At 43.0% G+C, this 144179-nt stretch overlaps 2 protein-coding genes across 16 annotated transcripts in view; one reads left to right on the top strand and one right to left on the bottom strand.

The window, feature by feature from the left end:
- Ablim3 (actin binding LIM protein family member 3) overlaps positions 1–65184 on the bottom strand; it is a 144487-nt gene extending 79303 nt beyond the window's left edge. For 2 of the 9 annotated variants that reach the window (XM_048811769.1, XM_048811771.1), the window contains exon 1: positions 64856–65024. In XM_048811769.1, the coding sequence (XP_048667726.1) occupies positions 64856–64979 (124 nt within the window). In that variant the 5' untranslated portion in view covers positions 64980–65024. Of the gene's footprint in view, positions 1–28569; positions 28717–64855 lie in introns of those variants that run through there. The other 7 variants (XM_048811774.1, XM_048811775.1, XM_015485988.2 and 4 more) reach the window with 5 other exon arrangements.
- A 12552-nt stretch (positions 65185–77736) lies between these two features.
- Sh3tc2 (SH3 domain and tetratricopeptide repeats 2) lies at positions 77737–140910 on the top strand. Of its 7 annotated transcripts, none has more exons than XM_048811764.1 (17): positions 77737–77915; positions 91448–91546; positions 94963–95090; positions 102632–102737; positions 104322–104465; positions 105546–105747; positions 106508–106581; positions 108660–108855; positions 114460–114593; positions 117212–117253; positions 117364–119064; positions 119171–119351; positions 131675–131825; positions 132480–132602; positions 133784–133934; positions 135630–135841; positions 137414–140910. In XM_048811764.1, exons 1-17 carry the CDS (start codon positions 77867–77869, stop codon positions 137603–137605), a joined length of 3885 nt encoding a protein of 1294 aa, XP_048667721.1. In that variant the 5' UTR covers positions 77737–77866; the 3' UTR covers positions 137606–140910. The 7 variants fall into 7 exon arrangements, with proteins under 7 accessions (XP_048667721.1, XP_048667720.1, XP_048667724.1 ...); XM_048811763.1 differs by lacking the exon at positions 77737–77915 and adding an exon at positions 81507–81719; XM_015485960.2 differs by lacking the exon at positions 77737–77915 and adding an exon at positions 81508–81719 and having other exon boundaries at positions 135645–135841.
- The last annotated feature ends 3269 nt before the right edge of the window (positions 140911–144179 follow it).

Here is a 144179-nt window from a genome sequence, read left to right as displayed (position 1 = left end):
TGGACTGGGACTGGGCTGTCACCAAACCCAGGGCCAGGCAGGGAAAGGTGGGCAGAGAATTCAGAAAGGCCAAATTATCCTACATTTGGAGGTCAATACTCCAATCCTAGTATTGGAGTGAGTGCACTGGAGGTTGGTGTTCCAAGATGCAGAAGCACAGGAGAGGGCCTAGAGTTGAAGTTGTGCAGGAAGAAGTGGGGGATGGATGGATAGCTGCAGCTCTGGAAGGTTGATAGGTCATAGTTAGAGGGGTTCCTCTGTGTCGGCAAGAACACTCAGCAACCTACACATGTCACCTCCCTGAGTTCTTGTAATGAGAGCAGAGACACTGCTCTCCTTATTTGATGGATGAGCAACCAGGGCCCGGACAGCTAATGCCACTTGTCCAAGGTCATGCAGTTAGTGATTGGCAGAGACAGAACCTGAACCTGGGCAGTCTGACTCTAAAACCTGAGCTCTAATCACTGAGTTTGACTGCCTGAAGCACAGAAGTGTCAGCACTGGTTGCCTCTAGGAGTTGGAGTTGGGGAAGGAGACCTAAAGGGGTTTTTAACTTTACCCTAACAGTAATCACCCATTACTCAGCTGGTTCAAAATTACTTTAAAAAAATTAAAAAAAATATTGGAGGTTAGGAGAGTACAGAGCAGGAAGCAGGGAAGAACAATCAGTATCCTTGGTGGGAGGAGAAGATGCTGTGATTGCTGCTCCCAGGCAGCCTTAAGCAGACTGTGTGGCATAGACAGGCCGGGCCCTACAGGTGTGCCTGCTGCTCTTTGAGAGGTAAGCTCTTCAGGTGTCAGCAGCTGCAGTAGGGCAGAGTCCTCAGGGAAGCCCAGGATCCCTTCACAGGTCACCCTGGCCTGGGCATAGATTCCCATGCCAACAGGTCAGGAATACAGTCTGACACGCAAAAGGATATTGTAAAACCTCTGCAGGAATAGCGAGTCCTCCTCTGCAGCCTTCCTGCTGGGCTCATCAGCTTGTTCCAAGGTCATGGCCTGTAGCCAACGAGCTGCCTTCTTCCAGGGGTGTTGCCAGTACATGTGTCAGAATGGTAAGCTCTTGGCTGGACAGACACTTGTGTTTGACAGCCCCCACCCTGGGACAGCTACAGCCAGAGGATCTGGGTGACACCAAGCAGCCCCATAGCAGGGGCCTCACCAGCAAGGAGGTAGATGTGCCGTCCAGAACACGAGGAGCTCTCTATTTCTTAAAGTTCAGCTTGGGTGAATTATATCTATATCTATTTCAAGATAAGTGGAAACTATGTTTGAGTCAGCCCGCCCATCCCTTCCTCTCTGTTGACTATGTTGCTATCCATGGGCTCAACCCAAAGGGCCAGCACAGCGCCTCGTTCTCAGGACTCAAATGCATCTGTGTTCTCCTTTATTTTCCTGAGATCCTCCTCCCTACCCCTGGGCCAGGGAAAGGATCTTGGTAGCCGGGGATATGGGAGCCCTTTCTGTCTTCCCTGCTCAGCTTTGTCCAGGACATCTGGCCCTGTAGAGAAGGCTTCCTATTCTTCTGAGGGCACAGGCTTTTTGAAATTCAAAAGCCAGGAAGCTATTCTTGGTCCCTGCTTTCTGCTGCCCATCCTAGCCTGAGGCCTTGCAGGCCTTGCTCATTGAATAAAGGGAAGGAGCAAGAGGAGTGGGCAAAGGAAAGGCCAGTTCATATTTCAGAAATATCGTCTGACTACTTTCGGTCATGAGTTTTAAGAATATGAGCTGGGATTTTGGCTCAGTGGTAGAGCACTTGCCAAGCACATGTGAGGCACTGAGTTCCATCCTCAGTACCACATAAAAATAAATAAACAAAATAAAGGTATGGTGTCCAACTACAACTGAAAAGAAAATCATACACAGAGCTGTATAAGAATGGCTGAGGACTGGACAAGAAGGCTTGACAGAGAAAGGGAAAAATCCCTAGGTGTCTGCCAACCTTGATCTTTCTCTACTTTGAAGTGGGTTCCTATCGATCAACTCCAATCCTCTTGTCACTCTGACTATCCATCACTACCTCTACAAACCCCCAGTCAGTGACACTGAGGAGTCTGGAGAAGTAGTTAAAAAATGGCTAACAGTAGAGGAGTAATTGCTGTGTGGTGGGCACTGTGCTAAGTGCTCCATAGGGGTCAGCTTATTTAATTCTCACGACTCTATCATCGTAGACGCCATGAAACCTCCATTTTATATGAGGAATCTGAGGCACAGAGAGAGAGTAATTAATTTGAAGTTACCCAACAAATAAAGGTCAGAACTGGGGTTTAGATGGGTATGAGCAGGTCTGGGAGATACTCAGCTTTCTCTCCTCTCTTTCCTCTTCTAGGGGGTGTTCCCAGCAGGATCTCTAGCCCAGTGTATCCTGTGGGAGAGGAGAGAGATCTGCTCCCTGATGAGCTGCCTGGGCTTTGGAGCTGCCTGTGCATTCCTACAAGGGAGAATGGGGTTGCTCTGCACCCCAGCTGGGCAGTACATTTCCAGTGTCTCTATAACTTATCTCAAAAATGCTATTTGGGTTTCGTCTGGGGCCCTGGAAACCATGTTGGAAATAGAGGAACTTCAGGAAGTCAGCAATTGTCTTTGTGCTGTGAGTGACTAAGTCCTTGGCCTCAGAGCCAGAGTTTTTAATACTTATACAATGTTTGCTTCCTGAGACACTGGCAGGCCATCAAGCTCTGCTATACTGCAGGGAAATCCAAGGAGTATCTACTGTCAGCCTGGCTCCCCTTGACTCACAAAGTTCTCAGCATCAGAGTGAAGGGAATACAGAAATCTCTAGTCTTGAAATTTCTGAACTTTTTTTTTTTTAAAGCTATGAACACTTTATCTTAAAAATGAAATGATGAAATGGCCTCTAGGTTATATTGATTCTGTTGCAAACCATGCATGGAATGCAAACATACACTGACCTGGTGGTCACTCAGGGAAATTCTCTAGACCAGGGGTTGCTTGCATTGGATATGGTTCCCAGACATGCTTTATTTGGGTGGCCTGGTGTTTGTTTTCAAGTTCCTGCTGATCACCATGGTTCCTACCTTCATCCTTTAGTCTTATCCCTGGCTGACTTTTCTCCTGCACTGCAGGTGCTTGAAGGCATTGGAGTTGTGATCCCAGCCTAGAACCCAGGCACACAGTCCTATAGCCTCTGTGATGGAAATGGGGTAGGGCCACCGACTTTTCACCCCAACCCACCCAAGGCAGTCCCTGGGGAACTTTCTGTCCCATCTCACCCACATGCCCACCCATCAGCAACTCTGAGGCTCAGTGAGGGGAAGAACTCTCTCAGGGTCCCCAACATAGAGGCCCCCGAGGACCAGCAGGAAACATTGGAAAATGTCATCATTTCAAATTAGGGACACTTGCTTGGGGGAAGGGCATGAAGAGGTCCAAGTCATGGAATTACCTCTTCAAGCACACTCAATTCTCAGATCCTCTTTGGGATCTGAATTGCTTGACCCATGCTTAAAGTTCAGCATGACTCCAGATGGCTTCTGCTGTCATCCATGCACTGGAGGATCAGTGGACATAACTATGCAATTATGAGAGGCCCTCCCCACCAAAATCCCACCTGTCTGTCAGGCCTTCCCTTCCCCAGGCTGGGAGGAGGACTTTAGGATCTTTCCAACTCCTTCCTCCCCTTCTTCCTCATCTTTCCTGTTCATTTATTTCTGCATCCCTCTTTCCTTCTCTCCCTCCCTTCCTTTTTTTCCTGTCTTATTGTAACCTCTCCTTATGAGAAGACCAGCTTCTTCTCAGCTGTTAACTTTGTATGAGCCTCAGCAAGGCCACTCCCCATCCCTGGCCCTTGTTTTCTTATCTATAAAGTAAAATGGCTACAGTTGGTAATTGCACAGTTTCCTTTCAGATAAGAATATTCCATGTGTATTAAACACAAGGCCCAATATACAATGCCTTCAGGGGCCAGAAAGGTAATGCAAATGGCAAAATCCAACCAACCAAGGGGACCAAGCTCAAGAGATTGACCTACCTACAGTGGAAGAAGCTACTGGGCCCCTGGGGATTATAGTCATGCACAAACAGGGCCCAAAGAAACCTATTTGTATGAGCTGGATTCTGCCTAGGGGTCACTAGTTTGGGTCTCTACATCTAGACAGACAGATGATCACAAAGTCTCTTTAAATTACTATCTGAGGGAAGTCATATGCTCACCACACGCTGGTAGAATCTGGAAGAACAGAATACTCCTTAAATGAGGTCTTGTAGAGCCCCGGGCTAGATAAGGAAGTGTCACACTAGCATGTCACTCTCAAGGTCTCAGTGACATTACTCAGTGATAGGCAGTGGTTTTTAAACTTTTTTTGACCATGACATGCTGGAAAAAAAATTTATTTTATAATGCACAAATATGTGAAACAAAAATTTCACAATTAAAATATTTTTTAGCATGCATAATGTATACTGATGTTTTATTTTTCTGTTCTATTTCATTACTTTGTTCCATTTTATTAACAAATTTTTTGCAATCAAATAATTGATTTCTGTATTGGCTTAGGGGTTGCAAAATGCAGTTTAAAAATGCTGCTCTTTGAGTTATGTCCCAATACTCATAGTTTTCCATCTAGGCTCTATATAGTGGTCATAGAATGACAAAGACAATTCTAGCTTTATGCTATTCAATATGGTATCCACTAGTCACATATGGCTATTTAAAATTAATTACTATAAAAAATTCAGTTCCTAGTCACACTAGCCAATTTCAAGTGCTCAACAGTCACATGGGCTAGTGGCTATTGTACTGACTTCAGAAATAGCATATTTTTCTACACTCAGCTTTAGGATTTTGCCAATGAAGAAACTAAGGCCCAGGTTTCTTGGGAGAGATGTGTTTGAGATTGGGCATGCATGGGATGGGGCCAAATTAATGAAACCTCAAGGATATCTGTCTATTCGCAGAGGAGTTAGGGTAAGGAGTAGCCCTTGTAGCTTTCTCCTCACCAAAGGAATCACAACTCAAAGTCCACACTTTGCATTTCACAGGCAGAGAGGTGGACCCAAACCTTCACCTTCACCAAAGAACAGCAGCTAATTTCCATGTTTTACCCAGCACTTCTGGAGCAGCTCTGGGAGCTGAAGAGAGAATAGGCTATAGAACCTATCAGAAATGGGTTCAAGTCCAGGCTGTATGAGTTTGAGCAAGATGTTTCATGTCACTGAGCCTTAGTTTCTCCATCTTTGAAGTGAGATTAATAGTATTTATTCTTCAGGATTTTTGAAAGGATCAGCAAGCAATATGCATAAAGCACCAAGTACAATGTCATACTAGACAATGTAACCCAAAGCTTGCTAGAGTAATGATGAGATATGATAATAGTAATTCTATTGCCACTGCTGCTACAATGAAGTTAAACATTGTAGAGATGTTTCTACCCCAAAGAAAATTTCAAGCTGAGGTAGAGGAGATTATTATTATTATTATTATTTTACTATATCTTTAAGGTTCAATCCAGTACCTGGTACTAGTAGACACACAATTCATATTTGTAGCTGCAATCTAAGGTAGAAACTAGTAAAAAAAAATCACAAGGAGTGATTAGATTATAAATGATGGGGTGATAGATTATACACAATTTCTTATTGGAAAGGGGAGGATATAGAAAGAAAAATTGGAGGAAGTAGCATGGAGAGATGGCATTTTTATATTTTTTAGTAGGTTGATGGTTCATGATATATAAGAGTAAGAAGTCAAGGCAAGACAAGTAATCAAGAAGAGAAGAAGAAAAAAAATCAAAAGATAATAGAAGGAAGATGCAGAACACTTTAAGACATCTTTTATAAGAAAAGAATGTCAAGATCCTCCTCCCAAATTAACAGACAAAATTTTCTTATTTATCTTTAGAAAAAAAGTATCATACAAATTTTCAAATTTAATCTGTACATTCTGGGGGATGTGAGGAAATGTTAATCTCTGTGGGTATCAATGAGCAGTTCTCAGTTATGGTTTCACCCATGTATAATGCCCTGCAAACATTTTTTTTTTGATCCATAAGTATAGTGGACATCTGTTGTTTTGCCTGCTCAGCATCTGCTCTCTGCTTCTTCTGGCAATAGAAACTCTCTTTCCTGTAGGAAAGCCATTCTGGGGAGTTTGGGTGGGGCTGACCCTGTCCATGTACATGGTGGGCAAGTAGCCCAGACCCGGCCAATGTAGAGAGCTACAAAACTCTTCTTGTTAGGCACATGACCTAATCTTTTCTGGGGTTCCTCCTAGAAGAGCTCTTGGGGAAACCATCTGGGTTGTTAAGCCAGGAGGAGATAGGCTGGGATTCCTGGTGCCATCTTGCTCCTCACATTGAGCCAGGTGGAGAAGTGAGAATGAACGGGTTCCCAAGAGCCTCAGTCACATATGTGGATCCTTATGGGCCTGAAGCCATTGTGCTTTTGAATTTCCCAATTACACAAACTCCAATATGGCATATTCCTTTTTTTTTTTTCTTAAAGAGATGGAGTTCATTTGAGTTGGGACTTTTTTCACTTGCAACTAATTGAGTTATGTCCCAATACTCATAGTTTTCCATCTAAATTACAATCGTCCATCAATTTAAAAGAAACAAATACTTCAAGGCCCCTTCATTTTGGGCTTCATGTATCTAACATGATCAATAAGTTATCTTGAACACATAATGATAAATGAGGTGGACCTGGCCCCTGTCCACCGTGTCTTGGACTCCAGTGGAGGAAAGACTGGAAAAAATGCACAAGAGAGAAAGAAGATCCAGCTGCTGCCTTCCCAGCAGCCTTTCTCTCTGCTGCTTACAGAGCCTTTCTTTCTTAAGGGACCCTCCCTGGAGCAGACATGTCTTTCGGGAAAGGCTGTAACCTTTCCCAGACTTGAGGAGGAAAACTTGATTGGTGAAAACAGATCGTTGTAATCTCCTCCCTTTGCCAGAGAGTTGATTTAGGCAGACATACATTCCTGGTTAAGGAGACTCAAGTGGAGGTCTCCTGGAGCAAGAACTGGGCCCTGGGAAAGTTTTCCTTGATGGATGTTGTCATCCATATGTGACGTGTGAACTGCAGCTGATGAACTCTGCAGGAAACCACTGCAGGTGGGAGGAATCTGGGGGCTGGATGGTGTTGAATCTGAATTAATCTACCTTAGCCTTCTCTGGGCTTCCTGCTATGTAAAATAAATGTCTCTGGACTGTCTAAGCCAGTTTCAGTTGGGGCCAGTCACTGATTGCTGCAAGCCCCCTACTGAACCAGTGCAGTCTGAGGAAGCTTGTGGGAACAGCTCTGGATATCAGCATATGGGCCACACAGACCTGGGATGAAATGAAGGGGTCACAGGGCAGAAGTCAGTGGTGGAAAGAAATTGCAATTAATTCCTTCAAGGTGCTTTTCACTGCACAAGCATTTCTCAAAGTGGACAGTTAAACTAGCTGCTTCAGAATCACCTGGGATTATCATCTGTATTTTGCTAAAATACAGATTCCCAGGCCCCACCCAGGATGTTACATTTTTAACAAGCTCCTCTGAAGTTTTTTTTCTCAGTCAAGGTTGAGAATTCTTAGGTTAGTGAGTAGAAGGAAGATTCACACATTATTCAGCCCCGAGATGAGAATTTCAGAAATCTTGATATTTAATACTAATTTGTATCAAAAACATTGTCATAAGATAACGTACGTGCCAATCTCCTTCTGAGTATTACAAAGTATGTTTTCTCCAATGTGACTGCCAATGTTTAAACAAGTCAACTGGCATTGAAATAATGTCCTAATACAGCTAGATTAAACACATATTTAATTCACTCAGCCTTGGCAGATGGCTTTTCTTTTCTGAAATTGTCATTTCTTTTAGGAAGAGCTGTTTTGGGTCTGTTATTAGAGCCATCTCCCATCAGACAGAGATGAACAACATAGGTGACTGTGCTGGCAGAGAGGTGGCTGAAGGTGTCTCCCCACACTTTATCATAGATTCTGAACCCTGGACCTTGAGGTTCAAATCCAGTGTGTGATAGTGTCATTTATGCAAACCAAAGTCAACCCAACATAATGAACCATGAAATTCACCTTGACCCCTTCCTATGTCCTCTCATAGTCTACTTATTACTAAGTCATGTATAGATAGATGAACCCTTTCCATAGCTCTCCAGGTCAGCCTCCTCTCTCCAGCACCCCCAGCCCTGTCCCAGTCATAAGCTTGTGTCACCTAGACTGCCAGAGTAACCTTTCTATGTCACTTCTTTTCTAGATAACGAGTTCTCAACTAGGGACAACTGCCCAACTGGGGCCATTTGATAATCCCCAAAGACATTTTTGGTTGTCACAACTGGGGCATGTACATATATGTTATTGGCATCTAGTATGTAGAGGACAAAGATGTTGCTGAATATCCTACAACATGTGAAACAGTTGCTTCTTCTCTCCTCAATGTGAAATTATCTGGTCTAAGATATCAATAATGCTAAGATTGAGATCCAGCTTGAGAAGGATCCCCTCCACTTACAGATTCTTCATTGACTTCCCTCAACAGTACAAACCCTACTGCCATTTGTTCTTAGAGTCCTGGGGACATTTTTCAGTATGTACTGATACAGTTGGTTGTGATTATTTGCTCAATCTCTGCTTTCTCCATCAGACTCTAAGCTTGATGAGGGCAGAGATGGTGTCTGTTGACCTCATCTCTCATTGTCCCAATGCCAGGCATTATATATGGTACACAATGATTTACAATAAACATTTGTAAAATAAATAGACTTGCATTGTGTGAATTCATGGGCAACCATGAAATACAATGATTAGCATAGAACTTATTATAAAAGAATGACATTCTTTTTGGGAGTATCTGAAAAATCCATACAATAAGGTGAGAAGTGTTTTGTGGTAAGGGAAATAGCCAGAGTCCTACAGTTCCAACAGTTCTGAACATGTTTGGTCTCAGGACTCTTCCATACTTTCAAGTTTTACTGTGAACTCCAAAGAGCTTTTATTATGTGGGTTACATCTATAAATATTTATCATATTAGAAATCGTATTTGAGAAATTTTTAAAAACCAAAAATATACAAACACAGATACCAATGTCATCAGAGTAATGACCTCATTATCTATTGCCTCTGGAAAACTGTATACTCATGAGAGAATGGGAGTGAAAAAGGCAAAATAATTTCTTAGGAATATTATTCAAATGGTGTTGATCTTCTCGTCCCCTCACAGGGTCTCGAGGTCTCTCAGAGATACCCAGAATATTTTTGAAAACTGTTGTACTATAGGAATCTTGATGCTATAGAGATAAAATCCCACAAAGTAATCAGGGTGAATTCCTTGAAAACATTTCATCTGGGCTAATCCTGAAATATAGATGACATTGGGACACACAACACAGACCTACATCTCTCTTTTCCTGGCCCATTTCATGAGTCTATGGCATGAATGGGCCAACCATGGCTCAGGATCAGTTCTGGCCGACTGCCTGCCTTTGTAAATCAATTCATGGGAACACAACCACACCCATTCATGAATGCATTTTCTATGGCTGCTTCTGTGGTTTGAGTTTCATAGTCACAACAGAAACTATATGGTCTGCAAAGCCTAAGATATTCACCATCTGGTTCTCTACAGAAACAGTGTGCCAACTCTTGTTCAATGTTTGTAAAAGTAGAGATTCAGCAAAAAATAAACTTGATGCCAAATGACTTTTTAAGAGCATCGCCATCCCTAAAGTGGACACTAGGTTAGTGGCTGGGGAAGGACTGTGGGATAGAACACCTCCATCAGATGGGGTAAAAGACCACAATCATGTTGAGTCTCTGACTTTTCACCTTGTGACCCACTGGGAGACTTGGAGGTGAGTCACTTACCCATTTGGGGATGCTGAGTAGGATGAACCATCCAGAAAACTTCCTAGAAGTTAGAGTTGCCCCATGATGAAATGAGCTGCCCTTCTAGGGAAGAGTGGCTAAGGTTGCATGATTATGAGGTGCAGAGAGAAGTGAAATCATCTCTTTTGGAATCAGATGCATAGTTGTATTTAGTCAGGGAGCATCAGTTCAGGTTTGATGGGTACAAGCAAGTGATATGGGTTGGAAAAAGACAAAGGGAATTTCTGCTATATGGGGACAGGTCTCTGTGAAACCAGAAATCTGGATTTTAAAGCAAAACTCTGAGTTTTTATATGTTGGCTCAAGTATTAAGCAAACAAAAAAATACTATGTGAGCCAACTAAAACATATTTATGAATCATTTTTTTCACTAAGGCCTCAAGGATAACATGAATATTAGTCCTGTGCCAGCTTAAATATGCTTCGATTCTAAAAGAATGGAAGCCACCCCTCTATTTGTTGAGAATTTTTTGATTTTCAAAGTGTCCTGTCATCTTGGCTCATATTTTTGCTATTTAGTAAGGCAGTCAGGACTAGCATCCAGGACTTCTGACTCTAAGTCTAGTGCTCATATGATGACTGCAGATGCCACCACCACCCCAGAAGAAGTATCAGCATTTAGCAGAGTGGTCTGTGTGGAATGAAATGCGGGGTGGGAAGGAAGTCATGGCAGTTAAATAGACCAAGTGGCCAGGGAGAAAGCTCAAGGCAGGAGGTGTAGACATCTCTAGAAGGTTCTGCACATAAGACTATCCATTTGGAACCAGCATGGGTATCTTAAGAGAATAGCTACTATGGGCAGCTCCTCCCTGGACCTCAAAGGTACAGGAGTCAATTAATTCTTTAACTCTGGTTTGAATTAAACTTTGGTCACCTGTAATCTGAGTTCTTACTAATTTAAAGCCTTCATTAGGGGGTTAAAAGCCCGAATATTATAGTTTTAAAGCAGCCATAGCCATATAAATGAATGGACATGTCCTTCATTTACAAAGATAGGTTGTAGGTCAGACCCTCAGGTCATAATTTTCCCACTCTTGACACAGGATCATTCAGTGGGTTGGGGAAGAGGTGTGTGTCTATGCAGAGTGTCCTAATGCTGCCTATCTTTCAAGATCAGCTCAGAGGTTATTTGGCTAGGTTAAATGACTAAGAGAGTTTCTTCCCACTGTGAGCTTTAAGAATGCTTTGAACTGATTTTGTCTTGGATATAGAGGTAGAATCCCCACCTCCGGTTCAAGCTATGTTTGGAACGAGTCCTCCAACAAAATGCCTCCAACCATAATTACCAGCTCTGTAACTGAGCATATGTTGGTGGAAGCCTCCATTCACAGCAAGCCAGTTAAAATGCAATAAGGGACAGCTAGCAGATCTTCCGACTTAGAGTCCAGGCTGTTAATTACTTTTGTAGAAAGAAATACATAAACATGCAGATGGCAATTGTAGTAAATATGATCATCTACATATAAATATAAAAAGCCTGCCCACTCCTCAAGCCCCATCTCGTATGCACCACACTTCTAGAAATATTCTCTGATTCTCCCTTCTTCCCCCTCCACATATGAGCTTTCTTTCTTTAAAGCCCAGTGACAGGCTTCTTAGGACTCAGTAGAGTTCTCAAACATGAGCATGCATCATAATCTGTGGATGTCTTGTCAAGCACAGACTGCTGGGCCCCAACCTTAGGGTTTCTGGCTCAGCAGATCTAAGGCTAGGGCTAAGAATTTGCATTTCTAACAAGTTCCTAGATGATGCTAATGCTGTGGGTCTGGGGACCACATCTGGAAAACCACTGACCTACAGCACAGTTAACCCGCAATATAGTTGCTTTTACACTTGTTTTGTTTCACCATTAGATTGTAAATTACTTGAGGAGGAGGGATGTTATTCTTATCTATATACCCTGGAGGGCACTCCATAAATTCAAGGGACATTTGGACACACCCATGGATGAAAGAAGGAATTAAGTTTTCAGTCAGGATGAACTTGACAGGGGTTTCTTACAACAGGTATTTCTTGAACCCACAAGGAAGCTAAAATGAAACAAACTTGTTTGCAAGAAGCAACCAGTACAGGAAATTCCTGTGGCTAAACCATGCTGTAATAGAAATCACAACATGGTCAAGTTTACCATTCTGGTGGAAGACCAAAACCCAAATGAAATCCATCAAATGGTCATGCAACTTCCACTATCTGTAACGTGATTACTGGGTATGTGTGTATGTGTGGCGGTGGGGAGTAGGGATGCACAAGATTAGGACATAGGCATGTACCAAAGGAAGACTGGGTGAATACACAGGGAACAGAGAGTCAACTTTCTGTAAGGTGAAAGACCTCAGAAGAAACCAACCCTGTCTATACCTTGATCTTGGACTTCCATTGCCAGAATTGTAAGAAAATAAATTTCTATTGTTTAAGTCACCTGTTATATGGTATTTTATTATGGCAGCTCTAACAAACTAATATAGATTCCAGGGATGGGGAGGTAGCTCAGTGGTACAGCACTCATCTAGAATTCATGAGGCCCTGGGTTCGATCTCCAACATAACAAAATACAATCTAATATAGGCTCAAAATCACTTATTTTAAGTAGTATACAAAGGATATAAAAGATTCCAAGGACTCAGAACCAGGACCATGGAATGGCCGGAGAGTAGAAGCCACCTTGCCCTACCTACTCCTTCTCCCATCCCCATAATCCTCTGCCTGGAGGATCCAACAGATCCTTACAGGTTTCCTTTCCCCACTCATTCTCCAAACAGTAGCCAGAGTGATGCTTTCAAAATGTAAATCCAGTGATGCTTAACCCTGACTCCCACCACCTCCAGGGGCATTTAACACCATTCAAAGGCTTCACCTCACTCTTGGGATGAAGTGAGACTCCCTGCCAATATCTACAAGGTCTTGTGCAATCCAGCCTCTGTTAGCCTTCTCAGCCTCATCTCAGAACCTGTCTCCACCCAGCAGTCACACTTGCCTTCTTTCTTTTCCCTCCAATGCTTCCTGCTCCCTTTGTTTACCAGGAGATTCCCATTGCAAAGGAGACATTGCTTCTAGTTCCACATCCTGGAAAATGCACCCCACGGCAGAGGCTGTCAGTGGGGAGAGGTCCTGACTGCTCAGGCCCTGCTGCCTGTGTCAGGTTAGCCATCGGTAGAACCTGTCTCAGGAGGAGCTGCCATGTGTCCAGAGCATGCATGAGAGGAGTGGTAAAAAAGAGGCCTCTGAGAGGTACACAGGATTTTCTTCCCAACCTAGACACCTCTAAGCCCTTGCGCCAGATTGCTCATCTGGGAGCTGTAAAAGGAGCTGAAGGGTGACATTCTGGGCCTGTTGGCCCAAACCAGTTACCTGCTCTGCTGGGTGTGATGAAAGACTTCTTTCTTTTTGGTCTGGATTGCTCATTGCCCTTCCAGACACAAAGAGAAGCAGCAAAGCCTCTCTCCTATGGTTACTGTCCTGTGTCTCTTTTTATCATCACTTAGTTATATAGACCATGCTTTCTGAATAAGGCACTGAAATATATGATCAGATGCATGGCCCAATAAGGGGATAAAATATTTGAAATTAGAACAGACGCATATGAACATATTAGACCCATAGTGAACTAACTCTTGACATTGCCCCATTTACCTGTAACCCAGATAAAGCCAGATTTGCTTTGTGCTCAGATTCTGTATTAAATTTGGTTAAAAGAAATATATCCAGCAACCAAAAGAAGAAAAAAGCAATTTAGCTGAGTGCAGTGGTGCATGCCTGTAATCCCAGTGGCTCAGGAGGCTGAGGCAGAAGAATCGTGAGTTCAAAGCCAGCCTTGGCAACTTAGCAAGGTCTTTAGAAACAAGGTTTCTAAATAAAATACCAAAAGGGTTGGGGATGTGGCAGAGTGGTTAAGTACCCCTGGGTTCAATCCCTGGTGCAAAAAAATATGTATTCAAATCTTTGCTGGCTTCTCTTTCTCTCAAAGAACATCCAAGGAAAGAGGGCATCTGTTTAATAACTAGCAAAACAGAGGCTGACTGAAGCTTCTCATCCTTTGCCTCATTTGGTTGTCACCAGCTACACGAGGCGGGTGAGGCAAGGATCACTCCACCTGTTCAATGGGTGAGCAGACTGAGGCACAGGAAGCTGAAGAGATGTGCCAGACGCCAACACAGGCCTCCGTAGTGAGCTTCCTTTTCTACACATATGCCATCCATACCCATATGCACACAGCAGACCCCTTCTACCATTCTGCTCCCTAAAACATTGGAGGATTTTCCTGGCACTACTGGCAGGAAAAAAAAAAAGATTATTGTCGGTACAAGTTTAAGAAACAGCAAGAGATTCATTAACATTTGGTTCTCAAATCTCTGCTAAGTATGGTGTTAAGAAAGGGGTAGATATTAATGAAGCAGACAATTATTTTTACTTGCTCAGCCTCTATAAGATAGATTAATGCAAAAAAACCCCAAAAACAACAACAACCAAAAATCCTATCAAAATATCTCTCCCATAGTTAAAGAGGCATCCTGTCCTCACTTGACTCCAGGAACTCTGGTACAATAATTAACATGTGGGCCAGAGGCCCAAACTCATTGGCACAGGATGATTCTCAAATGAGAAACACAGAAGCCTCAAATCCCACTCACATAAAGGGCTTACTGACATTACCTATTGCGAAGAATACAGATTTTAAGGGACAGGCAGGAAGAGAGGAAGCAGAATTTTGTCAATGTAGGAAGCAGGTGGGAGGAAGGGTGGACTTCTCACCTAGTTTAAAGCACCATGGATTTTCCCCAAAGCATTCTTTAAAGTTTGTACTCTCAAGTGGACTTTGCTACCAGTTCAGGAGTATTTCCCCATAGCACTGATGTCATAATGCCAAAATAATCTGGGTCAGCACACACATTCCAGCTGCCAACAGAAGGTTTCAGATTCCTGAGCAGATTAGCTATGGGGGATGCCCAGTTGCCCTAGGTTCAAGGGCAGCTTCTGGACCTGGGGTTAACTTGGTGAGAAATGACCTCAGTAAGGGCAGAGACATTCAGATCCAGAAAATCCCCCAAAGAAGGTGGTCTGTTTAGTAGGGAAACATATTAAGGGAATTAGGGCTAAGAGGCCCATAACTGGCCAGAGGACTGAAAGGTGCTGAACAAGAAGACAAATAGGGACATTTATTCATTCCACTTGCTCTTGGGTGCACTGCTGGGTTTGGGATGAGGAGAGCCCAGGGAATGGTGGATAATTCCCATGTTATGTTGTTACTCTGTTTGTGCTTCAGAATTCTTTCAACCTGGAGATGCACATAGAACCCCCAGATTGTAGCCCAACAGAGGAACCACGCAGCATAGTTATAAATAGAAAGCATCCGGGTCTTCCTAAGAACAGGATGTCCTAAGATTTCCCTGAGTCCCTTGACACAAAAAGCTTTCCCAGATAAGCTTAATCCTGGTGTCACTCTTTTGGGTACCCACCAAGTCCCAGGGAAGACCTGACTCCAAACAGAAAGTCCCCACTCCGTACAAGATTACAAAGTCCACATGCTAAAGCTCATGTGCATTGGCCCAATTATTTATTCATCAATATTTACTGGATAATTTCTATGTGCTAGGGACTGCAGATACACTACCGAGTAGAGCAGCCCAATTTCCTATCCTTTGGGAGTTTATAATTTCATGGGAAAAGATCCATGATGAGTAATTAAACAAACAGGTATTTATAAAATGGGGAAAGTAGAATGAAGGAAATGCGTAAGGAGGACAGATAATCTGAAGGTAAAATATTTCAGCTGAGACTGCAATGATAGGGTGGAGGGTGGGGAGCCAGCTTTAGAAGACCAAGGGGAAGCACTATCCAGTGGAGAATGGCACATGCAGAGGACCTGAGGCTGAAGAGAAGGTGGTGAGCCCCAGACCAGCATGGCTGGAACACAGGGACCAGGGAGAGCAGCAAAAGATGAGTTGGAGAGGTGGCTCTTGATTTGTATGATGCTTAAAGATTTAGCAAAAACTTTTAGAGGTGGTATAGTAGAAATACCCATTTGAGGGAAGCCAGGCTGTTGGCATGGACCCATGGAAGTGAGGAGAAAATAAGCCTCACAGGTCCTACACTTAGCAGCTGGGCTAAGATTTGTAGTCAGTTCTGCTTCCAAGCATAGACTTCTGAGGGGACACACACACACACACACACACACACACATACACACACACAATTGGGTACAATTTACAGTAACAAAAAACACACAGATCTTAAATACAAAGAATTTTGACACATACAGAAACAGGATATAATCATGTGGGTATATTTCCATCACTCCAGATAATTTGCTGCAATCTTTTGTAATCAGCCACTCCTCTCCCAACCCAAAGCAATCATTGTGATTTCTGTTCACACAGATTAGTTTTGTCTGTTCTTGAACTTTATATAAATGGAATCATACAGTATGTATACTTTTCTCTAACATCTTTTTTTATTGGTACAATATGATTAGACAGAATAGTGTGATTCACTGTGATATATTTACACATGCACATAACATAATTTGGTCAATTTCACTATGCACTTTTATGTCTGGCTTCTTTCACCCAGCATTTTTGTGATTCATTAATGTTGTGGCAGGCAGGGTGTGTATCGATAGTTGGCCACTTTTTATTGTTAAATAGTAACTCATTGTGTAAATACAACACACTTTGATTATCTATTTTTCTGTAGGTGAGCATTTGGGATGTTTCTAGCTTTGGGCTATTATGAATTAAGATGCCAGGAACATTCTTGCATAAATCTTTTTGCAGGTTATGTTTTCATCACTCATGAGTAAATAGCTAAGAAAGGCGTTGCTGGATCACAAGTAGGCGCTTATCAAATTCTTATGAAACAACCAAACAGCTTTCCAAAGTTGCTGTACCATTTTACATTTCCACAGAAATGTATGAAAATTTTCAGCCACTGGGTTGGTGTAAACAAGGGGTTTTAATTTGCCTTTCCCTGATGTGCATATTCACCATCTGTGTATGTTCTTTCATAATGTGTTGGTGAGAATTCTTACCAATTTTTATTGATTTTAGTGTCTAGAAAGTTATTGCCTACCTTAAGGTCACAAGATACTCATTATTTTCTTCTAGGAGCTGTATAATTTTAGCTTTTAGTTTATTTAGGCTTATGATCCATCCTGAATTGATTTTTGTGTATTGATGTAACAGTGAACAGGACTAGTGATGGATAGACTTGTCAAGTTTATACTTGCCCTCTACAACATCAGCTTCACCCCTGATTCATGTTTGGAATCAAAAAAGATTATATATGGAAAGTGTTTAGAATGGGGTCTGACACATAATAAAATACTCCTTAAATTTTAGCTAACTAAGTCCTGGGTTCTTACTAGATGCCTCTGTTCCCCATTCCTATTGGAATGATCCAGAGGTGACAGTATCAAGCCAATATCACATGGTGATTACTTTGTATAATTGAAAGTTTTTCTAATACATTCATATATATTTCATCACTTTATCACTACCAATCATTAAGGAGCATTCTTCCACCTTCTAGGCACTGGGTTAAGCATCTTACATCCACTCTCTCACTCAGTGCTCACCTTTTATTCCCACCCTGAGAGGAGACTGAGGCATAGGCTAGGGGAGGTCAAGCAACTCCCTGACAACCTCATAGCTAGTAAGTGTCCAAGCTGGAAACTGGACCCAGGCGTCTGCCCACACAGCTCAAGCACTTACTAAACACACTCTCTAGGCTTCTCAACTGGGTCAGTAGCCTAGTGTTCAAAGGATCAGTTTGCACAGTCCCAGAAATCAGAATCAGATAACAGGTCCACCATGGGCCTGAGGGCAGTGACGCTGACCTGGGCAGCAGAACCAGTGCCACTCATCCTTGCTGCCTGCCCATACTCTCTATTGTCCACTCACACTGCTCTACTGCATTCCCCCCACCTCCCTCTGCCTCTGGGCTCTGTGATGCATCAGTTCTGTGTTGCCAGGAGATCTTCCTAAATAATGCACAGCCCTGGTCGGGTCACAACTTGGCTCAAAACCTCTCAGGACTCCTCACTGTCAATTGTAACAAATACTCTTGAGTCTGGAATCTAAAACTCTGATCCTCACCAAGCCCATAGCCTTAGTTTCTTACACCCTATAAATTATACACAAACTGATCTTCCCGACACTTCCCCAAATGCTTTATGCCTCTGTATTTTGCTCTGGACCCCAGTTCCAACCTAAGGGGCCAGGACTCAGGAGCTGGAATAAAAGAAAACATTGAGTGAGGTAATGGAATGAGCAAAGAGTGCTGGGGCATCTGCCTGCAAGACCAGCCATCCCACATGTGTTCCCCTGGTGCCCTCATCACAGGAAAAACTGGGAAAGATGGTGAAAAGGAGGAGCAGGTAGGAGGGAAAGGAGGTCCTTGAGTCAGATGGACATAGCTTAGATATTAGCGTCACTGCTGTTTTGCTCACTCGACCTTGTACAACTGATTTACCTGAGACTCATTTTTCTTTCATATAAAAATGAAGATACTGAAATATTCCCCATTTGATTCATTCTTTCATACATTCACTCAAGGTTCTCTTTTAAATTTGAGATTTGGACCTAACTGTTGCTTCTTGAGTCCATTTCCTTTCTGTAAAATGAGAATAATATTAGTATCTCCTTCACAAGACTTTGGGGAAGGAAAAGTGGGCTAATGCCAGTGAGGAGGTTGGCCTGTGTTCCAGTGCTGCTGTAGGGAGCCTCACTCCCCAGCAAATACCATTGTGTTCGAAGGACTTGACAGTGAGCAAAACAGGCAGATTTGTCACATAGCCACCATGGAACTTAGAGTATGATGTAGATAAGAGATGCAAATGAAATCAGTGGGCTAATGAACAAAATAATTATTGACTGTGGCTAGTTCTATGAAGAATAGCGAGATCCAATGTAATGTGGGGGATCTTCCTTAGATATAGAATTCAGGGAAGGTCCACATAGGATTGCTGTGAGAATTAAATAAGGTAAATGCAAATGCTAAACATCTGCATTCAGATAGCCTAGCATGGGGGAAAAATGTCTCTGGACTATGAGGGCAAGAAAAAAATCTAGTCCCCGGTTAAGGCATCTCTAATGGGGTTAGACTTCTCTTTGCTTCAGAAATGCTGCCTGCCAGGTCCCTTTTCCCCACTGTTTCAGTACCAGGTTCCATCTCTGCCCTTTGAAAGAGGGATTTATGGTTGCCTAAGGTGCCTGAACCGTACAAACCTGACATCGCAGGCAATTCTTTTTCCAGAATGACTCATGCTTGCTGTGAAAATATCTAATGTCATGGTTACCTTAGACCACTTTCAGACAGGCAGGGCTGAGATCCCTGGGCTGTGTCCCCAGATCTCAAAATGCAGGAACAGACCTTGGACAGCCCCTGCTCTTGCATGCTGAGAGCAGCTTGTAGCAGGGAGATTGACACTTGGTGGAGTGTGCTTCAGGTGCTTAAAATAGATCAACGGTGTCATTAGACTATTGCAAAGCAGTCGTTTCATTGGCCCTGCTGGTAAGGGCAAGAGATAACAGCCCATGGAGAAAGACCTGTGCTTTGCACAAAATTAAGCAGATGCAAGGAAGAGGCTTTGGAAATACAAGCAGGAGAGAGTGGAATTCAGCCAGGAGATGGGGTGGGGCTGGTGTACAAGCATATGAGCAGAAACCACAGTCTGGAACAGCAATACGGAGCCTGTAGGTACCCCTTGTCTGACGGATGAGACACTTAGGAAAGAGGCCTGAAGATGTCTAGGGAGCTGGCATAACCCAGTAGCGTCCTTTGAAATTGACAAGGGATCATCCACACTCTCAGGCAGATAGACCACTGAGTGGAGCTGACTGCTGTCTTCAATGCTCTCTCCCTAGCAGGATTCAAGTCCTTCCACCTGGTCACTCCTTCCCAGGCATGCACCCATTGAGCACTGTCCTTCCTGAACATAATGCTTTAGAAAGAGTCTAATTGGAATTCTGCAGATTGTTGCTCTGATTTCCTTAAGTCCACAAAGCCCCAAAGCACATTTTTTAGCAGCCCACATTGCTTTATTGGCTCTTGCTGAGTTTTTGATCAGCCTCACCTTCCTCATCCTCTTTCTCCCATGGCTGCCCTGTTTGGTGTTGTGGATGCTGGGAAGTGATGGGGGTGGAGGAGGCAAAGACGTAAAGACATGCTTTAGAGGAACAAGTAACCAGATGTGGTGAAAGACAGAACATGGGAGCGTGGAGGAAAGGGAAATGTGGAAGAGGACTGCTTCTCACCTAACTTAGACGACTCAGTAGATGGAGGTTCTATGGATCAATTGGCTCCATAAGAGCTGAAACATGTTTTTCTTTTCTTTTTTTAAAAGGAGAACAAGTTTATCCAATTTAGGTTGAATTTGAAGAGCCCTGGGCTATCCATATTAGAATCTCAGTGGAAAGTCAGAAAGATGAACCTATGGCTTCATAGAAATACATTTATTATCTTTATCCTAGGGCTTAGCAGAGAGAGCAGGTTTTTTTTTTTTTTCCATTAATGAATTAATTCATCAAATATCTTTTGAGCACTTGCTTGGTACCGGGCACTGTGTTTTGCTTCTGTGAGTTAGTTGCTATCTTGATTTTCTCCATGGGAATGGGGAAGAATATGCTTTCAGTGGAAGAAATTATGTCCTAGGAAAGGTCTTTGATGACCACGTGAGATCACTGCTGTAGCCTTCCAGCACTGCTTCTGGTAGGTTGGCTATTTCCGCTGACCTTGTTGACACAGAGTTCATACTACTGACTATATGTCCTCAACCAGACCACACATTTTCTCTATGTCAGAACAACCATGGAATGGTTCAGCCTCTCAAATGTCTTCTCTTGAGCTGGAAAAGGTTCCCACAGCTAGGATCTCTGAGCCAGAATCATCTCCTTTGCTCTAGGCCCCTTCTCCTACTACTAGGTTCCTTAAAGCCAATTGGAGGCAGGACACTGTGTGTCCTGTAATATACTCAGCCTTATCCTGTAGGATATGATATTGCCCTTCTGGGAATGGGCCAGCTGGGAAATCAGGTCCTGGAGTGGGGTTTTGCTCCCTTGGAGAGCTCTTCAGTAGCAGGGCAGTGTTAATCAATTGCCCACTCCAGACAGGACCTTCTCCCACAATCTAACAGATCAGCTGCAGTTTCTCCATCTCTTCTCCACATTTGATGTTATATGGGTCATCTACCAGACTGGGGTTCAAAAATTCAGATGCCAACAGTGACAAGGTAATGTAAAAAAAACATTAAGCTGTCATTGTGTAATTTAATAGGAAGTGTCAGCTACGGTGGCAAAGCAGAGATGGCTATATGCCCGTCCAAAGCTAGCACGCCTACTGATCACTGTCACCTAGGAAAATAGGGCTGCAGGTTCATGGTTTTGTTTTTCTAAGAGAAGCTAGAAATCCCAGTTTTGATTTCCCAATTTCTCAATGTTGGTAATAATTCAAATTTATTCAACGCTTGGCATAGGGCAAATAAAACATGTCCTATGATGCTGACCACAAGGGGAACATTTTGCCCACCTGTTTGGTCCTTGAAAGAAGAACCATGTTGGTTCTATTTGCTTCCATGTCCTCAGTATCATACCTGGTGCAGACCTATACTCAATAAATATTTATTGGGTGAACAAATGATCCAATTCTTATTCCCCAGGGACTAAGGAGATTGAAAACCAGTACCTTGCCTGTAAATTCCCTTGTGTTATCCTAACACCACAGCTGTGCATAATGACCTGTGTGGGCATGGGTGGGAGTGTGTTCCAGCACACAGACTGCCTGTGACACACTAAGTCACCGGCAGTCCTCCCATGTGGGGCCCTCTGACATGTGAACTCTTCCTTTCAGGCTCACAGGAAGAGGGTCCACCTGTGTCCATAAGGGATGACAAAATTAGTATTTCAACATCAGGAATAGGTGGATGGCTTTTGTGACATTTGTATCTAATAATTAACTGTCAGCATCTGACACTAGCCCTGGGGAGTTGCTGGTATTCAGGGGGGAAGCCACACCAGTAGGAGAATGTTCTCCTCAAATAGTCATTTCCTTAACAGAAATGATGTAGGAGATTGAATTGTGTCCCCTTCAAATTCATACATTGAAGTCCTGACACCTAGTTTCTCAGAATGTGACCTTATTTGGAGATAGTCTTTACTGAGCTAATCAAGTTAAAATGAGGTCATTAGTATGGGCCCTAATCCAATATGACCAGTGTCCTTACCAAAAAGGGAAAATCTGGACACAGACACACACAGAGGGAAGAGCTGAAGATATAGGGAGAAGAGCCACAAGCTGGACAGAGACCTTCAGAAGGAACCACTGCTGCCAACGATTGATTTTGGATGTTTAGCCTCCAAAACTGTGAAACCATATATTCCTGTTGTTTAAATCACCAAGTTTGTAATACTTTGCCCTCATAAACTAACATATACTAATTTTAGTCATATTATAAATACTTGCAATATGCCAGGCACTGGTTTTAGCAATTCACAAGTACAAACTTATTTATTTTTGATAATGGCTCCATGAGAGAGGCACTATTATCCACCCCACTGATCATCATTAAAGATGAAGAATTGAGGTACAGAGAAGGCAAGTGACTTGACCAAGGACACTCAGCAGGTAAGGGGCAGGGATGGAATTTAAACCCAGCCATCTCACTCCAGTCTGTGCCCTTAAGAACCACAGGATGACAATTCACTTGGCAAAATACCCCTAAAGTCAAAGGCACTCACATACTTCTGGCTATTTTCTATTCTTTCACAATGGTCTTTGGCTAACATTGGGCGAGGGCCAGTTGGTGACCATTCACCACAGCAGATGCTATCTCAGCAAGATAAAGCTTTTGCCAGATAGGAAAGTTGGAGTTCAGAATTGATATCACTTCCTGTATGTAATCCAAGTGCTCTTGAAATCACATTGTGATTTTCAGAGATGCGTTATACTCATGTTGGATGATTTTAAGATTGTTGCTTACATTATTCCTGGAAGCCCCCTCAGTCTCAAGTGATCATTTGTCTATAATCGCTTCATTCATTTGGGAAGCACTGTTTAAACACCATCCCGCCAAGAAAAAACTCTTCTCTCTTCATAAGGTACCATCACCTCAATTTTATCTGTTTTACAGATTTAAGGTTCACTCCTGTGCTTGTGTCTAGAGTAGGACCTTTTCTTAAGGAATCCTTAGAGCTCCTGACATTGAGAGAGGAAGTCTACCTTGCTCTACCATGCTCTACCATGGGTGTCCTCTCTTCTGAAACCCCTTGTCTATTCCAGACCCACTGGCCTCATTCCTACCTACGCTATACCCTGGGAGGCACCATCACGGGGGTCAACTGCCTTCTTGGTCCTCTGGATTCTGGTTAAATGGGGCCAATAGGGAGTCCATTATGGGAAGGAAGGAGAGAGGTCAGGATATTTACCTTCAGGCTCCTTCCCTGGAATTGGGCTGCTGCCTTCCTGGAGCCAAGGGCCAAGGGTCCGGTCAGGTAGCCCTTACCCCACAGCCATCTGGGTCTCTGAGCTCCTTCTTTCACCCCTTCATGCTGGGGCAAGTTGTGGGGAAGTGGGTAATAGGCCTCCTAGTAGTGGGCCGCCCCTGCTTCTCCTTGTTTGCTTTCCTACACCCTTCCTGCACACATGGGAAGAGTTCTTCAACTGAGGTCCTCCCCAGCCCTGCCAGGACCCTAGCTGAAAGGCTCCTCTTCTCCTCCATCCTATAGCAGGAGCAGGCTCTAGGCTGTGCAGTCTATTTTCTAAAGGCTCTTTCCCCCAATTTCTACCTTATGACCTCCCAAATCCTGGTTCTCATACCTTTTCTGAACCAGAGCCACTGTCTCTTCCTTAGGACCTTGTTGTTGTTTTTGGTACCAGGGATTGAACCCAGGGATGCTCAACCATGGAGACACATCCCCAGCCCTTTTAAAAAAGTATTTTATTTAAAGACAAGGTGTCCCTGAGTTCCTCACTAAGTTGCCGAGGCTGGCTTTGAACTCATGATCCTTCTACCTCAGCCTCCTGAGCTGCTGGGATTACAGGCATGTGCCACCATGCTCGGCTTCACTTAAGATCTTAAGTTCCTATTTTGCCATTTTCAACCTAAGTCATATACAACACCAGGTTAATGATTTTCCTGTTAGGTTAATGGCTTTCCTATGTACAAAACCCTGCACTGGCTACTGTACCAGTAAAACAGGCAAATTTTCAATCAGAGATTTTGGTTTTTATGATACTGTCATTTCAGAACTTTGCTTGACTCAATGTCAACTCAACCTTGGATTCAACTCCACTTGCTTGAGACCCATGGTATTCCACTTGATCCTCACAAGAACCTTGCATGTTGGCATTTTATCGCTCACATTTTTATACAGGATAAAATTCAGGCTCAGAGAAATAATCTGTTCTGTCCAAGAGCACAGAATACATCATAGATCCTGAATTTGAACTCAGGAATCTATATGACAAAGCTCAGGTTCTTAGTGTCCTGTGAAACCTTTGTGGGGTTACGTGGTCCTTGAATACCCTCTTAAAGCAAAGTCTGTTGCAAGAAAAGTAATTTAACAGCATGCCAATCCACAGTGAAGAAAGAGCCAGAGGCATTGAAAGGTTCAGAGGCAGGAGAAAGCCTATGAAACCAGGGAGGATGGATGGTACCATTGTCCATGGTACACACGATGCTTACCCAATCCTGAGGATGAACAGCCCTGGGCTTTGTACATAGGAAAGCCATAGCATTCAGGTGCTCTGGGAATTGTGGGTGAGGAGCATAACATTTTATAGGACACAGATCAGGGCTTTTGGCTCACTGGGGTTTACCTAGGCTCCCTTGGTTTTGGAACTCCTGGTGTCAACCTAGGAATGGGAGAGACAAGAGGGAATAACGAAAGATTGATGGTTGCCTGAGAACTTGTACATTTGATGGATGGTGCCCCTGTGGATCTGAACTGGGTGAGAGGGAGTGGTCTGGGTTCATGAAAATGGCTGATGTACAAACTGGCATAAAGAAACATCCCAGGATGCATCATGGCTGGGGGCTGCAGACCACAGCTACAAGCCAAAGCTTTTGTAGAGTTGACTGTTTAGGGAGATGGGCTTCAATGCATTCACCACATGGATGAGTGTGTAATGACAGAGACCAGGCTCTGAAGGAAAGGGCAAGATGTACTGTGGGCATACCTGAGGGGGTGTTTAGCTGGACTGGGAGGCTGGGGAGGACTTCTGCAGCTCTGGGGGGTGAGGAGCTGGGCTGGTGCTGTGTGAGGAGGGGACTTCCCAAGAAGAGTGGGCAGGAGCAAGGCTTTAGAGGGAATGGAAAGAGGCAATTGGAACAGGTGCGGGGAGAATGGTGCTACGTGGAAGAGGCGGGGCTGTTAAGAAAGGACAGGCTGTGGACCCCACAGAGAGTACTGCAGAGAGTGGACGGGGAGGACAGGAGGTGCTGGAGTGGGTGATGGGAGACCAGTTATGGGCTGCCCCAGGAGGTCAGGAGACAGATGACAGGTCTTGGAATTCGGTTGGGAGCATGGAAGAGGAAAGAAGGGCCAGATGATGGAGGTACCCCAAGAAGTCAAAGTGCCACCCCTGACCTGCTTACCTTGCCCTCCTCTGGAGTCCTTCACCCAAGGAAGTGGAGACCTCGGTAGGAGCTCGGGCTTCCTGAAGCTTGGTGGCCTGCTCCTGCCTTTTGAGTCTCCCTCCTTCCCCCTCCCTCATTGGCTCTGAGGGCCAGAACAGGTCTGTCTGCCACCCTGTTCTATCCACCCCAAGTTAACCCCTGTCTCCCAAGTGCCTGCTGTTTAGCCTACTGATGCTCAGTGTGAATTCAGAAGAAAGGATTCTAAAAATTCACACTGGGGAGTCACTGACTGAGCCTGTTCCTATTCCTGTCACTGAGAAATGGTTTTCTTACTAAGAACAACAGTTTACACATTTTCACAAAGCATTTCCTCCTTATAATCCTATTCAATCCTCAAAAATTACACTCCGGGTATGCTTCTCAATTCATAGTGAAGGTGTGAGATCTTCAAGGTTGACTGGCCTCCTTGCTAATGTCCTAAAGTCAACAGTGACTAATGGCCCCAGTGATCACCAGAGTAACTGTGGTGGCCTGACCATCCCGTTGTGGACATGTCCACAGCGAAGGTCCCCCTCTTGGTATTTTACATGAAACATGAACATTTAGTCTCCATTCCCTTCTAATTTTTGCAGGTGAGACAACTCTGCTGAAAACCACACAGCTAAGAAAAAGAACAGAACTCAGGACACCCTGATTCCAGGGCCTGAGCCCTATCAACTCTTATAGTTGCCCAAAGACTACAACCCTTGCTCTTCTCCAGATGAAGTGATTAGGAATTTAGAAACAAGCTCGAGATTCATCTGCTCTTGAGTGTTGGCATTTGAACCACTGATTAGGGATTGTACCCACTATTAAACATTACACTTCCCAACACCTTTCACAAGCCAACAGTTAACAGTATGACTTGAAGTTACCACATACTAGCTACGAAGTCACCTACTCAAGGGGAATAATAATACCATGCCCCGGCTCTGGTGGGAGAATTTGGTTGAAAGGCAGCAGGAAAGTGCCTGGCCATAGCTGGGGGGGGGGGGGGGGAGGAGCAAGGTCCCCATGACTGGAAGTGGAAGACAGAAACTAAGTAGGAGTTTCTATTAGGGACAATTTCTGGTGTGAGAATCAGAAGAAATCTCACTTCTCAAAGGGGAGCATTTTGCTTACATCAGGTCTGCTAAGGACCTCCTGTCAACGCTCTGTCCCAGTGACCTCATGGCCTTGTCCTTCCTGTGAGGTCTGATTTCTAGTCTCTCCATTTGCAGACTCTCAGAGTTGGGAGGAACCTCAATAATGATTGAGTCCAGTGGCAAAGCCCTGAACCTGAGACTCCCCCACAGTGTCCCCCCAGGTAACCACTCACAGAAGCATTTCCTCTCATGGGGAACTCAGGGACTCCTGAGGCTACCTGGGCCATTGTTGTTTATTTTCTCCCACTCCTGCAGAATAAACACTCTCCCTGCTTAGAGGAAGTAGGTGAAGCTGGAATGGCATTTTTGCCAGTCCTCATCTTCTGCAGTATTCAACTCTCTTGATTGTTATAAAATAATAAAAAATAAAAGGAAAATCTCTACTTCCTTCTTACAGGAATACTCAGAGTTGCTACCAAGAGTTTCTTTTTGAAAAGTGCAGAATCAGTCGCTTATTGCCCTCCTTAGTTCTGTGAAAAATAGAAGAGCTGTTTTTCTCTTTTATCATTTAGTGGAAAAAGACTTCCATAAATACATTTTTTTTTCTTTTTTTCACCCCTAGAGATAGCAAAAACTGACAGTAATTCACATCTTTATTTGCCTGCAAGCACACAGATGCAAACATGTGTGAATGGGTTTACAGGGTTTTGCTCCTTTCCTGAGCTTGGTAGGAGGCCATCCTTCTAGACAGTCGAAATCAAGAGGCAAAATTTTGGGCTGTAAAATGCAGAGGGAGTCCAGGCTCACTCTCTTTCTTAGCATAGATATGCAATACACAAAGGAAGACAGCAGAGATGAGTCACACAAACACATAGTAAATAAATATATTTCATTTCCATCTCAGTGGCTTTTGTTTTGTTTTCCTCTTGTCTATGCCAACGGCCTTGAAATGGAGGGAGGGTGAGGAAATAGTGGGTTTGGGCTGAGTAAGGTCTCAGTAAGGTACTGATTTTTCTTGGCCCTGCTTCAGTTCTAGCTATTTCAGAAAAAAAAAAAGTAGATTTTTAGATTAGACGCGTCTCTAACAACCTCTATGATGTTACAGATGAACAATCTGAAATGCAGAGTTGGGACTAATAACAAAGTCAGAGATCCAGGGAAGTGAATGTTGGTAGGGGTCCTCTGGATCAACACCCTCCAACTGATGCTGGAGTGACCTAGACAAGCCAAGCTCACAACAGGGCCAGGAGAGTGAGACTTGAACCCATTTGTGCCCTCCCAAGGTACCAATTTGTGCTCATAGTCAGGGGACTATACTGAAGACAGAGATTGCCTCCTTGTCTTGCTGAATGCATTTCTCTGTAGCAGAGGCCCAAGCCAGAAGCAAAATGTCTGGTTCTGGTTCTGTAAGACTTATGGCCTCTGGCATGTTAGAAATATGGCCCCAAGGGCTTGTCCTTTCTGGGTTTCTCAGGGTGGCCAACAAGCTTGTGGTAGGTAGAGAAACCAGCCCTGGCCTCACCAGGTTGAGGGACATAGGAACTGGATCTTTCACAGCCTCCAGACTCAAAGGTGGCTTCATGAAGATTTGTTTATCAAATTGTTCTTTTCTATCCCATTGCCTGTCCATGCCCACCCATCCTCAAGCCAGCTTCCCTGCTCTCGGCAGATCATGGATAAGAGCTCCACGGCTTTCCAGATGTGTGCAGAGAGGTCTCTTGGAGCCCCCACATCAGACAATGGCCACATACTGCTGCCTAGGCCTTCCCAGGCATTGCTAGAAGGAGACAGCAGCAGCCTTTCCGACAGAGGCAACTGGCGCCGCTGACTAAACATTAGCAAAATCATCACGAAAAGCCAGACCCCAAAACCATTCCTCAGTCAGAGGGCTCAGAAAGCACCCAAAGGAGTCCGAGGTCAGATGTCCACGCAGATGCCAGGCTTCCTTCTTCCTTCCAGGCAGCCCCGCGCAGGCTCCTGCACCTCCCGCCCCCACCCCTGTTCCCATGGCAAAGGAGAGGAGGATCCACTTACTGCTCGTGTTCATGGTGATGCCTTTGCACTGGGTCTTTCATTCAATACGGAGGCCCCGGTTGCTTTTTAAATCTTCCGTTCTCTCGACCTCACTCATCACCTGGGGGTGAAAAGGCAGTCCAGGGCCAGCTCTGNCTCCAGCCCTGGTGCTGAGAAGCTGGGTGCAGTCTAGTCACCAGAGCTTGTCACTGCTGTGTGGGCCTGGTCTTCCTCCCCTGAAGAAGGCGGCTGGACCGGTGCGTGAGGTATCGAGGATTCCCATAGCCTTGTACCTATGTCCCCACTTTCCACCCTTTCTCTTCGTGCCCCTTCTTAGCACTGATTCATCTCTTTCTTACTAGAACATTAGTTCCATGAAGGAATGGTCTTGCCAGCAGGGTTAACCTCCTACCCCCAACTACCTAGAACAGTAGGTATCAACAGATCTTTTTAGACTTTCATACTACACAGCTCTAAGGTAGACTGGGCACCTCCACCCAGGCATTTCCCCGTTTGAGGAAAGCAGTAGTATGTGACCTCATGACTAAACTCACGGATCCACCCTAGTTTTTGTATGGTCAACTAGTTCTTACCCCAAATTATTATTATTGTTATTTTGGTAATTAGTTCTAATAGGCGTGTATCATAGAGATTTATTTTTTGAATATTTTTAGTCGCAATTGACCAAAATAGGGTGGGGTTCTTTACATTCCTGTTCCTACTAAAACCTCCACCTTCTGAAAGTAATTCATGATAAATGAAGTGTGACTTTCGAGTGTTGAAAAACAAGATCGGGAAAATCCCTGTCCATAGAAATGATGACATTAATGAAGAACACAGGCAGAATTAAAAAAAAAAAAAAAGAAAGAAACAACTATGAACACTCATACCCTCAACTATTAGACAAGGAAACAGTGGGCCAGAGAAGCTGAGTTATCTGATCTATGACACTCAGCATTTTTTGGCAGACCTGGACCAGATCTCAATTTTAGCTCAGTTCTGTGTAAGAGTGACTCAGTGCACTAGAGTCTGGCTTATCAGGGAAGGTAAAGTAGCCACACTCTTAAAACTAGAGAAAGAACACTTTTTAGATTAAGTCCAGTATTTCTAACTTACACAAAGTGGAAAATATTAATATGGCTCATGACCCCAAAGCATGATAGCAATTAAAGAATCTTTATGTAAATTGAAGGTCAGTGGATTTGGAACACATTTTGATAGCTTTTAAGATTTTGTTTTTTTTTCCAGTGGGGTGGAAGCAAAAATAGCTCTAACCTCTTCACAGTCATTTTCAGGCTTTCATATATATAACAAGCCCTGAGATACCAGAAAGAATGAAGATTTCTAGGCTATGGACTCCCTTGCTTAGTCTTTTAAACAGCTATTCCTGTGGATTCACAAACAGATTTTTGCTATTGAGATGAAGAGACCTAAAATAGCTTTTAAAACAATAAGTGATTAATAAATATTTAAATTATTCCAAAAGATATCTTTAAAGATTACCTACATAGTCATATTGAGATTTATTCCTTATTCAATATATTCCCCCCACCAAGAAAGTTCGAGTTAATAGAGCTATTTCATGAATGTATTTACTTACTGCCCAAAGATTCTGTGTTAAAAAAAAATGTCAGATTACAGACAGTCGAATAAAGAATGGTATTCCTTCATCTATTCATTCAACCACTGCATATTTTTTTTTAAATTTTTATTATTGGTTGTTCAAAACATTACAAAGCTCTTGATATATCATATTTCATACATTTGATTCAAGTGGGTTATGAACTCCCATTTTTACCCCGTATACAGATTGCAGAATCACATCGGTTACACATCCACTGTTTTACATATTGCCATACTAGTGTCTGATGTATTCTGTTGCCTTTCCTATCCTCTTCTATCCCCCCTCCCCTCCCCTCCCCTCCCATCTTCTCTCTCTACCCGCTCTACTGTAATTCATTTCTCCCCCTTGTTTTTTTCCCTTTCCCCTCACTTCCTCTTATATGTAATTTTGTATAACAAATCACTGCATATTGAATGCTTACTTAGTTTCAAGCCTGTGCTGGCTGCTGGGAATACAGTGATGAACAGAACAGACAAGGTTTCTACCCTCCTGGAGGACCAACCTCAGCTTCTATCTTTTATTCTCCATCTGTAAATTGGTTATAATGAGAGCATCTACCTTTTGGGTGTTTTGTGTATTAAAATGCATAGTGTGTTACATGCCAAATGAAGTCTTGATGTCTGCTATTAGGACTGTCCTTCACTACTTATACCTACCCTCAGTGACAATGGTGGGTAGAAATAGAGTGGTGCCCATGAAAATGTGCCTTCAGAATTTTCCAACTACAGGGAGCTTAACTGGCCAGTTCTTCTGTAGTAGGTTCTTTTTAAGAACACATCCAACTGCATGCTGATGGATTTTTAGGAAAGAACTTTGGATCTTGGACAACCCTATGAGGCTCAGTAGCTTTCATGGGGGAAACATTCTCATTTTCCTTGCACAGTTATAAGGATAGGGAGAAAAGGGTTAAAAGAAACTTAGGAAGCTATCCCCCTGAGGATGTTCAAGACAATTGGAGGGGAAAGACGCAGGAGGAAGCTGGGGGTGGGGCTTTCTGTAGCCCTGGCTGTGAAAATCATCAGGGGAGCCGAGGACCTTGCCTCCCTCCTTGCCAGAGCACAGGACTGAGAACTGTGGAGCAGAGGGTCCCTTTGTTTGGAAGTCTGTTTTGAATTTTGAGACTCCAGATGGAGATAAACAAGTCCCACTTGGAAACATACAAATGCTCCCGTTTGTTGGAAAGCCATGTGGCAAAACCATTGGAGGATAAGTTTACTACCCTTTTTGAGGGGAAAGAGGAAGCTTCCTGGGGCCAGCTTCCCTTCTGACCATGACCTTGCCCTTCCAGGATGCTACTGGGCTGCCCACTATGCTTCTCCACCAAGGCTCTGTCTCTCCTGACTTCCTGTCCCTACCTTCGTCATCTGCAGCCCTTCTCACTTTCTGTGCCCCTCACTGCAGTCGTTGACTAATGCAGCCATGGGCTCCTGCCTTCTCTCCACTTGTCTTTCTGTTCCTCCCCTCCTGCTGCATCCTCCACTCCTCTCAGCCACATCAGCCTGTCCCTCCGCAGCCCACGCTGGCACTGCACCTGTTGATGAGCAAGCACTCCCTCATCCTCATCACTATGCAGAGTCCTCTGGTCTCTAAAGGGCGGGAGTGGGGGAGGAGTGCTTGTGGTCTGATGGCTTCTACGAGCCATCCCTATGCTGCAGGTGTACCTCAGCAAGAGTGAGTACTTTTAATTTTGAAAAGGACATATATTTGTTATTAACATGGGGTAGATCTACATATGATATGGTAATCATGGCACATGTTTTAATAAAATTGTAGAAAAATATATAAAGGGTATTGTTTATGGTAATTTATATAGGTGGAGTATGTATTATATAAAACATGATACATATATGTAGACTACACTTAATATTGTATGAAATAATTAGGTCATTTCCCCCACATAGGAGATCCCAATCAGATACCATATGTACATATGCAATTGGTGCTTTTTTTTAAAAAAAAATCTTTATTAATTATTTAATTTATTTTTGTATGTGGTGCTGAGGATGGAGCCCAGTGCCTCACAGATGCAAGGCAAGCGTTCAACCACTGAGCTACAACCCCAGCCCTGCAATTGGTGCCTTTTTACTTCAAGGTCCCATATCTGCAGATTCAGTCAATCACAGATCAAAAATATTTGAAAAAAAAATCGCTTCTGCACTGAACACATATTGCCCTTTTTTAAAGTTATTATTTCCTAAACAATTTAGTGATTCAGCGTTAACAATAATTTTGTAGCATTTACATTGTATTAGGTAATTATAAATTAGAGATGACTTAAATATGAGAAGATATGCACAGGTTATTTGTAAATACTATGCTATTTTAAATGAGGGACTGAAACATCTATGGATTTTGGTATCTGAAGGGGTTCTGGAACCAATCCCTTGCCAATACCAAGGACGCCTGTGTTTCTCTACTGTGTACCCAGATGGATGCACTTCTAATTACCAAGCCCTTGGACCAAGGTGAATTTCTCGGTTATGTAGGTTTAACAAAATTACTTGTACAAGATGGAAGAGATGTTGGCCGACATTTGAGGAAGAACTGAGGTATTTATTTCTTCAATTTTTGAAGTTCATTCATTCTTATCTTTATCCATAGCATCTCTTTTATGCCCAGCACTGTGCTGCAGAAGCCCTGGGGAGGAGATAGCACATTGATGAGCACACAGTCTTATGATTACCATCCGTGAAATAAGTGGAGAGGGGGCAGAGTGGACACCAAGAGGGAGCATCTCCCTAAGCAGGTGACATTCTAGTTGAGGCTGAAGGAGAAGAAGAGGAGTCATTCTCAGTGTTGGTGTGACGTTGAGGGGGAAGGAGCGGGCATAGAACTAAGGAACAAAAGAGATCCATGGGCTGGAGGTTGAGATAGGACCTGATGCCAGTGGTGTGTCTTAATGTCTCCATGTGAAAGAGCTGAGTGTGTGCAGATGGTCATGGAAAACCACACTCTTAGGATTAGTGGGCCCAGGATCAAGGTGGTTCCACTGGGCTGGGAGGATCCTGTTATACAATCTTAGTATAGTATGTGGTGAAGAAACTTTCACAGGATTTGCAAAAGGTGACAGCATATCTCCTAATGTCAAGAAAGGGCATGGAAACAGTGAGCAGAAGTTAGTGTCTATGTATGTGCTAGTCATTTCCCCAGGAACACCCTTAAAGTGCATTCTTTTGGTTGAAGTGGCACATTGTGATCTTGCCACACTGCAATACAAAGCAATGCCTTCCCACAAATTGCCCAGTAACCTCTGAAAGGGAAATCAAATCCCTGCTTGTGAGACAACCACACAGGTTTGACCCTTGGAGTTACAGAGTTGTTGTATGCAAGAGCTGTATGAGTTCTTAAAGTTCCTCCAAATGACCATCTTCTTCGTTCAGAGTCCCCAAGGAACCAGAATTGAGGCAAGTCACACAGTGAGTACACGAGGGAAGTAAAGATAAGGACAGGTCTTCTGGGTTAATCAACCACTAGGGGCTTTGAAATTTCACAGGTAGTTCAGTTTTCTTTTGGGAACTGCATCTCAGAGTCAAGTCCTCCACCTACAAGATGGACCAACACTCACAAAAGTGTACAAAGAGGAAATTTCATTGTGGCATTTTTGTAATATACAAAGAATTGGAAATAGTCTAAATTACAGTTCATATGGAGATAAACTGTGGCCTGTCATACCAAGGAATATCACATAGCAATTAGAAAAAATGAGGTGGGCATTTATACAATAACCTGGAGAGCCACTCAGGACCTGGTGAGGGCAAACACCAAGTTCTAGAACCAGTACAGTATGCTACAATGTATTAAAACCAACCCACAGAAATCACGCTGTCTTTTTTATGAGTGCATGTGTATGTGTTCTAAGGCATAGGAAATGATCTAAAAAGATATTCACCAAGCTTATAATAGTATTTATTTCTGGGTGGCAGAGAGGTGGGAGACTGGCAAGATGACCAGAATCAGAGGAGAGGAATATAAGGGGACATTAGCTGTAGGGACTATATTTTCTTTCCAACAAAGAAAATGTATTCATGAGTTCTCATGTGATTAAAAATTAATAATAATGATTACAAAATTAGCCTTAGACTCCATTGAGCCCTGCCTCCGGGCTGGCAAGGCTGATTCATGACAGTGAGTCACGGTGACTAAAGGGAAGGGAGGGACCACTCTTCATCTCAGAGCTGTTTGGCCACTCTGTTCCTGGAGGCTCCCTTGGCCTTTGGAGGCATGTTCCTTACCAGGCCCTGAGTGTCAGCACAGCATGTCCGGGGGCCAGTGTGTTACCTCCCTAACTGACCTGGCCACTCCTCATAATGTCTCCACAATGGAAGGGTCTGCAAAGTGCAGCTGACCAAACCATAGAAACTGTGAGCCTGAGCCTCTCGTCTGAATCCCAGCCCCCTTTCCATCTTCCAGGCCAGGGGGACCTGGGGCAAGACCCAGCAGACCCAGCACCCTGCCTCTGCCCCTGCCCTGACCTCTCCCCCAGCATCTCTCCCTTGCATACCCTCATCCAGCCACCGGCTTCCTTTCTATTCACACTGCCTCCCACAGCTGCTGTTCCTTCGGACCGGAATCCTCCTCCCTCTGAATTCCATGTGACTGGCTCCTTCATTTTCATCCAGTCTCATATCTGGTGAATGCTGTCTCCTGGAGAGGCCTTGTAAGTCGTCCTTCTCTCATCCATCCCTCTCTGTCACAGTGCACTATTCTGTGTCCCTGACAGCACGGATCACTATCTGAAGCTATACTGTATTATTTATTTTGCGCTTTATTTGACCACGATGCATACTTGAATGTAAGTGCAAAAAGAACAGGCACCTATTCTGTCCTCCTCTGTAGCCCAAGTATCAAGAATGGCATCTGGCATGCAGTAACTAGTAACTAGTCCTTGGTAACTAGTCCTTGAATAAATAAATGAACTTCAAAAGTGAGAAGAGCACTTGAGAGGAGCTCGAAGCCCCTAAAGGCCAATAGTGTAATCTCTGAGTCAGGCAGGATTAGTCGAAGGGACAATCTGTAGCTCCTTTTCCCAAGCTGGCCACTATGGGATGAAGGGATGGGACCTGCTACTTAATTCCCAGATGCATCTCTTTGTTCGTCTGGAAGATGAAGGGATTGAACTAGATGCTTCTTTTCATCTCCAAGATTTTACTATGTTATCAAGTATAAATGGTTTGGGTCCATGTTCTCCAATCAAGATATATACGTGAACTTACTTTCTTGAATACTGCCCTAATATCCATTTGGATTTTTTCCATTTTCCTCTTTCTTATAAAAAATGGAGTGTGGAGTGTGTGGCAGTATGGTCTCTGGTGCACTGTAACATGGAGCCCTTTATGCAAAATTTATTATTGCATCAAAGGCTGTGGTTTTCTTTATTCTCTTCTTGGCTCTCCAAAACATTTTCAGCTTTGACACCTTTATTAGTGACTTTTGGCCTTGTAGCAGAACAAAAATGCTGGGATCCAGTCATTAGGGCTGCATTTTGATTCCCACTACATGGGCATGCAGAAGAGCATGGAATATTGACCCCCGAACCCCTTGTTCTTGCACGTGGAGCAGAAATTAAGAGGGTTCAACTCCTGACTTTCCACTCAGCAGGAAAGAGCTGGGTCAGCTTGGTCTCTGGGGCCAGGTTCTGATTTCAGGATTTGTCTTCAGCTCTCTTTAGAGAGGTAACTGATCAGGTGCTAACTTGGGGCTGGAGGCCAGGAGCATGATAAAGTCTCCTTTTACTGAGAGCATGCTGTGCACTAGGTACTGTGTGATGGGCTTTGCATACATTATCTCATTTGTTTCTTCCAAGAGCCCCATGAGATTGGAATTATGACTCCTGTTTCTCAAATGAAGAAACTGAGGCTTGGAGAGGGTCAATCAAATGTCTCAGCTGGTGTAATGGCAGAGCCAAGATTGGAATCCAGGCTCAATGATGGCAAGAACTCAATCTTTCCTTTACCATATACATACCAGTACCTGTAAGTACAGGATGCCATGCATATCCTGGAGCACTTGTGCTGCCAGGGGAGGACCCAGCTAGTCATAGTGATCTCCAGCATTCAAGACTCCAATTGATATTTAAAAAGCAGCATTTAGCCGCTTTATTGAAAAATAATTATGTTGTAAATCAAGCACCCTCATCTCTTTGATGAATATACAAGCACTTACTATGTGTCCAGAGAATTTATGTGTTTTGCTGCCCCAAACAGAGACCATTACTGCCCTGGGACTTATAGTAATTTGATGTTTGAGGGAATTAAAGCTAAGAGATTTTAAGTAATATTTCTAATTTCATCCAGCTTGTTGGTGGCCAAATTGGAACTCAAACCCAGTCACTGGTCCCCTCGGCCACCAAACTTTACCAGCCCCATGAAAAACAAGATCTCTAAGTTTCCATCTTGTTTGTTGGTTGGTTTATCTATTTATGGTATAGGGATTGAACCCAGGGGCCCTCTATACTGAGCTACATCCTCAGCCCTTTCTATTTTTTATTTTGAGATGGGGGGTGTTGTTGAGAGCCACAGTCGAAGGGGCCCCAGCAAACTTCCAACTGCCAGCAAACTTCCAGCTGCCAGCAAACTTCCAGCTGCCAACTGATGATTGGCTCACAGCGGCCCAGCAAACTTCTAGCTGCCAACTGATTGGCTCCTCTGCGGTGATGCTCATTGGGCTGTTTCTCTGCCCTTTCAGACCATGGAGCTGCTCATTGGGGGACTTTTTTTTGGCTCTGCCCAAGGGACCCAGCCAATCAGCCTCAAGAGCAGGAGGAGTGGGGGAGGTGGAGAGGCTTGTGGGAAGCCGGTGGTGGCAGTTGGGCTCTGAAGGTTTTTCCTGAGGAGCTGTGTGGTGTGGTGTGTGTGTTCTAAAAATAAAGTTCGTTTCTTTTGACAAGTGGCTCCTGAATTGTGCCCAGCCAGACTGCGGCAGGGTGTCTCACCAAGATGCCCAGATTTGCCTTGAACTCACTATCTTCCTGCCTCAGCCTCCTGAGTCCTTGGGATTACAGGGGTGTGCCAGCATGCCAAGCTTAGTTTCTATTTGGAATGGCTACCTATAATGTTTGTGTTTTGTTTTTGAAAATTATTCAGTAAGTTGCCAAAGATATTGATGAATATGAGTTGGATAGTATACAGCAGGATTTCTCCATAGGGACACCATTGACGTTTTGAGCAGAGTAATTCTTTGTTGGGGTGCAGGCCTGTCTATTATGGGATGTTTGCAACATCTCTAGCTTCTCTACTCACCAGTAGTTAGGGATAGAACACCCCTAGCTTTAGGCATGACAACCAAAAAAATCTCCAAATATTGCCAATGTCCCTAGGAATACAAAATCTTCTCTGGTTAAGAAACCTTGGAATACAGTGAAGAAAATGAGAACAGTATAAAACTAACAGAAAATAATCTCTGCTTTAAACTAATGAAGATGTTGTATACATAGTACTCACATCATATTGGGATCATAATAAAATCTCATTAATTAATATAATTCTTGAAAGCACTTAGAAGCCTGGAGCTATGGAATGATCACAGGCTCTTCAAGTGAGGATGAGGGTAAGTGCTGAGCTTGATTTAAGGTCCATGGTGTGACTACCATGTACTTTTAACCACTGGAGTCCCCCTCAGTGGGGAGAAGTGCTCATAGGATAAAAGGCAAGGAACTAAGGGGTCTGCAGCTGCATTGCTCCATCTTGTGCTAACTTGGGGCCCCCAGACATGGAGAGGAATGGCAGAGGCTAGAGGGTTTGACCTTATTACTCGAAGTGTGATCCATGGACCAGCAGCCAGGAATGTCACTGGGGAGCTTGCTAGAAATTTTAGAAACTCAGGCCCTGCCTCAATTCTGCAGAATAAGAGTCGCATATTAACAAGACTCCCAGGTAGCTTGTTCGCAGTTGAAGGTTGGAGACATAGTCTGCATTATCAAAATGTACCTCAAGCACTGAGAAGAACTAGCCTGTGACATTTAAGTAGCTCTCTCTCTCACTTTGGTTGACTGTGCATGCACATAGATGATAAGTTTGTCTTACTTGTTTGCATGACCTCTAGAAAAAATGTGGTTCTGTAGATTAGAAGCATCTGGAATTTCTTATTCAGCAGAGCTGCTGAAGGCCGGGGTGAGGTTTGGGAGCGAGGGCTGTGTGGTGCTGTGTGTGTTTCTGGCTCAAGCTTTCTAATAGGTTTTACCTGATGAAGCTACTGTGTACCTCCTCCTCAGTCTGCTCCCTCCTGGATTGTGTGGGAAGCCCTGTCTCTGCCAGTTCTTGGGAACAGGCTTTGGAGAAGTTGTCTGACTTCTCTCAGACAACATATTCCTCATTACATGAAGGCAGAACACCTTCTTCACAGGCATGGTGCGAGGATGAAAAGAATCATGACTCTGGAGGAGGTCTAGAAACAGGAACCTTCTTGTGCAAGGGTGGGTTGGTATTTGGGACCATTGTAATTGTGAGGAATCAAAAAGATCGCTGCAGATTTATCTTCTCTGTAATCCAATTGCCCTGCCCATGCTGCCCTCTGCTGGTTAATTCTTTTAATTAATTTCAGTGAATCAGAAGGCAAAGAAAGGAAATTCAGGTATTGAAGACCCCTGAATTCTACACTGTCTCTCATCTCTGTGAAAAGAACCACTGAGGCAAGGTTTACCAATACTTCTGCTAATCAGATTCACCTAGGAAGGTTATATAAAAATTTCAGGGACCCTAACTCCAGAGATTCATGGGGCAGGGCAAGGTCTGGGAATCTGTATTTTCATAAATCTGTCCACGTGAGTCAGAAGTGCAGCCAGTTTTAGAAGCACTGGTCCATGCATGGTTCTCTAAGTATGGTCCTAGGGCCATCTCCTGGATCACTGTGGCTGATATGGACCACAATAGAAGGACAGCGAGTTAAATGAGCAAAGCAACGTATCTTCTTCAAGCTCTGCATTAGCTACGGCATGCTGGGATTGCTGGCTACAGTTCTGGGCATGCAACTTGCAGAAGGACTCAGCCAAAGTCTTCAAAGGAGCAAGACCAGAATGGTGTGGAGACCTAAAGCTACGGTATGTAAGGAAGAGGAGAAGGGGCTGAAGGGGAAAATGTTTGATTTGCTCGAGGTCACCTGTGTAAATATATCAATAGAAAACTCAGGAATAAGATGAAAGAGACACATGCATTTTTTTCTTATCATTAAAATAGGTTCATTAGACTATGAAGCTAGATATTATAATGATGAAAAGAATTCAGCATATAACCTCATTTTTTGGTTGTTGTTTATTCAGTAAACAGCTTTCAGAACCCAAGTCCATGGAGAATGCCAACCAGTTGAGGAGCAAGAGGAGAGAAATGCAGCCAGGTTGCTCTTGGGCTAAGGCAGCTGAAAGGAATCTGTCTGATTATCTGTGAGGACAGGCAGATCTGGTTTTACTTGGAGGTATTTCTGGGTAGGCTTTTGGTTGGAACTGAGATTTTATCTCTGTCATGGTTGACATTCTGCTCACCTGAGCACCTCTTCCTCCTCCTCACCCTGCATGTTCCAGAGGCACAGACAACACCTGTGACCAGCAGAATGGGATGCCTTCATGCACACCTGTGCAGATCTTTGCAGAGTGGCAAAACCCCAGCACTGTAAATACCTTGTTCAATCCTCAGCTATTCTGTGAGATAGGCCTTTTTTACTATCCCTATTCAGTAATAATCATAATGTATATTTTTTTACATAGGAGTATTTTTGTGTCAAGAAATACAGCTTGAAACTGACAGAGCTAGGATTTGGATGAAGAGCTTTGACTGCAAATCTAAAAATACAATTTATTACAGTATTAATAATACATTGAATTGAGGGCAAGATTTTTGTTACCCTATGGCCAATAGTTTATCTTGTCAATTTTTCTGTGCAGATGGAGGTCAGGGTAAGTGTCAGTTTGGAAAGATGTGTCCCTCTGTGTAACCTGTGTTACTCTCTGTCTCTAAATGCTGGTTCTTTAAAGAGGACCAGAGTTGAATGGAGATTTGTGTCCAGGGAGTGGACAGTGTGGAGAACATGTTGGTAGGTGATGACTTTCATGGAGGACAATGGAGACAGTGCTCTGGGCACAACGATAGGAGATCGGGAGAGACACGGAATCTTCAGTCACTGGAGTATACTTGTTGCAGGAAATAGAACATCACTAGATTTCTTCCTTCTTTCTTCTTAGACACTGAGGACACTGTGCTGGGATGAGGAACTGGTGGCAGCCTGTTGTGATGTGACAGCACAGGTGGAGGTGGCTAGCCTCCCTTCCCTGAGCTCCCCCCACCTCAGAACTTTCTGTCTCTTCTACCAACCTTCTATTTTATTATTTATTCACATATTTACATACCTATGATGATACATTCACAAATAAATTATTGTTGTAAAAGCTTTGGATAACAGAATCCCTTAAAAAAATAAAAGGAAGCATTTTCTTTATCCTTTATCTCCATCCCACTGCCAAGCCCTGTCCCAGCTACGATAGGGCAGGGATGTCACCTGATCTGCTCCCAGTTAGGTCCCCCTTATCAGCACAGATTTATGGAAGGCATGCACACCATCCCCATATACCTACAATGCTCTGTGTGTGTGTGTGTGTTTACATAAACAGAATCACACAGTGTACTGTACTGCAAGTTCCTTTATGTTTTGCATAATATGTTTGAGGATCTTTCCTTGACTCAGTGGTGACCTACTTCTTTTGAACTGCTAAATAACACTCCCGCATGGTGGGCACTTCCATTCCTCCCGTTTCTCACTATTTCCAGCACTGCTGCTGGCAGCCTCCTTGTACAGGTGTCTTGGTGCTCAACTGTGAGTCTTCCTCCTGGAGGGACACCCGAGGTGGGTCCACTGGCTGGAAGGGCCCCTCTTTCCCAGCCCATTTGCTGGTTAGATGCCTGAACCCTATATTTCCCCAGAAGATCAGCTGAAGTGAGGCAAATTCCTTTGCCTGGGAGTGGTCGGGAGTGTCAGTCCTGGGCTGTGTTATGAACTTGGCACTCAAGTGCACACATGATCCTATCCCAGCCTACTCACTAGGGAACCTAATTTCAGCACAGGAACTAAATAGCGTTAGCAAGTTGTGTGGAAGCACTCTGGCTGAGGGGTTCTGAGCTCTGAATCTAATATGGACAGGCTTTGCCACAAAAGTTGCCCAACAGTGTTGAACTAATGAGTGTCACTATGGGTGACCTTATCTCATTATCTTCAAAATGGGTTTGGAGGAGAGGAGTGGGCACACTGCTGTTTCAGGCCACTTTTGATGCTGACTGTCCAGGGTGAGGCTGCAGTTACCTGCCCTCGCCCACAGGTTTGCTGTGGGAGCCAGAAATAGGGGAACTGATATGTTGGAAAGAGCAGTTGGTTCTTCCTGGTGAGGTCAGAGCCAGCAGCTGGGTGACCTCTGCCTGGTCAGCAGTCCCACCTCCCCTCCTGGAGCTGCTGCTGCCTGTTTTTCAGCTGACCCCTGGTGTGGGCATGTGCCACGTTCCTCAGAAGGAAGCCTAGCTGGCCCCTTGTCTGTGGCTCAGGAGTCTCATTACTGCCAGCTGCAGGCTACACCCCACAGATGCCTGGTGGATCCTCCTGCAGAGCAGTAAAGCAGAGAGGTGAGGACAGAGGCCTGTGGTCATTGCTGCCCAGGTCCCTTCCTGCCTGTGCTCTACCCTGTTGGTGAATGAGCTGCAAATCACTGATCCTAGTCTCCTCATCTTTATACTAGGGATGATGTTGGTATAGCTCTTATGGAGCATTGTCGGGAATAAGGGAAGCTCTTTTTTATTTGGTATAATGTTTAAAAGTACTTTTATTATTAAAAAGTGCATGAATGAACTGGAGGACTGGACCCAAGTTCTAGTTCTATTTCTGCCCGTTTTCCCTGAAGGCCAAGCCGGTAGCTCCTCCCAAATCTATTTGCCTTTCCCAAACAGGCCTCCAGTTTCCTGTTTTAGCACTTGTATTAGAAGTTATTCCTCCATCTGGAATGTTCTTTTCACTTGTTTCTGCTGTCAAAACTCCCTCCTTTAAGATGCAAATTACATGCCACCTCCTGCATGAAGCTTTCTTTGTTTTCCCTATTTGGAAGTGCTGCCTTCCTTCTCATATTTTCTGTTAACAATTCCTGCATTTATATTTTTGCTCCATATCTCTCTTTTGAACTCCAAACTGTGTATTCCAAATTTCCGGTTCGACATCTAATAGACTCCACCTCGACCCATCCACACCCACCCTCCCACTCAGCAGAGCCAGCGCCTCTTGCAGGCTCTCCCACATCCGCTAAAGGCAGCTCCATCTTTCCAGGTTCTCAGGCCAAAACATTCAGCATCAAACTGGATGCTTCTGGGTCTGGTCCATCTTGTCCGTCAATCCTGTGGAATTGACCTGGGTACGTCCAGCATGGGGACACTTCTCACCTTCCCTGCTGCTGCCACCAGGGTTCAAGTCAAGGCCAGTGGCCCCCACTCCTGCTCTCTCCCCTCCCAGTCTTTTCCCATAGGGCAGCCAGAGTTACTCCTTGTAAAATACAATTTAAATCACGTTGGTCTCCTGCTAAAAGTCTCGCTGTGACTGACATTCCAATTAGAGGAAAAGCTAGTGTCCTGGGCCTGGCTGGCCAGGCTTTATAAACCATGGACCTCGCTGACCTTGTTTCCCAATACCCTCCTGTTGTTTTAGTCAGCTTTTTCACCACTGTGACCAAAGACCTGACAAGAACAATTTTAAGGAGGAAAAGTTCATTTGGGGGCTTATGGTTTCAGAGGTCTCATAGAGTCCATAGAGGGCTGACTCCATTCCTCGGGGCTTATGGTGAGATAGAACATCATGGTGGAAGGGTGTAGTGGAGGGAAGTGGCTCAGGACATCACACCAAGAAGAACAGAGAGACTCCCCTCATCATGAGCACATTATATACCCCAAAGGCACTCACCAAATGACTCACCTCCTCCAGCCACACCCTACCTGCCTCAGTTACCACCCAGTTAGTCCCTTTCAGGGGATTAATGGACGGATTAGAGTGAGACTCTTATAACCCAATCATTTCACTTTTATACTTTCTGGCATTTTCTTGCACATGAACTTTTGGAGGACACGTGTCTAAATATCTGTCTTGGACTTTGTCCTTTAGTCCCTTTAGATATTCTCTCCAGCCTTCTTTACCTTGTTCCTTTCCACAGAAGATTGGCCACAGGAATCTGAACATGACTTGCTGTCCTTTGGCTTGCAGTTGGATTGGTGATCACAGGCCCTGGGATGGGATGGGGAGATGCATGCTGAGAGGTCTGGGTGTTTGTTCCTCTGGTGTCTTCCGTGTCTTGCCTGGGTGTGGCCAGGGTGTGTGTTCCTTTACCAAGCTCATGTGCTGACAGCTGTTGTCGGTAGCCTTCTCCTATAGTCAGTTTCCCCCAGGTTCCAGCAATTCTGCCTTCTCTTGGCTCCTCTGGCCTGGCAGTGCTAAAGGCATTTAGCTACTGCCAGCTCTCAGTAGCTGACCTTGCTGGTTTACCTTAACTTCACCCACAGCTTTGTAAATAATCCCTTTGTTCAATATTCTCCAATTACTCTTTTTTAAATCCTCTGTTTCCTGCTCATCTCTGTCCAACTCACCCCAGATCCTTCTCTTGTTCAAACAACACTCTCCACCCTGGCCTGCTGTGATTCCCCTGCCTCAGGCCTTTTGCACTGGCTCTTCCTTTTTTCCTGGCATGCCCCCTCCTGGATGTCTCTGAATCTCTCTCTTATGTCCTTATGTCCTTGAGCAGTTGTTACCTTCTCAGTGACCACATCTTTCTCCGAATTAATAAAAATCATAGCCCTTCTACTCTGGCAACTCCATTTTTTTAAAAAATAAAAAAATGGTACTTACCACTTTGTAGCTCAGCACATCATTTATTTATTTGTGTTTTTCGCTGTTTTCCTCTTCTCACTAGATCCCAAGCTCCCTGAGAGCAGGGATTTTGTTGGTGCAATAACGAATCTCTACCACCTGACATAAGATAGGAGGTTCTCTCTCGAGTGTTCACTGAATGAGTAAAAGTTTGGATGTATTCCACTTTGTTCTTTTCTCTCAGTGGATAGAACCAGAATATCTCATTACTCTAACTGGATCGTGAGGTCTCCAAAGAGGAAGACCGGCATCTACAGCTGAGATCACAAGGTGGAGATGATCAGGCTGGACTTGGCCTGGGGGCCACTTTGTTTGTCCTAGAGTATTGGTCCACGCAGTGTTTCAAGTGTTTCTGAGTTACCTTTCCAATGTTAAAAAACAGGCCACTTCACTTAAAGCTGTGGATTTCTGGTTTCCATAACAAATCAGAATGATATTATTTTTTCTCATTCTCTAACAACCGAGCAGGTCCTTACTCCTTGGATTGGGCACATCCCCTCTGACACATCAAGGCTGTGCCTCTTTCTCTTGTCTCTCTTATCCCTCCAAAGTTCAACATCACCCAGCCCTAGTAACGTATGGCTTCTGGAGAATACCTTAAGATATTTCTCAAGAGAAAATGCAATGTTGGTTGTTACATTTGAAAGATCAATAATTATAATTCACCATATGGACAGATAAGGGAAAAACCTCATGGTTATCTCTCATTAAATGCAGAAAAAGTTTTTTGATATTTTTTAAAGCAAAAGTCAACATTGATTCATAACAAAATCCCTCAGGAAACTAGGAGTTAGGGAGCTCTCTCAACCTAAAAAAACTCAGCTATTGATATAGTAGGACTAGCCCATATCATACTTAATGTGAAAGCCTGGATGCTTTATCCCCAAGATCAAGGACAAGGAGCATATATCCCCTCTCACTAGTCCTATTCAAAACTGTGCTAAAGAAAAGAGCAAGAAATAAATATTATAGAAATTGGAAGGAAAGAAAGAAGAAAGATTGTCATTTTTTACAGATGACATGATTGTTTAGGAAATCCCCCCAAAACTATAAGTAATGCTATTTACTCCAGCACCAAAAATTTATGAAATATAAAGAGGTAAGTCAGAGTCTCTCTCTCTCTCTCTCTCTCTCTCTCCCTCTCTCCCTCTCTCCCCCTCCCCATATACATGCTTTATATGCTGACAAGACAGCGATAAGAGAAATGGAATGGCACTTAAGGAAATGGAGAGACCTAGTGTGTTGATGAATTGGAAGTCTCTATATTGTCACGATATCAATTCTCAAATTGATCTACTGAGTCAGTGCAGTCCTAACCCAAATTTCAGCCTCTGATTGAGCTGTCATATGCTGGGACCCTCTGGACCACAAGGGTGGGGCCAGCTCCAGGCCTTCCTCCAGTGGTTCTCCGAGAATTTAAACAGGGTTTGCTAATTCCTTCTTTAAAATGCTGTCAGGCTCCCCAAGACCTTTGAAGTACAGTCTTGAATTTGCTGGAACAGGCCAGTCACCACCTGGACCTGCCTTCACATCTCTTTCCCCCAAGGGAAAGTAGTCTTTTTGAAGGCTACTATTTTGAGTCAGATGTAATTTAAAATACTCCTCTGTTCCTAAGAGGCAATTTTGTTCCTGTAATCTCCATCCTGGCTTAGGTTCCCAGAGACCACAGAAGTATGATCCCTCACTTTCTTGAGGGCACTTGAATGTGACTAAGTTTTTTCTCGTGTTCACTAAATATCCTCTGTTAACAGAAGTACTGACTTGCTTTAGAGTGCTGTTATGGTCCCTTTCTCAGTGAGTTCCAGTGGATGGTGTCTATTTTAATATCTGGCACCCAGAACTGAATGCCATGGTCTCATCAATTGGCTTAAAGTGCAGATGGAGTATCACTAATCTGAAAATCAAAAGTCTGAAATGCTCTAATATCCAAAACTTTCTGAGATTGATATGACTTTCAAAAAGTGTTGCATTTTGAATTTTCAGATTAGGGATGCTCAACATGTGAAGCAATTATTTCAAACTCTGAGAGATTCCCACATTTAGAACACTTCTGGTCCCAAGCATTTTGGGTAAGGAAGTCTAAACCATAACAGCAGTTTGTTTTAACACAGGAAGTCTCCTCATGTGACCTACATGGTATTCATTGTTAACAGTCTCATCACCAGATAATTCATGCTTGAAACTTGAGGGTGCCTAAAACCCTGAAGTGTTTCTTATATGTGTTGTTTTTAGCCATTTTACTCACATGTATTTGTGTCATTGTATTCTTTAAAACATATTTCAAATTGATTTTTACATTTATTTAATTTTTTGAAATTTTATTATATTTTCTACAAGCTTTTGAAGGAAACAATGGTGAATTCTAGTTGTTTTCCTTTGTAGCCTCTGTCCCCCTCCCTAATGACTTCAATCAACTCATGTCTAGAGAGCCCTTACCAAGTCCCTAACGTCTTCGGTACTTTTCACCTTGGGCATCTGCAGTTCTCTGGCTTCGCTGATGCCCCCTTCATCTTGAAGTGGAATTTTTATCCTAGTTAGTCCCGCACACTTTCATTGACTCCTGTTCCTCTCAAATCTTTCTCTATACCTATCCCTATCCCACGGCTCCAAACCTTACAGCATGTCTACTGTTAATATCCCCAATACTCAACAGGCTTCATGCATGTCACCCATGCATTCATTGAATATTGCCAAGAACCTACTATATGCCAGGCACAGTTCTAGGCACTGGAGATACACAGCTATGGGAAAAAGAATAATTCTGTGCCTTCACGGAGTTTATGTTCCAGCAGACAAAGAGCTAGCACCCTGCGCTCCTTGGCCTTCCATGGTTTCCTGGTCATATCCTATCCTGGCACTGGGCCTCTGAGGAAGATTCTAGTTCCTCTCTTCAGTTCTTTACCTTCCCATCTGTGTAACACCTGCAGATCTTTCAGGTATCCACTTAAGAGTCACTTCCACAAGAAGCTTTCCTCCATTTCCCCACCTGGATGGAACTCCTGCTCCTGTTGGCGCTGCCACAGGTCCCCTGTCACAGCCCTTGCTGTGCAGCCATTGTGTGCAGATCTGACCTCTCAGTCCTCAGTGGGTGGTAGTTCTGTGAGGTCAGAGGCTTCTTTTTACTCAGTAGCCTTGATAGCAAGCTCAGAGTCAATACTCACTCAATATCATTTAAAATAGTGATTTTCTGATGTCATTGAAGATTTGGGCTTGGAATAAGATGAAAGTGGAGACTAAGAATTTTCTCAGAAAAAAGCACCCAAGGAAGCATCAAGCAACTTCTTAGCGGTCTTTATGTCAGTCACCAGCCCATCTTGCCTTCTTTGCATTCTGCCTATATTTTATCCCATCTCATTTGCAAAATCTCATGAGGCCTTTTAAAAGATCAGTTCTCTTTGTCAACTGCGTCCCCCTGCTCGGTTACCTATCCCAAAAGCAAATGAGATTCCATTTGTGGGTCAAAATTTTGTGACTAATTGTAGCCTTAGGTGTCTTTTGTCCTCTGTTCCTTCACCTGTAATATGCTAGGCTATATTGGGTGATTTAGGGAGATGCTAGGACCAGTGCTGGGGATTTGTGCATTCACCGGTGCTCACGGCGGGAGGAGCTGGCTCACTGACGTTGTGAGGTGCTGCGCCCACAGCTCCAGCATTATCAGATAGCCAAGAGAGGCTTTGCAGAGAGGGGCTGCGTGGGGATCAGTTTCCAAGGGGTGGCAGAAGAGTCTGCTTGGGCCAAGTCAGTCAGGGAGGGAGCAGGACCAGTGGCCTTGATTCTCTGTCCTCCTCCCCAACAAGATCCAAACTGAGCACCTCAATCCCAGAATGTGAAAAGTGTGCTGCAGCCTGATAGGCACAGAGCCATCTGTGAGGGGCAGGAGGAGGGCTGCTCCCTGGGCAGAGCCTGGCAGCCCATGAGCTCTGAGGCCAGCAGGCTGGGAAGCCCTTCCCACTCTCCTGCCCCCACCACAACCCAGGGAATCAAAGCCTGAGGTGTCCGCAGAGTCAGGCTTTGAGTCCTTCAAGTGTCAACAGGAGGTGAGAGGAGGGACACTGTTAGAAAGGGGTCCTCGACCAGCAATATTTGGCTCATGTTTCTTGGTCTCAGTCCTGGAAGGACAGTGATAACAGGTGGCATCCTGGGGCGCACAATCTATCCTGGGGCCCAGATAAGTTTTACTAATATTTTCAAAGAAATAGCTCTTTGGTTTCATTGATCTCTCTCTCCCCATTCTCTCAGTGGGTTTCCATTTGATTTGTGCTCTTATAATTTTTATTACTTTGGGTTTAATTTGCTCTGCTTAAATCATTGATGTGAGACTTTCTTCTACTCAAACATTAGCCATTTAATGCTATAAAATTCCCTTTAGTAGAATGAACAGACATAACTTTCCTATGTTCATATATGAATACATGACCAGTGAAACTCCACATCATGTACAACCATGATTGGAATGGGATCCTGATTCAAATAAGTGATAGTTCATGTATGTATATATGTCAAAATATACTCTGCTGTCATGTATGACTAAAAAGAACAAATAAAAAATTTAAGAAGTTCCCTTTAAGCACTACTTTTGCTATATGGCCCAAATTTTTATGTTGTGTTTTGATTTTATTGTATTCAAATTGTATTTTGATTTCCCTTGTGATTTCTCCCTCAACCCCCTGAATTAATTAGGAATATTCTGTTTAACTTTCAGATATGTGTGGATTTTCCAGAAAAAAATCCTTTTATTGATTTCTAATTTAATTCCTTTGTGACTACAAAGCACACTTTTCATGATTTAAATCCCTTTAAATTTATTGACATTTGTTTTTTTTTTTTGCACCAGAACATGGTTTATCTTGATGAGACTTCCAGATGCACTTGAAAAGAATGTCTGTTCTGGGGAAGGGTTATATAAATGCCAACTATGTCAAGCTGATAAAATTATTCTTCAAGCCTTCTACATCCTTACTATTTTTTTTGTCTACATGTTCTATTAACTACTGAGAGAAATGTGTTGAAATATCCAAATGAAATGGATTTTCTTGTTCTTTCAGCTCTATTACTTACTGCTTCATGTATCTTAAGCACTTTTAAGTAGGCAAGAAGCACTGTTCCAGGATGTAATCAAGGGCCAAGTCTGGACAATGTTCAGAAAAGGAAATGACAGACATTTCTTTTTAGAAAATAAGTCTAGAGAGAGGGAGGCAAATATCAATAAGAATAAACCACATTCTAAGTATGATTTAAAAACTCTAATGACTGTTATGGAAAACAGTATGGTGGCTCCTCAAAAAATGAAAACTAGGACCAGGAACTAATCCAGCCACACTACTGGGTCTATTTACAAAGGAAATGACATCAGTAAGTTGAAGAAGTACTTGCACTCCCATGTTTACTGTAGCACTATTCCTGATAGCCTCAATGGATGAGGGGGTAAAGAAAATATGGCACAAAAAATATATGTGGTAGAAAAGACAGTCTTTTTGATAAATGGTGCTGGGAAAACTGGACATCCCTATGTAGAATGAATTTAGAGACTTATCTTTCACCCTGCACAAAAGCCAAATCAAAACAGACCAAAGACTTGAAAATTAGACCATAAGTCTTGAAACTGGTAGAAGAAAATATAGGGTCAACACTTCATCATATTGGTGCAGGCTCTGACTTCTTCAACAAGACCTTTAAAAGCTCAAGAAATAAAACTAAGAGTGAAAAGTGGGATGCCATTAAATTTAAAAAGCTTCTGCACAGAAAGGAAATAATTAAGAGAGTGAAGAGAGAACCACAGAGTAGGAGATCTTTGCCAGCTACTCCTCTGACAGGGGACTACTATCCAGGATATGTACTCAAAAACTCTATGCCAAAACTCTAAGCTCAATCGATAAATGAGCAAAAGAACTAAATAGAAATTTCTCAAAAGAAGAAACAGAAATGGCCAAGAAATATATAAAAAATGTTCAGCAGCTCTAGCAATTAGGGAAATGCAAATCAAAACTACACTGAGATTTCATCTTACTCCAGTCAGAATGGCAATTAGCAAGAACATGAATAATAATAAATGCTGGTGATGTTGTGGGAACAATTGTTCACTCTTACATTGTTGGTGGGACTACAAATTAGTACAACCACTTTGGAAAGCAGTGTGAAGATTCCTCAAAAAACTAGGAATGGAACTACCATATGACCCAGCTATCCCTTCTCCTCGGTGTTTATCCAAAATAACTAAAATCAGCATACTACAGTGATACTGCCACTACAGTGTTTATAGCAGCACAATTGACAATGGCCAAATTATGGAATCAACACAGATATCTATCAGTAGATGAATGGATTAAAAATTGTGGTATATATACACAATGGATTTCTACACAGCCATAAAGAAAAATGAAATAATGGCATTTGCTGGTAAATGGATAGAATTGGAGAATATCATGCTAAATAAAATCAGCCAGACTCAGAAAGTCAAGGGTCAAATGTTTTTTCTCATATGTAGAAGTTAGAGCAAAATAAGGGAAAGAAGGCAGTGGGATTTGCTATAATAAAGGGAAAGAAGGCAGGGGATTTGCTATAATAAAGATACAGGAAAGATCAGTGGAGTAGATGTAAGAGAACCAGAGGGAGGAAGGAAGGGAAAAAAGGGAAGATAAATAAATAAATTGTGCTATATTCATAAATAAAAATACCAAAGGAGATTTCACTTTTAATATATGTAGAAGAAAGGAAGTTTAATAGAGTAGAGGAGGGAAAATAGGGGGAGGGAGGAGTGTAAGAAAAGGGGGTGGGGCTCAAAATCAAATTCCTTGCATGTATGATTTTGTCATAATGAGTCTAATTATAATTTATAATTATGATGCTCAAAGAACCATCAAGGCTTGCTGAAGGAGAAAATGCCCATTTATTGAGGAATAGCTTTGCATATTTATAGAGGCGGGGGTGGTCTGACAGTTGGCATGGGGTGCTTTTTGATTGGTGGGTAAGGATCAGATGAGCCAGCAGGGCTAGTCTGATTGGTGGGTAAGGATCAGGTGAGCCAGCAGGGCTAGTCTGATTGGTGAGTAAGGATCATGTGAGCCAGCAGGGCTTACCATGGACCGCTCTTCTTGGGGGATGGGGAAGTTAGTCTTTGGAGCCAGGGCGACTCCCAACAGATGCTCTAATAAAAATATTAAAAAGAAAATGTGACACATAGGCACATAAAATAATATAGGCATAAAAATAATGAAGTCCTCCCATCTGTGACAACATGGGTGGAACTGTGGTTCATTAGGTTAGTGAAATGAGCCAGGCACAGAAAGACAAGTACCACATGATCTCACTCATTTGTGGACTCTAAAAGAGTTGATTTCATAGAAATTGAGAATAAAATGGTGATGACCACAGGCTTGGGGGGGCACGGTTGGGGGAGCAGGAGAGACTGATCCATGTGTGCTAAGTCACAGGTAAGAATAAGAAGTTTTGCTGTGCCACTGCACACTAGGGTGACTACAGATATCAGTAAGGTACTGAACATTTATAAAAGCTAGAAAGGTTTTACCATTTCAAAAGGTTTTACCTTTTGAAAGGTTTTACCATTCAGAAATGATAAATGTTTGAGGAGGATACGTTTAACCTGATTTAAACCATATGCAATGCATGCATTGCATGTTACTCCATTTCATGTTTTTAGCAGTCACTTAAAATAAATTTAATGAAAAACCTACAAAGTATTAGAATTCTATGGTGTTCAGTCTGGTTTTCACCAGAAATAACTTATTAGACTTAGGAAGAGAGTCAGGGTAGATATGGAGGGAGCTGAGTCAAATCCTGTGCATAGGCTGCGTGTTGTCCAGTATATGAGAATTGAGCCTAAGGCAGAGGAATTCAAGGAAGATACTGAGAAACTGCACTTGGCTTTGTAAGTCAGGAGGATGCCCATTATGAGCATTTTGGAAGAGAGAGAACTTGGTTTGGATGTTTCATTAAGGGTTCATTTAAGCAGACCCATAACATGTTGATAAATGTAAAGTTAATTTTAAAATAACTGATATGGCCAAAATGATGCTTAGAAAAGCACATTCATTCCAAACACTTTCTAGCTTCCTTCCAACTCCCAATTTCTCATGGTCTGTTCTTCCAAGTTTGGTCAGGTGAGGTCTGGCTGGGATTGAGGTCTAGGAGAGTGAGAGGTCCTGGTTCTAGTGACAGTGTTAGAGCCCTGTAGTTTCCTTCCCTAGTGAGTAACCACATGGGTCTCCAGGGAAGGTCACTGGTATTAGGAACAAGAGTGGCACTGTTCTGAGGTACTTACCCTGACACTTGCCCCTCTTCCTAGGTGGGGCCCTCAATGGGGGAAGTGCACATACAGGGACTGATGGATTCCCAGTTTGGTGGAGGGAGATGACTCACTGATGCTGGTCTATCTGAGAAGCTTAATGTGAGAAGTCAGTGTTGGTCTGGAGAACAATGAGGAACTTACTGATTTTTCTATCCTTTCTCAGGAAGGGCTGGTTCTGAGGAACAGCCCATCTACCTGCTGAGTCAGCTGCAAATGGACTGCTCCACCTACTTCCTCATGGGAGGGACAATGCTCAGGAGTACTGTCCAGTCTCCCAAGGGTGACATTTAGGTAAAACTTTATATGATGCAAAACATTTTAACAGATGTAAGTGGGGAAAGTGGGGACACGCTTGTGGGAAAACTCCTGTCCTTGAGGAGGTGTCAGGAGGGCACTGGTGCAGCCGATAAAGGCTCAGTGGGTCGGGCCTGAAGTGGAAGATGGGGAGGGCCTGCGTAGGGCCTGTCTCTACAGGACCATGGGGAATGGGAGGTGGTTATCACTTCTGCTGGCCTTAGTAGGTAAGGAAGCCCTTGAGACTGGCCATTGCTAGGTAATTTGGGGGCAGAGTTCTGGAATCAGACTGCCCAAAGACATCTATGGCCATGTGAGTACATCCCAAATCTCCATTAGCTTATCACCTCTGTGACTTTGGCCACATCAGTTTTTGTCTCTGTGCCTGAGTTTTCTCATCTATGACCTGTGTATAATGTTTTACTTGCTTAACAAGCTTGTCCTAAGTTTAAATGAGCTAATACAAGTAAAAAACTTAGAATGATATCTGGCCCAGCATGTGTATGTATGTCAATATGTATTTGCTTTTATTGTTTTTATTATTGATCACCACTTCTGAGAGAATCTTAATTGGATGGTCGGAGGGATGTCAGATATTATAATTTTTTTTTTTGTGGGCTTAAGCACCTCAGCCAGCATTTTCTTGAAACAATCTCTAAGGCTGTCACTAGAGTAAGTTTAGAAACACATCTGGATCCTTCTTCGCAGAGGTGAGGTTGACCTAACAAGGTCCGTGTCATTGGTGCCTTTTGTGATGGAATGGATTGGCTACACTGGCACTCCAGCATCTTACACCCTGGTCCGAACTTCAGCAACACAGTACCACAAATTAACTTAGTCATTGCATGTCAGCTGTCTTGGTTGTAAGGCCTGTATTCTCACAATGAAGAATGACATCCCCTGTGTCATATGGGGAGGAGGTACCACTTTCTATTTGTTCACAGTGCCATCCATTGGCTTCCATCTGGGCACCTGTGGGGACCCTGTGCACCACAGATTGCAAAGTTGGTTGGAAAAGGGAAAGAACTAGGAACTAGGGAGAGGGGAAGAAGAAGAAAGGTATCCTTGCATAGCCCCTCAAAGCACCCTGGATTGCAGACATCCTTAACCACAGCAACTGACAGGTAGATTTTAGGCTCAGAGGAATGGCAAAACAGCAAGTGGCCTCAAGCAGTGGGCAATGTGCTAAGCCCTCCTGGGAATTGTCCCTGAGCACTGTGCCTGTGGCTATCACTGGGCATCACTCTGAGCCTGTGTTCTTTTGGCATGGAGTTTCTGAGGAAGGCCTGAGCATTTACTGAAGCTTCTATTCTCTTCCACATGGGTTCCCTCCCTGTGCTGGTGAATATATTACCCCTAGAAACCTTTAATGGCCACATGGGTGTATATTGAGAATGATATCATCCCAGAACATTGATTGTCGATATCAAGTAGGCTGCTCATCTTGGAAGCGAAATGATTCCAGCCTCAGTAACTAATTCTACAGCGAGAGCAGCATAAAAACAGGCTCTTAAGAGCCTGGCACATCCCTTTATGGAGTAGCTGCAGTACTGAGTTTAGCCAAGATGGCTATGGGGATCACAGGTCTCTTGAAGGTGACGAAATTTGCTTTTTCATTTTGAAATTTAAAAATATTTGATTCACATATGTGCTTATGTGTCTCTGCGTGTGTGTGCAGGTGTGTATGCATTTTTAAAGAGCTAGCAGCTTTCAGATAATGGTAAGGCCCCTTTATAGTCCTCCTTGCTCATGTTGCCCTTCTGTATACCCAGAAGTACCTCCTCTTCTGACAATGGTGGTATCTCTACAGTCACTATTCTGGTACTCTTATTAGGTGTATACATGTCCGTGAATAGTTAACAGTACAACTGTGCATTTAAAATAGTCTGCAAAATGATACCCTAATACTGTTGACTTGTGCTCCTTCCACCTATTTTTTGTTTTGGTGTTTTCTCTTTTTATGTCTGTTTTTGCTGATGAGAAGTTTGCTGCCAGCCTTCTGTCATTTGTTTGTAGTTGTTTTCTTTTCTGTCTCTCTGACTTGTGATGAGAACACTTAATATGAAAGCTACTCTTTGAATACTTTAACATGTTTATTCTAATTCCCTTCCATTGCTACTTCTTTCATTTCCTGTTCTTGCAGTGCTGATGCACTCATTGGTTGTATCTGCTGGCTTTCTCTCCTGGTAGTTCATTTCTTTGTGTGATTTGCAACTTTTAACTGTAATAAGTGTTTCTCACTAATTCCACTGTATGGAATTCAAATCCTATTTCTTTTTAAGAAGCAGGCCTGGGTGTTGTTTTTTTAAAAAAATTTTTTTAAATTTGTTCTAATTAGTTATGCATGACAGTAGAATGCATTTATGCATATTGATATATCATACATAAATGGAGTATAATTCCTAATTTTTCTGATTGTACATGTTGTAGAATCACATTGGTCATGCAGTCATATATGTACATAAGGTAATGATGTCTGTTTCTTTCTACTATCCTTCCTACCCCCTCCCCTCCCTTCACTCCCCTCTACCTAATTTAAAGTAAGTCTATTCTTCCCTAGCGGCCCCTCCTTATTGCATCTGCTGCAAATCAAAACTACTCTAAGATTTCATCTCACTCCAGTCAGAATGGCAATTATCAAGAATACAATCAACAATAAATGTTGGCATTTGAATTTTTGACAGAGCTTCTTCAGTGTATACTTGAAAGGTAGAAAAAAGGTTTTAACTCCTTTTTGATTGAAGAGTAACTTTTCCAGGCTTCAGGCTTTTCAGGGAGCACATTTCCAGTTCCCCTGCTTCACAGAGACCCAGGGTCATCACTAGTGTCTGTAGGGGAGGGAGACTAGAAGACCAGTTCTTGGGTCTGAGGACCAAAGTTCAGGCAGAGACCCCAAAGTGTTCCTATGGCATCTGCTCCCACTTACATATAAGGCTTTCTTTCCTGTCTCTCTAGGTTTTCTATTTTTGTCTTTAAAGCTAAATATGTATTAAGATATGTCTTTGTCACATTTCATCCTACCTTGACTTTGAGCAGTTTATTTTTTGAAAGGGTCACCTAGGCTATGGGGAGACGGGCAGTACAGGACTAGAGGTCCTCCCAGCTCCAAACCCACCCTCTAGCTGTGTAAAATGGGTATCCCTTTTGTCCTGCTCTATGACAATCTAGCCTTGTGACTCTGGCAAGAACTTCATCTTTCTGAGCCTCACTTTCTCCACCTGTGATACGGGGACAATGACAGGTCCTGTCTTGCCAGGGTGTTGTGAAGATGGCATGAAATAACACATATGAGCTCTCAGACCAGTGCCTGCTTCCAAGTCAGCTCTTTCAGTAGCCATCATGCTTACTTTTTTGAGCATCAAGTTATATTTCTTTTAAAAATGGTTCTGAAATAAAAAACAATGTCTTTTTTAATCTGGAAAGGGTTTTTAAAACTCCATGCTATCTAGATTAGACACTTTCTAAAAAAGTCCTTCTAGTTGGAACTTTCTTTACTTCTATGTCAGTTCTACAGTAGGAAAGTTAATTTAAGCCAAGCTTGAAACCTAGCAGGGTGAGTGTAAGGATCTCTACTTGAGAATCACTTTCTTCTGGCCTCTGATATTCCTTAAACTCCACTTCACAGCTGTTAGCAAATGTAGTATTTCCTTAGGGATTCACGATAAGCTTGTTGCAGGTGAAGGAATCAGGTCTTAGTGGCCATATGGTGTCCTTGTGGCCATAGTCAGCCTTCTGGCTGTAGTCAGGCTTGCATCCTGGTTCCTCAGCATTGTGTCACCTGCCCCTGGATTTTCTTGCTGAAATCACTTAACTGTAAAAAAATGTTATACTATGGTTTCTCTCTAACCTTTACATGTATGGAAACCTCTTCTACATTTTTCATACAGTGGGCCCTTTGTCTTACAGGGAGGACAGGAGCTGGGGAAGGCTTCATTTTACTTCCTGAGAAGAGGAGCTATTAACAGGAAGCTTTTTCATTTCCCAATGGATCTGTTCAGCAGTTGCTCAGCCTAATTCTTTGTTGATGAGCTGGCGATTGCTATGCCCACTTGGGAAAATGACCATGTCCTGAACCAATGAGAGATGGGTCCAGAGTAGACATGGGGCTGATAACCTCCTCTTGATTCTCACCACATGCTGGTGTGAAGTGCAGGTGGTGTTAGTGCTCAGGCCTGCTTGGGCCTTTTCCCCTTCCTTGGTCTCCCCTCAGGTACAGGAGCTCTACCTTTGCAATGACAAGGCCCAAGGAAGTGACAGAAAGTCAGAGAGTGCCACCTGCTGGCCATGTTGCTCATACCGACATAACATCTGCTCACCAGATGTATCTTCTTAGCATTTTCAGAAGGCCCCAAATCTTCAAGGCCAACAAGGTCTTTTGAATTGGGAATAGGGTTGGCCCAACCCCATCTATTCATTTGATGACTTGAATAATATTTGATTGGTATAATTAGCATAGAAAATCTGGGGTTACATGTTGTCCGGTGGAAGCAAGAAGAAGAGTAGGCCAGTTTGCACAGCTTCTCAGCTCTACCTGAGGTCTGAGATTGAGAGTCACCCAGGGCAACCCAGGAAAAGAAGCCTGTGATTACTTCAGCTCAGGGAGGCTGGTGGTCTCTGCTCACCATGGAGCTCTGCAGCTCCCAGAAAAATCTCAGCAGCAACCTTGATGTTGTATCACTTTAGAGAAAGACCAAAAATGGTCCTGGGGTACTATAAATGGGTCAAGGGCAGGGCAGCAGGGAGACTGTGGGCTCTTTCTTTGCAATCCTTGTAAGAGCCAAATGCCTTCTACTTTCTTCAGAGGGCCAATAAGTAAACTCATGGCTCAAACAGATCTGGACCTTGTTAGCCACAGGCATTGCTATTTCCATACTGCAAGCATGGTGGCTGGGCCTGGGCTGCCCAGATGAGATGGCAGCCACACTTGATGAGGACCTCCTGTTTATTCACAGAATCGTCTCATGATCACTCAAGCTGCCCAGGAGACAGCTACATTGTTCAGTGCAGTGAACTACTACTGCATCGATCAACACAGAATGGTGCTCAAACTTTGGCTTCCACAGGTTATGTAGAGGTGGTTTGTTAAAAAGCCACATTCCTGGGTTGCAACTATAATGATTCTGATTACATCTCAGATAGGGTTAGGATTTCTGATGTAATTAATACTAAAGCAGGTGGGCAATGTTCAGCATGTAGGACTATGCCAGTACATAGCAGTTCTTGAGTGCTAATTATTAAATGTTCATGAATTCTGTGGACTGGTTGCCTAAACATTGGTCCTTGAAGCCAACCATGTTGGTAATATTCACACCACAGAAATTGGCAAATATTAAAAATCAGAGGCTTTTCTTTCCCCCAAATTACTGGATTACCAGCACACAGCCATGACAACTGTTTCAGTGCTATAGATTACCACTGGCATTTGACTTGGGAGAAAATGCTGAGAGCCACGGCCGAGTCTGTATGGCCCCTGGCATTTTGCCAACAGTATTGATTGACAGGCAAGGCATTACTATCCGCCTCTGCCGCAACTTTTGAGTTCTCGCACTATTTTGGAGTTCTCATGGGGATTTCCGGGGATTCCCCGAGAGTTCCCATTGGTTGGGGAAGTGCAGGAGGAGGGATTTCCGGGAGAGATATTTCCGGCTGGGGGTTCCTGGAGAAGCCTCGTGGCGTTCGGGAGGATTCCCCAGGAGCTGTGTGAAGTGTTTTCCTGCAGTTTAAAAATAAAGTTTGTTCCTGCTTCAGTGGCTCGTGATTTGTGCCCAGCCAGACTGCGGCAAGAAAACAATTTTCCTTTGGAAAGTCCTCTAAAGGGCTGCACAATCTTAAGCAAACCCCTTTCCATCTCTAGACCTAAGTTTCCTCAATAGTGTTGAAGTGGATTACTTTTGAAACCTGGTTGCATAATAAAGTCATTTGGAGAGCTCCAACCAATACTGACACTTGGGTCCCATGCCCAGGGAGTCTGGAGCTTCAGACTAACATGGAATGTCAGCACATTGCACGTGTTGGTTCTATTAGTACTTTATTACTCTCTGGGTGAGTATACTTGCTACCAGGGATCTAGATGATATCCAGTGTCCTGGAAATTCTAGATTTTTGACCTGTGCAAGACTACATTGCCTGTGTCTCATTTCCTAGTTAATCCTGATCAGGGAGGAAGAATTCTTTGACATAAGAGAGTGTTCCAGAGAAATAAAAAGTACATGATTAAGCACAAGTCTTTTAAAACATCCACTCTATTTAATTTTTTCTTAAGCAGAAGAATCAGAAGAAAGTGGCATTTTTTATATCTTAGAGTCTCTACTATGGATGAGCATAGTTCATATATTCAATCAATACTCATTTAGACTAGAAGGATGTATAGGAACCAGTCATGGAAGACTAAGGGCAAGATTAGTCCAGGTGGAGGAATAGCACATGTAGGTGCCTGAGGATGGAGAACACATGAAGAGTTCAAGGGTTAGGCAGCCTGCACAAAGTCAGAGGGGAGGCTCTGGAAATGTGCCACCCTTAACCATAAAATAATAGGTGATATTTTATTTGATATCAGTTAGTCTTTTGATGTAAATGAAATTGATTGGAGGGAACTGTTGAACAGCTGAACATGTTCTAATTGCACAGAGTACACAGATCCAAGTGTATATAAATAAGTCATCAATACCACAGTCATGATGGAGGACAGACCCATGGCCCAGAGTTCTCTCATGCTCCTTCCCAGTCACCATCATGCCCCACCCTCCAACACACTAGAACAGCATTAAAAGATTCGTTTTGTCTGCTGGACTTCATACAAATGGACTTACACAGTATGCATTCTTCAGTACCTGGCCACCTTCTCTTTCTATAATATTTTGGGGCTGTATCCATGTTGTTGATTCTGTTAGTACTTTATTACTTTAAAAAAAACTGGGGATTGAACCCAGGTGCATTAAACCACTGAACCACATCCCCAGCCCTTTTCTTTATTTTTTATTTTGAGCAGGATCTCATGAAGTTGCTTAGGGCCTCGATAAATTGCTGAGGCTGGCTTTGAACATGTGATCCTCCTGCCTTAGCCTCCTGAGTTGCTGGGATTATAGGCATGCACCCCCATGCCCAGTACTAATGTATTCTTTTTTACCAAGGCTATATGCCATCGGATCACATGCATCTGATGTCTACTCTCAATAGGTTTCAAAGGAATGTCAGTGGTTATGTCCAGCCTCAGAACCCTGTGTTTGAACCTTCTGTAAAATCCCACCTAGTAGTCATTTGTGGAAATTCTTCCCTTGATGGGATAGCCAGAGTTTTCCAAGGCTGCCCATCCCCATCTCCTCTGCTTACCTCTTGAGATAATTAATGAGATGCATTCCAGTGCCTCCAAAGATCAGTTCTCACACATCTGCCCATTTAGTAAAGGACATGAGGCTACATGACATATTTTATAGACTTCACCTTGTTAGTATTCAGTGTAGGTCATATTATCTTAAAACATTTAAACTTTTACTTCTTTGTTTCAGGAATGCTCAGTGTTATTAACATGACCAGAGTTCCTCTGATTCCAGAGAGATGAAGCCCAGAGCCATTCACTTGCCTTTTATTTCTTAACAATTGCAAAAATAGACTACCCTTGTTCTTTCTGTCCTTGAGAGAGACTGGAGTCCCTTAAAGCGGCATTTTGTGTAAATGAGAAGCAACAGGCAGACATACACTGCATGGGTTGGACTGCATGCAAAAGAAAATACATAGCCCAAGAGCATGGCAGGGTTTACAGAATTTTGCTTTTTTTAAAGTTCTTTACCACATGAGATAAAGGACCTCCCGCCATGCTCCCTTTCTTTCCTTGGGTATGTGATGCATAATGCAGGTAATGAGCAAATGGGACATACAGATCCATGGGAAATGACTTTCATGTGTTCTGTCTCAGTGGCTTTTGCCTTACCCTACTCCCCTGCATGCCACAGCTTTGTGTGGAGCACAAGGAAATAGTGGGCTTCGTCTGAACATAGCCTCTTGAGGTTCTCATTTTTCTGGGGTTGTGCTCAGGCCTCACTTTTTTTAGAAAAGAGCTGTGGATTCTTTCAATTGGAAGAGCCCCCACAAGTGTCTTCTGATAGATGAACAATCTAGATCCAGAGAGGAGACAGACAGCAAAGTTATAAACCTGGGAAAATGATGATTATTATTTTTTTGTTGGGGGATTCAGTCCATTTGAGCTGTTTTACAGAATACTGCAGTCTGTGTGGCTTAATAAACATTTACTTCTCACAGAGCTAGAGCCTGGGAAGTCCAAGACTGGACTCCGAAGAGGGCCCACTTCCTAATTTGAAGGTAACCATCTTTTTCTGCTTCCTCACATATTAGAGACCAGAAAGAGAGAAAGCATGCATTAAAGGGCACTAATCCCAGTCATGAGGGCTCCACCCACCTGGCTGAAGTCCCTCCAAATGCCCACCTCCCAGTGCCATCAATCTGAGGCTTGTGATTTCAACAAAAGAATTTATGGGAATGGGGGTGGTGGGCACAGAGCTCAGTCCATAGCAGTAGGGTTCTTCTGCTTTAGCAACCCCCACATGATGCTGGAGTGACCTTGTAAAGCTAAGCTGAGGAGGGTGTGGGGGAAGGGTTTTGAAACCAGTTGTCCCCTTCCAGGGCATTGCCAGGCCTGTCCCTTTCTCTCATGTTCTGAGGTGGCTGACCAGCTTGTACACAGACAGATTCATCAATCCTTCCAGTCTGTGGGGCACGGGGTGAGTTTTTCACAGACCCCAGGCCTGAAGGGTAGCTTCACAAGGATTCACCAAACTGCGCTTTCCTATCCATGGCCTGCCCACGCCCACCCACCTGCAGGCCAGCCTCTCCGCTCTCTGTAGGTCTCCACAGTTTTCCAGATGTGTGCAGAGAGGTCTCTTGGAGCTTCCACATCAGACAATGGCCACATCCTGCTGCCTCGGCCTTCCCAGGCATTTCTGGAAGGAGACAGCAGCTTTCCTGACAGACAACTGGTTAAACATTAGCAAAATCATCATGAAAAGCCAACCCAAAAAACTATTCTTCTGTCAGGGAACTCAGAAAGCACCCAAAGGAGTCCGGGGTCAGGTGTCCACTCAGATGCCAGGCTTCCTTTCTCTTTCCAGGCAACCCCGTGGGAGCTCCTGTACCTCCTGCCCCAACCCCTGTTCCCATGGCAAAGGAGAGGAGGATCCACTTATGGCTTGTGTTCAGGTGATGCCTTTGCATTTGTAAAGGCTTTATTGAGATATAATTTATGTGCCATATAGTTACTCATTTAAAGCATAAATTTTTACAGCTCAGTGATTTTCTACCAACTGAGCTATATCCCCTGTCCCATACAACTCAATGATTTTTTAGTGTATTCATAGTGCAACAACTGTCACCAGTATTGATTGTACATTTTTAACAAGAACCATTATAGTGTCTATAGCATAGTAAGATAACTATGATTGATAACAATTAATTGAATATTCAAAAATAGTATAGAGCATTTTGAATGTTCCTAACACAAAGAAATGACAAATGTCTGAGGTGATGGCTATGCCATTCACTCTAATCATTATACATTATATACGTGCATCAAAATGTCACACCATACTCCATACATATGTACAAATAATGTGTCAACTAAAGATAAAAAATTAAAAAACACTTCAGAAAGAAATGCAAGCCATCATTCCCCAATTTTTCCATGCCTTCCAGCCCGAAGCAACCTCTATGATATTATATTTATTGATCAGCCTACACTGGACATTCCAAATAAAAAGAATCATAATATGCAGGTTTTTTTCAATTGGCTTAGCATGATGTTTTAAGGCCCTTCCATGTTGTACTCTGAATAGGTATTTCATTTCTTCTTATTGTAGAGTGATATTCCATTGGGTGTATATTTCACATTGTTTCTCCAGTCCCCCATCACCAGACATTTGGGTTGCTTTTACCTTTTGGCTATTATGAATAATGTTGCCATGACCATTCATGTAAAAGCTTTTGTGTGGACACATGTTTTTGTTTCTCTTGGGTACAAAAACTTATGAGTAGGGTTGCTGGATGAAATGACTATATTTAATATTATATTCCACCAGAAGTGTATAGAAGTTCTTATTTCTCACATCCTAGCCAACACTTGTTATTTTCTGACTTTTTGATGGTAGCACTCTCACTGCATATGAAGTGCCATCTCATTGCGGTTTTGATTTGCATTTCCCTGATGACTAATGATGTGGAATATGCTTATTGGCCATTTCATATTGCGTTAGTCCATTTTTTGATACCAATAACGCAATACTAAGGTGTGAAGAAAATAGGTTTATTTTGGCTCAGGTTCTGGTTTGAGGTCCACATGTAGTGATGACCTTCTTGCTGGCAAAGTCCCAAAATAGTGCATGACATTACATGGCACGAGACAGGGATGTGCATGTGTGTCTTCTAGTCTCTCTTCCTCTAAAACTACCAAGATTCAGTCACAGGGTTTCTCCTTAATGACTTCATCTTATGCCAATTATCTCCCAAAGGCTCCTAAATACATAGATAGATCAATACTTCACAGTGGGGATTAAACTCCAAACTACAGTCCGAGTTTCAGGGACAAACCATATTAAACCACAGTACACATCATTTTGTAAATATAGCTCTTCAATCAATTAAAAAAATACCTATTTGGATTCCTTGTCTGATTTTAAAGTAGTTATTTTTTTCATTTTAAAGAATTTTTAATATATTCTAGAAGCAGATCTCTCATCAGATATAAGATTTGCAAAATTTTTCTCCCATTCTGTGGGTTGTCTTTTAATTTCTTGGTGTTTTATTTTATTTTATATTGGGGGGTTACCGGGGATTGAACTCAGGGCCACTCGAACACTGAGGCATATCTCCAGCCCTATTTTGTATTTTTATTTAGAGACAGGGTCTCACTGGGTTGTTTAGCACTCTGCTTTTGCTGAGGCTGGCTTTGAACTCGTGATCCTCCTGCCTCAGTCTCCCAAGCTGCTGGGATTACAGGTGTGGACCACCGTGCCTGGCTTCTTTGTGTTTGATGATACACAAATTTTAAAAGGTTTGACAATGTCCAATTTTTCTAACTTTTCCTGTGTTGCTAGTGCTTTGGCTACCATATTTAAATCCATTGCCAAGTCTGAAATCATGAAGATTTACTTCTATTAGTTTTAAGAGTTTTGGATTTTACATTTAGGTCGTTGATCAGTTTCAATTAATTTATGTATATGATACTTATATCATAACTTTATTCATTTGCAAATTTTCATCCACTTGTCCCAGCACCATTTGTTGAAAGACCCTTCTTTCCCATTGAATGTAGCATCGTTGTGGATAATCAATTAACCATAGGTACATGGGTTTACTTCTGGACTTTCAATTCTATTCCATTGATCTATCCTTATACCAGTACCACCTTATCTTCATTACCATTGTTTTATTCTGTTTTGAAATAAAAAGTGGAAGTTCTCCAATTTCGTTCTTTATTTTCAAGAACCTATTCTGGGTTCCAAATTCTCCAGCTTGTCAATTTCTAACATGAGAAGTTCCTGGGATTCTGATAGGTATTGCGTTGAATCTCTAGATTAATTTGAGGAGTATTGCCATTTAACAATATTATGTCTTCACACCCATGGGCACAGGATGTTTTACATTTATTTAGATCTTTCTTTCCACGATGTTTTATAGTTCTCAGAACATAAGTTTTTCACTTAGTTTGTTAAATTTATTTCTAAATAGTTTATATTTTTGATGCTATTGTAAATTGAGTTGTTAAATTTCTTTCAGATTGTTCATTGCTAGTGTATAGAAATACAGTTTTTTTTTTTTGGTATATTGTTATTATATCCTGCAACCTTGCTAAATTTGTTTATTAGTTCTAATAGTTTTTAAATGAATGCTTTATGGTTTCTCTATAAACATTATGTTGCCTGAGAATATAAGTCTATATAAATCTCTCCCTCCGGGCTGGAGCCGCTGGCCTTGAAGGCGAGTGGACTAATAGGCGCAGGTGAGAGCAGGAAGGAGAGGAGGCGGGGAGGACACCGGCGGCCTGGTGTCCCCGCGCCCGGGACCCGAACACCGGGCAGCAGCGGGGCTGGCAGCACCTGCTCGCGCGCACCCCGCACTATTCCAGCCCAGCGGCTCCGGAGCCCAAAGGGGGTGTGGACCACAGGGCAGCGCGTCCCCGCCCGGCCTCGGGGACGGGCCCCGGGACCCACCTCTCGGCCAGCGTCTGGAGCCAGAGGCTCCTGCTCCGGCCCCTGCGACCGGCTCATGAATCCTGCCCGTCGTCTGGGGTCTGGGATTCCAGGGCGAGCCAAGCGAAATAGGAGAGCTCGCCATCCATGATGAGGGCTCACGGGCTGGCAGCGCGGGGGGCGCGGCCGCTCGCTGCTGCCACCTGCTGGACGCGCGGGCGCGAGTCCGAGGCCCCGCCCCGCTGGGCTTCTGCCTGGCTCCTGGGGGCCTGGGGCTTGCAATGGGACCCTGGTGTCCTGGGGCCAACAAGAGGATGCTTGAGTGCTTGTTTTTCTTCTCTTGATACAGGATCTACGGGCTAAACTATGAGAGGGAAAGAAACTTCTTGGGAGGGGCTGGGAAGGAAAGACTTTGCGGGAAGAGGGTTCCCACCGCAGCCCTGGTGCTTCTGAGAAGCTGGGTGCAGTCTAGTCACCAGAGCTTGTCACTGCTGTGTGGGCCTGGTCTTCCTCCGCTGGAGAATGCGGCTGGACTGGTGCGTGAGGTATTGGGGATTCCCACAGCCTTCTACCATATGTCACCATATTTTCTATTGTTCTACCCTGTTTTTCTTCCACTCCCATGGCTAATTAATTTCTTGTCTGTTTATTCATTCTCATTCTCTCCCTCTCTCCCCCCCTCCCCTCCATGAGAAAATAGATTTCTTTGTGGACTTTACCACTGCTTTACTTCCCCCTCCCCCGACCACCTAGAGTGGTAGCTGCTCAGTAGTGTTTAGTAAATATTTGTTGAATGAACACCCTAAGTCATCTTTAGAATTTCTTCCACTTTCCATATTCCAGGAACCTGTAAATGTACATTGCATTTTTTTTTCCTGAGAATCAATAATTAAGAAAGCTAATAGTTCTGTGGTCAAGAGTCTGGTTCCATTACTTGGTAGATATGTGACCTTTCAAAATTTACTCAGCCTCCCAGAGAATCAAGTTCTTCATCTGTAAGATATTACCTCCCTCATGGGTCGGTTGTGTGTTAAATGAATAAATCCATTAAAATACTTAGTGCAGTATGTTCATACAAAGATATCAATATATGTTATCACTATCACTGCTCACTTACATCTACCTTTGATTGACAAGCCCATCATCTCTCTTTCTACTGGTGCAGGCCTGCTAGACCTTTCCACAGTTTAACCTTATTACTTCGCCTTTCTTTGCCTGGAATGTGTGGTGAACTCTGTTATCTTTGGGATTTTAGAGCCTCTTCTTTCCTCTGGGTTAAATACAGTGATGCTAAATGAAGCTGACCTGAGTATCTCTTTCCATCTCCTGCAAGAGAAGTACTGGGGTTTCTGGTTGTTTCCTTTCTCAGTCTCTGGTCCTTCCCTTATACATGTGGTTAGAATTGACCCCGCCTCATTATTTTACAGGCTTGTGAGAATGTGAATGAAAGTGCTTTCAAAGCAACATAAATGTGAAGGTGACATGGTCTTGAATCCTTTCCCTTTATTTCAGGGAAATAAAGATGAATTTCGAGATGAATTCTTTTCATGAATTTTTTCCTCTGTGGTGAAAATTTTCCCCCAGTTCTGTGAACTCCATTCAATGAAATGTATCCAATTCTTCCCTGCACCCCACAATTAGCAAGATGCTTCTTGGAATATTTCTTTCCCCACTCTTTCCACCTTTTTTATTGGTGCATTAGATTTGTTGTTAAATATTCATACATGCAGACAATAGAACAATATAATTTGGTCAATATCACTCCCTAGCACTTCCCTTCCCCCTTCCTACCCCCATCCCTTTCCTCTACTGATGTCCCTTTGATTTTCATTAGATCTCTACTCCCCTACATTTCCCCCCCTTTTTCTGCTCTAGCTTCCACATATGAGGGAAAACACATGGTCCTTGACTTTGAGTTTGGCTTATTTTATTTAACATGATGGTCTCAAATTCCATCCAATTTCCTGCAAATGACATAATTTCAATTTTTCTTTATGGCTGAAAAAACTCCAGTGTGTGTGTGTGTATATGTGTGTGTGTGCATATATATGTGTGTGTAAATATATATATATATATATATATATATATCTTTCTTACAGAAATGAGATTGCATAAACACATGTCTATAACGCAGAGCTGAAGTTCACTCTAAATTATCAGCAGTTGCCTTCTGAGAGGGCACTGAGCTTTGGTTAGGGGTGAAATGGTTTGAAAGGAAGGTCAGTTTTTTTATTCAATGTCTAGTTTCATGCACATATTATTAATTATATCGTCTGTTTTTCATTTGTGTTAACCTTGGGCAGATTACTTTATAATAAGGACAAGATGCTTATTTTGGCTCATGGTTCCTAGGTACCAAGTTAAGGGGCTGTATCTGGTGATGGCATTCATGCTGGCAAAGTCCTAAGGTGGCACAGGGCATCACTTGGAGATAGGGAGGATACAAGTGTGTCCATGTGTGTGTCTGGTCTCTCTCTTTTTAAAAGTCATCAGGATTCAATCATGGGGGTCCGCTCTAATGGTCTTACCCAATTCTAGTCATTGCCCAAAGGGTCTGCCTCTCAACACCATAATCTGCTCAATACCTCACAATGGGGATAAAATCCCAGAACATGAAGCCCTGGGAGACCCTCACATCATATACAAACCATAACACTTCTATAATGACACCATTTTGAACAGATACTGTTGATGGCCCTGGCACCTGGCTTTCTTTCAGGAGGAGGGTATTTCCTTCACCATCCTCTGCAGGTCAATGGCTCCTTCTCTCTCCACCATTAATAACTTGGTCTCTGACATTGCCTTCTGCACCCTCCACCTTTGCTACCCTCGCTCTCTGACTTCTGTTGAACAGTCTTCCTCTGACCTCTTGTCTTGGTGCATCCTTGTTCTTGTGTCCCTGTCTGTCCTCTTGGCCTCCCAGCCAGCCTAACTCTATGGTTGCTGGTTACAGAGACTCTCTGCAGCTCCTGGCTTCTGCCACCCACTGTCCTCTTGCCACACCTGCCCTGCCAGCTCCCCATTATCTGTCTGTCCTGGATTCATTTTAGTGAGATGAAGGGGCTTCATCAGCAGGGAATCCCTGGACAGTTCTAAGACAGTTATTTGTGAATTCTGATCCGGGGAATCAAAAAGGCTCCCTAAGGTTACTTACATTTTTAACTGATAGAACCTGAACATCCCTGCACCTGCTGCTGGTTCAGGCTTTCATTAACGTTGGTTATCGGCTCAGGTCAGCGCAGGCGATGAACTGTTCGGTCACTCAGGGAAATTCTCAGGGAGTTAGAAATAAAACACAGACACACAATTTACCGTTTAATCAAGCTCTGCGACAGTTCCTCTTGCTCTTTGCTCAAGCTCCCCAGCGGGGGAGCGAGGATCTACACAAAGGCTACTGAGAGCGAGCATGCTTTGGAGTGGGCTTTTATGGGGAACTCTAAATTCTGGGGAAAATCCTGTCCATTGAAGGTCAAGGGGGACAGTGTTGTAAGGACAAGTAAGATGATTGGGTCCCTGGGGTTGTGGAGAGACATGCCTCTAAATGAAGACACCTTCCCTCAAACCCAAGAAGGGCGGGGAAGTCTAGTGGCATGTCTGCTGCCTGACACCTCAATCACCTAGCCGGGGAGCAACTCAGTCATGTGCCAGGTTGGTCTCCTAAGGTTGGTGTGGAGCAGAAGACTCAGAAAGGAGACTTGGGCTTTTAGACTCCTGAAATTTGTACCTGGGTCTATACCTCATCCCTGAGAAAGAAATCTCTGGGCAATATTTGTTGAAACTCATTAGAATTATCTGGGATAAGTTTTTAAACAGATCTCTAAGGATTTCACCTCCAGAGATACTGATTTATTGGAGTTGAGCAGGATCTAGTCTTCCAAATATCTATTTATTTATTTATTCTAATTAGTCTAATTAGTTATACATGACAGAAGAATGTATTTTGATTCTTTGTACACAAACGGAACACAACTTTTCATTTCTCTGGTTGTATACCATGTAGAGTTGCACCATTTGTGCAATCATATGTGTAATAAGGGTGATGTCCTTCTCATTCCACGATCTTTCCTACCCCCATGCCCGCTCCCATCCTTCCCCTTTGCCCAATCCAAAGTTCCTCCATTCTTCCCATGCCCCCACTCCCCATTGGGTCAGAATCCACTAATCAGAGAAAACATTTGGTCTTTTTTGGGGTAATTGGCTAACTTCACTTAGTATGACAGTCTCCAACTCCATCCATTGACCTGAAAATGCCATAATTTTATTCTCTTTTAATGCTGAGTAATATTCCATTTTATATATATACCACACTGCCTTTATCAATTCATCTACTGAAGAGCATCTAGGTTGGTTCCACAGTTTAGCTATTGTGAATTGAGCTGTTGTAAACATTATGTGGCTGCATCTCTATAGTATACTGATTTCAAGTCCTTTGGGTATAGACCAAGGAGTGGGATAGCTGAGTCAAACAAATGGTGGTTCCGTTCCAAGTTTTCTAAGGAATGTCCATACTGCTTTCCAGAGTGGTTGTACCAATTTACATTCCCATCAGCAATGTATGAGTGTACCTTTTTCCTCACATCCTTGCTAACACTTATTGTTGCTTATATTCTTGATAATTGTCATTTTTAGTGGAGTGAGATGAAATCTTAGAGTAGTTTTGATTTGCATTTCTCTAATTAGTAGAGATGTTGAATATTTTTTCATATGTTTGTTGATCGCTCGTATATCATCTTCTGAGAAGTATCTGAGCAGTTCCTTAGTCCAATTATTCATTGGGTTATTTGTTTTTGTTTTTTGGTGGTAAGTTTTTTGAGTTCTTTATACATCCTGGAGATTAGTGCTCTATCTGAGGTGTGTGTGGTAAAGATTTTCTCCCATTCTGTAGGCTTTCTCTTCACATCATCGATTGTTTCTTTTACTGATAAAAAGCTTTTTAGTTTGAATCCATCCCATTTATAGATTCTTGATTTTATTTCTGTGCTTTAGGAGTCTTGTTAAGAAAGTCAAGACCTAATCCGATATATGAAAATTTGGGCCTACTTTTTCTTCTATTAGGTTCAGGGTCTCTGGTTTAATTATAGGTCCTTGATCCACTTTGAGTTGAGTTTTGTGCATGTGAGAGATAGGGGCTTAATTTCTTTTTGCAGCATATAGATTTTCAATTTTCCCAGCACCATTTGTTGAAGAGGCTACTTTTTCTCTAATGTATGTTTTCGGTGCCTTTGTCTAGTATGAGATAACTGTATTTATGTGGGTTTGTCTCTGTGTCTTCTAATCTGTACCACTTAGTCATCCAAATTTTGATGACTCTCTAAATGGGAGTGGGATGTGAGCTATCTCCTGACTCAACAGGCTAATGTAAGCTTTTGATCCATTAACTGAAGTGCAGTAAGTAGGATGAAGGAGTGGTCACAGCCTCTGAGCTGTGTGATGGTGCAGTACATGGGGTGATGGGATGCACAGCTGGGTACTCTGCTTCCAGAGAAAACTGGAACTTCAAAGAAACAAGACTTGAGTGGTGTGGGGACTGGCAGATGCATCATATAAGGAAGAAGGAAAGCATCACAGGGAAAAGTTTGATTTGCCTAAGGTCATCCTCTAAAACGAATGCATGAAAACATGCACACACACACACACACACACACACACTTCCCTTTGTGTTGAACAGATTTATTAGACCCTGAAGCCAACCATTATAGTAGTGAAAACAATTGAAAATGGGACTCCATTTTTTTTTCCTGAAGTAAACAGCTTGTAAAACTCACATCTGTTGAAAACGGAGAAGGAGGGACAGGCAGCCACGGTGGCCCAGGCAGATGCCTTAACCCTGAGGCAGCTGCAAGGGATCCTTATGTGTGTTTCTGAGGACAGGAGGATCTTGTTTGGCTTGGGTGTATTGCCATATGGCTCTCTGGTGGAACTGAGATTTTTGTCTTTGTTTTGACCAATGAACACATTCGGCTCATCCAGATGCCCCTCTTCAGAGTCCTGCAATTTCTACATGCTTGAAGAACACAGCTACGAGAAAAATAGTGACTTACACACATGAATATACACGATTTGCACAAGCAATAACTGAATACCTGTAAACATCTTTTAGACTCTTCACAATCATTTTGTGAGGGAGATTTTTTGTTAACTATTTAATTATAATTATTGTTTTTATTTACAGTGGAGGAAATATGCTAAAGAGTATATAGCTTGAAAGTAGGAGAGTCAGGACTGACCACAAAAACAAAACAAAATAAAACAAAACAAAAAACCTCAGGTCTTCTGACCACAAATGTAACGTCCAAATTGACCACTGGATGGTAAAAACACATCCAATTGGTGAGAAGATTTCTGTTACTCTGTTGGCCAAAAAGCCTGCCTTGCTGTCCCCTGTCCAGAAAAGACAAGACTAAAGACTGGGTGGTGGGGGGGAAGGTTGTCCTTGTGAGCAGTATACACAGCTGTGGTCTGCTCTGGGCTGAACTGGATGAGCAGAGAGATGACGTCTTCGGAAAGAGAGGAGGTCTTCTCTGCTGTCCTCTTGGGTCCAGAAATAATGGTACTTGTGAAGAGATGGCTGGCTGTAATAATTTGCACTACTATGATTAAACGATTGAGACATGCTGCTTATGAAGCAGAAAGGTTTATTTAGCTTAGAATTGCAGCAACTGCAAGGTTCAAATCTAAGACCAGGTGGCCCCATTTCTTTTGGTCTCTTATGAGGATGGTGAATGGCAATGGCCATGCTTGGTAGAGTGAGTCACATCTTGAGCCAGGAAGCAGAGATAAAAAAGAGATAGCACAAGGTCCCACATCTTCTTGGAGGACTCACTCCATTGACCTAAGGACTTCTTACTAGGCCCAACCTTTAAAAGGTCCTTAACACTGCTTAATATTGTCATTCTGGGGAACCAAGCTGTATAAATGGACCTTTGGGGAACACACAAATCACAGCACTGTCATATGGAGGCACTTGATCAGAAAGGAAGAGGTGGGGGTTATATATAGAAGGTGGCCACATTCATGGAAGATGTTCTGCTGCTTCATGGCCTCAGAAGTGATCCTGGTCTTAAACTGTTGCCTCCTCCAGGGGGTTGTAATGGCCACAGGTAGGAAGGCTACCAACCCCTTGGGGGTAGAGAAACCATCAGTCAGTGGAATATGCTACAGAAAATTAATTTAATTATAATTATTGTTTTTATTTACAATGGAGGAAATATGCTAAAGAGTATATACCTTGAAAGTAGGAGAGTCAGGACTGAAACTCAGATCTTCTGACCACAAATGTGCTTCTTCCTTCCAAGGTGCCTTGGACACTGTTCATGGCATTGGGAACCGGTACCATCTTTCTGTGAGGCTCAGCATGAGGGACCATCCCTCAAGTCAGATCAGTGTGTAACAGCCCTGGAGGCACCTCAGACTCCTTTCCATGGCACCCCTGCCATGCCCTGTTCACACATGAATTCTCCTCCTTTTCAGCTCCACCCTTTTCTCCTCTTCCATCATATATTTTTGTATTTATGATGATCATCATCATGTAACAATCTAGTTGAAAAACTTTTGATATCACAGAAGATCATAAAATAATAAGATAGCACATCTTTTCCTCTTACCCCCATCACAGCCCCATGCTTTGACCCAGCCATGAGAGGACAGGGATGTCACCTGCTCTGTTCCTGGTGAGGTCCCCTTCATCAGCATAGACATGAAATAGGGTGCACATTTGCAGAGGGCACAAACACACCCTCTGCACATATATCTATGATGGTGTGTGTGTGTGTGTGTGTGTGTGTGTGTGTTAAACAGAATCACACAGTGTACTGTACTGCAAGTTCCTTTATGTTTTGCATAATATGTTTGAGGATCTTTCCTTGACTCAGTGGTGACCTACTTCTTTTGAACTGCTAAATAACACTCCCGCATGGTGGGCACTTCCATTCCTCCCGTTTCTCACTATTTCCAGTACTGCTGCTGGGAGCCTCCTTGTACAGGTGTCTTGGTGCCCAGCTGTGAGTCTTCCTCCTGGAGGGACACCCGAGGTGGGCCCCCTGGCTGGAAGGGCCCCTCTTTCCCAGCCCATTTGCTGGTTAGATGCCTGAACCCTATATTTCCCCAGAAGATCAGCTGAAGTGAGGCAAATTCCTTTGCCTGGGAGTGGTCGGGAGTGTCAGTCCTGGGCTGTGTCATGAACTTGGCACTCGCGTGCACACATGATCCTATCCCAGCCTGCTCACTAGGGAACCTAATTTTAGCACAGGAACTAAATAGCGTTAGCAAGTTGTGTGGAAGCACACTGGCCTGAGGGTTCTGAGCTCTGAATCTAATATGGACAGGCTTTGCCACAAAAGTTGCCCAACAGTGTTGAACTAATGAGTGTCACTATGGGTGACCTTATCTCATTATCTTCAAAATGGGTTTGGAGGAGAGGAGTGGGCACACTGCTGTTTCAGGCCACTTTTGATGCTGACTGTCCAGGGTGAGGCTGCAGTTACCTGCCCTCGCCCACAGGTTTGCTGTGGGAGCCCAGAAATGGGGGAACTGTTATGTTGGAAAGAGCAGTTGGCTCTTCCTGGTGAGGTCAGAGCCAGCAGCTGGGTGACCTCTGCCCTGGTCAGCAGTCCCACCTCCCCTTCTAGAGCTGCTGCTGCCTGTTTTTCAGCTGACCCCTGGTGTGGGCATATGCCACGTTCCTCAGAAGGAAGCCTAGCTGGCCCCTGGTCTGTGGCTCAGGAGTCTCATTACTGCCAGCTGCAGGCTACACCCCACAGATGCCTGGTGGATCCTCCTGCAGAGCAGTAAAGCAAAGTGGTGAGGACAGAGGCCTGTGGTCACGCTGCCCAGGTCTCTTCCTGCCTGTACTCTAAATTGGTGAATGAGCTGCAAATCACTGACCCTAGTCTCCTCATTTTTAAGTAAGATGGGTTAAGGTTCAAAGTGGGTTTCTCATTGAACACAGCATCCAAACTCAGTAAGCCTTTATCAGAATTATTAATGTGCACAACAAACACAGCTTTTAAAACCACCACTAATGTTTGGTGAATCAGACAGATAAAGGAAGGAGCTGGAATTTAAGAGTCCTATGTCATGGTCACCTTTCTGCTACTGGTTCCCTCCAAAATCAGTCCACAGCTCATTTGAACTGAAGGGTTGTTTCCCATACCAGCCCCCAGCGCCAATCCCAGCATTGTGGGTGATGACTCTACCTCAGTATGGGCTTCTCTTCCTACATCCCTCTATCCTTTAAGGCCCTCCCCACAACCACATGCCATCTTCTTCATGAAATTTCCTTGTTTTTTCCTTGGACAAGTGCCAATCTGTCCCTCAGTCACCAACACACCTCTGTATACCAATGATTCCCAAGCTTATATTTCCAGTGGAGACCTTGTCCACAACCTACTCGACATCTTCAGGTGGACTTTCCAAACCTGATTAAAAACCCCTGCCCCCTCACTCAGCCAAGCCTGTCACACTGCAAAGCCCCTGCCCTCCTGCTAGAAGGTAGATAAAAATCCATTATAAGAGACAGGAAAAACCAAGCTATTTTCTATACTCATGCACAGAGCAATATAAAGCAAGGGCCAGAATATTTTCCTTCTGATCACCAAAATGTATTTGGGTTTTTCTAGCAATTCTCTAGACCCCAGCCAAGTGTCCTATAATTTAATTTAGTTTGGACACTGTCTATCTGGGGATGGTGTCAGATTTCATAGTTTAAGGGCTCAGTCTCCCATCATCTTTCAGATGTCTTCAGATGTCTGTCCCATGTGTCAGGTGGTAACCTGGACTTCTGACAGCAAAATATAAATCAGAGGTTCCCAGCAGTCCCTCACTGAGTTGGATAATTTTCTAGAGTGGCTCGCAGAACTCAGGGAAACATTTTGCTTGTATTTACCCATTTGTTATAAAGGATGTCACAAAGGATACAGACGAACGGCCTGAGGCAGGGGATGTGGGAAGGGGATCTGTGTCTCCAGGCCCTCTCGGGGCGCCCATGTGTTCAGCAACCAGGAAGCTCTCTGAACCCAGTCTTTTTGAGTTTATAGTGGCCTCGTTACCCAGGCATAATCAATGAAATCATTGACCATTGGTAACCAGCTCTACCTTCAGTCCCTCTCCCCTCCCCAGAGGTCAGAGGGTAGGGTTGAAAGTTCCAACCCTCTCCTCACATGGTTGGTTCCTTGGGCAACTGGTCCCCAACCTGAGGCTCCCCAGGAGCCCACCAAGAATGGCCTCTAGAATGAGAGGCTCTCATCACCCAGGGAATTCCGAGGGTTTAGAAGCTCTGTGTCCAACGCTCTCATCACTCAGGAAATTAGAGTTTTAAGTTCCGTGTCAGGAATCAGGGGCGGAGACCAAATATATATCCCTTGTTATATCACAGATCACAACGCCCATCACTTCCATTGCCTCCCTCCAAATGCTCAGGCCTCCTCTCAGCCCCCAGCTCATGCATCAGACAATCCTTCCTCTACCTCCAAAATAAACCAGGCTCTCACGGCTTCTCACCACCTCCACCGCTGCTGCTCTGGCCCAAGCCACACTCTTCCCTCGCTGCCTCCTACCCGTCTCCCTTCTTCACTCTAGTCCTCCTCCCACAGTCTATTCTCAACACAGCAGCTAGAGGATCTTCCAAGCCACAAGTCCTATCATATTCCTCTGCTGCTCAAAACTCCTCAGTGGCTGCCATTTCACTTAGAGTGAGAGCCAGTGTCCTTGAGATGGTCTGATGAGCTCCACATATGGAGCCCCGTTGCCTCTGGCTTCCTCTCTCAATGCTGGATCATTGTCAGTTATCCTTCGAAATCCACCTTCCACCCTCCTCTGCCCTGCCAGTGCTCTCAGGAGGCTGGCCTCTCTACAGGCCTCCTCAACACAGGCCTTCTTCTGCCCTTTGATCCAGAGGTATTCAGTCAATGGGAAGATGGGAGCGAGAACATCCCTGGTCCCTTTGTCCATGGTGTTGGCTAGGCCCTGTCGAGGTTCCTCCCTCAGACACTCAGCTCTGGTGCCTTACGCTTTGGCTGTGGCCAGCTCTTGCTAGGTTCCTGAGTCTTTTGGCCTGGGAATAGCCCATAATGGCTTCTTGTAACTCTGGCCTTCATGCTCCTCAAACTTGCTGGTTTACTTAACCCTGCCCAAGTGCATTTGTAAACAGCTCCTTCTTTGCTCTCTTTAATTATTCCTTTAGGTGCCCTCTCTTTCCTGCCCATTTCCCTGCCAATCAAGTCATATTCTGCTCTGCTTTTGCTCTGGGCACACTCCTGCCGCAGGGTCCGTTATGGTTTGGATGTGAGGTGTCCCCCAAAAGCTCATGTGTGAGAAGATGCAAGAAGGTTCAGAGGAGAAATGATTGGGTTGTAAGAGCCTTAACCCAATTGGTGATTTAATCCCCTAATAGGGATTAATTGAGTGGTAACTGAAGTGGGAGGGTGTGGCTGGAGGAGGTGGGAACTGGGGCGTGGCTTTGGGTAGATATTTGTACCTGGAGAGTGAGTCTCTCTCTGCTTTCTGATCACCATGATGTGAGCTGCTTCCCTCATCACGCTTTCCTGCCATGAGGTTCAGCCTTACCTTGACCCCTGAGAAATGGAGATGCCCTTCTATGGACTAAGACCTCTGAAAACATGAGCCCTCAAATAAACTTTTTCCTTTACAATTGTGCTGGTCGGGTCCTTTGGTCACAGCAGTGAGAAAGTTGACTAAGACAGGGTCTTTGTGTTGGCTCTTCCCTTCTCCTGTGCCCTCCTCTTCTCCTGGATGCCCAGTGGGCGACCTCCCTCATGTCCTTGCAGTCTTTGTTCAGTTGTCACTTTCTCAGTGATGAATTCTCCCTCTTCCCTTTTGAATTTCACAGTCCTATTATTCTGGCAGTTCCGTCTTTTCTTCCATGATGCTTTCCACCATCTGACACACTGCAGGACTTACTGCTTAGTATCTTTCTCCACATTCCCCTCCGTAGAAACTCTCTTCCAAGGGGGAGAGATGTCGGTCTGTCTTGTTCACTGCTGCACCTTCACAACTCAGATGAATGCCTAATGTAGCAGATGCTCAATAAACATTTGTTCACTGAATAATGTAATTGAATAAACAGCATGTTCCTACCTCTCACGGGGTGTGTGTTGGTTTCCTAGGGTTGCCCTAACAAAGCATGGCGAACTGTGTGGTTGAAAATAGCAGAAATGCACTTTATCAGTTCTGGAGGCCAGAAGTCCAAAGTCCAGGAGTGAAAGGGCCACGATCCCTCTGAAACCTGGAGTGGGGATCTCTCCCTGCCCCTCCTTAGCTTCTGGTGGTTTCTGGCCACCCTTGGTGTTCTTTGGCTGGCAGCTGCCATCACTCCAGCCTCTATTGTCACAGAGTGTGCTCCTTATACAGCTCTATCTCCACACATGATGGTTTCTCTTTTCCTTTTCTTTTTTTTTTTTTAAAAAAAGAATACTAGACCTATTGGATGGGAGGCCTACCCTACTCCAGTATCCTCATCTAAATTTAAATAATGACGTCTACAACAACCTCATTTCCAAGTCAAGTCACACTCTGAGGTCCTGGGGGTCAGGACTTACATATGTGGGGGAGGACCTAGTTCAACCTATAAGAGGATCTTTTCAGTCCTTCTCTATAATTGCAGTACTCAGGTTATTATCACCCCAATTAATTATAAATCTTCTAATGGAAAATATCACTTTTATATCTGAAAGGCTAAAACCGGCTCTCAGGCTGGATGTGACCTGCCTTGCAGTACTGGCTGTGCAGAGCTCTGAAATTTTTTTGATAGTTTGTGAGCATTTAAAGGCTGGGAAACTCCACCTACAGATCTGGATTTCTGGCCTCTGCAACAAATCAGAGTGTCTGATCACGTGAGCCTACATTACACCATTTCCTCATCCTGGAGCCTAGCAGGGGCTTCCCCTCAGACCAGGCTGTGTCCTTCTCACCCCAGCTACACCTCTCCCTGTGCTGCCCCGACCCGGGGGCTGCGGTCAGCTGCCACTTGTCACCCAGCCAGCTTCACTGACTTCCATTAGCTGCCAGCTCTCGCAGATGTCTGAGCTGCTGCCTCCAAGCACCCAGAAAACATGGAAAAAACAAGGTGACAGTGGGGAAGTGGAGTGTGGGTGGGGCTTCCCCCTTTCCTTTTAACATAGGCTCTTGAACTTTCCTCCGTCAAGCTTTGATCTGTGCTGCTGCCCCGAAGGGCCCAGAGGCAAGCTCTCCGTCTGCCCCTTGCTCACGGCATCCTCGGTAGCTGGTCACCTGGGGTTCTGGAGACACTTTCTTCACTTCACCTCCGTCCCACCACGATCTTGGTTCATACTCCCTCACTGGCCACTCCTGTTTCTTTAGCTGGTTTCTCCTCCTCCCTTCGTCCTTGCATGGCCTGGTCCTCCGTATTCTCACCTCCTGGCCCTCCCTCATTTAGTCCGGTGACTTCAAATACCACTGTACACACTGACAGCTCCCAAAGACTTGCCTTTGGACTTAAAATCAGCACACTACAGCGATGCAGCCACATCAATGTTTATAGCAGCTCAACTCACAATAGCCAAACTATGGAACCACCCTAGATGCCCTTCAACAGATGAATGGATAGAGAAAATATGGTATCACAATGGAGTATTACTCAGCCTTAAAGAAGAATGAAATTATGGCAATTGCCGGTAAATGAATGGAGCTGGAGAAAATCAGGCTAAGCCAAATATGCCAATCCCGAACAACCACAGGCTGATTCTCTGATATGTGGATGCTAATTCACAATGGGGGGTGGTGGCTAGGGAAGAAAAAAGGTACTTTGGATTAGACAGAGGTGAGTGAAGGGAAGGGAGGGGATTTGGGGGTGGAAAGGACAGTGGAATGAATTTGACATTATTACCCTATGTGCATTTACAATTACACGACCAGTATAATTCTACTTTTTGTATAAACAGAAGAATGAGAAGTTATATTCCATTTATGTAAGATATGTCAAAATGCATTCTACTGTCACGTACGACTAATTAGAAAAAACAAACAAGCAAGAGACCTGCCTTTGGCTGGTAAGATCTTCTGAACCCCCATCTTCTACATGTATCTCTGCTTGGCTGTATTTAAAGGACTATCATATGTCACAGTGGAAAAGCAAACTCTTGGTTCCAACCTACAAAGCTTCTCTCCCAGGGTTCAACCTGGCAATAAATATCAGATTCATTATTCCAGTTGTTCAGGTGAAGAAATTGAGAAATACCCTTCATGGTGTTTCTCTCCTGTAGTCAATACATCATTATGTCCTTGGTAATGGTCAGTGTTCTGTGTCCACTTGCCTGGGTCAGGGTGCCCAGTCATTGGATGAAACACTAATCTAGATGTCTTTTGATGGAGTTGCTTCTTAATAAACTCATTGTAAGGTGATGATGGCCTAAGCTGGGCTGGAGGTGTGGCTCTGTGGTAGTGCTTGCCCTAGCATGTTTGAGCCCTGGGTCTGCTCTTCAGCACTAGAAACAAAACAAAACAACAAGAACTACAAGAACAAAACACTTAGGAAGGACAGAAAGAAAAAAGAAAATATTGTAAGTAAAAAATACATTTTGAATCTACTGAACATCTACAGAGCACCATAGAGTCTTGGTGTTGACTTGTTGCCCCAGAGCTGACTGGGAACTGTGGCTCACTGCTGCCACCCAACATCAGAGGTATCACAGTGTGGCCGGCTGCTGCTTTCTCTGACCTCATCTCTTTATCCTTCCTCACTTGCTCTTCCTTAGTCATGCCCAATAAGTTTCTGCCTCAGGGCCTTTGCTCCCGTGGCTCTCTCTCTGCCTATAAATCTCTTCATTCTAATAAGGTTATCTGAGGTACTCAGGAGCAGAACAGCACTAATTTCTTGCATCTCAAGGGAAGCAGTGGCTTTGAATGGACTATTCATTTCAGACTTGTCAAAATCCATATCTCAACCAATTGCTTTATGGTGTCGTCTATGACAGTTGTCCAGAGATCCTTCCACTAATTGGTCTCGATCATTTTTAGTTTCTGATTGTTGGTGCTCCAATATAATAGTGGTGTGCAGATAAATTAAGGGTAAAATTATAAGTCTGAGTATATGTTTAGATATGCAAGTTAGATCGTGGCTTCTTCTTTTCACTAACTGATTCTCATGTAGCTCCCAAAGTTTTAAGTGACTGCCTTTGCAAACTAACACTTGGCCTTTTATCTTGGGCCCAAGAAAACATACTAATTCATCCTATGCTTTGGTGAGGGAAGGGCATGGACACATTGTAGGAAATGGATACTTTAGATAGATGTGCACAGAGAAAATGTCCACCACAGTGGGAGTGTGATTAAGTGGCCATGTACCCCCGAGTCCCCCCGCCCCACTCCAGCCCTCCTCTCCTGGTCTTGCTGTTAGTAGTCAGCTGGCTTCAGAGGTCTCAGTATAAGATCACCGAGTCCTTCTTCACTGCGTATCCTTAGCTGAGGGAGGAGCCCACATATCAGAAAGTTGCTGTTCCTGGGCGATGGAATTAACCAGTGCTGGCTCAGGTCCTGACTGACATTTACAATAGGGGAGGGAGGTTGGACAGGTTATATGCCCCTCTTTACCCATTGCCAACTTACCAAGAGGAAATGATATTGCTTAAATTATGGTGCTGCTATGGTGTTTAAATAAAGTAATGCATACTGAGTGCCTGACTCACGGGAAGCATTCCATACCTGTGACTTATATAGCGGAACTTCAGAGGCACACTGGAGACCAGGGTCTAGGCTGAGCAGGTGTGTGCTGTGAAGTTACTCCAGTGAGATAGATAGCAAGCCTGTCCTTCACATGGTCACCCCAGTACTCCTCCCAGAATATAAGCCTGACCAGGCCACTGTCCTCTTTAACACGCCTTGAGCTGACACAAGTCTCAAAAAGCCTCCAAGTCAAGCTGTCAGGACCCTGCCTCCTCCCCACGCACGCCTCCTCATCTTTGGACGGCTCACCATGGACTTTTGCTTTAGGCATGAAAGGCCCATTGAGTGAAGAGTGATCCTTGGGCTTGGCTGTTAGGTCATCGTGCCTCCGTGTAACTGTAGGCACTCAGTTGTGTCTTTTCCTTCGAAAGATCTCATGGGAGACTTTCCGAAATTCAGCCACACTGCATCAGTTGCATTCCCCAGCTTCCCTGCCAAATCTGGAAAGAGATTAGTTTGGTGGGGTGAGTGTTCATACATACCCATAGTCTTAAATGAGTGTGGTCCTCCATCTCCTCACCTGTAACGTGCTGCATCAGGTGATTTGGGAGACAGCTGGGGGTTTGCACATTCATGGGTGCTTACCAAGGAGGAGCTGGCACACTGACACTGTGAGGTACTGCGCCCACAGCTTCAGCATTATCAGATAGCCAAGGGAGGCTTTGCAGAGAGGGGCTGGGTGGGGATCAGTTTCCAAGGGGTGGCAGAGGAGTCTGCTAGAGCCAAGTCAGTCAGGGAGGGAGCAGGACCAGTGGCCTTGATTCCTGGAATACTCTCTGCCCTCCTCCTCCGCCCTGACTGCCCCCACAAGACCCAAACTGTGCATCTCAATCCCAGAATGTGAGGAATGTGCCACAGCCTGATAGGCATGGAGCAATCTGTGGACAGGCAGGAGGAGGGCTGCTCTCTGGGCAGAGCCGGACAGTGCAAGGACTATCAGGCCTGCTGGCTGGGTGGCCCCTCCCACCCTCCTTGGCCTCCTGCTACAGACTGGATATCAAAAGCTTCATTGTGCATTGAGCAGCCTAGGTCCCTAGTGTGCCAGGGAGGAGGCGGTAGGAGGGACACCGTTGGGAGGCTCCCAAAGCTCTCTGGCTGGTGTTCCCTGGGGCCCTGGCCCGGGAGGATGGTGCACACATGGGTGGCTGTTTCTGCATCCCCAGGGAGCGGAGTCTGCCCTGGAGCTCAGGTGAGTTTCCTGGGGGACTCTGACGGGTGACTTGGCCACACTGGTTGGTACAGTGAAAACCTAGGGAGCTGCTGGGTTGGGGAAGTTGCTCTTCTAAAGGTGGGGAGATGGTTGTGGTCTCTGGTGCCTCTCTTACCTCCCTCGGTCATATTTGTCTTTCTGCCTTTGTAAAAACGGAGTGAAGCCTGAGAAGCATCTACTTTCCTAAAGAACGAGGCTTTGAGCTCACTCTGCCGAGGGGGAGTGGGGGCTGCTCTTGGCTGCCACTCCTAGGGTGTGACTAAGCCCTTCCTTCCTTTCCTCCCAAGATTCCCTAGGACAGGAAGAAGGTTCCGGCAGTGAGTTCCTCTGCACTCTATGGGTGGTCATAAATTTGGCCTCTGTCATTCAACCTTGTTTTCCTCAAGATTGTGCTGCTGAAAAACAGGCATTTTCCTGCCTCCTACCTGTTACAGTGGTATTAGGCACATCCAGCTGAGATCAAAGAGTTGTTGCTCTAAGAAGCTGTTTGGTCATCTGAGACTTGAGACAAGGTGACCAGCCATCCTGGTTTAGCCTGGTACTGAGTGCTTTCCTTGGATGCAGTCAGTGCTAAAACCTGGAAGGTCCAGGAGAACCAAACAACACATTTGGCACAAAAGGCTATGACATATTTTGCTTCTCTAGATTTCTAGGACTTACCAACTTCCTTGAAATCCTATTGTGCTTGCACCTGTGGGGGCAGGCAGAGCACGTCCTTCTCATGGTCACCCCAGCACTCCTCCCAGAATATAAACTTGACCAGTCCAAGAAGGACTGCTGGTCTAGAAGCCAGGGCTCTTTTTCTAGATCTGACTTATTCTACCACCAGTTAGGTGGGTGTCATTGCGGTCGATCACCTCGTCTTTGAGGGCAAAGTCACTGGGTTTAATCTTTGTTTTTTTACTTGCCTTAAGAAATTAACTTCTCTGTGCTATAGTTTGCACATCTGTAGATTTTGTGAAATGATTATGCTTTCCTAGTGGTGTAAAGTTTACATGTGAAATATTGGGAACAGCCCAGCCCATGGTTAATTAAATATAATAAATATTAGACCTTGTTAATTACATTTCTCTTTTTTTTTTTAAATTTTATTTTTCTTCCTCTTTGTTTTTTCTTTATTTGGTACCAGAGATTGAACTCAGGGACACTCGGCCACTGAGCCACCTCCCCAGCCCTATTTTGTATTTTATTTAGAGGGTCTCACTGAACTGCTTAGTGCTTTGCTGTTGCTGAGGCTGGCTTTGAACTCATGATCCTCCTGCCTCAGCCTCCAGAGCTGCTGGGATTACAGGTGTGCACCACAGTGCCCGGCTGTTGTTAGTTACATTCCTATGACCCTGGCATATTGCATTCTCTCTCAGGGCTTCATTTGGTCATCTGTAAAATTGGGGGGTTGTGAACTGCCTGAGGAGCTCTGCTTCTGCTGCCTGAGCCCAGCTTCAGGCACAGCCACTCTGCTTCTGCAGGACAAAGGTCTCAGGTAGAACAGAGTTCTGCAGTGCAAAACAAAGAAGCCAACATGAGAGAGGGTGGCCTTGAAAGTCCATGACACTCTCCACTTGTTTTGTTCCGTCACCTGTTTTTGGCCTTTGACAACTGGTTGGCCCCTGGATTCTCTTATTTCACCAAGTCGGCTTACTAGTTATTTTTCTCGAAGTCTTTCATGCCATACGGTTCTATACTCTTCTCCACATGTGTCAGGTTCTTCTCTAGGGGGCGGAGATAATGGGTGTTGTAGGTCTGAGGCCAGCTGATATAAAATCCCCATTCTAGCTTCCCTTCTATATGCTAGAGAAAAGAAGGCAAAGTCTGAGACACATCTTGGAGTGAATTTGTAGTGGTATGACTTTGGGCAAGTCTCTTACCTCCTTTGAACCTACCTCATGTTTTCCTGGCTGTATACTGGATCTAGTGATAGTATCTATCACATGGAACTGCTGGAGGGATTCAATTAGGCAATTCATCTTGCAGACGTGACATGGGGTCAGTTTTGGGCAATCCCAGGCTGTCTTACTGTTAGCCAACATGGACCACTCCCACATCCCTTCTTCCTAATTCCTGACTCCACTGGAGCAGGAGTCCATACTCATCGTTCCTTGGCTGCTTTTGCCATTGTGTTCATTTAAGTGGGAGTGAGCAGTGAGGTCCAAACTGTGTCCTCGGGGGTGAGGGAGGCGGGAGAGGAGCACTGGACATCTGGCTGGCTGGGCTGTGGTGTGGTGCTGTTGGATGTTGGCTATGACGGTCCTGGGCATGCTGCATTCTCTTGTGTGAGCTCTTCCCGAGGCATCTGTTCCTGTGGTGTTTATTTGTTTGCTCACAGAAATCTCCCAGTTGCACATGGTGAGAGGGTGGGTCATGGGTCAATCTCCAGCCATCACCTCCACTTCCTCCACCCTTTGAGTTTCTTACTGTTGCTTAGTAAACTAAAATTGCTCACGTCAGATCACAGGCATGTCAGAGCTCGTTGGTCTGGAAGCATCTAGTCTTTGTCTCTTATCTTCAATACCCCTTCTCCCTTATCTTCAACACCCTTTTGAAGAAATTTGGCTGAAATTCTTAAATAGAAGATGTGGGAGAGATATATGTGCCTGCATTGATCACTAGTATTTGTAACTTTCCTTTCAACCTTTCTGGTAAACATGAATCATCAGTATAACAATAATGAAATCACAAATGCTGACACTGGTAAATGGCACGTTGCCTTCGAATTCTACAAGAATTGTGAAGCATTTTGAACACTGTAATAGTTCAGAATATTAGAATAATAAGCCCCCCAACAGATTTCTACTTTTTGCCATGGTGGCCTCAGAATTTCTTTATTTCTTTCGCTTAATTTCTGAAGAAATAAAACATTACAGATACCATTAGGGTCCCCTGCAGAACTCTTTCCAATCTCATTCCTCTCTCTCACCAAAGTTAATCACTTTCATGAGTCCTGTGGTTTTTGTGCTCTTACTACATATTCATGCCCCCGGAGAGCGTTGCAAAGAATTACTTTGCAGACTTTTAAACTAAAACAAAATGATATCATTATGCAACTTGCTTTCTTCCCTCACCAACATAATCATCTGAGATGTATCCATATGGCTAGATGTAGCTGTAGTTCTAATTTGTTATTTGTTCTAGCAGGGAGAATGTAGGTTTACATCATAAAAACTGCTGATGGTAGGCCTGTTGGGTCAAAGAAGAAGAAAACTTGTGGGTAGAGGAACAAAGCATGACGGGAAATGTCGGCTGTTTCGTTTTCTTTTTAAGTTGGGCGTGATGGTGGTGGGTAGGAGCAGAGAAGAGACAGAGGAGAAAGTGGAGTGAATTCTCATTTTCAACATGTTCCTGTCCTTGAGGTGTCTGCCTGATCCGAGATTTTAGGCCTCAGAGTTCTGAGGCTGTATAATGTGTGAAAATAGCAGCGTCTGTACCAAGTGATTTGGATGACCTCTGACTCTTTTGATAACTTGCTGAATGACCTTGGTCAGAGCACCACTCCTCTCTGGGGCCTCAGTTTCTGGACAGTCAAATTAAGAGTGAAACTACAGGATTTATTTCATTTTCTTCCCACTTTCATTTTCTGTGTGTATTGCCTTCTCATTACCTTTACCTCTCACATTCCAGAGGTCACGATGCCTTCTCTCTTTCTCTCTCTCTCTCTCTTAACTTTAAAACAGTGCCAGGTGTTGTGTTATATGCCCATAATCCCAGTGGCTGGAGGCTAAGGCAGGAGGATTTTAAGTTCCAGGCTAGCCTCAGCAACTTAGACCCTGTCTCAAAATAACACACAAAAAGGGCTGGGAAACTGTGGATAAGTGGTAAAGCCCCCTTGGGTTCAATCCCAGGTAACAACAACAACAACAATGACAACAACAACAAAAATGAAAGAAAAACAACAAAAACAAACAAACAAAACAAACAACAAAAACAGTATCATTTACTCTATCCCCTCACTTCTCATTGCCAAGGTGACAGCTCACATGCTCACACACCCCTGGGTTTCCCTAGCAGCATTTTAGTGGGCCTCTCTGCTCCTGATGCTTGCCTCTCCCTGCTCTTCCTAACCCACCCCAAGTGGAGCGCTCACTTTTATTATGCCACTCTCATGCTCAAGGATGTTTCGTAGCCCCCAGTTGCATACTGTATCTGTTCTAAACAAGTCTCCTGCCATAAAGTGACCCCATCCTGACCTGCCGTACTTACTCAAGACCCTTGGTTACCAGTTACCTCCCCCATGTACAGGCTCAGCCGCTACCATCTCATGTGCCTATGAAGCCCGCTCAGGCCTGCCCTGCTGATCTCTTTACTGGTGATCTTTCTTTCTCTCCTCATATATAGATCTTCCAAGAAAATAAAAGCCACGCAATAAATTTGGGAATAATATTTACAAAACATGTATCTGATACTTATGTCCAGAACATATGTTTAAAAAAACCTCTTAAATCTCAAAAGTGAGAAGACAACCTAGAAAAATGCAAAATGTTTCTACATACACTTTTATGTGGAAAATATAGTGATGACAATTAAGCCCACTTAAAAATACTTACTATAATTAGTTATTAGGGAAATGCAAATTGAAAAAAAAAACAAAATAAAATTACAGAATTATTGGAATGGTTAAAATTAGAAAGACTGACAATATCAAGTTTTGACGAGGTATGGAGCAACTGGAAATCTTGTACACTGCTGATAGGAATACAAAATAGTATAGTCACTTAGAAAACCAGGTTGGGCAGTTATAAAACAGATCCCACTGGTTTTTTTTTTTTGGATCAAATTTTAAAAAAATCTAATTTGTTATATATGACAGCAGAATGCATTTCAATTCATATTATACGTATGTAGCTCAATTTTTTCGTATCTCTGGTTCTTCACAATGTAGAGTCACACCATTCGTATCTTCATACATGTACTTAGAGTAATGATGTCCATCTCATTCCACTGCCTTTCCCACTGGTTTTGTTTATAATTGAATATTAACAACTTTTTCTGATCAATGTTAATATAAATGAAACCAACTTACATGAAAAATAATTTGTTGATTCATAAATGAAAAAGTACACTGATATTACTTTCCTTCAAGTATGGTTTGATCAAGATATTCAAGTGATGTTAATCAGGAAACTCTTTCCTAAGCTCTGTTTGAGTCTGGATAGCCTCAACCTCAGCAGGCTTTCTCCCCATAGCAGGGGTCCCACCATTTTAGGTGGTCATAGTCATAGTTTTCAGGTGCCATGAAAAGAAATTTCATGTCTAAGAGTGTTGCAGGTTCTAGGACTAATTCTCATGGCTTAACTTTGGTCACAAGGACACGGCACAGTATAACCTGATTGGCTTAGGCTTGAATCACGTGCATACTTTTGGAGGTAGGGATGTAGTCAGAGCCACAGGAGCTTTATGAAGGGTTCGCATGGATCACCTGGCTAATGATGAAGCCAGGTGATCCGTGGTTTGAGTCCAGGGCTGTCCGATTGCCCCTTGTTCCTGGACATTTCTCTTCCTGCCTTCAGTGTTAGAAAACAAGTGCATGTCCACTACAGAGTATTTGGTAAGCAGACAAAAGTTGAGTGAAGATAATAAAAATAAATAAATAATAAAATGATTCAGTAATAACCTCCATAAGCCTTTTGGTTTATTTTCTTTCAATTGTTAAAAACTTACATATTTTTTCTAAGGTACTTCATTCTGTGTGGTAGTTTTTTCGTTGTTTTGAATTGTCTCTGGTTCTTTTTCAAAGCCAAGCGCAAGTCCTAAAATTCCTTCACATTGAAATACAACTCCACGTGTAAAGAGCTCTGTAAACTGTAAATCCCTGTGCAACAATTACTCATTCTGCTTTAGAACTCACTCTAGTTGTTCGGTGACCTTATTGTTTGTCAAGGAGTTGTCCTTTTGCTTCACTGATCCCAAGACCCATGGGTCCCAGTTGCCTTGAAGATTCTCACACTTTAGGGAATTTCTGAAATAGCCAAGGTGCTAATAAAATTCCACATGTCCGGACTCCTCTCCTAGATATTTCCAGGTAGAATAGGTGGAGGAGAGTTCCAAGGATATCTTTAAATTCAGCTTTTTACTACCCTTTGTCATGTATATAGAATTGTGTATGAAATCATGTGTATAGCACATGAATTTTAATGAGGTATATAAACTCATCTATATTGTTTTGTATGGTTGCAATTAATTCAATCTCATTTAAGTATTAGATTTAATTATATGTAGCATCATTTACTTATTCATTCTAGTGTACATGGATATTTGAGTTGTTGCCAGGGTTTGGCCCTTGTGAATAGTGCTGTTCTGAATATTTTAGTAGATGCTTTTGGTGAACATATGTATGTATTCTTTTGGGTATACAGGTAGGAGTAAAATTGCTGAGTCTTACTATATTCAAATTTTCAACTCCAATTCAGTTTGCTAAAGAGAAAAATTTCAGAGTTTATCCTCATAGTTGTAGTACCCAGGAGTCCTGATGGCTCTGTATTCTTACCAATGCTTGCCTTTATCCAGCCTTTTTATTCTAGCTGGTCTGCATAGTGGTTTTCCATTGTAATTTTGATTTATACTTTCCTAATGGAATTGAGCACATTTTCATACATTTATCCACTGCTTGGCTATCATCTTTGATGAAATGCCCATTTATGTCTCTTGTCCATTTTTTCTAGCAGGTTGCCTACCATTTCTTAAAGATTTTTAGCATTCTTTTTGTACTCTAGATTTGAATTCTTTAATGACAAAACATATTGTTAATATTTTCTTTTACTCTGCTACTTGCTTATCACTCTCTTAATAGCATGTTTTGATTAATAGAATTTCTTAAGTTTAGTGTATTACAGTTTATCTATTATTTCTTTTGAGGGTAACACATTTACCATACTGCTTAGGAGGACTGCCATCTTCAAGTCCTACAGATAGCCAAATATATTTTCTCTGTGTTTATTTTATACAGGCATCTTTTGAAAAACAAGTACCTAAATCATTCTGATGCATATAATCCAGTTTTGCAAAACTTCAATTTTATGCTCCAAACCTCACACATCTTTTAGAAGTTGTGCTCCCTCTGCCTACACCAGTGTTACCACCATGGATTTCCCCTTTTGAAGTTGAACTCACTTTGCAGGCCCTTGGCATCAGGCCATTGTCTCCTCCCCTGGAATTCTACAAGAAGGCAATATCATGCCTGCTGGGGAGTCAATGAGGAATTGGATAGTGAGGTCCTGGTGGCTGGAGAACAAATGTCTTGTGGAGGAACATCAATAATTTGGTGCTTGCTGATTGCCACAGGAGGAAGAAGGCCCTAGGCTACAGATCTATGTTTCCATGCAAACCCAAGCATCTGGATTGTGTACAATATTCTGATTTATAAATGTTAAGCAATCCAAACTAAAAAAATTAATGTGGGGAAGGCAGGGGAGGCAAAGGGGAATGAAGGGAAGTGGGGGGAATGGGAAAAGGAAAGACAGTGGAATGACTCTGACATAACTTTCCTGTGCACATATATGGACATACTACAGTGAATCTCACCATCATGTACATGCACAAGAAATTAATTTAGAAAAAAAAAACATGGATAAATGATAGAAAGATCAGTAGAGAGAAGGGAATAGGGGATGTGGGAGGGAAGGGGAAGGAGAGGTACTGGAGGCTGAATTAGAACAAGATATATTCCATGCTTTTATAATTCTGTCAAAATGGATTCTACTGTCATGTATAACTGAAAAGAACCAATAAATAAATCTTAAAAAGTTGACATAGAAAGCAGCAAAAGCAAAGTCAGTAATTTAAAACTAAGACTCTGAAATTTTTGGCCAAATGTTAATTAAAAAAACAAAAAACACAAAAAAAAGACATCTGTGGGTTTGCTCTAGACTGTGGTCAGACTTTGCCCTAGGGTAGGCACATAGTGAGCCACTTCAGGTGTCATTCTGGGATCAGTGGCAGAAACATCATCTGGGAACACTTTGCAATGCAGAACCTCTGCTTTCAATTCCTGAAGCAGAATCTGCGTTCATCAGTATCCCAGGTGAAGCACCAATCCTGTCTTGTGGTTTCCCACCTTGGTTCAAATTAAAACCATTTTGGGGAAAGAACAAACAAACAAAAAGCAACTATAGCCAAACCACAGACCACAGTAATCAGAGTCTCTGAATATGAGGCCTAGGCTTTGGTATTTTTAGAAAGCAACCTAGGTGATTCAGATAGGCAATCACTGTTTAGAAGCATTAATTTAGGCAGGTCTTTATTTACAAATGGGGAAATTGAAAAATCTCAAAAAGTAGACAGGTGAAATATCTTTCCCATGGTCATTTAGCTGGTGTAGGAGAAGATCTGATTTGTGCTCATTCTCGTATCACCTGATTCCCGAGTCAGTGTTTTCTTGCTTCAGTAGCTTCTGGTTCCTGGGGGGCAGAACTACAAAGTGATCCTGTTCAACTGTAGCTCATTACTGCCGACTTCCAGCTAAGCTCCTTAGCTGTCAGCATTGACAGCTAATAAGATCTACTGGATGAAGTGCTGTGAGCTGATGGGCTCCTCCTTCTGCCTATTCAAGCTGCAATCCATTTTATTCTCTCTGTACATCACCCCAAACTGCAAACTCCTGCCACTCTGAGGAAGGGAAGGACCTCTGCTTGGTTATCAAAATCCCCCTTCACAGGCATAGAATGGAGATGAAGTCTCTTGGCAGCATTAGCTGGCAGTGAGTGTGACTGCTCCATCCCTCTTATACTCTTGGGTTGTGTCATTAGCAGCACAGGTCCAGAATGCAAGACCTTTTGGGCCTGCTTGTCTCTGACCCCAAATTTTACAGGAACTTGGAGGATAAAATGACTGACGCACACACAGCTGTTGAGTCAATATTTCTAATCCTTACTTCCAGGACCAGATTATGCTCATAGTATTCTGACCCTATGGTATAGTCCTCTAGCAGGTTCCTGGTCAAAAGGACTGAAGAGTCCAGTGTCCAAATTTAATGCCTTAAAGACTTGAGTTCCCTTATTATATTTTTGGGATACCATGAAGGAGATATTTTGCATTCTCTAGTGAAACTCCCTTCTGTTCTTTAATATCTTCTTCCTCCTACTTTACAACTGTACTCTTCCCTTTTTGACTTCCTGCTATCAGAATAGCACCTTTCACCTGCCCTAGCCTGGTCTTCTTTCTTCTCCTTCTCATTCTGCCTCTACAGCTTCAAAGATAGGAACTTTTCTCAGAGCTGGAGGAGAGAAGTCCAAGATAGGACCCTATTTAGTGATCAGAGGAAAGTATCATCTGGTGATAATGACACATTTCAGGGACACTATGACCATGCCCAGGTGATCTGTCTAATGGTGCCATTCTTTCTCTCTCTCCTCAAACCTTCCCATTACCTACCCATTGATCTTGCTATAGTCAGATCCATAATAATCTGTGTAAACTCTACGCATATTGCGCACCTTTGGTGTATTAAACCCTAGAATTTTGTTTGATACATGGATGTGAATCTGCTTCACTAACAACATGGGGGACACCCAGCTGCTGCAGGATTGAGATAGCATGAATGACAGTTCTCTGATAACCACTGGCTTGGTGGCAATGGTGATAGCAATGAGAATTCTCCCATGCCACCAGTGTTGGGGGAAAATAAAATTGGTACTTGACCAAAACTTTCAGTCCATGCTTACAACTTGCTTATAACTTGCCTACCTTCTACCAACAATTTTTCATTTTATCTTCTCCAGGTAAAGAAAGTCCTTCCAAGGATCCAATCATATCAAGTGAGGGTTTATCCTCATCCGAACATAAGGAAAACTGTTTCCTGCCACAGAACGTGACACCAGGTATCTAAATCCCAAAGATAAAGTGCTATTTTCAAAAATACCTTTCATATAGAACATTTCAGTTACCTTCGGCAGACTGCCCCCTCCCACCCTTTCCAGGTGTGTCGCAAAACACATCCTTGTAAACAAGACCTTCTGATATTCATACCTTCATTAGTCTCCATTGCTCGAACTTAATCTTTCCCAGGCTGGTACTCAAAGCTCTTCACAATCTGGCACAGGTTAGGAACTCCATACATATTTTCTGGGTTAGAGAAAGTATATGCTCAATCAGATTTTCAGTTACTTGGGGGAGCCAAGTGAATTTTAAAAAATAATTATGCAATCAACATGATATCTCAAAGAGTTGTTTGCACATAGTTGGGGCTCAGAAAATGTTTGATAAATACACCCAATCATTAGGTGAACATATGGGGGGCACATTTATATTCTATAATACCTAACACAGGACCCTAGATGTAGAAGTTTCTGATAAATATTTGTTAAATAAATGAATAAATGAGTGAAGGATACAGAATATGTAGGATGAGACTGGCTGAGCAAAAGGCCATCTGTATGAATCTTTGAGAAGCAGAAAAATATTTGGAAATCAGCATGAGGAAGATTTTATTCTCCACATGTGCCTTGAATAGGCCCTCTTTAAGAGTCTTCAGTGAAGTCCACAAAGCCAAGGTTGCCATGAGAGAAAACTATACTCGTGCTGAACCCTGTGTCAGAAATGCTGAGGACAATCCTTTAGAAGACATGATTACTGTTTTATAGTGGCAGGGACCATTTTCGAAGGCAAATCTCAAGTCAGGCAATCCCTTATATGTTTCTCTCATCATCACGTGCTCACCAGTAAGTGAAGGCCCCCAAATCTCTACTTAACAGGTGGAAAACAGACTCTTAGAGAGGAAAATAACTTCATTGCCATAGAGTTAATATGTGATGAGGAAGGAGATTCGAACCCCTGTCCTCCTTTGTAACCCCCATGTACCACTAAAGATAGGCTTTAATATAGTTACTAATTACCCTGTGAAAATATTCTTTTCCCTGGGATACAAAATACAAATTTGTGGGAAAGTTACATTTTTGAGCCATGGAAATGGATATTGTATAATTATCATACCATATTTTTTCTGTTGTGTTTCAAAATCTGTAAAACTGCTTGGTTGATAATGAGACAAATCTTGCCTTTTGTTTTTTGCTAGTGTGTCAATCTGCTTATCATCTGTCAGCTTGGGCCATCCTGGGGGGGGCAGGAGAGGACCTGAATTACCATCTGTTGTTTTGTGAATGCAGTAGAGTCAGTATTTTGCCTTATTAGTGCATTAAATCAATGAATGGAGGGTATCTTTAGGTAAACCAAACAAACTTCAGGCTGAACTTGTCTGGCTTTCAGTGTTTTTCATCATGATGCTGTTTCCACGAAGGTCATGGAATATGGAGGGAAGACCTGGCACTAGCTGTCAACCTTTCCTTTACGCGAAGCAATCGCAGACAGAGCCAATCAGACACATTATCATGATTACAGCACTGGCTTCCAGAAGGACAATATGGCACAATACACTTACACTACTACTGGAGTGAACTTGGTTTACTGCCCCCTCTGGTGATGCACAGGGTATTATGGGTCCCCACCCACACAAGTATTCTGCTGTGAGTATCAGTTCCCAGTGCTTGAGAGGGCAAAAGCAATTTGCTTATTTGAATCCAGGTCTTTTACATTTTATATATGTGGCTTCACAGGCATGGCAAGGAGATTCACACTAAAGGGGCCAACAGTCAGTGGGGACTAGTCCTGGAAAGATTCTAAGGAGTTTGAATCAGGTTTTGGAAAACAGGAGAGATGGAGTTTGGTAGGAAGGAATCACAGAATGAGTTATTGTTGAATGAAGGCAGCCATGAGCAGTAATTGCTGGAATACTGGGGAGGGGAGCAGGAGCAACAGCTAATGCTTAATGTGTTTAATTGAACCTTTAATAAATACCAGGCACTGAGTAGGAAGGCTTATATGCATATCTCATTTAATAAACCTTAAAAAATCCCTGTAGGAAAGGTTCCATCAAAGCTATTTTTCTAAGGGGAAAAGTTCAAGATGGCAGAGTCAAACCTTGAGCCCAAGTTACTCCTCCCTGGGTTTCATCTTTGTGCTTTGCCTTTTGCTTGAGGTCAGCATGAACTGAGGTTTCTGGGTGGAGCCTTGGCAGGTAGCCAGAGATAGAAGGGTTGGGTGAGAATGGAAAAGACTGGATGGAGTATAGACAAGTGTGCACTCTCATCCATGGAGGTCATATCAAAGCCAGGTTGAGTGTGTTTCATGAGAACTGATCTGTAGCCGTAGCAGTGTCAGGGTTTTGGGGTTAAAACAGGACTTTTAAAGGTGAGGGGAGTTCAATCTGTCCTGTGGACCCAGGCCAGCATGATAGGGGCCATCTCTAATGTGCCGGAAATTTGGAAAGGCTCTGGCAAGTTGGGGCTAAAAGAGAGACTTCCACCATTATCCAGTCCCAATGTATTCTGTTTATTGTGTTGCGTAATTGTTAATAAGATTGCTACTTATTGTCTAAATGAGGCACATTTGAAAGGACAATTAATGTGTGACATGATCCCCCTCAGTGAGGCCTTTGCTGACAATCCTATCCAAAGTCATATCTCTCCTCCAACTGTTGTATCACTGTTTCTTGACTCTATTAAATTTCTTTCACGTAACTTTTCTCCACCTGAAATGAATGTGTTTGTGGAATCAATTACCTCCCAAGTAGAATTCATATTCCCTGAGAACAGGGAACATGTCTACTTTCTTTTCTGCTATATCCTGAGCACCTAAGACAGTTTCTGGCTCCTAGGAGGATCTCAATAGGTATTTGTTAAATGAATGTGCATTCTGAAAGAAATTGAGGATAGACCTTAGTATGTTATCCTGACATCAATAAATTCAGCATCAGAAAGAAACAGGTAAGGGCTGTGTGTTGCTCAGTGGTTAGAGCCCATGAGGTTCTGAGTTCTAGTCCCAGCACCACCAACACCACCAACACCACCAACACCACCAACACCACCAAAACAAACAACTGGTCAGAGAAATACATATATGTATGTATCATATGTAAAGTACATGTCTATTACTATAACTGACATATAAATACATTTCCTTAAATGTGGATAGAATAGAATTCATTCAAAACTTTCACAAATCACCCACAGGAAGCAATGTATGTCCTAGCTGGCTCATGTCATCACCAAAAGAGAAATGACCAATGTGAGTGCATCAGCTGGACACTCCAGAACCCTGCTGGTGTAAAACAGTGTTTGGAGGATCTTTAAGACCACTCTAATCTGAAATTAAGGAGGACACCCATTTAGGATTTGGGTTTTCTGATTATTTCTTCTTTTATTGCATGTCCAGCCTGATCCGTCTCCCTCTGTTTCTTCAGATCTGACACTCTCCTTCTGCGTGAGGAGCCGCTCCAGGAAGTGTGTAAACGGACCCTTGCAGGAATCTGTCCGGAGGCGGCTCTGGGCACTGGAGAATGAGGACCAGGATGTGTGCGCCTTGTTTAAGGTGAGCATGCGACAGGTAAATTCTGAGCGCCTGGCTTCTGTCCTGCGGGATCCTTAGCACCCAGAATAGAGCCTGGAACAAAGTAGGCCCTCAAGAAAATATCTGCCAAAGTGAATGAACGATCAGGTCCACATTCTCTGAGTGAATATGTACAATTCTCTGCTTAATGGGAATGAGTAGAAATTCTGAATAGGGCAACTAGAAGTTGCTGAGTTAGAGAAAATTAGGTTTCAAATCTGCTACTATTTGTTGTATGAGCCTCAGCAAGTTACTCTGTGGAATGGAAATCATAACACCTACCTCATAAGTATATATACATTTTTCTAATGTGGTAAATTTGAATTTTATTTTGGTTACTGTGATATAAAATATTCCATTGCTCTCATTTTAATTCACTTATAACCTTTGATATACTCACAACCTGTTCATCTCCAGAAATGTGTTATCCCAAACTGAAATTGTTATATCATTAAACCCTAACTCTCCACTGTCACCTTCTCCCCAGGCCCTGGTAACTACTGAGTACATATATTTAAAGTAACAAAATTGCCAATCAAAACCCAATAACTATAAGTATTAAGAGGGGAGGAGGAAAATGCCATAAAGTAAATAAACAACTTCATTTTTTATAATGGGTAGAAAATATCTTCAGATGTTAAACCAAGGGGGAAAGGTATGACTAAATTAGCTACAGTTTGATGGGTACTAATTAGGAGAATTAAACTTTGAAATGGATAAAATTTGTTGCAACTAGTGGTGAGGGAAGGACAACATTGCTTTACACAATAAACTAATATGTTTCATTCATTCATTTATTTTTGGTACTGGGACCAAAGCCAGGGGTGCTTTACCACTGAGCTATATCCCTAAACCCTTATAATTTTTAACTTTGAGGCAGGGTCTCACCTGTTTATTTTTAGAGTCTGCATTAATTTGGTACAAAATGAAAGGATAAAAGTGCTCTGACCTGCAGCAAGATAGTTTCTGGTCTTTAGGGAGGAGAACATGAGATAGTAACTGTAGAGAGGTTGGTACTGTGATTGTGTGGAAGTATATACATACAAAGAGTATATACTTTAAAGTATATACTTTATATACCACAAAAAGTAGTTAAAATTTTATTTTATTATTTTATTTTAATTTTTTTTGGGGGTCTTATTTTTTATTTTTTATTTTTATTGGTTGTTCAAAACATTACAAAGCTCTTGACATATCATATTTCATACATTAGATTCAAGTGGGTTATGAACTCCCATTTTTACCCCAAATACAGATTGCAGAATCACATCAGTTACACATCCACATTTTTACATAATGCCATATTAGTAACTGTTGTATTCTACCTTTCCTATCCTCTACTATCCCCCCTCCCCTCCCCTCCCATCTTCTCTCTCTACCCCATCTACTATAATTCATTTCTCTCCTTGTTTTTTTCCCATTCCCCTCACAACCTCTTAAATGTAATTTTGTATAACAACGAGGGTCTCCTTCCATTTCCATGCAATTTCCCTTTTCTCTCCCTTTCCCTCCCACCTCGTGTCTCTGTTTAATGTTAATCTTTTCCTCCTGCTCTTCCTCCCTGCTCTGTTCTTAGTTGCTTTCATTATATCAAAAAGACATTTGGCATTTGTTTTTTAGGGATTGGCTAGCTTCACTTAGCATAATCTGCTCTAATGCCATCCATTTCCCTGCAAATTCCATGATTTTGTCATTTTTTAGTGCAGAGTAATACTCCATTGTGTATAAATGTCACATTTTTTTATCCATTCATCTATTGAAGGGCATCTGCGTTGGTTTCATAGTCTATCTATTGTGAATTGTGCTGCTATGAACATCGATGTGGCAGTATCCCTATAGTACACTCTTTTAAGTTATTCAGGGAATAGTCCAAGTAGGGCAATAGCTGGGTCAAATAGTGGTTCCATTCCCAGCTTTCCCAGGAATCTCCATACTGCTTTCCAAATTGGCTGCACCAATTTGCAGTCCCACCAGCAATGTACAAGAGTACCCTTTTCCCCACATGCTCACCAGCACTTGTTGTTTGACTTCATAATGGCTGCCAATCTTACTGGAGTGAGATGGTATCTCAGGGTGGTTTTGATTTGCATTTCTCTGACTGCTAGAGATGATGAGCTTTTTTTCATGTACTTGTTGATTGATTGTATGTCCTCCTTTGAGAAGTGTCTGTTCAGGTCCTTGGCCCATTTGTTGATTGGGTTATTTGTTATCTTATTGTTTAATTTTTTGAGTTCTTTGTATACTCTGGATATTAGGGCTCTATCTGAAGTGTGAGGAGTAAAAATTTGTTCCCATGATGTAGGCTCCCTATTTACCTCTATTATTGTTTCTCTTGCTGAGAAAAAAAAACTTTTCAGTTTAAGTAAGTCCCATTTGTTGATTCTTGTTATTAACTCTTGTGCTATGGGTGTCCTATTAAGGAATTTGGAGCCCGACCCCACAATATGTAGATCGGAGCCAAATTTTCTTCTATCAGACACAGAGTCTCTGATTTGATATCAAGCTCCTTGATCCATTTTGAGTTAATTTTTGTGCATGGTGAGAGAAGGGGATTCAGTTTCATTTTGTTGCATATGGATTTCCAGTTTTCCCAGCACCATTTGTTGAAGATGCTATCCTTCCTCCATTGCATGCTTTTAGAACATTTATCAAATATAAGATAGTTGTAACTTTGTGGATTAGTCTCTGTGTCCTCTATTCTGTACCATTGGTCCACGCGCCTGTTTTGGTACCAGTAACATGCTGTTTTTGTTACTATTGCTCTGTAGTATAGTTTGAAATCTGGTATCGCTATGCCGCCTGATTCACACTTCCTGCTTAGAGTTGCTTTTGCTATTCTGGGTCTTTTATTTTTCATATGAATTTCATGATTGCTTTATCTATTTCTACAAGAAATGCTGTTGGGATTTTGATTGGCATTGCATTAAACCTATAGAGAACTTTTGGTAATATTGCCATTTTGATGATGTTAGTTCTGCCTATCCATGAACAGGGTATATTTTTCCATCTTCTAAGATCTTCATCTATTTCTCTCTTTAGGGTTCTGTAGTTTTCATTGTATAAATCTTTCACCTCTTTTGTTAGGTTGATTCCCAAATATTTTATTTTTTTTTGAGGATATTGTGAATGGGGTGTTTTTCCTCATTTCCGTTTCAGACATTTTGTCGCTGATATACAGGAATGCCTTTGATTTATGTATGTTGATTTTATATCCTGCCACTTTGCTGAATTCATTTATTAGTTCTAGTAGTTTCTTTGTACACCCTTTTGGGTCTTCTAGGTATAGAATCATGTCTTCCACAAATAGTGATAATATAAGTTCTTCTTTTCCTATTTTTATGCCTTTAATTTCTTTCGTCTGTCTAATTGCTCTGGCCAGTGTTTTGAGAACTATATAATTCACATTCCTTGACTGTAGTTTTTATCACTGGGAAACTATCATGAAAAACTTATTTGAAAAAGTAAAGGCCCCCTCCCCCCGCGCCTGTCAGGTAGGCGGAACTGTGACCACTGACAGAAAAGGCCCAGTGGCCCGCGGAGGGACAGAGCTTCCAATCACTCCTGCAAAGTAGGCGGGCCTGCGACCCACCGGCAGAAGAGGAGCAGCGGCCTGCTGAGAGGCAGAGCTGCCCCCTCCCCCTGGCCGGCAAGGTAGGCGGAACTGTGACCACCAATGGAAAAGGCCCAGTGGCCCGCGGAGGGGCAGAGCTGCCAACCACACCTGCAAGGTAGGCGGGCCTGCGACCCACCGGCAGTACAGGTGCAGTGGCATGCTGAGGGGCAGAGCCGCCCCCTTCCCCCCTGAAAGGTAGGTGGACCTGTGACCCACCGGCAGAACAGGCCCAGGATTCCTCAGAGGGGCAGAGCTGCCCCACGTGCCTGCAAGGTAGGTGGACCTGCGACCACCAATAGAACAGGCCAGACCTGCAAGCGACAAACAGAACAGGCCCAGCGGCCTGCGGAAGGGTAGAGCCATCCCCCCCACGCCTGCAGAGTAGGCAGAACTGCGACCACCGACAGAACAAGCCTAGCGGCCCCCAGAGGGGCACAGCCGCCGCCCGCGCCTGCAAGGTAGGCCCAGCGGCCTGCGGGCATGGTAGGCACATTGCCCCAATTGGAGGAGGGGCAGAGCCACCACCCATGCCTGCGAGGGAGACTTTGCAACTANGTTTAATGTTAATCTTTTCCCTCCTGCTCTTCCTCCTGCTCTGTTCTTAGTTGCTTTCATTATATCAAAGACATTTGGCATTTGTTTTTTAGGGATTGGCTAGCTTCACTTAGCATAATCTGCTCTAGTGCCATCCATTTCCCTGCAAATTCCATGATTTTGTCATTTTTTTAGTGCTGCGTAGTACTCCATTGTGTATAAATGCCACATTTTTTTTTTTTTAATCCATTCATCTATTGAAGGGCATCTGGGTTGGTTCCACAGTCTAGCTATTGTGAATTGTGCTGCTATGAACATCGATGTGGCAGCATCCCTGTATAAACTCTTATAAGATCTTCAGGGAATAGTCCGAGAAGGGCAATAGCTGGGTCAAATGGTGGTTCCATTCCCAGCTTTCCCAGGAATCTCCATACTGCTTTCCAAATTGGCCGCACCAATTTGCAGTCCCACCAGCAATGTACAAGTGTACCCTTTTCCCCACATCCTCTCCAGCACTTGTTGTTGTTTGACTTCATAATGGCGGCCAATCTTACCGGAGTGAGATGGTATCTTAGGGTGGTTTTGATTTGCATTTCTCTGACTGCTAGAGATGGTGAGCATTTTTTCATGTACTTGTTGATTGATTGTATGTCCTCCTCTGAGAAGTGTCTGTTCAGGTCCTTGGCCCATTTGTTGATTGGGTTATTTGTTATCTTATTGTTTAATTTTTTGAGTTCTTTGTATACTCTGGATGTTAGGGCTCTATCTGAAGTGTGAGGAGTAAAGATTTGTTCCCAGGATGTAGGCTCCCTATTTACCTCTCTTATTGTTTCTCTTGCTGAGAAAAAACTTTTTAGTTTAAGTAAGTCCCATTTGTTGATTCTTGTTATTAACTCTTGTGCTATGGGCGTCCTATTAAGGAATTTGGAGCCTGACCCCACAATATGTAGATCAGGAATTCAGGAACTTGGAGACACTGGCTGCTGATTGATCCGTTCAATTTCCTTTTAACTTGAGTCCCATTGATTGGGCAGGAGCAGGGTTTCCTTTAGAGAGCTGGCCTGCTGGGCCAAAACTTGAGCTGGAAAAGGTTGGGGGCCAAAGCTGAGCCTTGAGCCAACTGGATCTGAGATCCAATCAGAGCTCTGCAGCTTACCCACTGCAGGTGACCTTGGGCAGGTGATTTTACCTCTCTGAACCCCAGTCTCCTTGTACTTAAAATATAGGATAATGCCATTTTTAATTAGATCCAATATATCATGGATTATCACATGCATTATTCTTTTCTGTGCCTTTAAGAGAATAATAAAATAAAATATAAAATGGTTAAATATTATAAAAGCATATCTTAGAATGGTTTAAATGCAACTGCACCCTCTTTGTAGGGCTATTGTGGGAATTAAATGAGGTATTACTCATAAAGCTATTGCTGAAGTAGCTGGTATCTAGTAAATTTTCTGCAAATCAATTTTTTACTTTTAACCCCTTCCCCTATTATAGAATCAATATCCTCCAAGGATCTGGGGCCTCCTGGGAATTGGCATGGATGAAACACAGAGCCTAACTTTGCTGAGCTAGGGGCTCTTCTTTTGAATCCTTCTATTTCTTCCTTTTTCCAGTCAGGTTCCCTGAGGATGGGGGGTCAAGGAGTTGGTTTTGATGGCAGGACTTGGCTTGGAAAAGAGATGTTTTGAGACCATTACTAGTTATAGTCAACTATAGAGGTTTGGGAAAACAACAGAGAACAATTTACGGAAAATTCTTCATACCAAAAAAAAAGTATGAACAGTGATTCAGGCCTTTTTCTGATATTAAAAAACAAGAGGCTCATAGACCTCCTTTAAAAAAATATTCTTTTTATTTGTTCTAATTAGTTATAGGCAATAGAATGCATTTTGACACATCATACATAGAGTATAACTTTTCGTTCTTCTGGTTGTTCATGATGTAGAGTTATACAGATCATGTAATTATATATACACATAGGGTCATAATGTCTGATTTATTCTACTATAATTCCTACCCCCATTCCCCCTCCCCTCCCTTCACTCCCCTCTGTCTAGTCCAAAATACCTCTATCCCCCCACCTTGTGAATTAACATCCGCATATCAGAGAAAACATTCTGCCTTTGGTTCTTTGGGATTGGCTTATTTTGCTTCACATAATATTCTACAGTTTCACAGGCCTCCTCTTGCTCTGCTTGTGAGCATGATTTAAACTGAAACAGTCTTTCTAGAGGGCAGCTGAGCGCCTGCATTTTGGAATAGAAACTGTGCATATCCTTGCATTCCAATTGCATTCTGAAATTATTTGTTTCAGAAAAATCAAGGATGTGCACAAATATTTAGCTATAAGGATGTTCATCCCAGGATCATTTCTGATATTGAAAAAATGAACTATGATCCAAATGTGAAAACGTAAGGAATCGCAGGAGGATCGGGAGTTCAAAGCTAGCCTCAGCAAAAGCAAGGTGCTAAGCAACTCAGTGAGACCCTGTCTCTAAATAAAATACAAAATAGGGGCTGGGGATGTGACTCAGTGATCAAGTGCCCCTGAGTTCAATTCCCAGTAGAAAAAAAAATACTAAAACAGACAAACAAAAAAACTCTATAAGGAAATGATAAGAATTAATTGCATTAATACAACAATGGCATATGTAACCATTAAACATTATGCAGACTACTTAACAATATGAAGGATGTTTCACAACATATCATTTAGCAAAAGAAAAAGATTGCAAAAACAATTTAAGTACTATGATTCTCTTTATATAAAATATTTATATGGCAACTCATGTGTAGGAAAAATGATTCATTAGTACAAGAAAGTGTTAACATTTATGATATTTAGGAGAAGAGATTATGAATAATTTTTACTTTTGGGTGCTTTGGTTTTTCTGTTTGTCAGCTTTATAAAAATAATCATTTGACATAGGTATGCAATCAAATTTGCTTCCAAGCTTCCTTCTATGATTCACCCTCTTCTCCCACATAAACTCTTTCTCCCCTTACACAAAAGGTGGTATTCTCTGCACATGGTTCTATACCCGGGTCTCTTTGTTGCAGCTGTTGTTGCATTTATATTTAGAGCCTATATCAGTACACAAAGAACTTCTTCATTCTTTTCTAAGACTGCACAATGTCATGATATTCCACTCGGATGAATCATATTCCATTTCAACCAGACTTCTTTTGATTAATATTTAGCTGTTTCTGTTAGGTGTGTGTGTGTGTGTGTGTGTGTGTGTGTGTGTGTGTGTGTGTTGTAAACTTCCACACCACAGTCAGGAACTTCATCCAGTCTTGGTTCCACAAGTTAGCTTGTCAACAGAGCACCTCCATCACACCAGGATAATTCATTATTCTCTTTATTCAGGAACTTTCAGCAAGGTTGGTGAGTATCCAGTCCCAGAAGGCCCAGTTCATCCTCACCTTCAAGACCATGGAAGAAATCTGGAAATTCTCCACCTACCTGAATTTAGGTATGACATGACAGGCAGGTGGAGGAGGAGCACTGTATAGTTCAGACAGTCTTTAGGGCTTGATATTAAGGAATGGGTTTATCTCTGATAATTAAAAAGGTTAGAGCTCCAAAGAGAATGATTAACTTTTCAAATAGCACAAACTGCCTGAAACCAAATCTAAAGCAAATACTATTACTCTAAAATGTCAAATGAAGAAATTCACTTCCTTATATCCAGGGAGAGATTTCTTTATTAGATATCAATCAATTGATAAGTAATTTGGACATCTGTCAAACTGAAAGTACTGAGATAGATGTGAAGTGTTTTTTTTTTTTTTAATGGAAAACTGCTCTTGAGTAAGTCCAGATAGGTGCTCAAAATATTAAAATTCTAGATGCTTACCCTATGTATTTGGAAAAGATCAAAGAGATGAGGGAATTACCTACTAAAGTGGCCTCAGCAGCAGAAGATTCTAAAAGGTAAGGGAAGATATTAGGGCACTGTGGCAGAACCACTGCAGTGGGCAATGGTTCATCTATCTTCTCCAGGGAGAAAATCCCAGTTGGTTTCAGAGCCAAGCCAAACCTTACAAAAAGTCCTCTGATTTGATGAACATTGGATGTATCCCAGAAAATGCTGGGTTCCCACGGACATACACAGGGAGAAAAATGGTACGGGGCTGGAGGGTCACAATGACCCATGGCTAGAGGTGCAACTTTTCTTACAGTTGTGGTGATTTTCTGTTCTCTCCAAACTGTGTCCAAACTGTGCTCTATGGGCCAGCTGCATCTCTCTCGAATATGACCTGTAGAAAATTAGAATCTCAGGCTCCACCCTAGACCTACTGAGTCAGGGTCTGTGCTTTAATAAGATCCCCAGGTGTTCACTTTCAAGTTCAATAAGCATGATTATCAAGTACACAGGCCTACATCAGTATGATGGGCAGCCAGGATGGAAATAGCTTTTTGTAAGAGAGGAAGAAAAAAAAAAAAACAAGCAAAATGTTAATACAAATAATTCATGTTTGGGGACATGTCAAAGAACTGTATATCATTTTTTTTTTCAATTTTTACATAGCTTTTAGTCTGCTTTTAACAAAGCAGAGCTTGCTGAGCATTGGATAAGGGGCAGGGTCAGAACAGGGAGGATGAAGTCGATCCTGACTCTTGTGAACCATGGAGAAACTTCTCAGCCTCTACATCATCTGGGCCACAGGAATTTGAACCTTAGGTCAGGAGAATGTGAAGGGGAGACCAGGAACCCCCAGAGTCAACCTGGTAAACTTGGAGACCTCTGTGGTTGTATTAGAGAAAGGTAAATGGGTTTGGTCATCTCAGTGCATTTACAGAGACCCACAGTATGCTGAAATAGTAAATATCACTTTAAACATGACTCATATTTCCCAACAGATGCTGAATCTGTTCTAGAATTCATTCTGGAAAGTCTCTAACTGACCTATTTTGCTGTTCTATTCTACTTCCACTTAAGTGGCAGGTTGGGGATGGGGCCTTGGGTGATGCTCAGGATGGAGCTCACTCACTTTCTTTTGCAGCTAAGCACAGAACTCATCCAGTTCAGGAACCTTGTTGGCTTGACTTCCAGGCTATGTGTCCACTTGTTTGGAACACCTTCTCTTTGACCACAAGTACTGGCTCAACTGCAGGTTGGTGGAGGACACAGAGATTCAAGTGTCTATAGATGATGAACACCTGGAAACCATGTACCTGAGTCTCCTGGTACAAGAAGGTAAGGCCGGCATAGGTGGGGGATGGGCCCCCTTTCATATTTTTAATGGGAATCACTGAAATAATTAGGATACCAAGGGAGACAAAAATCATTCAAACATGGGAATATTCACAAATGAACCTACTGTTATAACTGTACATCTAACATTCCTTTAAGTTCAACACTGACATTACATCAACAGCCTTGTTGGTCAATCTCACTGATTGATATTAGAGCTGCCTGGGGAGTTTTAAAAAGATGCCCATACCATGGCTCCACCTTGGCCAATTTTAAATTCCTGGAGATGGGGCCCCAGTCATTGGCAATTTTTTTCTTTTTAATTTCTCATGTAATTCTAATGGCATCTAAGATTGAGAAACACTTATCTAAACATGTGATAAAATTTGATTGCAAAATCAAATTGCAAATCTTGAAAAACCTGAAGTATTTAGTGAAATTAAGCAAAGTGATGTTGAAGAACTCCTGAAGCAACCCATGATCTGTTTACAAATTAGGACACCATCAGATTGGCAGATGGCCAAGTCAGATGACTTCGTAAACACATTGAAAGAGCCAGATTTGCATACAATATTATTATATAAATGATTCTCTTATGATTGCATTGCACAATTTGTGCATGAAGGAAAGAATTGCATCTTGCATTATTATAAAACTCAGGGTAATTAATTCACCTAAATCAACTTATTCTTTGTTGGGTCTAAGCTTTAGTGTGAAGTCGCAATTATAATTCAAATTCTGTTACGTGAAAATGTATTTTTGTTAGTTTTTGTTTTATCTCTTTTTAAAGTAAGGTCCCAATTAAGCCTTCCTTATTCTTACAGATTTCTCAGAAATGTTGGTGTCTATTTTAAGTGAATTTCCTCTCAGTGGCTTTTTTTTTTTTCCTTGCCACTTTTCCTGGGATCACAAAGGACCTCTTATCATGTTCCCACCTCCCCCTTTCCCTGCCCATAGTCCATTTTACTCTCAGAAAGCAAAGCATTTGGGTTCTTGATGGAAATTTTACCTTGAATGATAATCTTCTGTTACATCTTGCAACTCATTGGAAAGGGCTTTTTTTATTTTTTTTCATTATTACAGGCCACTTCTTCTGCAGAGCCCTGTGCTCCTTGACTCAGCCAGCTGAGAAGGAGGGCGAGTGTTTGACACTTTGCAAGAATGAGCTAATCTCTGTGAAGATCTCTGAAGGAGAATCTGAGTGGGAAGGCGTGTCCTTAGTGACTGGTCAGCGGGGCTTGGTGCCTGCCTCAGTCCTGGAGCCTCTGCCTGTCCCTTTCCATCAGTGAGTAGCCCCCCCCCCCCTTCCTGAGAGTTTCCCTGAGCAGACTGAGGTCTGTATAGAACAGAGTAGTCTTGCTTTCAGATAATGGCTTCCACAATACTTGGAAGAGAATAAAATTGGAGTGGATTTTTATTGCTTTATTTTTTTTTAATAGTTAAGAGTTATACAATTTGATGAAATTGGAGACAGCTCTAAATTTCAGAAGGATCTTGTATCTAAGAGGAAATATACCCCATGGCCTCCCCTTATGCAATATTTTTCAATCTATGGACTGAAGGCCACTTGTATTGGCATGACCTGGGGATTTCAGTACAAATCAGACTCTCTTGGGATTGGGACCAGGAGTCAATATTTTGAAATAAACTCCCCAGTGAATGTTTTTCTCACTGAAGTTTGGGAATCCCTGCTGAAGATACTATAAACGCAAACATACAGAGTGATAATAAACACTTTCCCAGAACATGGACTCCAGGTTGTCTGGCAGAGAATCTGACAGTGAGAATGTAAAGGGATCATTTGTTAGATACTTAACTGACAAACTACTGCAGAGCCAGAAAATAACCCCAGGTCTGTTGGACCCCATTTCTTTCCACAGTGCCTGGTATAAAATCAGTTCTCAATAAGTATTTGCTGTCATTAAAATAGACAAATAACAGTACTTATGATCCTCATTATCATTTTCCTAATAGATGATTCTGCTCATTGTTCTATTTTTTTTGAAATCTATGTTTGTTTGCAAACCCCATGTTTCCATTGGCAGATGGTTCCTAAAGAATTATCCAGGAAATTGTGGTCTTTCCAGGAAGAAGGATTGGACAGGCTCCTATCAGATGGGTATGACTGAATTCAAAACACAGTATTGTTAAGGAGATGATGTTGTCCTGCCTACTAATTTTATCTGCAGGTTTGGAATAGTTGTAAATTCCTGTCTTGTTTCTGCTACTGACTGGATCTGGGGAAGTCAGTCCTATCTGTATGGGTGGGTTTTCTTGCTTGTGAAATAAGAGGTCTCAAGTCAGAGCTGCAGCTATAAATGCCTGCAGGGGTAGCCATGACCCAGGGATGTGTGGAGGGCTTAAATGGAAGGATGATAGAGATTTAAAGATGGACAGGTGAAAAAAAAAAAAAACAAAAACCTTGGTGTGGGTCAAATTAAGTATTTTGTGAGCCGATTTAACTGATAGATGGCCTATTTTCAATCTCTGGGTGAAAATGTTTCTAATTTTCCTTAAAATTATTTGAAATAAAACTTGAATTCAGAAAGAATATGAATGCTGGGCACATAGTAGAGAAAATATTTGTGGAATGAATGAATGAAATAAGTGAACATACACATACATATATGTTCACACATGCCTGTATTATAGGTGATCTTTACTTGTTTGTGTACACACACACACACCCCTAACTGTGAGCATACATGTATCCATTGGATAATGAAGTACCTAGAGTATACCTTCCTATCATTGTCATCTCTCAAGTTCCCTTCCCATCATGGACCCTGGCACATATCCATAGCAAAAAGTGCAATTGTAGGAGTTCTAAGACCAAATAACACTTAAAAATAAAGAACTGGAAGGAATTATGGAACTCAGATGTTAGAGATAATCAATAACTGACCATAAACAAGATTTTTAGCTTTCTGAGGCAATGTTGCCTTATAGTTAGGAATGAGGGGCTTCAAAATCTGTTCTGGGTTCAAAGTCTGCTGCACAACTCAATACCATTGGGACCTTGACCATTCACCTGTCCTCATTATTAGTAAAATGATATAATAAAACCAGCTTCAAATGTCATCAAGAGAACTAAACATGATGGCCTCTGTAAATCATGTAGCACCTTTTCTTATTGTAGATGTCATGGTAAGTCCTGTTGTCCCACAAAGCAGGGGAATTTCTGATCTTGAAGACGTAATGGTAGAAACTTGAGGGAATTATCTGAAAAGAACTGAGCCAGTGGTGTTATAAAAGGAATAAAAGCAAACATGGAAACGGAGGCCACCATCTCCAGGAGAGCAGGATTAGTGGGAAGTTCTAGACTCAGTTTGCTACTATAAGCTTCTTGCACAATTCACTCTTAGTGCTGCTTCTACTTAGTAGTCTATACAAAGGGGTTTTGATGGTTGCTCTACCTATCTTTTAGGACTCTTGGGAAAACTCTGAGAAAATGACATAAATGTTCTTTGTAAACTGAATAGTACAACAATCATAAAGAATGATTAGATCCTAATTTGTTAGAAAATTGGGTAGTTACTGTAGTCAGAAGGAGAAACTTTTAGATCCCTCTGATCATCAGCACTTTCCATTCTATCAGTGATAACGAGGCTGACCTCGTTTGACTAGATTCCAGGTATTGTGCACATTGTCTCTTTGATGCTAACATTTATAAGCATCAGGTGTGCTTATTATCCCCATCTCACTGTGACTGAGGGTCACAGTGGCCAAAGCAGCTGGAGGATGTATAGAGATATTCTGGTTTAGTGATCCTCGCACACTGGTTTATGGATTTGTGCTACCCATGGCCAGGTGTTTACATGGCAGTGGCAAAATCATGCCAAGACAATGCTGTGAACTTTTCAATTTTTTTATAAACCACATTTATCCAGTTTTAAGGCATATCCAGTATCTGGAGACTATCTTTCTTATGGTTTTCTAAACATTTTTTTTTAAAAATAAAATAGTGGTGGAAGTGCATCATAGTTCCTCTTTTTGAATGCCTTACTTTAGCAAAATGAGAAGCCAGTCACCCTGCGTCATTATTGCCAGTTTATTTTTATTTTTTTGGGGGGGGGAGTTTTACTGGTCTTTAAAGTTTTAAAGCCTGGGTCCCCTCACTCAGTCCCTGCCCACTGGCAGGTCAGGGAAGGCTTGGCTGCTGGTGCCTTATTTATGAGCTGTGTGCCATTTCCCCAGGCAGAGGACGATGCAAGGCCTCGAAGGATTATGAGCGGAAAGAAAAGGACGAACTGAGCTTCTGCCAGGGAGAAAGCATTGAGATTGTGGGCTTCGTCATCCCCGGGCTTCAGTGGTTCATTGGGAAGTCAATGAGCTCAGGAGAAGTGGGCTTTGTCCCCACCAAGAGCATAGATCCCGATTCCTGCTCTCCAATGTGAGTATGCCATGAGGTGTCATCATCTTTGAGTTGAGACTCAGTGTTCATAGGATAACGAGGCAGACCTTGGAGATAATGGATTATATTTGGACTTAGGCATCTCGCATCTTGCCCTACATGGCAACAACTTTCAGTACCATTAAATTAATTTAGTCACCACACTTTAGCTGGCTTGGTTGTAAGGACCACACTTTCACACAGCCCCTGTATCACACAAGGAGGCCGTACCACTTTCTACTTATCCACAGTGCCATCTGTTGGTCTTCGTGGTCACCTGTGGGACCTCATGAACCACAGATTGCCCAATTTGGTAGGGAAGGGGAAAGAGAGGCTGGAGATGGGAAAAATCAAGGGGAATCGGGTCCTAGTATACCCCCAGACCCTCTCTGGGTTGCAGATCTTCTTGAACCACCGAGGAGGGTGAATTTTGAGCTCAAAGGAATGGTAGCCCAGCAAGTGGCCTCAAGCAGTGGACAGTGTGCTGAGGTCGCCTAGGTATGGGCCCTGTGCGCTGTGCCAGTGGCTGCCACTGGGTGTCACTCTGAGCCTGTGATCTTTTGGTAGGGGATTTCTGAGGATGGTCTCAGCGTTAGCTGAAGATCTCTTCTACATGGGTTCGTTCCCTCCCTATTCTTCCATGAGGTGTGTGTACACACACAAACATACCAAATCGGTCCTATATGAGAAAGGAATTCCTCCACAGGCTGTCTCCTGGGTCAGATTTAGCCTATGCCTCTGACCCATAGGGAAGGGCCCCTGCTTGTCCAGGAAAGTAAAACTGTGGATTTCCTTTTTCTCACAGCATAGGGTTTAACCCCAGCTCTCTAGTTTCTCAGCAGTGGCTGATGGAAAGCCAGTTCTTAAAACTTGCAGCCAGCATTTTGCCCAAATAGATAAAGTATTTGGGTTTGGCCAGAGTGGCACTGGGGAACTTGGAGCTTCTGAGTGTGATAGAAAGTCATATCCTTCCTTTATTAATGTTGAAAAAGATCTGTGTTTGTGTATGTTTTACAAGGCAAAAGACTTGGGGGATCTTTTTACCCCATCTGACTTTTTATCTTCTGATTTCCTGCTCCAGAGGCAAATGCTGCTTGAAGTTGCTTTGTTTTCTTTTCAGTCTTTTTTTCTGATACTTTTAAAAATTGTTAATTGTTTATAAGAAAAAATTTGATATTACCTACTTAAAATCTCTCATATAATTTGTTTTCTGCAACTGGCATTTTTTCCGTTAACATTGTAAACTGAGGATTTATTCACATTGGGATAAGTATAATTCATTTGAACGGTGTTACTTAAAGAAAATGTATACACTTGCATGTCTAAACTAAAAAAAAAAAAGAACAAGATTGGTACATTAGTGCACTCAAGATAAGAAAAAAACATAAAGAAAAGATAGTATTACAAATTTAAAAAATTCTATCTTTTGTTATATCCTCATTTTAGTCTTCATATTATCTTTGTCTTTTTTTTTATATTTTCCATTTCTTGTGGCAGATATTTTTGCTGTTGAGAATTTTGTTGTTAGTTTCATAGCTGTTTCTATGTAGGTAAGCAGTATTTTTTCTAAGTTTCTAATTTTTTTCTTTGTCATTGATGAAACCATACAATTATACCATATGATATATTCTATCATAAATTTATAGTAGATTATTTACTTTATTCTTCAAAAAGTACCTCTATTAGTAGTTATTTCAGGGAAGATGTGTGAATTGTAAATACTTCTAGTAATTTGTTCTTTGTCTTACATATACTGAAACGTATACTCTTGGACGATAATTTAACTAGATACAGAATAGCATCTTCAAAGTGTGAGGGAAAGTAACTATTAATATAAATTTCTAAGTCCATTTTCAGCATTTTATTTTATTAGTTTTTTTAGAGAGCCATTTTTTTCCCTTTGGTCAACCATGTTTTTAAAATTACATTAACATTTTAAAATTACATTAACATCCACAATGTCATTTGTCAGTTTCCTTGAACTCTCTCCAAGTACCTCTCTCCAACATTTACATTGATTATTTTCTTATTCATTTTGTTTCTATTTCATTAGTCTATGTTATTATTGTTTAGATTTAATTCTTTAATCCCATGAAATTGAACAGTGAAGTAATAGATAATTGAACCCAGAAGGAAAAATTAGGAGAAATGGACAATTTGAAAAGACCTATAAACATGAAGAAATGGACCTCCTGTTAAAAATGATACTATTTTTATTTATTTTGCTCAGGATTTGGTGTGCTTCTTCAATCAGAAGACTCATGTCTTTCTTCAATTCTGGAAAATTCTCAATCATTCTCCCTTTGAATACTGCCTCTCTCTCATTCTTTAATCTCTCTTGTGGAATTCCTTTCAGAGGTATGTTGGACCCATTCTATCCTCAATCTTACTTAATCAGTTCTTTTGTAATAGTTCACCATTTTTTACTTTAGACCACATTCAGGGTAATTTCATCAAAATGATCTTCAGTTTCACTAATTTTTTCCTCAGCTGTAACTAAACTTGCTATTTAATCTCCTACCCCCAAATGGCACATTGTCTTTAATTTCCATGCCTTTGTTTTCTATTTGAATTTTCCTAGTGTTCACAGATGGTTGTTTCTCCTTTTGCAATGTTTCATCTTTTCTTTGAAGTTTTTATTCATTCTATTTATTTCATTGTTTTAACCAGGCTTATAAATTATTCTATGGATTAGTGCTATTTCTAGTTGTGCAGAATATATTTACCTGAGTATGCATCTTCTGGATATCAATGTCTTTGTGGGAAGTTCATTTTCTTAATTTGTACTTTTGGATTTGTATTTTTTTGTTATGTGGAGTAATTTCCAACATTTAGAAGTGTTGCATGAATCATGGACTGAAGAAAATTTCCCTGTGGATTAAGTTTTACACTTGCTTCTCCTGGAATCCTAGGAACTCATGATCCAGGACTAATTTTTTTACCGTTGTTCTTTGTGGCACCTTCACTGTACAGTGTAAATTCAGATTCCACACCTTCAATGGTGTAGGCCTAGTTGTTTGATTTTTTTTTTCCCTAGGGATTCAGGTAGATGAAAAGTGTGCTCTTGACAGGCAGTGCAAAGTTTTCCACTCATCTCTTTGAGGAAGTTGTTACCCTTTCGAAGTCCAGACTTTATGAATAGAGCTTAATTCAGCTCCCTGCTTGACACAGGTTCAAAGTCACATCTCCTGACCCTGGGGATCATTGTAAGGTGAGCCCCACTTCTGAGGGCCAGTATCTGAGTTGAAACTATCAGGGTCTCTGGGCCAACTACTTTAACTTACCAACCTGATTTTGGTTTCTGCTTTATTTTCTGGATCCCAGGGATTTCCCTTTCTTTATTGTTAAAGCAAGGCTCACAGTAATTATCTCTGCTGTACATTATCCAAGATTTGTGTGTCCAGAGAGAAGAGCCCTTTAGAATACTTTAGGCTATCGTATTGCCAGAAGCTTTGCCATATTCTTCTAACCAAGCTTTCATTTTGGAAATCCACAACGTCATTTGTCAGTTTCCTGAACTCTCTCCAAGTACCTGAAAGTCAGAACTCTAGCAGATCAAGTCTGAGGCAGTGGACCTTAGAGGTACAAAACCTAAGATTCAGTCTCAGCTTCATCACTTTGAGGCTGTGTAATTCTGAACATGGACTCTTTCATAACCATTTTCTTCACCTATGAACATGGATTTAAACACCTACATCATAGAGTTATTAGGAACAGTACATGAGTTGGGCAACTCTTTGAGGAGAATCTGGAGATCAGGCCAGAGAAATGGGGGCTCAGTGGACATGGTGAGATAAACCCTAGGCCAGAATCAGGACATGGCTCTAGTACCAGTTCTGCCATTAATTACTGCGGTAGCCCTGAGCACTTCATGTAGTTGCAAGTTTCTTTTTTGGATTTTAAGCTGCCTTACCAGAGCTATGGAGACAAAGGGTGAGTGGCTGGCCACAGCACACCCTCCTGAATTCTATTATTCCCTGATCTACCACATCCAAAACACACACTTCAGTTTTCGGTGCCTCCATTTCTTCCTCTGCAAAAAAGGTGTAAATTGTACCTGCCTTGAGCTCATAGGACAAGGGACCAGACAGGAGAAAGAGACACAGAGGGACAACTCTGGAGATTTTCAAGGAACCCCTACCTCTTCTGCAGAGGAGGCTCAGTGTATGCATGAGGGAAAACTCCTTGGGCTTGGTGAATTAACCACCTTAAAGACAGTGCTTGATGCTGACTCAGTGCCAGGAGCAGGGCCTGTTCCTACCAGCCACCCTGGAGCACCTTATAATTCCCCAGGGTAGTCAATAGAGCACTTAGAAGTGTCTTACTTCCATAGTGGGAAAACTGGCCTTGAATTAATCCTAGTTGAAGTAAGTAGACATTGACTCCTTTTGATAACATTTTCTTGTTGTAGATGAAAATATTGCTTCATTAAAAATATTAATGCACACACACAAAATTGTACATGCCTCATAGGGCAATTATGGGGATTAAATGAGATAATAGTGTATGATTCATTATAACCCTCCAAAAGTATTAGCCATTATTAACTCTTGGATTTCTCAGGTAATTGTTTAGGCATAAGAAAGACAATGGAATGAATCTGACCTAACTTTCCTATGAATATATATGAATATGCCACAGTGAGTGTCAATATTGTGTACATCCACAAGACTGGGATCCATATCTTATATCCATAAGATATACTCTATGTTTGTATAAATGTAGAAATAGACTCTGTTGTCATGTATAACTAAAAAGAACAAATAAAACTTAAAAAAAATTGGCCCTGAGGTTCAAAAACAATTGAAAGTGATCTTAAAACATTTTCAGCTAGGTAGTGGATTGAATGCTTCCTAAGGCATTTCTAGTTGCAAATTCTTAACTAATTCCATGTAAATTTTTAACAACTCCATAACACATATCTAGTAAGCAAACTAGTCTTAACAATCAGGTTACACAGCAGGATGAGTACAAAGATCCTTTGTTTATGATCGTTTCTTCCAGGCCCCTGACTCCCTTACCCATGCTTTTTCTCCCTTCATATTACATAATGCTGTTCTCTGCCATGTAATCAAGTCTCAGCAACTGTGACAGATTCCTTCCCACCACAGTGAAACTCTCTTCATTGTTCCTCTAGATTGTATTACTTGTCCCTAAATTTTTCCTCAAATAGCCTAAGGGCAAAGAAACTTCTTTTAATGGTTCCTTTCCAATCTTTATACTTCAGACAACCAGATCCTATTTATCCCATTAAAACTGGGCATCATGTGGCCTCAAAGAGTGGGTTGTGGTTGAGAGAGAGGGATTTTTTTTTTTTTTCTTGCCGAGGGAGGAATGGAGTTTTAGGAAGAAGGGTGTTTGCTTTTCCACTTTGACCTACTTTGATAACCACACAGCTCAGTTCTCTGTGCACGAGGTGCTAATAGCTCTTTTTCTTTGGCAGGAAAAATAAAATTTGCAACAGTAAGATGAAGAGTCTGATTTCAGCCACAAGCAATGGGTTGATTGCTTCTCTAAGTTCTTTACTGCATCCTAAGAACAAAGAGAAGGAGAGGGAGCCTGGAACCTGGCACTGACCTGTCTCTGTCTTGTGCCCCAATGTAGGAGCAAGAACTCTGCGTTTTTCAGTGATGAGGAAAGGTGCTCACTGTGGGCCCTGGGAAACAACAAGAAAGAGGAGTGTGCCAGCTTCCTCCACGCACTGGCTCAGACTGACATCACATCTGTCTACAGGCTTAGTGAGTGTTTGGTCTTTAACCTCCTCAACTAGGAGGGTATCCCTACTCAGGAATAGACTATCTCTAAATTCTAATCCCATCCAGGAATTTGGGGCCATGGTCATTATTCAGTTGATGACAGGATCATATTTGATTAGCTGCATTTCACTTTAGATTTCTGATAATTCTGACAATGCACAGGACATATTGTCTAGAAACTATGAGATAAGATGAAATCCACTTGCCTACACCGTGAGTGTCAGCTGCATTGGGTCTTCCATCCCAACCTCAGAAAAGAATTTTCTAAACTCTGGCTGAAGTCCCTCTTTTGAGGGATGAAATAAAAACCTAATAAGAAAGAAAGATGGGGATCATAGGATGTCCCAGCTGGAAGGGCCCTAAGAGATGATATCTCCCCTCATTTTCCATACTGGGAAATTGAGGTCCAAATGAATTAATGCCAGATAAGAACTGCTGTCTTCTAACTACCCATCAGGACAGTCCCTTTCACCACACTGCCCCAGACAAAATGGTATTGGGCTCTTGGATACATTCGCCTTGTGGGGTGAGGGGCCTCAGTGCCTGGCACATTTTCCTCAATTTCTGAAGGACTGGGTGAGCAAATGAATGGATGATACTGATTTCCTGTGGAAAGCACATTCATTCTCTGATGATGGTTTGAAGAAGAATTCTTTTTCTTTCACCTCTTCAATGATGGTGATGTTGTATCCACTCCTGTGTAGATGGGCCATATTTCATGGGTACATCCAGAGATACTGCATGAGGCACTGTCAGGCCAACTCCCAGGATATACGAGGGGGTTGGAGACTTTATCCATGCATAAGGAGGAACATTTACCCCAGATATCAGCTCCCAGCCCAGCTTTGCTTTTGAGCAGATCACACCGGTCCATAAAACTGAGGCAGCCAGTTGAAGCTGACACTGCCTAGTAGATGTGGGTGAAGACTGAAAACCAAGGAAAGCTCAGGGTGTGCCATGGGAGGGCAGAGGCGGGTGGCAGACTTGGGTCAGAGGTTATCTGCTACTCTTGATCTATTGGTTGTGAGACCCAAGGGTAGGCCCAGGCAGCATGTTGTCTTTTGTTAAAGGTCAGGGGTGCAGCTGTGCTGAGCTTAGGTTGTGCCCTAGAGTCATGCAGCCGCCCTGGCACTGAAGCAATTGGCAGAGGGCTGTCTCAATGATAGAGTCCAGCTTTCTTGACCTGTAACTTGGGAAGGAGTGACCCTCTGATTCATCTTCCCATCTGGTAACTCATTTGTGCTCTTGATGTCCTGGCCCCAAGATAAATGACTGCAGTAAGACTGGCACACACCTCTCAGTGTCAGAGAGGCCAGGGCATGTAAGCAGTTTTCCAGAGCCAAGCTCTTCAGCTCTCCATCTTTAGCTGTGGGGGCTCCACTCTACAAGTTGCAGACTTTGAGTGTTTGCAGTGACCGTCTCAGAAGCAGGCTTCCCTGGGTAGCAGAAGGAAGAAGGTTGACTCAATGAGGGGCCTGCGGGTCTTCCATGTTCTCTGGCAACCCAGAAGGGGCCCACAGACAGCTGTTGCTTTTCTGTCAGGAAGAGGTGGAATCTTCTCTTTAGCAACCCCCATCTGTGGCTTATGAATCTGGCCTTTACCTTCTCAGCTCCACGGTGGCTCTTCAGGCAAGAGTGTTAATTTATTCACTGCCGAGCTCAACGTGACTTCTTGGTTCTTACCTCATTTGTTTTACTTTTGTGATGCTCGGTGCCTGCATCCTAAGACACCTTGGCCTCTGCGACTTTCCTCACTTTCTGCCAGAAATGCTAGTGTTCTTCAGGCTTATTAACTAATCTCCCGCTCCTGTTCTCCCTCCCTTCCTGCTCTATTCTCCTTCCAAATGCTTTGCCTGTGTGATCACATTCCATCCTGGGACGTTGGCCAGCTCCTGGTGACCTGCTGTGGGCCACAAATCTGTATTTGCAGTCTCCGCTTTGCTCCTTAGATCCAGACCTACTTTATTCTCTGCTGAGAGCTCCTGCAAGTAACTCAAAATTAAGATGGCTAAAGCTGTACTCAGGATTCTCCTTTCTTCCTCCTCATCCCACCTGTGTACTTCAGGGAACAAAACTGGGCACCTCGGAGGCATTTTGCTCTTTATTCCTTACCTAGTCCCCCTGCTTGTGCCACTTTTACCAAGCGCAGTGTCCAGTGCCTTGTGCACATTAATCCATGCTTGTCAAGTGGATGGGTGACGAGTGGAGCAGTGTCACACCCCGCCAGATGCTCTGCACTTGGAGTTCAGGCCTGGCTCTGTGGAAACTTGCTGAGAGTTTTGCATCTTTCTGGCCTTCAGATTTTATCATCCCCCCACCCCATACCAGCCTTTTGGTATAGAGCTTGTTTCCAGATTTCCTTCTCTGACTCTGGGTCTCAGTTCCCAACTGTAAAGTGTAAGGGTTAAACAGGAAGGTCGGGTCCATACAGCTCTTAAACTGATGTGAAAGGGGCAGGTTCTGCCATTTTTAAATGATAACCGATGGTCTGAAACTTCACTACGAAGCTTCCCTAGGGGTTCCTGGCCTGGGTCCCTGGAGGCATCGGCATGGTGACTCATTCTGACCTAACATTAGGTCTGTCCTTCATCTCTACCTAGGTGGGTTTGAATCCATCCAGAATCTTCCCAATGATTTGAGCGGTGAGTAGAAATTATGCTGAACCTGGCCTCTCCTCCTTCAGGTCAGCTCGCTTGTCCTCTTGCCTAAGTTGCAGATGCTCAGGGTTGCTCAACTCTGCCTATCCTTATAGCATCCCAGGCTGAAGGCTTCCACGAGGCCAGGTCTGGTGGAGCCTGGGAGGAGCGACAGTTCGTGGGCTCCAGATACTCCAGCAGCTCCGGGGACTCCCACCTGGAGGAGGAGGAGCTCCTCTCAGCCGCCTCTGACAGCTATCTCCTCCCGGAACCTGATGACCTTGATGATCCCGAACTTTTCATGGACCTCAACACTGATCAGGATGAGGAGGAGGCTGATAACTTTAGCTCCATATTGGCTTTTTTGGATCATGAGGGTTACACGGACAACTTTAAGAGCCTGTACGATTTCTCCTTCTCTTTTCTTACTTCTTCGTTTTACAACTTCTCTGAAGAGGATGAGCTTGTGGCCTATCTGGAGGCCTCCAGGAAGTGGGCCAAGAAGAGCCATATGACCTGGGCGCATGCCCGGCTCTGCTTCCTCTTGGGCCGGCTGAGTGTCAGGAAAGTCAAGCTCTCCCAGGCCAGGGTGTACTTTGAGGAGGCCATCCACATTCTCGATGGGGCCTTTGGGGACCTATCCTTGGTGGCCTCTCTGTACATCCACTTGGCTGCCATCTATCTGAGACAGAGGCTGGTGCATAAAGGCCCAGGCCTGCTGGAAAAGGCAGGGGCTCTGCTGGCCTGCCTGCCGGACCGTGAGTCCAGTGCCAAGAGCGAGCTTGATGTGGTGGCCTATGTGCTGCGCCAGGGGATTGTGGAGGGCAGCAGCCCCCTGGAGGCCAGGGCCTGCTTTCTGGCCATTCAATTGCTCCTGAAGCTAGGCCGGCATGAGGAAGTCCTGCCCTTTGCTGAGCGCCTGCAGCTCTTGTCTGGACATCCTCCTCCTTCAGATGCTATGGCCACCATCTTGAGTTTTCTCTATGACAAGAAATATCTTCCGCATCTTGCAGTGGCCTCTGTCCAGCAACGTGGTACTCAGAGCGCTCAGGGCACATCTTTTCCGGTTTGGCAGGTCTACTTGGTCCTCCAGAATACCCCCAAACTCCTTGGCATTTGTTCCTCAAGCTGGGGTGAAGTTTCTGCCCTGGCCTGCCCAATACTCAGGCAGTCGCTGGCTGCCTGTGAGGAACAAGCTGACTGGAGTACCCAGAGGGCTCTGTGTCTCATCCTGTCCAAAACATACCTCCAACACAGGTCTCCTGATGGTGCCATCCACTACCTAAGCCAGTCCTTGATGCTGGGGCAGCTGCTGGGTGAGCCAGAAGTCTTTGAGTCTTCCCTCTGTCTGGCATGGGCCTATCTCTTAGCCAGACAGGCGAAGAAGGCTCTGGAAATTCTTGAGCCACTGTTATGCTCCCTGAAGGAGACAGAAAGTGCTGCCCAAAGTGGAGTGGTCCATAACCTCCTGGGGCTTGCACTCCTAGATGAAGGCTGTGTGAGCAGAGCTGCCATGAACTATCTCCAGGCCTTGAACAGAGCTTGGGAGATGGGGGATGTACGTAACCAGGCAGTGATTATGGCCAATCTTGGTTACCTGACCTTCAAGTCCTGGGCTCCACAGCCAGCCAGGGACTTTCTCCTTCAGGCAGTCCAACTCTATTCTGAACTCCAGACCTGCAAGGAGACCGACATGGAATTAGTACAGGTGCTTCTCTGGCTGGCTCAAGTTCTGGTGTCTGAACACCAGCTGACCCACGGTCGCCTATGTTATGAAATGGCGTTGCTGTTTGGCTTAAGGCATCAACATTTAAAGAGTGAGTATGTCCCGTGCTGCTGGGGAGCAATAGGGAAAATTGTTGGAACATACTTTGCTTGTGTTCTCTCTCTAGACATCTCATTCATGTCCTGCTTTATGTTCAGGTCAGCTTCAGGTCACCAAATGCCTCTGCCATTTCTACAGCTCTGTGTCCCCAAATCCTGAGGCATGCATCATGTACCATGAGCGCTGGCTGGCCCTGGCTCAGCAATTCAGGGACAGGGAGATGGAGGGGAGGCTGCTGGAGTCCCTTGGGCAGCTCTATCGAAACCTAAACACTTCCAGGTGAGTAATGCTTAGGGGCAGTCTTCGAAGTAGCTTTCTTTCCTTAAAGAGAAACAGTAATCTCTCCTTCAGGAAGAAAGTTCCTATGCACATGGCAGATGCACTGCATCATGGAAAAATAATTCTGCATTCTTCTGCAGCCTCCATGTAGTGCCATCCATCATTTAAGCTGTGTGACACTGGGCAAGTTATATACTTTCTCTGTGCCTCAGTTTCCTCATCAGTCAAAGGAGGATCTTAATGGCTTCTATCCTGAAGTGTTATTGTGAGGAATGAATGAGTTAAAGCTCAAGGCATGCTTGGAACAGGGCTGATGTATATAAAGGCTTGAGAGTGTTGACTACATTACTATTACTTGTATGTTTCCATAACAACTTATCACATGACTGTGGATGAGGGTGTGTAACTCAGAGAGGTGCATTATGCTGAGGTCCATGGAACCTTTAGGAGGTCTCCATTGTCTTCATTAAGGGACACAAAGTAAATAAATCCACTGATGACAGAGGTATAAAATTTTATGGTGAAAAGCTTGCTTGGGACCTTACCTTTAAAATGAAAGTGGAAATTATGAAACAAAGTTTATTTTCACCTATACAACTTTGTGTATAGGAGTTGACTGCTCAGATTAATTGGGTGGACAAAATTGTATAATGTAGGAGACATGTTTTGGTTTGTGATTCTCCTTTTGATGTAATCTTAAGCTTCATTTTTTTTTTCAAAAAATGCCCCAACTTAACTGTATAACCCCAGAAACGGAAGGAAACCCTCAACGTTATACGAAATCACATATAAGAGGTTGTGAGGGGAAAGGGGTGGGGGGAACAAGGGAGAGAACTGAACAACAACAGATGAGGTAGAGAGGGAAGATGGGAGGGGAGGGGAGGGGGGATAGTAGGGGATAGGAAAGGCAGCAGAATACAACAGTCACTAATATGGCATTATGTAAAAATGTGAATGTGTAACCTATGTGATTCTGCAATTTGTATTTGGGGAAAAAATGGGAGTTCATAACTCACTTGAAGCAAATGTATGAAAGATGATATGTCATGAGCTTTGTAATGTTTTGAACAACCAATAAAAAAAACAAAACAACAACAACAACAAAAAACTGTACAACCCCAAAGCATCTTTTAACTCGTTGGTATTCAAACTAGTCTCACCTGAAGTATCTTGTTATCTGCAGCAGATGTTCTCTATCTCTTCACTGGTCTAAGGCTACTTGGTCCTCCTTAGCCACTAGGCAGCCTGCAGTTCTGTCTTCTGACAAGCCTTTTTAAGATTTCATGAAGTCCTGTAGGCTTTGCAAGATTTTCCATTTCACTTTTCAACTTATTTGCATTGTAACAATGTGTTCTTGATTACAAATAAGTTCTAAAATAGGGGGAAGGGGTACTTGTAGTATTGAGCACAGAGAAGAAGTTGAGGAGGGGCTAATTAAATGACAGCTTTTGCTTTTAGGCAACATGGTCACCTCAGGTGCCTGGATTATCAGACAACGAATAATGACATAATGAACTCTCTCTCTTCATCTAGAGCCATATCTATATCTGTATCTCCCCCTCCCTTTCCCTCTCTGTTACCCTTTTTTGTCTCTTAAAGAAATCAGGTGTCCTCCAAACTTCCCACTGTCTTTGCCTTCAGTTCCAGGGGGAAGTTTTGGATCCATGCAGCATGGGGTGGGGGTGAGGGGGACAGGAGAGAGGCCTGGCATCAGCCTGCCCTTTTTCCATTGTAGGACACCCCAGGAGTTTGGATGCTTCTGGAGCAGATCCAAAAGGCAGGTTTCAATGAACCTTTGAGATGAAACAAACACATGCTCATGGTGAGGCACTGTAGAGCCAGGCTTTGGAAAGTTGAATGTGAGGGACTGGAGCAAGGGTGCCACGTATGTTTCAGACTTATTGCTGCCTCTTGCTGTGGTACAAGATCAGTCATAGATTAATCCTGCTCCTGGCCTTGCCAGCTATCCTTTGCTCTTCAGTCCCCCACCCCAATCACAGTTGTCAAAATCATAGATGTCCTAATAGGGAAGCCAGAGTGAAAGCCCTGGATGCAGTCAATGTTGACTACAGAAGCCGTATCTAGGTGTTCAGAATCACCATCCTTCTTAGATGATGTGGTTAAAAAGGAACGCGAGGGAAAGAGGGGCTGCAGCTGGTTCTGGAAGAGACTGAAGAAAGTAGAAGCTACGGGGCTGGGAAAGGGGCAATCACACTGGATGGGTAATTGGGGAACTAGGTTCTGCTGTGACCTGATAACATGTCTTTAAACAGTCACTTTTCTTGGTTGCTGCATTTACAAAGTTAAGTTGAATCATGAACCTCCTATTTCTAAAATGTTGACTCTGGGACCAGCTACCTATGCTATTTTGTCACTGACTCGGTACCAGAATTCTTGCAGCCTCTTAAGAGTTTTGACTTTGCGTGGGGGAGGGGGAGTGGGGGGGGGCAGATTCTTAAAGTTGTGGGCATTTTAAAGGGATTTTGAGATCAGAGACCTAAACTTTAGAGATCTGAAAGACTTTAAAGTATGTCCACAAATTCCTGCAGGCAAACATTGTGTCTAGCATGGAGCTAGATGTACCATAAGAGCTAGATGTACTTTGTGGGCAGTCGAGTGGTAAATCAGTTACTTAGTCCACTAACTTGTGACCCTTAGGCTGCAGCTGCATGCTGACTTGGCCACAGTGATTAAGATGGAAATGGGGAGTTGTACTTGAGAGAGTCCCTGGCTCTTTAGTTCAGAGCTAGATAAGGAAAAAAGTAGCTTACAAGTAGACTCTATGGTCTTTAGTGACAAGGAAGGTGTTCAGATTTGCTTTCAGTGGAAGCTCAAATGTCCATTCCAATAGCCCTTGGAGTTCACTGGCCAATATATTAGCCACAGAACACTTTTCTTCAGAAGTATTCACTGATAAAGATCCAAGTAATGCATACTATATTAGGACATAGAGATTTGTACCCAAATGAGGGATGAAAATTTTTCCTAAAATTGAACAGTTGCTTATGGTGAGCAAACAAACAAACAAACATTAAACTGGCACTGAAGACTGTAAGTTGAAAAATAATGTAAGTCTGGGACTTTCAGCAGTCCCCAGACTCCCCAGAAGCAACTATGTAAAGATTTTAAATAGCTATAAAGAAATGTTTTATACATATGAAAGATTATATATGATGTATATTCTCTATATTAAATATTAGATGTTTTAAATATAATTTGCACATGTCTAGTCACAAATGGGATCATGATAATAGTTGTGTTGTATAATATACTGTCCTCTTACTTGCTTTTTTATTTAAAAATATCACCATGAAATGTTCCAGCATCTTATCTTTCCGATGTGTCAGGCACCATGGTTGGTGCTGGGGAATTTAATGGTTAGGAAAAAGAGTCTAAAATAACTGTTCCCAAATGGAGCAGCCTACTCTGAGTGGGAGTGAGCATCTCACCATCACAAGTGTTCAAGCAGAGGCTGACTGTTCAGGAACTTATAGAAGAGTTTCCTGAATTGAGTTGGACCTTTATTGAGGTATTATAATCATATGACAAAAAATCCATCCTTTATAATGCAGCATACAATTTAGTTTTTAGTACATTCACAAAGCTGTGTAACCATCACCACCATCTAACTGTAGAATATTTTCATGACCTCCCTCCAAATCTTGAATCCATTAGTGGTCACTCCCCATTACCCATCCTCACCCCATCCCTGGAAATCACTCATCTACTGTCCATCTCTATGGATTTTTCCTATGCTGGATATTTTATATAAATGGAGTCATATAATATATGGCCTTTTGTGACTGACTTCTTTCACTTAGTATGATGCTTTCAAGGGTCATTTAGTTTGTTACATGTGTAAGTATTTTATTTTTTTTATTGTTGGATAATATATACCACATGTGTTTATTATGTGATATACCACATTTATTTATTCATTCCAAAGTTGATGGATATTTGGCTTGTTTCCATTTTGTGGCTATTATGAAGAACACAAAATGTTTCCATTTTGTGGCTATTATGAAAAATTCCTACATGAACATTCATGAACATTCATGTAGGAATTTTTGTGTGAAGATATGTTTCTAATTCTCCTAGGTGTATACCTAGAAGTGGAATTACAGTCATGTGGTAACTCTGTTGGAGTGTTTGGGGGAATTCTACTGTTTTCAAAGTGCTGCACCATTCTATCCCCAAAGTGATGGATGAAGGTCCACCCAATCTCCACCCACCTTGCTCTTCCCCTGTCTTCTTCACTTTCTGTCCTAGTGGGGATGAAATGAAGCTCGTTATATTTTTTCCCCATTGTGGTTTTAGTTTGCACTTCCCTACTAGCTAAAACATTGAACATCATTTCATGTGCTTACTGTAAGTCTATTCATGTATGATCTTTGGAGAAATGTCTATTCCAATCATTTGTCCATTTAAAAATTTGGTCTTTTGCCCATTTTTTGTGAAGTTATAAGAGTGTTTTTTTAATTGTCAATGGACCTTTATTTTATTTATTAATTTATTTATATGTGCTGCTGAGAATCGAACCCAGTGCCTCACACATGCTAGGCAAGCACTCTCCCACTGAGCCACAATCCCAGCCCTTGTAAGAGGTTTTTTTTTTTTTTTTTTTTTTTTTTTAAATTATTTTGGATACAAGTCTCTTATGAGAAAGCATTTTATTCCAACTCATGGGTTGTGTTTTCACTCTTTTGATTGCCTCATAGAATGAGTTGGGAAATGGTCCTTCCTCTTTCTATATTTTTTTTGGTAAGAGTTTGTGAAGGGTTGGTGTTAATTCTTCTTTACATTTTTGGTAGAATTCTGTCATTTTTTCTGCATGTAATTTAGGGCTCCATCATTAGGTGCTTACATATCTATAATTGCATTTTCCTTATGGATCAACTATCTTATCACTGTCAAATGTCCCTCATTGTCTTTAGTGGCAATTTTGTTCCTTTTGTCCAATTTTGAACAGGCACTTCAGGTCCTTTCGTACTTTTTGCATAATTTATATATTTTTACTTTCTAATCTATTTATTTGTTTTTGAATCTGAAGTATGTTTTTTATAGACATTATATAATTGGATCATTTAAAAAATTGCTTCTTTTTATGGGAGAATTTAATCTATTTATATTTAATTAGCTACTGGTTAAGACAGTATTTACATAACCATTTTATTATTTCTTTCTCTCTTTTTTCTTTGTGGTGCTGGGGATGGATCCCAGGGCCAGGCACATGGTAGGCAAGTGCTCTACCACTGAGCTACCCCCAGCCCTTGCTAGTTGTTTCTTATATGTCTCATGCATTTTTAGTTTTTTGATTCCCCCATTCCTTCCTTCTTTTGTATTAAGTATTTCCACCATATCAATTTTCTTGTCAATTCTTTTACTATATTTCTTTCAGTTATTTTCTTAGTGTATTCCCTGGGTATTATAATGAGTATCTTAATTTATAGCAATCTCAGTTGTTGCCTGGGCAGGCACACAGGTCCGCACATGCATGTGGTATGTGGTCTTCCTGATTCCAAGGAGGATGATGGAGATTTACAAAGTCTCTTGTGGACTTCCACTTTTCCTTTTTTTTAAATCAGCATCTTGTTTGCTCCAAGTATTTTCCTTACCTCAGGCAGTGACAAATTTCAATTATTGCTGCTGGTTTTTTGGACAGACGTACCAGGAAAAAAGGTATTTTCTGTTTCCTGGGTGAACTGTGAGTTAGGTCAGATGAGAGCAAGCCCTGTGAGTGGACACATTCAGGGAGCATTCAGAAAGGTTCAACAGTGACAAATTCTCTGGAGATGGAACTCTGGGGGTTTCCAAACTCATGAAGGCCCCTCCAGAGGCTGCACAGATGCTGACTTTCCCAGTTACAGTGATTATGAGGCTTTGGTTTTTGCAAGTGAGCAGGAGGGCTCTAGGGTAAGTCAGGAAGGAACAAAGCTCACTGAACAGAACTTAAGAGTATTGACATTTTTTTTTAAATGAAAACTTTTTGGATTGTTTTATATCTTTTGTTAATTTCCAGAGTTTGGGGATAAAGATTATTTTGACAGTTTTTCCCCTCAGTATTTTCATTGCTTTTCTGGAGTCCTGGAGTTTTGGAGGTCCTTACTCTATTCTTCTGACTAGCATCTTTTAATTCTAATATTCCAAGATTCTAAGATCTGAGATTTTATTTGGGAGGAAATAAAAAAGCACTTCTCCAGCTTTACCATCAATATGAGTGACATTAAGAGGAAGCTCAGGAAGTACTTTAGGTATCAGAGGAAACTCCTGTAGACAGAAGGTCATTGTCCCTTTGTAAGATGGTCACTTCATCAAAGAGAACATGCTGTATTGCTATGTTTACTTAGCATGTGTAAATCCTATCCTACTCCTATAGTGTGCTAAAAAAAGAAAGAACAAAGACCAACTAACAGACAAAAAACCAGGTGTTTCCACACACCTGGATATAGTTACTGTAATTTCTCACTGAATTTCCTGGTAGCTGGGGCAGAAGAGGGGACTGCCACATGAGGTTGTCTCTGGTCAAAGAACGTAAACAAAAGTGTGTGTAAGAGCAGACTTTTTCCTGGCATTGCTCTCTAGAGGAATTTGTTAAGTGGGTCTTGATGGGCAGATTTCTTCAACTCAACCCCCATCAAGGGATTTCCATTCTCACAAAGCTTAGAGTCACAGCAAGCAAAGGCAAGGAGTGTTCAGGGAAGAAGTGTCAGGCTCAGAGGCGAGGGTCAAGGGGCACTCCCAGCATGGAGTGAGGGAACTTGTCAGGAAAGAATTCATCCAGGTAGAGCATTTGAAGAGGTCCCTGAAGGACGGGTAAGATTTTGCAAAGTTTGCAGAACAGGGAGAATAACATTTCAGGTGGAAGGAAGAGCAGTGATCATGGAAACGCAGGTACCCGTTGGAAAAACATTTCATAGAATTACCAGATGATTTTGGTAATCAACTGGATATGGGTAGAGAGGAGCCTGGGAGCCTGTGGCTTAGGAATGAGGAGGTTGAGTTGGGGTAGGCAAGATGGTGGCTCTCTAGGTCCACAGTGAGCATCCAGGATGAAAATGGTAACAGAAAGCATTCAGAGCACTCCCTGTCTGCTAAGCAATGTGCATATATCAGGGTAACCACATGAGGCAGAAAGATTTGTGGGAACTGAGAGCTGATGGTGGCATGAGCTCACTGGCAGCGATTGATGTCCAAACAATCTGTGGCCAGAGCAGGATCAGCAAATTAAAAAAAAAAAAAAAAAAGGTCAGATTGTTAATGGTTTAGGCTTTGTGGGCCATATGGTCTCTTCCACAACTTCTTCACTCTGCAGTTGTGTGCAAAAACATCCATAGATAATTCATAAATGAATCAGTGAGGCTGTGCTTCAATAAAATTTTACTTATAAAAGCTAGTAGAAGGCTGTATTTGGTTCATGGGCCATAGTTGACGACCTCCTGGACTACAGAACTTATTCTTTTTTTTGTTTTTTTTGGTACAGGGGATTGAACCCAGTGATGCTTAACCACTAAATCACATTCCCAGCCCTTTTAAAATATTTTAATTAGAGACGGGGTCTTGCTGAGTTGCTCAGTGCCTTGCTAAATGGCTGAGGCTGGCTTTGAACTCTCGATCTTCCTGCCTCAGCCTCCTGTGCTGCTGGGATGGACAAGCGTGTACCACCACACCCGCCAAGAGTGCTAGTACTTTTTGTGTATTCTGCTTGCTTGGCCAATAATCCTCATCTTAGAAAGATGATATGCTCAGCAGGGTGTATAGTGAAGGCTGGTGGAAATGCATGCATGAACCTGGCCACTTCCCATCAGGTCTGCCCTTGCCTGCTGCAGAGGGTCCACACAGATTTCACCTCTTGGTTTCACTGGCATTAGCTCAGACCTCTGAATTTTCAATTTAAGGTGGTATTTACTCGTCCATGCTGCCTTTGTGATGATTTTAATTCCTTCTCTTTCAAAGATTTTCCCTAGTGTTTAGAGATGGAAGGTGGTAGGGAGGGCAAGTGGATGCTTCAAATGTTGGCTCAGTCTTCAGGTTTTTGCCTTGGTATACTCTGCTGTCTTTTGTTCCAGTACATTATTATGTCATTCTTGCTGCCTGGGTGACAATTACAGAATATAGTTAATGAAATTTTCAGTCTCTCACTGGGATGGATCTTTCTGGGTCCCATCTTTGGATAACAATTCAGACTGGTACTTTGCTCTAGATCTGAGCCAGGTGGGGTCCATGAAACCTTTATGACTCTACTGATTCAATTCAGTGAATATTTATTGAACATTTACTATGGCTAGAAGCTGGACCAAGGAGTTGTATTCCCTAAAGTCTCTGCTTGCATAAAAAGTCACCAAAGTCATTATATAAACTGTGGTAAGTGCCAGAAATGAGGTATATAATATTATTTTGAGAAAGAGGGAATGCCTTGCATGTACTGAGACTTTAAGGAATAATGATTGATCTTTTTCACATGAATACAATAGCAGCCTAGAATCTATTGCTCCTGGCTTTTATTTTTATCCTCATGCTTCTTATTTCTTTGAAACTGAAAAAAAGATCTGCTTCAACATTTGTTTTTTTCAATATAACTGATATGACTAATCCCTAGCATTTCTGTTATCCTAAGGAAGGAAATGATTGAATTGCTGTGTCCTCGTTTGATCTCAGGGCTGTTATGCATGCTACTGTCCCACTTTTGCAGATAAGGAAACTTTGTTTAGGGTTTCAAAACACTATGTTCTTAGCAACTTCAGGGTTTTTGAAGTGACAAAAGAAAAAAAAATGTCTCCCTACAGCTGATATCTAGAAACTAAGAACTGCTTGAGTGTGGAGTCAGACTATTCGGGTTAGATGTTTGTTTAAATAGGGTTTATTACCAAGTCCTATTTACTTAGTCTTTCTGAGCCTTACTTTTCCCTTGGTAAAATGAATGTACTAATAGTACTGACCTCTTAGGATTGTTGTATGATTAAATGAGATTTTACATGCAAAGCACCTAGTGAATGCTACATGCTCAATAAATTCCAGTTAATAATACTGCCATTATTATGATGATAAGAAAGGAGCAGAGAGCTCAAAATAAAGCTTCAGAAATGAGCATGAAAATTTGTGTAAGCTAAAAAAAAAATCCCATTGAGATTTCTCTATTTGCAAAAATGAGCCAAAAAAATCTTGTTGGCTTCGAATTTCTAGGGGGAGTGAATGAGAAAATGTCTATTGAAAGCGCATGTCCCAACACCTGGCAAAGATTCAGCCCTCAGAAATTGTTAGTCCCTATTATCAGCACAGGACAGAAGCAATTAGTGGAGGCTGGCTTTTGGTCAGAGGTCAGACAAACTCATCAGGCTGGGCAGGGATTTGGGAAACCCTGAGGGATTGGTAGGAGGTCCCTGGAATTATGTGCAGGTGTGTTGAGGTCACTTGGCCACAGGCTCATGGATAATGCTCAGGAAGGGCAAAAGAAATAAGGATTGAGTTCCCAGAGACTTGGGGAAAGGAAAAATGAGAAAAAGAGAAAAATCAGAACTGGAAAGGAGGGGGGATAAATACCGTGGCTGGGCATGCATGTAGAATTTCCAAGAGGGCACATGATGAGTTGGGTTCTTTGCTTCTTTTGATTGGAAAGGTTCACTAGATCTAGAGTCTGCAGGTGGTGGCTGGAGGAACTGGGATACTGAGCCATTTCAGGTCAAGCCAGAGGCTCTGCTGGTGAGTGACACAGTAGAGCCACTGGCAGATATAAAATAGTGGAGTGGGGAGAGAAGAGGGGGAAGAGTGAAGCAAGCTGGAGACCAGCTCCCCAGCTCAGGCCACACAGGCACTTTTTCTTTTTGTCAGAGATCAGGGATCAGAGGTACATCTTGATGAGAAGCAGTGTCTTTAGAAAACCCTCCATCTGCCTGAGGTCTGGATGTGTGAGTATCCCCATTATTCTTGTCATCCTCCAGTGGGACGTTTCTTGGAAAGAAAAATCTCTTTTCTTCCACAGTCAAGGAAACAAATGCCTGCTCTGTGAATTGGCTGCTCCATAAGAATCCGAATCTTGCTCCCTAAGGGTCTGGAGAAAACAACTTCAGCCCAAGGACATCCCAGGACAGCAAGTGGTAACAAACAAAAATATAGCAGGAAATAGGATCAGATTTAGATTTATGGGTCTGACTTCATTAACTGTTCCAGGGAGAGCAGGGAGAGCATTGGAGGCCAGATCTGCTGAACCTCTTAATCCTGCTTGAGGTCCTGGGGTACCAAGCAGGGGAGAATAGACAGGACTCCCTACAGTGAAAGAGACCTGTGGTTATCACAGCTCCACCAGGAGGGTGGGCGGCCACCTCAGCATTGCATGGAGCTTTTCAGTTCTCAGAACAGTCTCAGCAACAAATTTGACACTCCAACACTTGAGAGAGGTCAGTGCCCCTCCTGGATGGCAGTACATCTTATTTCAAGGACAAGGGATCGATGAAATCTTGGGTTCTTTCTTTCTAGTTCTTATATGGGCCAAATCCTTGGCACTCTCTTCAGAAGGCCAACAGCTGCCTCATTGCTGAAAACCATGGAGGTCTCATCTGTACAAGGCCATGCTTGCCTCTGACATTGTGGAGAAGGGCCTGGCAACTGAGTTGTCTGTGATGAGGGAGTGTATGAATCCATTTTCCATCTCTACAACAAAATACCTGAGGTTGGGTGATAAATAAAAGAGAGGTTTACTTAGCTCGCAATTTTAGAGGTTCAAGGGAATGGTCATTACCAGCCCAACTCTGGTGAAAGCCTTACGGCTGATGGCGTCAGGATGGCAGGAGAGCATGGCGAGCCAGGAAGCCAGAGTGCCAGGAGGGGCTGGTCTTGCTCTTTGATAAGCCCTCACTCTCATGGGTCCTACAGGTGAGCTAGGTCATCCCTTTCGAGGGCAATGCCCCCCCCCCCCCCAGTGACCTAATGACCTTGGACTAAGCCCATCTCCTAAAGGCCACACTAAAGACCAAGCCTCCAACACTTGCACTTTCGTGGGACAAGCCACATCAAACCTATAGCAGGTGGTTAACTTCCCGTCTCAATGAGGACTTCCTCAGTGTTGTCCACAGATGTGGTTGATGCTGATCATCGTTTCTAGAAGGATATGTGTGGTTTAGTGCAGTGGTTCTCAAACTTTGGTGTGCCTGAGCAGAAACTGGGTGTGTCTTAGGAATTTAGATTTCTGGATTGAAACTGTAATGATTCTGATTCAGTCAGTCTGAGGCAACACTGTCCGTCTGTGGTTTCATGAAGCTTCCCAGGTAAGGCCAGTGCAGCTGGGCTATGAATCATGCTTTGAGAATTGTGGGCACTGTGGGATGAGTCTTCTCATTGGAAGAAGGGAGCTCTGGTTTTGGATCTTCCTCTACTGTGCTGTGCAACCTTGTGCAAGTCACCTTCCATCTCTGGGTCTGTTTCTTCTATAAAATAAAGGAGTTGGATTGGATCTCACCGCTGGCTGCACAGTAGAGTCTTGTTGTAGCTTTGACAAAATGCTGGTGCCTGGGCCACACTCCCAGAGACTCAGGGCTCAGGCTGGCATGGCATTTCTATGGGTGACTCTAATTGCTGTGGGACTGAGGACTGCTGTCTTGTTGATCCCCAGTTGTCCTTCCCGTTGTGGAATTCTGAACCTGTCCAATGCCACATTATCCATGCTTCATTCCCTCGTTAATCCCTGTCACAGGGGAAGGGTTTTCTATGTAATACAATTTCCCAAGTAATTAAAGAGTACTAAATAATTAAAGCATTTCCAGATAATTAAAGAGTCATCATAAGGCACCAACTTTTTGAAAATTTCACCCTACTTGATCTCCCTTCTTAACCAAAATGTCGAAAACTTTTTGATGATTTGAAGTTACTGCTACGGTCTCTCACTTGTGGATTCATTTCGTAAATACACATTTTGTGTCTACTGAGTGTCAGGTAAAAAAAATTGTTATAGTACAGCCTAAAGATAGAGGGAGCATGGGTTAGTAATAATGATGATGATTAAACTGATATTTGAACACTCATCAAGTGCTTACTATGTGATAGGTACTATTCTAGGCATTCTAGTTTTATTATCTCATTTAATGCTCACAATAACCTTTTCAGGCAGGTGGCATTACATTCCCATTCTATGGATAGGAAAAACACGACATAGAGAGGTCCTATACTTTCTCAAGGTCACACAGCCAGGGGAACTGAGATTTAAATCAGTCTCTGATTCTCTAGATGGTCTGGGTTATGGTTGTTCCCTCATAGAGTAGCATTTTTCCTGTGTGCTGAGTAATCATGAGCTGCTTTGGTACCTCATACCTCACAGGTCTCTCTCTGCCTCCCAGGTCCCTTAGGAGGTCCCTCACCTGCATCAAGGAGAGCCTGCGTATATTCATTGACCTGGGGGAGACAGACAAGGCTGCTGAGGCCTGGCTGGGGGCTGGGCGACTCCACTACCTCATGCAGGAGGACGAGCTGGTGGAGCTGTACCTGCAGGTTGGTAGGGATCTGCTGATGTGGGCCCTTTAGGAGGCGGCTCTTCTCTCTAAATTGACTGGCTAGAACCAGAGAGGGTGGTATTCATGCCAAGAAATCCTGGGGATTGGAGAGGGGTACTGGGCTGGAAGATAAGGCATTTGTTTGCCACTAACTGTTGGGGTGAACTGGAGAGCATCTGTATTCTTTCCATGTTTCACTATCTCTGACTGGAAAGTGCAGCTTTTGGATTAGATCCCTGATTTCCGGTGTCAGTCATTTATTCATTCAACTCAGGGCTTTGCTCTGTCCATGTGTCTTCTGTACTGTGATTTACTCACTTTTCATCGACTCATTTTTTATACTTAACTTTCTCCTAAGGAATGCTATCAGAAACCACTACTTTGATCTGTTATTAATCTTTTTTTCCCCTCTAAAATACATTTAAATAAATAATTATTAAAATCACTTCTTGTACCACTAAAGGAAATCTGTTATGTATGTTGGGGGAAATATCAGGGCAAGACCCCCCAGAGCCTTCTTCTCTGCCTCTGTGTGTACAGTCCAATTTCCTACTTGGGGTGAACTTCAGCAGAGGTTCAAAGCAGGTGGGGTCTGGATCTGCTTCCTGCCAGTCCCGAAGGAGTCTGGAAGCCTTCTCTCTGTCCCACCCAGGCAGCCATCCAAACAGCTTTGAAGTCAGAGGAGCCCTCCCTGGCCCTCAAACTCTACGAGGAAGCTGGCGATGTGTTCTTCAATGGGACGCGTCACCGGCACCGCGCTGTGGAGTATTATCGGGTGAGTCGGGGGCTGTGTAGGGCGCGGCCAGGCCCCCCACGAATGTGCGCAGGGGCACCACTGGACCTCTGCCGGGTCCCTAGGACCCTTTCTTACTGGTATTTCTTTTCCTTCCCTTCCTCGCCCAGTGCTCACATACTCGCCTTTCCTTAAATCAGCAGAGGGATCTGTTAATTTCAGTGTCCTTCTCAGCCTTAAAAAATTATCCTTCCTGGAATAATACCCCGTCGCCATCAGATCTCATGGGTGCATGGTACTTTATAGTTTGTAACAATACCTCTGTGTTTACTAGTGTTTGCAACTTGCTCTTGGTGGCATAGTGGGAGATTATGTAAAGAGGTGCATGGGTTGGCCCTAAAAACATTTTACTGGGTTATTATTAGTCATGTCTTAAAATGTTCTTTTAAAATCTAAAATGTATAACACCTGTTAATCAAGTTCACGATTTCACAGATATTATGGCAAAGACTGAGGCCGGAAAATCAGAGTTGATGTAAAGAAAAATAATACTAACTAAATAAATGCCCAGATGTTAAGCAGATGCATCCTTGTTGTTCATCACTGGCTGATGTTTGGTAGCCTCCTTATCTTATTTGATCCTAAAATTTTATTTATTCAGATATTCATTCATTTGTTCAGTTATTTGCTCATCAGACATTATCAGGTATGGAGGATGTGCCAACACTGGACTAGATGTGGGCAGAACAGGAAACATACTTCTGACTATCAATCTGCTCACTTATTTCATAGGCATTTTGTAGATGAGAAAACTGAGGCTCAGAGAGATGAAGAGGCCCATCTACAATTGCATCATCATAAAATAACCTAAATGAGCATTTACTGAGCACTGACACTATGCACACACTTTTATGTGTCCTTCACAGATGAGCACTGTGTACCAACTCAACACCCAGCTGAGAGGTGAATTACTTCCCAGGTGACCTTGGGAAAGTCACTTCCCTTTCCTACTTACAGTTGCTCCAGTTGTAGGAGGCCTAATGACCTCTAGTTCTTCAGCCTCTCAGATCCGGGCAAAGCACCAAGAGCAAGGACCAGGAGAGTGAGTTGAGAGGAGCCTGGTATGGAAACACAGCTGGCCATCCTCAATCCCTGCCAGGAGAGCACAGGACTCTTGAGAATGCATGTGCCACAGACTAAGCTCCCTGTGCCTCTGTCCTCAGGTTGGGGCTGTTCCTTTAGCAAGGAGGATGAAGGCACTGAGAACTGAGCTCCGCATTTTCAACAAGCTGACAGAATTGCAGATCAGCCTTCAGGGCTACGAGAAGGCTTTGGAATTTGCCACACTGGCTGCCAGGCTAAGCATTGTCACAGGTAGGTGGTCCCAATGACCAGGTTCATGAAATTGGGAGGGGTGAACACTGGTCAGGCATGGATAATAAAGCATAGGCATTGGCTCTGGATTCAGACTTCATGGGTTCAAATCCCAGATCTGACTGTCAGGGAAACTTAACTAAGCATCTGCTTCCATGAGCCTTAAGTTTGTTATCAGCAAGGCAGGATTAAAAACAGTGCCAACCTGAGCAGTTGTTATGATAACCAGAGGTAATCCACATGAAGGCTGTAGCACAGTGCTAGGCATGAGAGTTCATGGTTAGGGTTACCTCTGCCACACACATCATATATTACAGTCAGTACCATTTCCGTCTATAAATTAAATGGTATTTTATCCCATGCATAGACAAAGCCCTCATTACCAAAGGACTTTGCTCTGAATTCTTAATTGGTTGATGTCAAAAGCATATTTTCCCATGGAACAGAAATGTAAGCCTAACTCACAACATAGTTGGAATAGCTTTCATTTGCACCAAAAGCTAGTAGAAAGAATCATTGAAACAAGTCATTGAAAAAGAAAAGGCAGAGTAAAAAAGAAACCTTGTCTTGAATGTTAGTGCTTGAGGAAAAGCAGGTCTGATTAAGAAGACCTGAGTAGATGTAGGGGTAAGTGGAGTCTTTGGTGGTGGTGGCTTTTGAAGGCACTTGTGAGCACTTTCAAGGGCATCTGATGTGAATGATAGTGGACTTTATTGTGTCTAATTGCACTTAAAAGCTCTTGCCCTTGTTTTCTTGCTAATATTTTTATATGGCAGAAACCTCATCCAAATAACTGTCTGCTAATCTCAGGGAAGGACTTAGAGGCCCCTTGGCAGCTCTGTCTGAACACTTTACCCCTCACAGACAGGGGCTGAAGAGAGATGGTATACATGCCTTATACATGTGTGACTGGATTTTTCCATGTCAAAGAATTTTCTCTCCTTTGCACTTTGTCTTTTAATTTTGACTTCTGGTCCTTTGAAGCTTCAAAGTGATGTTTTTAGGGGACATTCAACAGCCACTTGGCACATATTCCAAAGATACAATGATAAGCCTTTGTTCCCTATAAAGGGCTATTTTGTATTACAGAGGTTAGTTATTAAGACAATCAACTCACCAAAACCCCAAACAAGAAGTCACAGGCCCATTAGAAACCAGGGTTTTTAAGTGAATGGGTCTCTGTGGTGTATGTGAGACTGAGAGTTGGTCAAGGAGCCAGGGAGTGGCTGCTATTGATGGTAGCCCAAGTGAGCCCTCTGAAGAGGCTTCATGGGAAGAAGACATTTGTTATAAAGCTATTCATCATAAGGAATTCCTAGCTGCTCAGTGAAATCCATTACAGAGGTTTAGAAATAATTCTGCCACACAATCCTGAGCGACAGTGTCATTTGCAATAAGGAGAACGTTTTCTTTAGGGAATCATCCAAACCCTGACCAGCACACTCGCTCTACTTGGTTACCCTCAGAGACCCCCACGTTTTCTTTTACAGCACTCTGCAGGTGCGATTTTTATATTTGTTTGCGGAATTCTTTAAGGAATACCTGTGTCTTACCAGATCATAAGCCTCATGCAGGCAGGAGCCTCCTCTGTGTTATTTCCTCTGCCCCAGGCCTCTAGTAGAGCTTCAGAAAGTCTTACGGGATGAATGCGCAATCAAATGATGTGAAGTGCTGGCCACGGGGTATCTGTCTCAGTCTTCCAATTCCTAGGAGATCAGAAGCAGGAGCTGGTGGCCTTTCACCGCCTAGCTACCGTGTACTACGCACTACACATGTATGAGATGGCCGAGGACTGCTACCTAAAGACTCTGTCCCTTTGCCCACCATGGCTGCAGAGTCCCAAGGAGGCGCTGTACTATGCTAAGGTATATTGTCGCCTGGGCCAACTCACCTTCTACCAGCTGAAGGTAAGAGCCAGACTTCCAAGGTCATGTGAATGGCCATCCAGCCACACCCTTCCCTGACCCAAAGATAGTGAGGAACACTTGGGGGTGGAGTTGAGAGAACCACAGGGACCAAGATGAGGAGTCCTGGCTCACCATAGGGAATGGCTTCACAGGGGACACAGTGGCTCTTTCCACTAAACCCCATGGAGACCTCAAAGGAGCTTCTACCTTGCTGAGGAGAAGGATTGCTCCTCTTTCTCCTTGCTCTGCTGTAACTCCTAGGACTTCTTCATCTATCAGAAACTCTAGGCACATTGCCTAGTGCCTGTGAATCCCTGGAGGGCCTACAAAGATTGGTGAGCCCTGCCACCTGAAAGGAAAACAAAAACATCCCCCCCCCCCCCCCAACTAAAAGCTTCAAAATCAAAATCAAAATTACTACTTAACTGTATGTCCACAAAATCTCATAGCTCAACTGCCACTCATTTTTATGAAGGTTTACAAAAATTATTTCATGAGAAATGTGGGTGCATATATTGAGAAAAATGAAGGATGAGACCCATGAATTATAAGAGTATCTAGGCCCTAAGAAGGCTTTAACCCTATTATCCTGCTTGCTAGGCTGGAGTTGAATGAACTTATTTTTCCAGCTACTTCTTGAATCATGTTGGAAGTCTGCGATTCTGTGTTACAACTCTGACCCTAGAACTATGTCCCCAAGTTCAGCTTTTCCTTACCAGAGGTCCCTGTCCTCCCCAGTGCAATCCTTTATCTCTCAATTCTGATTCTCACCTATATGTGACTCATGGGAGCCTCAGGGCCACCCTGCTGTTCCTTTCTATGGACCAGACTTCATTTCTGGCCTGAATTTATCATTGACTGATGAGGATTATTGAGAACCCGGCATCTCTTTGTGAGTCTCACCCAAAGAAGCATCACTTTCTCATCTCTGTCATGTAGGAAGGTTCAGGGGTACAGTGTATACCATCTGATTGAACCAATCAAGGGATTGCAAAGGGAGAGCTCAACTCAAACAACCTTAAGCAGCATGTGTGAGTCATTAGATTAAATATCTGGAGAACTGAGGCATAGATTTAGTTTCAGCAGTTCTGGGTCCTGGTACTCCAGCATCGTCATGGATTGCCTTATCTCCCTCTGAAGGCCTTGGCTCTGTATGTTTCCTTTCTCTGTGTTTCTTGGCTTCCTTTCCCTCTAGCTACTAGGAGGCTCAAGCCCAAGTCCAAAAGGATGAATGACCATTTTCCTTGTTGGTTCAAACAGAAGACTCCTGGGGAGTGGTGTAGGTCAGGTTGGGCCATGGACAGGCCCTTGAAGCACTGCATCCAGGGCAATGATATGTCATGACTGGCCGAGCCTGGGTCAGATGCCACCTCTGCCTGCAGAGGAGGGGGACTGTGATGAGCAGTGCCCACGGGACCACAGTGGCGTTGGGGAGGAGCTGTCCTGAGGAACCAGGACATGGAAATGGGATGTGAGCAGAAGAGTAGCTAGTGTTCCCAGCACTGCCTCCCAGTCTGTCCTGGAAGTGTTCGCTAATGCTGTTTCTTTTTTGCCCCCATACTATGGGCTTAGGATACCCATGATGCCATTGAGTACTTCCTGTTGGCCTTGGCAGCAGCCGTCCTGCTGGGTGACGAAGAGCTGCAGGAAACCATTAGGAGCAGGCTGGACAACATCTGCCAGAGCCCCCTGTGTCAGGACAGTCCTTTGGGGTGCTGCTCAGAGAGGGCGTGGTGGCTGAGTGGCAGGGGCCTGGCCCTCTGAGGAAAGCTGTCCCATCTCTGACCATTTGGTGTGGCCAACTGCTGCTTCCTTGCCGTAGGCTCTTAGGTCCTAATCAGGAGGGTCTGAGTCACCACCTGGCCCAGCCTCCTCATTTTACAATGAGAAGAGTGGAGCCCAGAGGGAGAGGGAATCATTCCCGGCCACACAAGGCGCTGATGATGGAGCTGCTGTGGGAAGTCCTGGCTCAGGGCTTTGCTCTGGAGCCTTCTCCAGGTGACTGTGGCACTACCACACAACCTCTGAAATGGACTTTCTTGACATGTGATTCTGGAGAAAATGAGAAACCTCGTCCCTGGGAACCTTCCTTCCTTCCCTCGTGAGGAAATCAGGCACCACACTGGTGAAGAGGCAGACAGATTGGAGGATGTGCTCTTCACCAGTTTTCTCAGGGACAGATCCCGCCACTTGCCAGTGGAGGAACCCACAGTTTCCTTTCTTTCTTCAAAACCAAAGGAGGTGCCACTCTTCAGGCTTGTGGGGACTGGCAGGAATGAACCCACTAAGATCACAGAATCTTACCTCAGAATGGCCAGGTCAAGCACACAGCGGGTGAGATCTGACTGGAATTCACCAACTCCATCCAGCCCAGAGGCCATTCTCCCTCATAATGTCCCAGAAACCCCCACAAGCTTTTCAAAGGCCAAATCTTGAAAACTGAGCATTAAGAAAATCATGACATAAACTATATGTAAATAGTGTACATCATTACATATTGACTATTTATATTTACACACACATTTTTGTCACCTTTATGGTGGGCACAAATGAAATAGGTTGAAGGATGGGCTAAAGACCAAGGTGCCATACTGATTTCAAAACAACTCTGTCAATTATCTTTAAAACACCGCATGGATTGAAACAACATTTATCATCTCCCAGTTTCTATGGGGCAGAATCCAAGTGTGACTTAAAAATGGTTCAGGGTGGCTCAGGGTGGTTCACAGGTTGCAGTCAAGGTGTCAGCTGGGGTTGCTGTTGTCATGAGTTAAGTATCTGCTCCCAAGTACACTGTGTAGTTGTTGGCTGGAGCCCGTTCCTCACTGGTGGATGGCCAGAGGCTGGCCAGATGCTGCCCACAGTCACCTGCCCAAAGGACCTCTCTGTTCAGAGGTTTACAACATGGCAGTTTGCTTCATCAGAGTAAACAAGGGAGAAAAACTGGAGTGAGAGTGAGTGAGAGAACCAAGTCACTGTCTTTTTATGACCAAATTGCAGAAGTGACATCCCTTTAGTTTTGCCTATTCTATTAGTTACAAGTGAGTAACTAGAACCAGCCCACACAAAGGGGAATGGCTACCAATGGCATGGACACCAGGATGTGGGGTATCATTGGGCATCATTTCAGGAGCTACCTATCATACTGTCTGAGGTTTTTTGGCAGGGAGGGTACTAGTGATTGAACATAGGGGTGTTTTACCCCTGAGCTATATCCCAATCCATTTTATCTTTTATTTTGAGACAGGACCTTGCTAAGTTGCTGAGGCTGGCCTCAAACTTGATTGCCTCAGTCTCCAGAGTTGCTGGGATTACAGGCATTTGCCACCGTGCCTGGCTACTGAATTCTTTAATGGATTCAGGAATTCTCTAAGGCAGTAACTCAAAATATGTTCCCCAAACCATCAGCATTGAAATGCCAATTCTTGGGCCCCACTAAGACATAGAGCTCTAGCTCTTGTGAGCTCTCCAGTTGATTTGAATGCACACTAAAATTTGAGGAGCTGTCTAAGATGGGGGTTCTCAGGTGTGCATAAGAAAAACCTGAGGAACTTGTTGTGCATGAATTTACTAGTTCCCACTCTTATAATTTTGGTTCAGTAGGCCAGGGATATGTCTCAGGAACAGGCATGTCAAGTGAGCAACTCCAGTGATCCTGATGTGAGTGGTCTACCCTTGCTCTGAGCAGTGTGCACATATAAGGAGATCAGGCCATCAGGATCTCCACCTGAGGCCCATCAGTTTAGGTTTGACTATGAGACCATCTGCCCTTTATTTCTAGCTCTTTGGGCTGATTGACTGTTGCTCATTTGGTGGGCTGGGAAGGAAGGGGTGCATGGAGTTGTTGTTATGTCTTCTGGTCACCAAGGTTGTTTACACATAGGCACATTTTTCTCTTGGGGACTTGGTTGTCAAATGCTGTACTCTAGAAAGTATTTTTTTCCTAGGAAGGAAATGAAATTATTTAATCCATTACCATGTAAAATAGATGCCATTTTTCTCCCACCACAAGCAATAAAATCTCTGAGCTGGGAGGGAGGAATGCTGTGGTTGAGGCTAGCCAGTCTAATCTCCCATGCAAAGTCCTTTCAACAACGTTCTTGGGAGATGGTCAGGGGCACATGCATTCCAGAACAGTTACACATCTTGTATTTGAAGAAGGCTTGCTTGGTCCTGGAACCCTTGCTATGAACCATTCCCAATGTGACTCGGGTTACAGATTCTTTCCCTTTCCCACCAACTGATCATTTTCCTTTGACCAGATTTGATGTTATTCCTCCTAAAATGAGGTTCCCAGAGCTTCACCAGAATTTTGTCATTGGCTGGCAGGTGAAGAATACGAAGAGATATTACTTTAATTAATGTACTATAATGCTGCATCTTACGTTTGTGTTGGGGGTTTTCTGCTCTCCAGCATGCATATCTTAATCTTGGCTCACATTGAGCTTTATCATCACTTAAAGCCTCTTCATCTTCTCACATGAACTTCTGTTCGGCCAGATCTTTCTCATTTGCTGCAAATACACGTGTAAATAGACATATGCGTATATAAACACATACATAGGCACACACACGTATGTGCAGGGCGTTATGTCTGTCTACCTTACATTTCATTGAAAGTGTTGATTACATTTTTCTAATTCTCTGTGTTTTGATTCATCTGTGAATATGGTAAATTTGCCTCTAACCAGATATAAATATTCAGTGTGCTTCCAAAGACAAGGGTAAGACTTTTTTTTTTTAATGAGCAAAACATTATACTATATAATTGCAATTACTATATCCTATATGTAAATTACTTGCTTAGTCTTTAAAAGTTTTTGAAATTTTCATTTTAAAAATGGGGGCAGTTTCCCTTGGAATTGTGTTGATGTTCTTTTTCTCGTGATCCACAGAAAGTGAAGTGGTCATTGGATCTGATCTCTATTTATTATGTCATAGCCAAAGGTGAATTTGTTACCTTTTTTATCTTATTCCTCCTCCCTGAATTTCTGTGGGTCACTTCCCTCCTGGCTTCTTGTATTCAATCTAAATAAAGAACAAGGACAGAATTGCAACATCGTGGAAAACCTGTAGCGTGCTTTCTGGGTTTTCGGGTGCACTATTTCCCTAACCAATAGTGTTAACAATCTGAATATGAATACTACTTTTATCCTTTTCTTATTTGATTTTCCTTTAAGAGAGTTTTATATATATTGTATATGTAGGTGTTCTCTTTTAATACAATGTAACTAATTTGACAGAAGTTTATTTGGAGAAGGGAATATGCAGGGAGAAGAATGTCAGAATTGGGGGGTGCAATTCATTAATTTGCAGGGTGACTTTGGGTAAGTCACTTAACTTCTATGCATCTTAGATCTCTGAGATCTAAAATAAGTCCCATTCAAGTTCCTTTTCTGTGATGTTATTTTCATACTGAATGAACAGCTTAAGAGATGGTATATAGGACATGAAATTATCTTCTTATACTTTAATTTTATTCTCTTCTTTTTAAAAGCAAGTAAACTGAGAAATAGAAAAGTGATTTTTCTTCTAGTAGCATAGATAGTTAGTGGCAAACACAGCAGTATTCTAGGTCTCATGAATCAAGGATATGGTTGCATGAATGACAGGATTTCTGTTATTCAGGGCCACCTTCACAGGTACATGTCTGCATGTTTGCATGTGTGTATGTGGGCATGCATTTATTGCTGTATTCACCATCCAAAGATTTTTTTGCCAAAGTTTTAAAAATATTAATTTACATCTTTTACCAATATAGGTTCATTTTATAAAAGAGACTGGTTTACATATATGAGATATACTTGTATTGCTTTCCATAAGTAGAATTCCATAGATAATAACAAATGTAATGGAAACAAAATAATGCACTAAATTTGAACTAAGTCCTAAGTTACAGCAAGTGCCCAGCCTGGGCCTGACCTGGCATTGTTGGAAACTAGATGAACAAGTGGCAGGGAATGAAGAAGACAGACGAACACCAGTCACTTTCTTTTTGAGCACCAGAAAAATGAAGAAAGTGGCTGAGAGGACTGACCTCCTCACAAGGTCAGTGATTTCCAAGCCATATCTGGGCACATACTTCCCAAATCAGGGAAGTTTGGGCCCATTTGGGTGAGAGAAAAGGGGTAAATGCTGCACTACTTAGTGTGATTCAGGATCAGAAGCAATGCAATGGGAGTCAGTTATGGGGTATTATGGTCTCTAAGAGGAGGGGATTTTACCAGGCATGGGAACAAGGGTATCCTGGAGAAAATGATGTCTAAGCTGAGTCCAGAACAGAAAGACCTACTTAATTCTAACTGTGGTTAGCAAGTTGGTGTTGACAGACAGGGCATGTGTCAAGCAAAGGTCCAGAGCGGGGAGAAGCATGTTTCCTGAGAGCAGCAGAGAGTTCAGCAAGGGATGAGAGCAGGGGAGCAGGGATGGGAGGTGAAGAAGAGATTGGAGACGGGGATGGAGATAGGCACAGGAGTTTGGACTTCAACATGAAGGTGAGGGAGAACCACAGAAGTGTTATAAAGCCCTGAGAGAGACACACATGGGACCTGGACTTTAGAAAGATGATTCTGGAAGCAGCCTGAGAAGGGATTAAGGACAGCAGAAGGGGAGATGGGAGGCCCATTAGGACCTGGATGTTGCAATAGGCACTTCAGCCCTTATTTGAATCTCACCCTTGTCCCTACTAATGCCCTTTTCTCACCCAGGATCCAGCCTAGAGTATTGTATTACATTAGTCACCATGTTTCCCTAGCCAGCTCAGATCGGTAACATTTTCTCAGTCTTTTCTTTCTCAGTCCTTTCATGACCTTGAAGGTTGGGGCCTTTTTCATTTTGATAGTTGCTCTTATTAAGTTGTGTGGGCAAGGGCCAAAGAGGAAGAAAGTCAAGGAAATGGATCCGGTACTCACCAGGTGTCAGCAAGGGAACATATTTTGGAGTCAGGCATCCCTGGGTAAGATTCTGTTTCTCACTGAACCAAGCATTGTCAAGCATATGTCAGATAGAACACGTAAAAGTACCAAGTACACACAGTGCCTGATGTAGAAGGTAAATACTGATGGTCTGAAAAAGATTTTTTTTTTTTAAATTTTTAAATCTTTATTTCATACACAAGGAAATGGCCAAAGCAAATCTATCTTTGGGGACAATCCTTTGTTCATGGAAGACTGAAACTTAAATCTAGGACTCAACATAATGAGGCTGTTTTTAAAATTTAATTTTTGTGTTCTAAAAAATGCATACTACGACCCCGCCCATTGGTCTGTTTATTTTGAAGTTAAGCTTTAAACTTAACATTTTTATTTTAGGTTTTATCTTCTACTTTGCCATTCAGTTTCACATTCTGTTTCTTTCTGGAGAAAACCCTCAATGTGGAGAACTTGTAGCCAGCCCCCAGCCCCTAGCACCCAACCTTGGCTGGGAGTCTGGTCCTGCATTCAGAGACATGTGGGTCTGAAGCAGGCCTCCCTGAGGGACCTGAGCAAGTTACTTTATCTCTTTAAGCCTCAATTATTCCTCTGCTTGGAGTTTTAATTGAGACAATGTGTGTGGATGGCTTGGCGTGAGCACTCAATTTGTGGTAGTGTCACAAGGAAGCAGAATTAAGTAGTCTTAGCATATCTGCCTTTGCTCCTTCCTGTGCAGGCATGGATGTTGGGGGTGGTCTTTGCTCTTGGACTTTTACCTTGGCCATATTACCTCTTGGGTGGGAGGGCATGTCTTTCCCAGTATGTACCTACCTGTACTCCTCATATTAGTCAATATTTTAGAACTCAGAAGGCTTAGTGGACAGAGTCCACTCTGCTGGAAATCTGAGTTCTGAGAACTTGCAGTTGGTTCACATTCATCCGATGGGTGTCTTCTCTCCAGGGAACCAGAGGCAGGTGGTGGCAGCTTCAAGGGTGTGGACTCTGCCCATCTGCTGGGTCAGAGGTGGGACCAAGAATAACATGTGTGGCTGAGACTCCACATGGGGTGGCTCAGCTTAGTTTCTCAGGAGAGGCTAGTATGCAAATGGGAGGGAGGGAGGCTTTGCTTTTGAAATTATTTAAAGGTAAGATATCCAGCTCCCTCTTTTGGGGCTGCTTCTGATTCACTGTCCAGGGCATCAAGGTTGATCAAGGAATGAGTCCTTCTCAGGTGAGTTTCAGACAGGGTAGGTGTGGGGAGGATGACTGAAGTCACATGGGTAATGATTGAGAAGGCAGGTTAATGGAGTATCCCTCTCTATGAGAAATCAAGAGCTCCAGCAGGGGGCAGTAATGTCTTTCTTAAATAGTACATACATATCATTACCAAAGAACGTGTTTAATAACTCTGGGTCAGCCTACAAAGA

The sequence above is a fragment of the Marmota marmota genome, unplaced genomic scaffold (assembly GCF_001458135.2).
Source record: "Marmota marmota marmota unplaced genomic scaffold, marMar, whole genome shotgun sequence".
In the NCBI taxonomy this organism is placed as follows: Eukaryota; Metazoa; Chordata; class Mammalia; order Rodentia; family Sciuridae; genus Marmota; species Marmota marmota.
This window is presented reverse-complemented; position numbering and strand designations above follow the sequence as displayed.

Coding starts and splice junctions, on each gene's coding strand:
- Sh3tc2 (XM_048811763.1), top strand. CDS start 81,668: ATGGGTGGCTGTTTCTGCATCCCCAGGGAGCGGAGTCTGCCCTGGAGC. Junction 81,720..91,447: donor GAGTCTGCCCTGGAGCTCAG/GTGAGTTTCCTG, acceptor TATCTTCTCCAG/GTAAAGAAAGTCCTTCCAAG. Junction 91,547..94,962: donor GCCACAGAACGTGACACCAG/GTATCTAAATCC, acceptor CTGTTTCTTCAG/ATCTGACACTCTCCTTCTGC.